General features: G+C 37.3%; 1 protein-coding gene and 1 long non-coding RNA gene across 2 annotated transcripts; both read right to left on the reverse strand.

Moving 5' to 3' along the window:
- Nucleotides 1–639: 639 nt before the first annotated feature.
- LOC127521889 (uncharacterized) lies at nucleotides 640–29,829 on the reverse strand. Its single transcript, XR_007932479.1, has 4 exons — nucleotides 29,449–29,829; nucleotides 23,992–24,958; nucleotides 12,249–12,545; nucleotides 640–1,386 (listed from the first exon to the last, which is right to left on the reverse strand). It is a non-coding gene; the product is annotated as an uncharacterized LOC127521889 (long non-coding RNA).
- A 4,920-nt stretch (nucleotides 29,830–34,749) lies between these two features.
- gfra2b (GDNF family receptor alpha 2b) lies at nucleotides 34,750–98,379 on the reverse strand. Its single transcript, XM_051910903.1, has 9 exons — nucleotides 97,395–98,379; nucleotides 94,889–95,203; nucleotides 77,793–77,870; nucleotides 61,829–62,213; nucleotides 50,918–51,027; nucleotides 49,410–49,550; nucleotides 49,000–49,187; nucleotides 43,106–43,156; nucleotides 34,750–36,174 (listed from the first exon to the last, which is right to left on the reverse strand). Exons 1-9 carry the CDS (start codon nucleotides 97,444–97,446, stop codon nucleotides 36,022–36,024), a joined length of 1,473 nt encoding a protein of 490 aa, XP_051766863.1. The 5' UTR covers nucleotides 97,447–98,379; the 3' UTR covers nucleotides 34,750–36,021.
- Nucleotides 98,380–144,179: the final 45,800 nt, after the last annotated feature.

Here is a 144,179-nt window from a genome sequence, read left to right on the forward strand (position 1 = left end):
ACAGTGCCCTGAAGTGGTGCACACAGGCGCCAGCTAAATCAGCTGACTGACGTTACTCATGAATTACGTCAGCCCCCACCGCTTTCACCCAGATCTTTTAGTAGGTCGGCTTGGTATGCCTGCAAAATCGACATAGTACGCAGGCATGTCGCCGCCTGACCTGCTGCAGCGTACGCTTTGCCCACCAATGCAGATGTTGCCCTTAATGGCTTGATGATGCAGCATCAGGGGAGAGATGGCTTGCGAACGTCTTTCTGAAATGTTGTTCACTCGTCATATTGATATATATGCTCGAACTGTGTAATTGGACAGACAAACAATACATAAGGCACACGGATAGTGCTTGCTGAAGGCACAGAAGCTAATTGTGTATGTTCTCAGGTAGGCTTTATAGTTTCCTGGTGAGCGACGTCACCCACTTATGACGTTCCGTCACATCATTGGACTGATTTCATACGTGCTTCATGACGCGATCACGCAGAGGCGTTCCCACAGCGTTTCGACGCAGCTCAAGTTCCCTATTCAGGGAGCTCAGGTATATGAGAAATGTGTGTATTTGATGTGCTTATTTATTTTCAGAATGATAATATGGAAAGTAAAGAACAATATATTGTGTATTTATTTGCTTTATTAGGAAAATACTATATATATATAATTTGACTGATTTGAATAATAATACAAGAACAATACAAACATTCATAAATATTCATTAAAAATCATAAAAATTATTCAAAATAATAATACAAATATTCATATAGGGTGAATTTGGGTTAATTGGGACACTTTTTGCTATTCAGATGACTGGGAAAAAAGAACACTGTCATATTCTGAACTAACAAACTGAGTATTTCTAAAGCTGGGTCAGGTTAGTGGCTTGTTAAAACCTGTCAGAAAAAGTGATTGTGAGTGCTGAACTTCAAAATGACCTTGACGTTGACTACACCACAGGAGAAAGCGGCTTCATGTTGCCCCTATGAAAATGAACAAAGAACTCCTATAGATTAAGCAACAGCATGACACGTTCACAGTATTTCAGTAGTATGGGCACATCATAGATTTAAAGATAGATGCAGTTTTCACTTTCAGTTGCATAGTTTTCTGTTAGCTGTTTCATCAGAGAAGAACACCATCTGCGAGCAAAAAAAAAAAAAAAAAAAAAAACCTTGGGAAATTACCACAGATTTAACTTAGGGATGAAAAAAAATCTTTTTGGAATGAGACAGACAACTATAACACTGAGTCCATCTGCAGCACTCCTGCTCCTGAGGTGTTACTCCCATGTGTTAGTGAACTGCTGCTCCTCAAGTGGCTCCGCTGGAGTGTTCTGGCCCCAATGACTCATGCCATCTGTTAGCAGCTCTTGTACATCACACTTCTGTGTTCTTTCTGATAAACACAAAGGTGAAGATTATAATTTTTTTAATATTTGTTTTGGTTTCCAGATGGTTTTAAATTTGATTTACTGTTAACAAAGCATTAAGTTTATTAACTCTAATTTTTATTTTGTTGGATTGGATTCAATTTAGTATGCTACCGATTACTTTCAGATTACTTTGTGCTCATTAAATACATTTGAGATGGACTTTTGAGAGGACACAATACATCTGAGAGTACAAAAATATTAAAGGCTTCAATCTTGTTAAACCTTGACTTTTGAAATAAATTAACACTTTATTTCAATATAGTCCACTTAAGACATTCTACTAACTATAAGTAACTTTGCAACTACATGTCACCTACCAGTCATTAGAGTATTAGTAGACTGTCTGCTTAATATCAGCTAATATGAACTTTATTTTGATGGTCCTCCAACAGACTTTCTACTGACTATAAGTAACTTTGCAAGTACTGTATGACTTTTGTTGAGCTTTAGAATTACTTTACGTAAAAACAATTACTTTACTTAAAAATTATTATCTTGAGATTTGATTATCTCACATTTACTTACAGAATTAATCAAGTCAATAAAACTAGACTTTATCTAACATAAAAGATTGTGTTTCCATAATATGTGTGTGTGTATTTATATATATATATATATATATATGTATGTATATGTGTGTCTGTGTTTATATACATTTTTACAGATATGTATAAATATATGTGTGTTTATACACAGACATACAGACACTACCGGTCAAAAATTTTTGAACAGTAAGATTTTTTAATGTTTTTAAAAGAAGTCTTCTGGTCACCAATGTTTAATTTATTTGATCCAAAATACAGCAAAAAACAGTAATATTGTGAAATATTTTTACAATTTAAAATAACTGTTTTCTATTTGAATATATTTTAAAATGCAATTTATTTCTGTGTTGGCAAAGCTGAATTTTCAGCATCATTACTCCAGTTTTCAGTGTCACATGATCTGATTTGCTATGCAAGAAACATTTATTATTATTATCAATGTTGAAAACCATTGTGTACATTTTTTTCCAGGATTATTTGATGAAAAGAAAGTTCAAAAGAACAGCATTTATCTGAAATAGAAAGCTTTTGTAACAATATTACTACCGTTCAAAAGTTTGGGGTCAGTTTTTTTTTTTTTTTTTTTTTTGGAAAGAAATTTAAAAAAAAATATATATATATATATATATATATATATATATATATATATATATATATATATATATATACAATGTTGATCTTTAATGTGGCTAAAGTATATTTTCTTTACAAAGTATTTTTAATGAGATGTGATTTGTCTCTTTATATTCTGTTGGCTTGATAACAACACAGACGATTGCACTGTGTAATTTAACCAAATGATGAAAGACAAATGGGCAAATGCTGCAGTACAAGCCCAAGTGGCCCTTTAAGTATCTGTGCTGGATATTAAACTACTGTAATATGCAAATCAAGCGAAGATTATTGGACCACAACTTTTATCTGGGATTTAATTCTTGCATAGAGTTTGTGTCTGTGAACAGTCAGTCTGTCAGGGCTCCGCCCTGGCAGCTTTGTCTGTTGTGTCTTTGTTCGAGATGCATCGGCGCTGCACAGACCGATCGGCATATGACATCAAAGTACCACGAGAGCGATTCAAAAGCATAAGGAGTCGTATGCTCTCCAAACGCTCTCGCGGTACTTTGATGTCATACACCGATCGAACAAGCCTAATGTTTCCGTGTTTGTTTTGTGCTTGAGCACATGGCTTTGTCTTTGTTTATGTTGGCCATCTGCTCCTCTTGTTTTGCCTCCTAGTTTCCCTTTACCACGCCCACTCTTTTAGTCCTTGTCTAGTACTTGTTTCACTAATTGAGTTCACCTGGTCCTCATTTGCTTTTCTCCCTTTATATTGTGCTTCCTTGCTTCATGTCTTTGCTGGATTGTTGTGTTTGTCATAGATCCATCTGACATATTGCTTAGTTATTTGGGTGTTATTATTTGAGTTTTTCTGTAGTTATTTGTATCCTTGCCATTCTTGCTTTGTTACTTTAGCTTTTTATTTGATTTGTTATTTAGCTTGTGTCTATACTTATTCTTACCTAGCCTTCTTTTGCTATAGTCTTGTTACTTCAGTTATTTATTTTAGCTTTTTTAGTCTTTCCCTTAGATTTATAGTTAAGTTTTTCAGTCACATAACTTTTGTGTTTACTCTGTTTTGTACTGATTTATTGTTTGAGTGATTTTGTTCGTGTCTTGTTTCTCCCCTGTTGTGTTGTGCGTTTATGTCTGTTCGGTTCCTGTCCTGCTCAGCCTGAGACTCCACTGACTGCTGGGGCTGCTCAATCCTGTGCCCAAGTCTCCTGTCTAGACCTCTGTGGGTCTGTTTTTGGACTGTTCAGTTTGTTGCACCATCACCATTCACCGCTTATCTCTGCCCTTGGGTCCTGTTTTTTCCAGTAAATCCTAACACAATCACTAATAATAATATATAAACCTCAATAGAAAGAGATTTATTTGAAGATTTAAGGCAGAAAGTTTTTGCCATGTCACAGCTCCAGTGATTTTACAGTGGTGTTTTGCTAATTCAGAGACCCCTGAAAAGAAACCACTGAGGTCCAAAATGGTAAAAAAGTGAGCTTGCTCCAAATATTTCAGTACTAAAGTATTAGTTCACTTTAAAATGAAAATTACTCCAAGCTTTACTCACCCTCAAGCCATCCTAGGTGTATATGACTTTCTTCTTTCAGATGAACACAATTGGAGAAATATTAATAAATATATTGACGCATCCGAGCTTTATAATGGCAGTGAGCGGGATCGAGTATGAGCTGAAGAAAGTGTCTCCATCCACATCCATCCATCATAAACATGGCTCCGGGAGGTTAATAAAGGCCTTCTGAAGCGAAGCTATGCGTTTGTACAAGTTATGAAGTAAAATATCTAGCTTCCGCCAGACTGCCTTCCATATTCAAGTTACGACGAAAGTGTAAAATGGCATCACGTCGGTTAAGTTTTTTTCCGTAAGTTCAATAGGGAAAGCGAAGGATGTAATGTAAGAGTTTTGAATTGTGAGAATTTTACACTTTCTTCGTAAGTAAAATACGGAAGGTGGTCTGGCGGAAGCTAGATATTTTACTTCATAACTTGTTAAATATGGATATTTGAAATGCAAGGGGGTTGAAATGCAGCTTCACATCATATGAAGAGCGCTAAAGTCAGAACGTTTGTCCTACTGAAGCTGTCTTGGTGATTCATGTTTTTTTTTTGTTTTTTTTTTTGACATTGCAATTACATATATATGTCTAGATGCTGTTCAAATATTAATACAATTTTATTTTTAAAACATATGTATACGCATTGGTCAGGTACATCTAAATACAGTGTTTCATGCCCTGTTTTTTGTTATTGTGAAACCGAAGGCTTCCTCAGGTTTTCTTGATTTTCTGATGTCTCATTCTGAAACAGTGAGCATGTTTACATATACATCAATACGCTGATAACTCACAAAAATCAGCTTATTGAAATAACCCATTGTCCCGGTTTACATGGAAACCAATTACCCGGTAATGCAAGTAAACCATGTTTATAAGACTTAATTAATAAATCAGGTTAATTATGTCCCATTAGTGACGTCAAAACATAATCCTTTGTGTATCTGACTTCTTGTATTCCATTTGTTATGTCAGTTGTGAAGCATTAAAAACCGAAGAGTGTTCCCACATGTCAGCGGGACTCATATATCATCCACTCATGCAGTTACAGATGCAGCATTTTGACTGTCCCACTTCTACTTCAACTGCATGAGATAAGAACACATTTTTATAATTTCTTGGGTCAAGAAAGAGTCAGAGTTTGAGGTCTATTTCCTCCTCCCTTACTGTGAAATGCTCGCTTAGTCTGGATGCACTTAAATCTACAGTAAGGACGCTTTCCTGTCACATATATGTGCACTTCAATAAGCTGACAGAAAGCAGGTTAATGTGTTTACATGCCGGGTGAAATTGGAGTAAGGGGCAGAAATCATCTCCAATTACAAATGTACAAACTTTTTTGTCTAAAGGAGATGTGCAGGCAGGCCCTAGGCATGGTGACAAGACACAGTGTCTCGCTCCCCTTCTCAGGGAACCAGGGTTACATTTGTAACCTGAGACATTCCATCTGGCAACACTGCATCTGGCTTGACGTAATGGGGAACCAATACCCACTATGCCATGCTGAGGGAATGCCCACCCTCAATTCTATAAGAAGGATACCAATACAAGAACAGTATAGAATATATACCAATAGATTCTTATCATTAACTTCAACCCACAGAAAACCGCCGGGGAGCTATACAGCTCTACCCTGGAGCAAATAGGGGAGAGCCCTCATGCCTGGCTTGTAAAAATGTTTTCCCAGGATCTAAAAGACTCTTAGTCAATTTTTGACAATTGAGGAGGGGAAAGTAAGCAGGGGACATTAATGTCCACCATATCTTAGTTCCCTTACCCTAAGAGGTACCTTACCTTACACGCGGCATAGCAAAAATAAGGGGCCTCCTTAATGATACCACTTCTCTAATAGGAAGCCTATCGTGCTTATACCAAAGAGCAGGAAAAACAGAAGCACCTAGCATTCTCTTTTTCCTGGGCTCTACATTCAGGGAGCAGCAAGGGAGCCTGTGCATAGTTCTCAACCCCAAATTTTGTTACGGGGGGCAGCTGAACTCCACTTAGCAAGAGCACTCTACTAAAAACTGTATTATTATCATTTTTTAAAACATTTAGTCTAAGGAGCATCTATTAAGGGGAGCGGTATCCCTACTTAAAAATCCAACTTTAGTCGGGGAGGGGGACTAGGCGAAAGGTTAACTGATGGACCTAACGCAGCTTTGTTTGCCTAGCATCAACACTTAAAGCCAGCCAAAAGGGGGAAATATGTCTCAGATAAGATAACAGATAACACTCCAGAATATCGGAGGAGAGCCAGCTCATACTCTGATTTTGAAAAGTTTGTATCCTACTGAAGGGGAGCAAAGCACACTTACGACCCAATATACAGTAGAGGGACATAATGAAACAGAGGGATACCTGCAAATTGCCTGACCTAATTTTCGATTACCCTGAGGGGAACTTCAGCAGCTTATTTCCAGGAGCCTAGATTATTTAAGGCTATAACCTCCAGAAATGCCACTTTTGTAAAAAGGGGGAGACCTGGATTGACACAGGATAGATTTTCTGAATACCACTGATTGTGCCCTCGCCTCTCTAAACTTCTCGGCCACTGTTTGGACATGCCGAAAAGTTCAGGGGGTGACATCTGGAGCATCAGGGAGAAAGATTTTCTCACCCTAATATCAGCCAGGTTCAACCACAGATGCCTCTCCGTAACCACCATTGCTGCCATTAAATGCCCAACAGCAGCAGATGTTTGTTTGGTAGCCCGGAGTGTGAGGTCTGTAGTGGGGCGCAACTCAGCGACTGCTTCAGGAGACAATGATCCAAGTCTCTTAGCAGGTCAGCCTGGTAGGCTTGCAACACAGCCCTTGTGTGCAAAGCATCACCAGTCTGGCCTGCTGCCCAAGCGTGATGTGGTCTGCAGCAGCTTAGATGGAAAGACTGGAGCCTTCAGAGAGGATGCCTCACCCTGTGAGAGATAGCTAGCAAACGTCTCTTCAACAGGGGACATCTCCACATATCCCCACTCACACAATCACTCCACATTTGCATAATTCGGATGTTGAAAGGGATACATGCAAGCTGAATAGGGTTGATTCAATGATTGCTCCACTTCTGTGTGGAGTTCCAGAAGAAACTGAAGGCTCATTGAGAAGGGACGGCTATGGCCTGACAGGAATTGCTCGTCTAGTCTGCCCTGAGCAACTTCCTGTTTCTTGCACCAAAACCAGATCTAATCTGGCTGTGGCACTGGCCATCACATCCAGAAGCTCCTCGTGTGAGGGGCTGGCAGGCTGAGAAGGCTCAATACACACACCAACCACATACACCTCTTCTTCTGCCAGCACAATGCCATCTGCCAGATGTGAAGACGCTAATGACAGCATGTCCTGATCCAATAGATTGCTCGAGCTGGTGATTGAGGAATGAGAAAGAGCTTTCTCAAATTGCTCCACCAGCTCGACCTGCGATATTCATGATTTCAGCCTCCACTGTGCTTCATCGACAGCCACGAGGTGCAGACACTTGTCCCTCATCTCTCAAAAAGAGGGCTAAGCACGAGCGAAGCTTTCTCATTGTGAATTTATCACATTGGGAACATTTAGTACCCTTGAGCGCTGAACGCGTATGCTCTTCCAAGCACAACACGCACAGATTATGTGTCCTCAGGTGTCAAAAACCTGTGACACGGAGGCACACACTTCCTGAAAGGCTTGCTTTCATCCATAGTAGTTTGTCATCACCAGGTGCTATGCAAACAAACGGCTCCTGAAGACAAAAAAGCTGATTACGTGAATTGCTGGTGCCTTTTATACTTACGGGTGCTCCGCTTATGACATCATGGACTGTCACCGGCCAATTAATTGCCGTGTTTGTCACGCATGCATCAGACTTCGGTCACGCTGATGGCATTCTCCCATAGTGTCAAGCCAGATGCAGTGTTGAAGTTCCACTTCAAAAGGGAACTAGCTGTGTCAATCGGTTTATGCTTAAGCCGTTTATGACCTTACTCCGATAAAGGTAAACTGGTTAATGCATTTACATGACCAAACACATTGTTGGCTTATTAAGCATAATCGGGTTAAGAACATGCATGTAAATGCTCTCAGTCACTTTTACATCAGTCCAGAGGTTTCCAGAGGTTTAGACCTGCTGGTAAAACAGATGTGCACTCTTAAATATAAAAGTTCTCAATGGCATTGATGGTCCCATGAAGAACATGATTTAACATTCATGGAACCTTTCCACTGCACAAAATGTTCTTTATAGTTTGAAAAAAAAAAAATGTTCTTTAGATTATTAATTTGTTCTTCGCAATAAATAAATAAATAAAAATGTTCACTGAAAGGTTCTTTGGGGGAAAAGGGTTCAAAATGGTTCTTCAATGGCATTATTGCGGAAACCCCAGAATGTCAAAAATGCTATAGAATGTTTCTGTATATTTGAATTTGTTTTCTATCAACTTTTGAGTGGTGTGTAGCTTTTGAGATAAAGATAATACCATATTCTTATTGGTGTTTGGATTGTATTCTTTTCTCAAGCATTATTTTGATGTACATACCAGAGGTATTTTCTCTAAGGAGGCAAGGAAAGCATTGTCTCCTCCAAAATTTCAGATGAGACAATAAATGGCAGTGCAAAAACAAATTGAATATGAAAAATGGTGGATGAGTTTTCAAACATTTTGATGCCAAGGACCCCCAAATACCAGGAGCCACTTGCAAGGCATTCCCTTCCTAAAATATAAAAGCAGATGTATTTTCAGACACATTTATATTGTGTGAGGAAAAAATAAGACAATGTTTTGCTAAAATAATTGATAGATTTAATTTGTCATTGTACTAAGTCCAAGATAAATTAACTGAAATATTAAAAATCTACTTTGTACTAAATTATCCCTTTTTTTCTACCCAAAATTAATTTATAGCATATGTCAATTAGAAATATTGTTCCAGAGCAGCTTTCGAACTTTATGTATATCTGGTTTGTATTTGTATTGTTAAAATAAATATTTTTACTATAAACATATTGTATGTTGCATGTTCAATTAATGCTAAAAAAGAACCTTTATTTTTAAGAGTGTTGAAGTTGGATGAAGGTAAACAAATGGGAACATGAATTCACAATGCACTTAAAAAACACAAAGCCAGAAAACTTACCCAACCATTTCAGAAGACCACCACACAGTATTGTTATATACACATTTGTTTTGTGCATAATGACAAATTTTCTTTAAAGGTTTCACTGTTTAGGTCAAAACTCTTCCCCTGCAGAAGCGGAAACAGTCTAGCTTTTCTATTGATCTCCCAAGTTAACAAATCTCATTATCTGTGAAAATGATCTCTGAGATACACAGAGGAGAAAAAAGCTGTTAGCCTTTCTTTCAACATAAGAGGGTTATTTCAAGTACTCTGTCTGGCTCTGATGAAAACCATTAGACACAGGCCTTGTTAAGAGAAGACATGGTGTTCTGATCATTTATAACATAACAGTATGTGGTCTGCACATATTTAACTAGATTGTCGAACAAGTGCACTGTGTCATTTTCTAATACAAAGATTAACAATTTAACTCATTTTTGGTTTTGGTGAACTCTTTTTCACTATATGGTAGTATATAGCAAAGGGTCTGATAACTCTTTTTTTTTACGTCTACATCTCACTCAGCCAAGCACGACCAACCATTTTATGTTTACTAAACCTGGCAAACAAACCTTAGCTTCTGCTATTATATTCATAAAAGTAATTTGGCAAATGAGCCATTTCTGATACCTTTTGAACTCTGCAAGTAAGAAATTGTGTGGTAATATTTCTGCAAAATGATACATTGCCTGCACAATTTGTGACACATTAGTTCAAGTAATGTATAAATTATATAATTACTATACTGAGTATGATTTCTTACTCAGTATTTTTGTCTTGTTGGCCAGTACAAATATCTAAACACTCTTAAATCAAGATACAAAAAATCAAAAACATAACAAACTAAATCTCCATCATAACTGAATATTAAACACCAGTCTTTATTTCAAAATGTTCAAGAATAATGTTGCTTCCACTCATTTTATGTATCTTGAACAAGCATATTTAATATTGTAACAGTTTAATGTTTTGGCCAATACATTAAGTCATATAATGGGAATAAGAATGTACTGCATAGTATAAATGATCCAAATGAGATCTTAATACAGGAGGAAATGGGCTTTGCGTGATATTTCCTTTTCCCAGTGTATTTCCCAAAGATTTGAGAATTTTCTGGTTCAATATGTGTTTGCTTTCACCAGAATCTAAAATACTTCTGTTTCAACTTCTGTTGATGACAACATGATCCCCCAAGTGACCTTTTCCATCCTATTTCTGGATCACTGTGTGAATGTAGCACATATACACAAACACAAAAGTTTGTGGAATATATTTTGGCCGTAATCGCAATTGATTCTTTTTGACCTATACGTGAATTGGGTGAACTCTTAAAATTCACTCCCCTAAAGTTGTTGGAAGCTTAAAAGAACAATTATATGGCTGATTTAATTTAATTAAACTCCAGCAAGGTTAAAAAGGGACAGCTTGAGCACTCACTCAAATAAATAAGTTCTAACGTAGCCATGCTAATTTAATCTAGGAAGGCAACAGCTCAATGGCACTACAAAAAACATTGTGTTGCTCTCCTCACTAGACAAGTTTTACCTATAATTGTGCTTTTTTAAGTTCTCCTTTCATCGTCCTCTCTGCCGGGCACCTCATCTCTTTTTATCACCCTCTCGGACGCCTCTCTGTTCCCACGTCTCGTCTCATCTCGGCTCCGGTCAGATGGGAGCAGCTGTCGGTGTCTAACTGGGTAACTCATTACCTGGCAGCTCTTATTGAGCCAGTGCAAAGCTGTGTCGGGATTTGTAAGACTGACTAAAGGTTATATCAGACTGTAACATGATAATTTGAGATGTACACAGTGTGTCAAACACATCAAGCCTAATTAATGTTGACAGCAAGGTCAAGTGCTCTCCTTCATTGACAACAACATGCTAAAGGATTCTTAATTGAGGAAGTGTCTGGAAAAGATAAGGATGATGGCTGTAGAGATGACCAATGTGATTCACACCTTAGTGGATTATAATAAACTAAAATTGAGTTATTTGCATGCTTTTTGTATTTCTGAGCACTGTACTGGCAAATAGTGGTTAAATATCTGAGCTGCAAAGCTATAGGTTGTAGGTTCAAACCTCATATGGGGTGATCCAGATGTTATCTTTGTGCAAAACATTTAATACCAGGTTGCTCTTGTAATAAGTGTACTGTAAGGTGCTTTGTAGTTCCTATTCCCAGCATGCACTGGGACATGAATAATTAATATGGTTTGACTGTTTGTTTTTACATTATTTTTTGTCTCCTTTATTTAAAACCTGTCTTTTTGTTGTTGTTGTTGTTTTTGTTTTTTTGTTTTTGTGATGTCAGGATGCATTTGTTTCTCTACTCAAAATCTTACCGTTGCCGTGTTATGTGTTTTTGTCTCATGAGTGCTCATGTAGCCTAATGAATATTCATGTGATTTTGTCAAACAAATAATTCGATTTCCAAAATATGGTCCTGCATGAAATGGAAAACAATCTGAAGTGCATAATATTGAGCAATGTAAATAACTCTTTTTTAAGTTTGATACTACTTAAATAAAATATATTGTATTATTGATTTTAAGCCATGGCAGTGTACCAACCCTAAACTTACCCTTACAATAAAGCAAATACAGTAATTAAATGACGCAATATTGATGTACGCGTGCCCAGTGGCCATAGCTGTAGCTAGCTCCACTAGTGGAGGTGACGTATTTCCTGTTCGAGAGTGGAGCTCCACTCGCCCCTTAAGTCTGGAGCCAGACCCTATTGAATATTTTTTTGTTTAGTATGTCAGACTGGCAGATGTGAAAGTCATCTTTGGCTTATACTGACACCTACTGGTGTGGATGCAGCATCCAGCACAAGTTTACAATTATCAATGCAATTAATATTTGCAGTCAGCCATGATATGATTTTATTAACAAAGTTTGGGAGGAGCATGTTCAAATGATCTATCCAATCTAAATGTCATCAGCAATTATCACGTCCATCCTATCAGCATGAGAGGCGGCCTAAATATATATATATATATATATATATATATATATATATATATATATATACACACATGCACACACACACAATCGACTCACCTATGTTCCTTGCCAGTTTTCAGCATCTGGCCCCACCCATTTGTTACAATGTCAACAACTGAACTCTTCCCATTCGATGACGATTCCCTTGTTGTCCAGGATTCTTCACTGCATCTCACTGATGCAAGGAGCACTCGCGCTCAACAGGACACTGAAACCGAGCCTCAAGCAACACCGTGTGGTCATCGGCCCAGCCACGCTGCTTCTCGTACCCCAAGATACCGAGGCTTGCCTTTGCCATCAAGACATCCAACATCATCTTCAGCATCCTCTTACACCTCCTACACCCCACAATCCCTGCAATAGAAAAATGGACAGTGTTGGGGTTAAAACAACTAATCAGTGCTGATGTTCATTTTGATGAACAAAGCAGAATTATACAATCTGTATGTTTCACTTCAGTCAGCATTCCCATCTCCAAAACCCACTCCACCTTCCAAAGCCGCTAACAAAGCAAGTAAGAACTGCAAGGCCCCAAACTCATGCTCTCAAAAATCAGCATCTCCCTCCCTTGCAAGACCGCGTCTTCGAGCACCAGGACGCAGTAGCAAGCTCTCTGCAAGTTTGGGCAGCACCCCAGATTCCGCTGCTGCCAGGCCTCACACTCCTCTTTGTTCCTCCGAGCTACATACCATAGCTTTCCCTAGCGCTGCGTCCCACGTCATAATACCAGCCTCCATCAACACGTCACCCATGAGTATGCCTCTGCCAGTGGTGCAGGCTCAGCCACAGCCTTTTCCTGTCACTTTCTTCAACCCTCTACCCTGTTCGTGGCCTGCAGCCCCACCATCAGACTCTAGAGCAAGGCTGCCTCCGCTAGCAGCGCAGGCCCAGATGCCCTATTTTCCTCCCCAGCCTCCCTCCCTCCCCCAGGCTCAAGTGCGAGGATGCCTCAGCCTCAGCCCCAGCCCCGGCCTTTCTTCCTCCTAACACTCTAGCCCAAGCTAGATTTCCTTTCACTCTGTTTTCCGCAACACCAGTGCCTATCCCACTGTCTATCCACTGTCTATCCCGTTGCCAGCAACATCAGAGCACAGATCCTCACATGTGCAGACATCGATTTATCTTCCCTACTATCATTACTTCCTCCTTCCATCTCAAATCGCCAAATCGACTGTGGTGATTTTGCAGTCACCCTTAAAAATCCAGCACACAGTCCATCCCACATTATTTCCTTTTCTGAATTGCTTTCAGCCATTACAGCTAAACCTTTGCACTGCACTTCCCCACAGGAGACGAGAACTAAACGATTATCTTGTGATAATTGTGGAGCTCACATTATCTTAAGGAGGAACTCACTTTTACATCTATCACAAGCTGTTCTCAGCAAAATGCACCTGTCCGCGAAGCCCAGTGGAATCGGTGCCCTTACTGGGGTGCTTTAGACATGCATTTAAACAACAGAGTGTTCCTGGGTTGCCGTAACATTTCCTGTGTAGTCTGTAGATGAGTTGCTCACTCCACCACAGCTTGTCCTATGATTAACCCGTCAATTCCCCCTTGCCCAGATTCATCACAGGTCAAGTCAACTAGTTCTGTCCCATCGGCCAGCAAACATCAACTTCGACTCCTCAGATTTGGATTTCAAAAGAAGAAATACTACTTTCTCGTCCAACAGTCAAGTCTGCAACAATTTTAACTTAGGGAGATGCACAAGGCAGAGTTGTCGTTGCATATTTGCATATTTGTAGCTTTTGTTGGTGAGACTCATGCCCGCACAATATGCCCTGTTAAAAGATCCTTAAATAAAGATTTAAAAAATTATTGTCGATCCTGTGAATATTTCTTGTTTGTGTACTGAATTGTCTCACCACCCTAACACTAACTTTACTGACTATTTACTGTCTGGTCTCGAGCATGGTTTCAAACCTGGCGTTGAAAGTCTCCCATCCCAAAGCATTATTTGTGACAATCTCCAGTCGCTTTCGCTGAGCCTGACACAGTCAACATTCTAATTAAAAAAGAAACTGATTCAGACTTCATGATCGGCCCTTTTAACATTCCCCCTTTCTAGTGTTCAGTCCCACTGGAGTGGCTATCAGAAAATTTTCAAGCAAAAACCGCTTAATAATTGATCTCTCAGCCCTGCACAACTCTTCATTTCCAAGCATAAACAGCCTCATCTCTCTCTAAGAATTTTCTCTTCATTACCACATCATTGACCAAGCTATAACCTTGATCAAAGACTTAGGTCGCCGCGCTTGGCTCGCCAAAGTCGACATCACTTATGCATTCAAAGTGATGCCCATCCACCCGGATTCATGGCATTTATTTGGCGTGCGCTGGCACAGAAAATTTTATTTTGCCGACCACCTAACTTTTGGCTGCAAAAGCAGCCCTAAGATTTTCGACATGCTATGAGAAGCTATTTGCTGGATTCTCTCTAATAACTATGCAAATCCTTATGTTATTCACCTTTTAGATGATTTCTTAATCATCTTGCCTCCCGACTCTATCCAAGCCACACATTTCTGACAGTCCAAAAGATTTTCGCTGAGCTTGGGATTCCAATCACCCAAGATAAAACCATGGGTCCAGCCACATCCATCGAATTTCTGGGCATAAACTTAGATACAGTTAATTTCCAGGCCTCACTACCTAAGGAAAAATTGACAGGATAATTCTGGTCGCATCCACCCTCCTAGACAATTCAAATTGTTCTAAACGCAAGCTGCTATCTTTGCTCGGCCACTTAAACTTTGCAATGCACATAATCCTGCAAGGCCGCCCTTTCATCTCACACCTCCTCTCCCTCGCATCTTCAATTCACACGCTAGAGGACCAAATCTCCTTAGCTTGTGCTGCAACAAGCTCAGTTTATGGATAACCTTCCTTAAACAATGGAACGGTCTGTCCTTTTTTCTTTTTCAGAATCCAATTTTTCCAACTTATTTTCGGTTCGCCCTCCTCAGAAATAGCCAATACACAGACATCTCTGCTCATCAAAGGCATCCAAAGAACTCAACCCACCCGCACAGATGCTAGACAACGCATAACTTTAGACATACTCATAAAATGTATGTATGTACAGTATTGTGCAAAAGTCTTAGGCCACCACCAGCTTTGTTGTTTTAGCAATGTTTTATCATCAGGGCTAGTCCTTTTGGATGAAACCACCTCTTACTTCTTAAAGCAAAGTAAGACAGATCAAACAAAAAAGGCCATTTCATGTACATTTTCAATCTCCCGTCACCAATTCAACTGTACCAATCCCTCTTAGCCTGCCTACATTTTATAAGCTCACAGGCTAAATTCCCGAAATTCTCTCTTTGCAGACGACTCCAATCGCCCCGTCACAAGTTTCTGGTTCCAAAAACACCTTAAATCCATTTTGCTCCAATCCGGCATCCCAGCAGATCACTTTTCCAGCCATTCATTTGGTATAGGTATAGCAACCACAGCTGCCCAAAAAGGCCTCTCCCAGCAGCAGATCCAAGCACTTGGCCACTGGTTGTCGGAGGCTTTCAAGTGTTACATTCGATCAAATTGCTTCCACATCAAAGAAGCGCAATGAACCCTCATCAGCTAAATTCTTTAGTGTCAACTTGTTCTCATACACCCAAACCTACAGGTTTACTGCATCCACCTCAATTTAACACCATCAATCCACTAAATAGTGGAAATATTTCCACGTTAACTGCCGCAGCATCATCCACCCACTCGCTCCCGCAGGAGCTAAATGTATTATTTCACTGCCGCAGCAGTGATACAACCTACAGCAGCTTAATTTATCCGCTCCCACAGAAGCTCCGTTTTCTCTGTCCAACATGCTTCACCACCACAGCAGTGTTACTCCCTCCAAAAGTTCAATTTTTCTGTACAAATTTCTTGAACTGCCGCAGCAGTTTTATCTCCTCCACTCCCGCAAAAGCTCCATTTCTCCACCCAACTTACATTCACTGCCGCAACAGTGTTATCTCTTCCGCTCCTGCAGGAGCTCAGTTCTCTGTCCAACTTGCCCTTTGAATAGTTGCAAAGCAAGTTGGAAAGCAAGTTTGGTTCCACTGTCATCAGCAATTATCACGTCCATCCTATCAGCATGAGAGGTGGCCTATACATACAGTCAACTTACCTACGTTCTTTGACAGTTTTCAGCATCCCTCCACTACCCTGATTCCTCACTCTTGGCTGTTTCCTACCACAGCCAGGAATATGGGGAGAGTACTCTGGGTTTGGGCCAAATACAGTGCCCGGAGCCCTCAGACAGCACGTCAGATACACATACCATTTACTCTATCTGACTTATTTGTAAGTGAATTGTGTAACGTGTAGTAGCTGTAACGTCAGTCCACTGAGGCAAGTTAAAGGTGAACCCAAATGCAGCTTTATTACCCAAACCGATTCGAAACAATGAAATCCAAATCGAACTTGAAACAAACATGACTTCAAACAGAAAATAACATGAACAAAACATGAACTTGACTTGGAACATAAACTCACCAAACAGCGGGTTACACGAACCAGTGGTGTAAAGTTTTCGAGTAAATGTAATTAGTTACTGTATTTAAGTATCTTTTTAGCTTATGTGTAGTTGTACTGAGTATCAAAGATAATAGCAACTTTTACTCTCTACTTGACTACATTTTTGAACAAGTAAATGTACTTTTTACTCCACTACATTTATGATGAGTAATGTAATTACACATTACATTTTGCATGGCATCTAACTTTTTCTGCAGCAGTTTGTTTCTGCTATAAAGAAGTGATATCGCCATCTAAGGGCATTGTACTATATCTTTGCATTTTACCCTTACTCACCCAAACTTGTCAGCAAGGCTACTTTACGTGAATGTGAGTGCATTAACAGGTAATTGCTGAATTGCAGGTGTTTGATTTAGGAGATGAGGTCATGACTGCAGCCAGTGATGAGGCCGAAACCAGCACATACAGGGCAAGTATTTTTGACTATTTAACTTTACTTAACATTATTTTATTTATCCGCTATATTGACAAGACATTTTTGAAGGATACTGCTTTACTTGTGGCCTTTTTGTGCACTTGAGCTTAACTGAGGGTGTACTCACACTAGGTGCTCTGAACCGTGCCCGAGCGCGTTTGACCCCCAAAGCCCGGTTCGTTTGAGTAGTGTGATCGCTCCGTACCATGCCCGGGCGTGGTTCGTTTAGCCGGCCCTGGCCCGCTTGGAAGAGGTGGGCCAGAGCACGGTTCAGTTGGGCTCGAGCGCGGTTCGCATGCAGTGTGAGCGCTAACCGTGTCTGAGCACGGAACAGCTACTACTTTTGTGCGCTACTGTCATCATTACGATGGCAAACATCTTTGATACTACACTTTTCAATTCATGTAATTAATTTGAGTGTATTTGGGTGCATAGTGGGTCTGGATCTCACCTTATTGATGAACAGGAATTGTAGTTTGTGAGTAAAGCTGCAAATTCTTCCATTAACATCAGCTGCCTAGGGCTGGCTCTAGGCATGGGCAGGGATGGGCTGAGCCCACCCAAACGTCTGCCTTGCCCACCCAATCAGAATTTAGGTACAGATAGCATTATTTTTTTATTTTTTTTATGATTTGTTCATTGATTAAGAACACTGAAGTGGGCTGTGAAGTTTGACGAAGGGCTGTAGAATACCCAACTAATAAAAAAATAACAAGAAAATTGCAGTAGGCTATTTTTCTTTTCTTAGCTGAAAGTATACGGCAAGGTGCGTTACACTCACGCGCTTCAGTGTGTGGCAGAAAAGCAGAGGCTGACAATCACTAGCCAAAACGGGCAGAAAAATATGCATGCTAAGGTGCGAATTACGGGGTGTTGTTGCCTTGTAAATTACTTGTAAATATTAACATATACATTTATATCTCTGATTGATTATATCTAAAGATTTATTTTTAATTAATTCAAGAACGTGCATTTATTGCATGGACGGAGCAAGAACATAATGTAGGTGTTTAAAATCCATATGCATTGTTCATTTGAAACCTTGCCCTCTTTTGCTTGCTGTAAATGCTGTTAAACTGAAAGTACGAGGCAAACTGTCTGCTTAAATAACAACACTGAAGAATTCATTGTTTATATTTCGAGTAGTCACACAGAACGCGTAGCGGTTAAAATCGCGAGACGCAGGTCAGTGCAGGCATAGAGACGCATTTTTTTTTTTTTTAGTTTTTAATTTAAACGCCGCGTTTTTAAAACACCGCGTCATGCCAAGACGGTGCAAAGGATGTGAGACGTGAGCGCAATGGTCAAAGTGGTAGAGCGTGTTTAAACAATGAAAAATAATAGAAAAGTAGCGCAATGGAATTGATAAAGTGAACGGCCCCATTCTGCGTAATTAAAGTTACGTTAATTACTAAAACAGTAGGCTTCCGTTGCATTTACTTTCTAAATTGTCACTGGACAGTAGAAAAGTGAAAATGGCAGCATTTTTTTGAAAGTGAAAATAAGATAAAAACTCCCAAATCTATTAGTCAGCATCTATCTTAGTGAAAGTGTATTTCTTCCTGTTTTCTTCCATACAAAAGTTGCATCGTATATGACGTAAGCGTGCTCTGGCCCTCGACATTAAGTGCAATGTGAGTGCGGGCCTGTGGAGGAGTGGGGACTATCGCGCTCGGGCTCGGTTCAAGGCAATGTGCCTATAGTGTGAGTAGGGGAGACCAGGGACAGTTGTAACAGGGGACGGTTGTAACACCTTGAATTCCTCCAATCAGAAACAACCTAGAGTGATGACACTCACTGTGCACATGCTCAGTTAGTTTCCCTCCATTTTTGCCATAAAGGGAGCCACATTTGAATCTTCCTGACGGAGTAATCTACAAAAGATTGTTTTTGAGGTAAAAAAATTACTTTTCTTTCTGATGTACTTTTTTGGATGCTGTTATAGGATCAAATGTCTATGAATTCAAACATGTATTATTAGAATCCCTGTTTTGTAAGCTAAAAATAGAAATGGCTAACAAGTGTCAAACTAGCAGTCAAGCTAGCTCACATGAGATGAAAACATGGTTGGTGATACTGGGACAGTTGTAACGCCCCGTTACAACTGTCCCAGTATCACCAACCAAGTTTCATTTATATTTTAAAAACTAATCAAGCTAAAAAAAAAAACTGCATAGTTTCTCTTTAATGTGCAAATTAAAAGTAAAATGTGCAATGTGCATTGCAAATTAAATGTAAAATGTCATCAAATCACATTTTAAGGTATTTATCTTTTTTTATGTAAAGATAGTCAGTGTGATAGACAGCATGCCAAATATCAGAAAGAGGAAGACAGACAGGGGCGTCCCATTTTCTGTGCTGGAAAGGGCTTCAGATGAAATCAGACAGGGAAAGTCAGTCAGGGGAGTGGCCAAATCATATGGCATTTGCCATGTGACTCTGCACCGAGTCATCCTCTTTTTTGTCATTCGTGTGAAAAAAGGTAATCATTACTTAAAAACATGAAATGAATAGTCACAATAACATGACTGATAAATAATATTTTCTATTTTGAGTATATGATTGATTCATTATGTATATTTTAGACATGTTACAACCGTCCCTGTCATGCGTTACAACCGTCCCTGTACACTGGGACGGTTGTAACAGTGGAGAGACTGTATTAAAATCAATTTTGCAACCTGTACATATTTCATAAAACCATTTAAATACATTGTTTCAGCAGTTGACAGATTGAAGTTTATAATATAACAAATTGGTTATTCCAGTAAAAATGGTTTTTGATGTATTGCTAAAAATTGCAAAAAGTGTTACAACTGTCCCTGGTCTCCCCTACACCCTGAGACTTGAGAGTTTGTAGATGTTTAAGGCTGTTGTGTCGACCTTGATTTATTGCAATATTGAGGTGTTTTGTATCTGTTAAGGGTTTGTATTATGTAAAATATTTAATATATGGAAAAAAAAGGCACTATACAATTTCTAGTGGATAGGATTTTGGCGTAAGTGACACATTCTCTTAGGCATACGGAGCTGTCTATGACGCATTTTCCACCCGTGCAGTGTCTCTGAGTGCAGGACAAAAGTTATTGACGAATAAGTTTATTTATTGACTTTATGTTTGTAGTACTGGATGTTTATAGTGCTGAGACTATCTGGCCATACCTCGTTTAACTTTGTTTATGATTCTGTATAATATATATTTGTTATACTTTAATGAGGACGCTAATGTACCTTAAGTTGTTTATATGCTCTTTTATATTCTGTTTACTTCTTTGTTTCTTATTCTGCTAATCGCACTTTAAGAGGGTTGTTTATATTGTTTAATTTAGAGTTTGCTGTTTTATACAACAGTATGTGGGCCATTCCACCGAATGGGTGACATTTGCTTGTTGAAACTCTTCAAAATTAAACGTTATTTTTTTTATATTTTTTCAACACTGAATCTAATACTACACATATTTAATTATTCAAAATGTGTATTGGTCAATCTAAGGTAACTTTATTATTTTTTTTACAAGGTTTCAAAGCAGAAGATGGATGCATGTTTTCTCAGTCCTGTTACCAAAACTCATGTGCCATTTAAAAAGCATGCTTAAATCATGTCAATTAATTCCTTTGTATTCACCTCAAGAAAGTATTTATATCAAAGAAATTAGAGTTATTTGTTCAAATAACTGATAATTGTGACAAAAAACAAACAAAACAAAACAAACAAAACACTTTATATTAAGGCAAGGTGTATTTTAATAAAAAACGCAAAACAATTTTTTTTCATTTAAAAGAAGACAGAAGTCTCAAGTCTCATTTTTTAATTTTTATTTAATGTATTTAACAATTGTATAAATAATGGGCCAAACAAAACTGATAAAAACAGTGGTTTAACTTTATTTTTTTAGAAAAATAAATAAATTTATTAACAGGAATGAACACTTTGTAACATGAATGAACACTGGGTAGCAGGACTGAGTGTCCATATGTGAGAAAGAGAGTGTGTACATGGCCGTGTGTGCATGTGTGTGAGTGAGATTTCTGTGTTGAAGGAATGTGCTGTGTGCTAGTAGTACATCACAGCGAAGGAGGTGGAAAGAGAAAGAAGGAGAGAGAGGAGAACAGAGAGAGTGAGAGAGAGGGAAGGAAAGACAAAAAGGGGGGAGAAGAAAGGGTTGCGGGTGTGTTTCACTCCTTCCCTTGCAGCATGCCATCGGTGGGTGTTTCTGGCAACTGCATAGTATACACTGTAAAAAAATATTCCGTAGTTTTTACAAAATAATTTTGGCAGCTGTGGTTGCCAGAATAATTTTGTAAAAAATACAGAAAAACTGTAAACACATTTACAGAACAAACTGTCAATTTTACAGTATAAAACTGTAATTTACAAACAAGAAAATTTGAATGTAAACAAGTAAATTCAACAATGCACACTACTACTAAAATCTGTTTTGTACCTTTAACATATACTGACAACCACCATAATAATGCAGGTGGTAAAAGAGAAAGCCACATGAAGAATCAGAGTTCATCACAAATAGCTTTTCCACGAGCTGAAGTATATACTAATATAAAGAGGGTGCAAAGAGTCATTCACGCAAACGCAAAACACCATCATGGTAACCCACAACACTTACATAATGCAATAAACATTCATTAAACAACAGAAGATGTAACATAAAACCCTAATGTACATAACTGATAACAAAAACTATTAAGAAACATGATTTTTTAAACAAAATACTTTCAAATGTGGAGTGTCACACAGGGAATTGTGGGAATATCAGTAAAATTTACAGCATTTTACGGTGAAAATTACATAAAATGTCTGGTAAGAGCTTTTACAGTTTTTCCCTGTATATAGTACTGAAACTTACTGTTAACCTATTTACAATTTTTTTCCGTAGCGTTTTTACAATATTTCACTGTTAAAATCACAATAATTTTTTACAGTGTAGGTTATCTCCATCTTCTACAAAAGATAAGTAGGACAAAGACAAAAAGATTAAGTCACTTCGTGGTGGACTGGCTCCCTGCAAGTATGGTATTCACATTGTAAAACTAATCCTAAAAATCTACAATTTAAGTCATTTCAACTGTAAAACATATGATACAGGTGAATAGTATTATATCAACTAATATACACATTATTAAATCAACAAAACAGAGGACTGTACTCTTTCCTGTTACTTTTACTCACTCTTGTTATTTTTCATGAGTAACCAACGTGATCTCATGAGAATACGTGCGTATTTTTACGTAGTGTGATTCTACCACACGTACATTTACTTACGTTTTCATACACACAAAAACGTACATTGACGTATTTAGAGGACTAAAACGTAAAAATACTTACGTATTAACAGCAATAAAAACATAAATCATGTAACGTAAAGTGTGAATGTATATGAATTCCCATGTATTAATGTTGTTTTAGTCGAATTTATTGAAAGCAGTTTACTCATCTACTTAATATGAAATAACATTTCTGTTCGTGACTTGTGCTGCTCGTTTCGGAGGATTATATGTTAAACAAGACTACAATTTAAAACCTTATGAATAAAATTTCTGTAATTGTTTAACCATTTTGTAATATTTAGTTTGTTTGCTATGCGACACAGAAGGCGTTTTCTCCTATGCAGCGACTGACAATACAACTATAAGATACACCAAAACACAACATAAATTCACAAATCACATACATTTTATTTGTTCGCTGTACTCCATATCTTTACAATCCATATGTTTGTAAAGAACAGATCCAAATTCAGCCCTTTATCCATCGATCTTCATCTTCATTCTCAGCAACAGCGACCATCACAGTCAAAGCTCGCGCTCGTTATGATTCAAATTTGAAAGTAGCGCCACCCTCGAGAAGCGTTACGACATGGTTTACGGCACTGATATCAAACGCTCATTGGTTCTCACCCTGCTTCGTCACAGATTGCGACATGCCGTGTTTCAGTGGATTGACATTTGAAATGAGTGTCGCGCCTTCACGGAGAGAAGCCGGATTCATCATATTTTCATGGATTAATAAATTAAATTCTGCTCTGTACCCTATAAAAAAGAGGACTGTGACTGGAACTCATCATCATTTGAACTACTTTTGGTACCACTTTTGACATTTTCGCAAAAAAATAAATTATTGTGATTACGCTTGTTTGTCTTATTCTTTTATTTATAACAGTAGGTAGTTTTAAGAAATGGTTATGGGTAGGTTTAGGGGTAGGTGTAGGATTAGTGGCTCAAAATATCGTTTTAATGTTATATTTTTACTGATTGTCATTTTCCTACACATTTCTGCCCATTATGTTTTATTCTTTTAACATTCTGTATAAAATGGGTAGGTTTAGGTTCGGGATGAGGTTTAGGGATCTTACATTTATCTACAAAACGATAAAATGGAAATTATACATGTATCTTTATGACATGATAAGATTCGTAAATATTTTACGTTTTTTTCGCTGTAAAAACGTAAGTATTTTTACGTTTTAGTGCCATAATTACGTCAATATTGTACGTTTTATCACCTTTCTAAACGTACAAAAATGTACGTTTTGTGTCTTTGAAAGTTACGTATTAATACCTACGTATTGACAATGAGACCAGGCTGGAGTAACAGGATTTAGTTTTTAAGCAAAAAATGATCAAATACATGACATATGGTCACATGGCGTACATGCTAATAGCATGAGGATACTAAGCTAATTCTAGTGACTTACCTAAAGTTAATATTTTTAAAATAAATAACATCTAAGAAATAATTTAGGTAACAGGACAGTACGTTGAGATTGACCTTCTCAGTCATAGTTACAATTTCATCAATTATGCATAAATTAAAATGAGAGGACTTACTTTTGGTCTTCTCATGGCCTGCATATTATCCAGATGCAACTTCCTGTTGAAAATGTGTCATGTGGCATGTTCCAAGTTTTTTAGAAGGGGCAGTGTGTGAGGGTAACAGGACTGAGTGAAAAACTGGGGACACGATTAAAATTTGTATTTTATATGATATATTATGGATTTCTCATGAAATTTCTTTTTGTTTAGCATAGATGGTATATGGAGTCACACAACAATACAAAAAAAAAAAAAAAAAAAAGATTTGTGAAAGATTTTAATGATTATATTTCATGATAAAGTTTAGGTTTAGGTAGCGGGGACATGTAACAAATGCTATTTTTTTGTGTTCTGAGTAGTTTTTAATAATGCTTTTAAATTATATATTTTAAATGTGCAGTTAGATTAATGTTCAGGACACTTTGCTTAATAATAAAATGTATTTTAGAGCTAATTTTCATGCATATTTATACATACAATGTCCTGGGGACATAAATGTCACCCATTCGTTGGAATGGCTCATGTAGATATTCATGTTTGATATTTAGTTATTTACTGCTGTTTATTTATTTATTGCAGAAACTACCTCCAATGCATAATCAGTATGTGTATATGGTGAAACCCTGCACACAAATAAAAGGTGGAAAAAATATGATGGCTCCTCCCTGATCAGAGTGCTGAAGTGGTTAAGACCATTAAAGAACTGGCATTTATTGGGGCAATCCCCAACAGGGAAACCAGAGGGAGGAGGAGCTCGGAGGAGACGAAGGGGTGGGGTGTCGAGGTGTAGCCAGAGACCCGGAAGTCCGTGGCGGAGGCAGTGCAATGACTGACTGAGGCTGAGCCGGAGGGACGAGGGAGCCAGAGGAGTCCTAGGGAGTAGTCGCTGCACTGCTGTTAAGTCCATGTTGTTGTTGTTGTTGTTGTTTTTTCTCATTTTGAGGATCTGTTCTTCTGTAACGTTGTGGCTCTAACTGTCACACTACAGAGAAGGGTATCAGAAAGACCGGTCTTTAATCACAGCACTCAGGAAATCAACAACCACACAAACTGAAACGAGAACCGATAAGGAACTAAACATAACAGGTGGTATAAATACAAAGCGGAATCAAACATACAAAATAGGTGTGCACATCCCAAACACCATAATTGGACTCAGATGCAGGACAACAAAATAACGATAATGAAAAAAAGAAGTGTGAAGTCCGCACACTGAAAAAAACTGCTCCAACAGATTTATTATTCAATGCAACGTTTCGACCAACAGGCCTTCATCAGGCACAATACCCATGTGAAATACAATCAACTCTTTATACAACAGGTGATCACCTTAATTAAACTGACTCAAGAAACAGGTGACAATTAAAATCATGTGACAAAAAAAAACAACAACAACAATATATATATATATATATATATATATATAAACCAGGCCTCCAAGTAATGGCCACTTTATGTTCACTGAGAAGCACACATTGAAGCCTGGTTAACTCCGTTTGTCAAGACTTCTTATGGCTGAGTATTATTTTGTCCCAGCATCAGTGTTGGCATGACAAAACCTTTTTTCTGTAGGATGAGCCAGGCCAAGAATGATCTTGTCCTTACGCGTACTTGGTAAATTATTCATCTCTGCTCAGCATCATTCACATTCATGGCTGCTGATTACTCTAAATGCTTTAGCCCTGGGGGCTGAACAGTCCCCTGACTGCTCACATTAATAAAAGCTAATTAATGGAAGGGTTAGGAGAGCAGTATGGGAGTAATGAATGATGGTTTAAGCTCTGATCAAATACTCGGCCATTAATTGGCTTTACAAAGTCATCCTCCATGATCACAGTATTTGCCATGTCATTGACTCTATACTGAACAAATTACAGACTAGAAGCATAATGAGAGAGAACAAAATGTATGTACTTTTCTTTTTTGTATGAGATTCAAAAATCGTTTTTAAAAATGCATATATGATAGTGATTCTCAGCTTATGGGTTGCAAACCAACAATGGTTACAAGTTTATTGTAGACAGCAGGTGGGGAAAAATGTGTGTGTGTATATATATATATATATATATATATATACACACACACACAGTTGCAATCAAAAGTAGTCAACTATTTTACATATGTTTATTAATACACATTTGAGTGATTCCAAAAATGTAAAGTTAATGAAAAATAAAAAGGAAACAAACTGGTTCTAAACATACGTGTACGAAATTATTCAATCCCCAAAAGTCGAATTTTGCATAGAATCTTTTATTCTTTATAACCTCCAATAAACGCTGCCTAAGCTTTGCAGCTTTGCCAAATGCCACTCTTGACAAGAAGAACATAAAAGGCTGATTTGAATGTGCTTAAATTCATTTGGATATACCTGTGGAGTTGTGGAAGACTGTTTTATGAAGGGATGTGACCAAACTGGAACTTTTTGGACCCATGGATCAGTGGTATGTCTGGTGCAAAAAAGGCTTATGAGCAGAAGAACACCATCTCCATGGTCAAACGTTGTTATGGGGTTTTTGCTGTTGCAGGAAGTAGAAATCTTGACTGTATGAAGGACAGCATGAATTCTTTGAAGTATCAAGCTATTTTGGCAAAGATGGTGATGGCTTCAGTGCAGAGACTGAAGCTTGATGATCAATGGACTTTCCTGCAGGACAGCCATCCCAAATATACATCCAAATCTACTTAAGCTTGGTTCAGGGATCAGTCGTAGAATGTTCTTGAGTGGCCTGTACAGTCTTTAGATTGAAATCTTATTGAAAATATTTGGTGGAATTTGTAGAAAGCAGTGGTAACATGGAAACCAAAGACTATCAGTGATCTGGAAGCTTTTTCAAGCAAGAAATGGGACAATATTGCAGTAGAGAGGTGACAGAATCTTCTAAGCACTTACAGGCAGCGTTTATTGGAGGTTATAAAGAATAAAAGATTCTGCACAAAATTTCTGTGTCCGTGTTTTTCTACACAAAATCTGGGTCCGAAATCGCATACTTTCTTGAGTAAGTACTTATTTTGAATAAGCACTTCCTTTGCAAGCACTAAAAAAGTATGTTCTATATACTGTAGTATGAGTGTGTGTAGTATGAATCATGTCCTGACGTTGGGTCAACATTTCTGTTCGAAAATATCCCTACCGCTAAACCCAACCCTACCCATAAGTTATCCCTAAAATCAGAGGGAAATGACCTAACCCTGGTTGTAAGCCTAAACTTGACATAAACTTGTCCATCAAATCTGATTGGTTAATTGGAATGTTGTTCCAGGATCAACAAAGATGTTTCAGGTTCTGCACAGTATGAATGTAATACTTATGTACTATATTCGCCATGTTGCCTTCATCATATGACCTACCAGCATAAGTTGCATCACTTCACTGCCATTCACAAATTCTCTCCTGTGGCCTCATGAGATAGACTTCAGCATCTCGCTGGAAGTAGTAGGTCATCTGGGTACTTTTTGCTTACTCTTTTATGAGTACTGGGAATTTGGATATACTTATTTGTCACATACTGTTTTTCACCTACTATATAGTAGGGGAGTATGCTATTTCAGACGCAGCCACCCTTATGGAAAGAAAATATATTTCCCTATATATGAATTATCAATATATTACATGATTTAACAGTATATTTGAAAATATACAGAAAAATATATTGCGTAAATATATTACAATATATTGAATAATACATAAGGAATTGCCACTTTTCATATATTGAAAAATATGTGATAATATATTTACTAATATATCATAATGTATGTAATTTTATATTCAGTAATATACTTCATAATATATAGATTTATATGTGATCAGATATGGTACTGCATGCATAATATATTGCAGATATATTTACTCATGCAGTATAAACACATATGGTACAATATATTATGTAACACATTTCTTATATTTTATAATAATTTACATTTTAAATGTTTCATATTTTCAAGTTAGTAAACAAAAGCACACCTGCATGCACTAAAGTTTCTACCAAAGAGACTATCACTGTGCTATAGCGTGCACAACCATTACTTTTTAAATAAAGTTATTATAGTCTTAGTGGTGTTCAGCCAATCATCAACCTAACCACAGACTCTACTCTTCAGCACAATGGTAACCCCAAAAACTCATACATACCAGAAAACCTTTTAAATTCCAAAATAATACAACTTTAAACACTAACAGATCTCGCCCTATATCAATATTGAGCAAAACACAGGAAATATCGCTTAATTTTTTACTTTATTTACTCTCCTTTAACAGTCAGAAGCAAAGCATGCTGGGAACTAGACGTCTGTTGTAACCACTGATTGTAACTCATTCCATAAATGTGTGTATATATGTGTGTACAATACATTCACATTTATATGGGAACATGTGTGCAATATATGTACACAATAAAGGATAAAACTTTATGAATGTAATGCTATTTTTGTCTTCATTTATAAATATTTTATATGTATCAATATATAGCCATACATGGTCAATGCATATATTGCAGTATATTGAAAAATATAAGCACTAGTTTTCCATATATGGAAATGTATTATGTAATATATCGTATTATATTTTGCAGTATATTCCCATATATTTTTGTTCCGTAAGGGCAAGCTGTGTACCAATTCTCCATGACTGCAAGTGGCAAGTCTCGCCCATAGGTTACATCCAGCTGCAGCTGAAGTCGAACACACCTGTTATCTCATAACTGGCTCCCCCACTGAAGTGTGAATCATTTTTGCTTATGTCTGATTTGAAATAATGAACGCTTGCGTACTGTATACTTTAGGTTTTTGAGGCTTGCATTATATTAGTCTATGCATTAATATATTTAATGGCCTATGTTTAAATTGGCATGCAGCTCATGCAGTCATGCTCATTACTACATTTCAGTGTTTTATTTTAAAAACATTGTTTGCTGTTTGCATGTTAAAAAATGTTGGTATTGTTTGGTTGCCACTTTTTCCCAAAATCTTAAGCAAATCTGCTGAGAATCACTATAATATAAGTTAACACAAAACGATTAATGAAAAAAAAAAAGAAAATTTAAAATAAGGTATGTGTCAGTTTGCTAATTAAAGCCTCAAAGAACTGTGAGATCACACACTTAATGGCAATTAAATGTTTCTACACATACTGTACACAGGCCTCTTACTTGTCTCATTTTCTCAACATCCATTTCGCACTAAAGAGCCTTATGACTCAGCATAACCTATTACACATTTTCAAAATGAGAAATCAAGTCTGCAACATCTAAATGGGTGTTTCAGTATAGCTTAAGTGTTTGTTATTCTCTTATTCACTATGACTTATATATAGTCTCTAACATATGATCTAAATGACCAATCAGAGCATAGCTGTTATACTGCTAATGCTTCATGTGGGTCAAGACACATATATCAAATTTTAGTCATTCTCAGTCTATGGGGAATTAGCTTTTTATCCTCTGGAATCTAGTGGATAAATCAAACCTCTCTTACCTCCAAGTCAGTCCTTTTGTAGTCTTTCAGTCGACACTTCTTCTTGCAAAGATTGCTGTGAAGCTGCCGTTTGCCGCTGCTCCAAGGTTGAGACCCTTTTTTCGTATAAAGATCTTTCTTGACATATCCACCTCTACTATAAAACGGTGTCGTGCCATGATGATAATTACTGCCGTCATCCCCCGAAGGCACCTTTGGTCGCCCAGTGCACTACTAGAAACAAGCTTTTACTGACCTGTCAGAGCAATGTGCATATCTCTGTCATGCAGACAGCATATCTCTATCATGGACTATTTTAAGGTTTTCCCACCCACCTGCACAGATAATGTTTGCTCTGGTGTTTGTGTATGTTGTCCTTCCCTGGGGATGGCAAACCTGTCAGTTGTTGATTTGATTTTCTGCATTTGCTGCTCTTTTGCTGTAGTTTTGCCTATTCTGGTCCACCCATTTCAGCCTGCTGGGGCGCAATATTTCTGTCAAAAGCCCATCTGCCCACTGAGCTGGGTAATTTCCAACCTATTGAGTTCTTCCTCAATGTCACCTTTTTGTATCAGCTTTATTAGCCGCATGCATGTTTCACGTCTCTATAATAGAGCACCTAATATAATATTGTTCAAGAATTCAGCACTCAGGGACTCCAATTTAAAAGTGACAGAAATGTTCACATAGTTATTTAAATGGGGTGCTTTCATTGAAATATGCCGCAATTTTGACCAAAAGCCAGAGTACAGTTCTGCCCCAGTGACTACCCAGCTAACAAAAATCTAAGAATACATTCTAATAACATTTTGCTAACATTCCCTTTAAATTATAAAACATTATTTTTGAATGTTCTCTGAAGGTTTAAAACATCCAGTTTTACAAACAAGGGAACATTCCATTTTATCTTTCTGCAGACATTACAGTAATGTTACTTTTGAATGGTCTCTGAACATTCTGAAACAAATATATTTTTTAAAAAGGTTACACAAACTAAAATGTTTCAGAAAAAAAAAAAAAAAAAAAAAACCTTTTCATGAATGATGTATAGGCTAGGTAATGTTTTTGTGCTAACATTTTGAGAACATTTTTAAAGACCAGATAACTCTGAACGAAAGTTGTATTAATGTTACTGAAAGAATATTTGCTCATAACATTAAGAGAAGCTTGCCAGAACATTAGCCAAAGTTCTGAGAATGTTTCCTGTCAGCGGGGTCATGAAATCTATGTGATTTCTCTATAATGGATCAACTAAAAACAGATTCCAAAAATGTAAGTTGTTTTGAAAATGATAACTTAATTTTCCCCAGAGCACCCTGTGTCAGTAGCCCCAAAATCTGGCAATAGTTGACACCATGTCTTGGCCTCAGTGTATATTCTCTAATCAGCCACTTTTGTCTGTCTGAACTCCCTCAGGTTTTCAAGATGGTGCTACTGCATAGATTAGACAATTACTATAATCCCTGTATTCTTGTTGCTAAGCAATATGAGGCAAACATGAGTTTTCCCTTACTACAGAGTGTAGCTGTGCTAAATTAACAATTTAGTATTTCTAAATAGATATCAGCATTTAAGTGAAAGTAACCTAAGCAAATGGATTTCATTCATTTTTTTAGAGATTTTTTAATTAGTAATATCAATAAGATACTTTTGCAAGAGTGTTGTATTGAATATCAGCAAATTGCAAGTGTGATATTGTTTTTATAGAACACTTCTATAATCTGATAAACTTCTTTGGGTTCCAGAAGTAAAAATCCCACTCATTTTTCTCTGTAAGGAAATAGATTTTTAATAATAATAATTAAAGACAGGCCTACAAGGTTGTTAAGCAATGGTATATGCTTTCGTTGAAGCTATCAGCCTGCATTATTTCAGCTTATTTTTTTAAATAACTGCATTTATTAGCAGATTGTGACAATCAGAGAATTGTGACAAGCAAACTGCGCCAAAAAATACTTTAGTGCTCACTCACTCCAATGAAGCACAGTCAGTTTCCCTATATGCTCTTAAACTACTTAAATATTTGTGTGTACATATATGTGTGTGTGTGTGTATTCTGCAGTGCATATTCTGTAATAAAAATATATACATAATCAACATGTTTTATATTTATCCATTGTTTTTATTTCGATTATGTCATTCGCAACACTTCGTGGGATTATAGTTCTTTCCCTCATTAAAGTCGTTAAGTACTCAGTCTTAAACCTTGGTCTTTTCGTGAGTAGATTGAGTAGATTCAGACAAAAACTGGACAATTGGTTGTAGAAAATATGCCAAAAAATCAGTCTTTGTATCTCCAGAGATGTAAGCACCATACGGACTAAAGAATTTGAAAATATTTTGAAGAATGTTGGTAACCAAACAATCTTGGTGACCATTGACTTGATGTATGGGGTAAAAAAAAAAAAAAAAAAAAAAACAGACATAATTTTCATTCAAATGACAGAATTTTCATTTTTAGGTGAACTTTAAGAGAGACTCAAGAGTCAACACTTAGAGTGAGCACTTAGGAACTTCATGCTGAGTTGACACATCTATAATTTACTCTGTCTCATTTTTTAATGTCAAGTGGACAATGTGGACTTTTATGTCTTTTCACAAAAGAGAAGTATTCAAACAGTTGAAGATATATGCTTCATCATTGTACAAGATTTGGTAGGTGTTGAGTACACTGACATACTAACTATTAATTTTAATTGTATATGCATTCTCAAAGAAGATTGTGTTACATTTCCAATGTGATTAGCTAGCTAGCTGGCTAAAAGTCATGGTTTATCCATACACATGAATGTACCATTCAAATGAGTACTTATAAATGCATATTAATAATATAAGATATTGCATTATTATCAGTGTTATTATTTGACAATTTTGCTATTATTTTACATAAACTCTTCTTTATTGTGCACTTTATTATGCAGTGCAATGCAAATCTCAGCAGATGTTAACCAGCAGGTATGATGAACTCCCAGAAAGCCGTAGGCAGTCCTTGTGGCTGAATAGAAACTAAATGGATAAGTGCACACATACCTGCATATGACTATGCTTATATCATTACAACCAATGGAAGGCAGATTTGCATAGGAAGTTGAGGAGAAGCATCATTAGGTTTCATTTTCCTTGAAAATAAATAGTTTTCATGGACTGTTAAAAATTAGTATTCAGCTAATTAGACAGCATGAACTGATCTAAGGAGTTAAATGGTTCATATTTAAATATTTATTCTGTGGATTACATACATTGGGGTTCAAAATTGTTGTGTTGATGTAATAATGAAGAGGGTCTTAAATGGAAAAAGACTGTATAGTCTTGCTGGCATAAGGATCTAGTTCTAATCTGCCCTTGTAGTTGAACAGCAGATGTGCGCCTATAGAACATATTAATTAGCTGTCATATTTTGAAAGAAATTAGTGAAGAGAGATAGACACATGATGCCTGGATGATGGGAGAAGTGGAGCAGATGGAGACGCTCTGATGAAGGACATCAAGATGGCAAACAGGCGGTTATGCAGTCTAGTGGTTAAAGTCTGGGCTGGTAACTTGAAATGTCAAAACTGTGCTCTTAAAAGACCCCCTTTTAACCCCAGAGTGACTATCTCAATAATAATTCAATGTCGTATTCTCAGTGAACACATGTTGTTCAATTGGACAGTGCAGTTGCAATGTGTTGGTCGAGCATTTGCAAGTATTTTTCTTGAAACTAAATGACAAATTAGTATGTTAAAATGCATTGAAAAATACCCCATGAAGCTCCAGCAGCAGATAAGCATCATACAATAATAAAAGCAGCTGAATTGCTACAGCTGGCAGGCACTTTGACAGCAAACATCTCGCAGTGACAACGCCCATGTGTTTGTGTGTTGATTCCATTCATAACTGCCAAGGATTATCATCAGACCTTGAGCTGATTTCTGGGGGGCAGTGGTGCTTTTACAGATGTTCACTATGTTTTTACAGAATGCCAGTCTTTTGGGGAAAAAATGCAGTTGATCAGAATACTTGTTTAAATGTTTAAAGCAATGTTTAGCCCATTCTATTTGTTGTTTCCACATGATAAAGGCTACATTTAAATTCAGTGTGAAATGCAACCCATTTTGCCTCATTAATATTATGTATTTTTAAGTAAAACTAGATGTTCGGGGGAAAAAAAAAACAAAAAGAAAAAGGCTGATAGGCTGGGACTTCATTTTGTCCATTGGAAATTGTTTGGATTGTGAAAAGTGGGCATTACATACCAGAATGGATCCAGACTGAATGCAAGTTTGCAGTTGGTTAAAATGATCTAATACAGCGCAACGGTTGGTTTTGGAAGCAAATATCCCAGTTATTTTTCCATAAGGGAATTGATTTTTGACAATAACTGTTAAAGGCAGACCTACTGTAAGCTACAAGGTTGTTAATCAATGATAAATGCTTTTGTTTAAGCCATCAGCCTGCATTATTATATAACTTATTTTTTAAATTCCTGGTGAAAATCTACATTAGCCATTCTGCCTCAAAATCTCCAGTCATAATACTTAATGGGATTTTAGTTCTTTCCCTTATTAAAGCCATCTTGTTCCTTCATCTTTTTGGACGCTTTTTGAACACTTTTTTTTTGTTTCAAATCAACGTTTGTTGTGATTCACCTCGTAGCTAGCTGGTTTGGTTCAAAGACCTTTTTAAACTTCCTATGGGAAAAATACTACCAGAATGAAAGCAGTTGAAAAAGTGGACAGCACTGTTGCACTCTATGATGATTTATTAAGAATGTTCAGGAGGAGCACATTCAGATTATCTTCCCAATCAGTGTGAGAGGAGTCTTATATATAGAGCTGACTTACCTCTGTTCCACAACAGTTTTTTCCAGCATCCCTCCAACACCCCAACTTTTCAATCTCAATTATTCCTATCCCAGCCAGGTGCTCTGGGTTCAGCTGAAATTCAAAGCACCAAATATGCATATTTTATAGAGTGAATTCAGGGTGATTGGGACACTTTTTGCCATTGAGATTACTTGGAAAAAGTGTCCCAATCAACCTGAATTCACCCTACTATATCTGAACATACTTAAGTGTGAACTCGTGACTCGTTTCAGACGAAGAGCAATTAGGTTTGTTTTCATTACATTTAATTAAGAAATTTAGAAAATTAAAGAAATTTAATGAAGGTTTGAAGAGTTTTTTTCTTATGAATAATGTTAAATGGGGTGAATTCTCATTTCATGTCGACTTTAAATATGTTATTTCAGGTTTCACAAAGCATTTCAAAACTTATTCCAAGATAATCACTCTGACCTACGTTAATTCTGCAGTAGATGCTGTTAAAGTCATGACTCTTCGAGACATTACTATATGTTTTTATTCAGATTTAAACAAATATTTCTGACACATTCTTGAGCATCTGTCTTGTCTCATTTTAAAGCATCACAAATGAACCAAGACATTTCTGAGTCATAGGAACTGCTATTTTTGAATGTCTGAAATCATCTCAGTTGGTCTTGGCGGCAAATCAGCAAGTGGTACGGTCTGAAACCATTACATAAGAGAGAGGAACAGAGCAAAGACAAAAAAGTAAGGCCACACGATAGATTGCACACTATAAAATACACCAACAATTGACCCTCTCCGCAAATGGATCTTTTGTTCTGCTCTCCTCGGAGCACTTTTCTTTGAGTATAATCCAAGTCTTTTGGCAAGAAAAAAATGATTACACATAATAACAGCCTAAGACGAACATCATTGGCACTGACGGCTCTCCATGGTGATACGTTTCACATGGCTCTCTGCATTTGTTCTAGTTCCCCGTGTCTCGGCTTTCCAGCACATGCTAAAGGTTCTTTAGAGATAAAACAGGAAAAAAGCTCAAGATTTTCTCAAAGAAACTCATATACTTACAAACATCATTATACACATTGTACACAGGGCAGTATGGTCCGAGTTTAGTACGTACCAAACATGTCACTGATGAATCCTTATAGTTCGCTGGAAACAAATTTGAGAAATTTAAAAGGGCACAAATTGAGATTTTATCCATTTTTTTTTTTTTTTTTCTTTGAACAAAAGAAACATTTACATGGAGTTATTGGTAATGATCAAGGCAGTGAGCACTATTGTACTGATGTGAGCAGGGGGATAGCAAAGAGTGTTGTTTTTATAATAGATACTCTATATCTCTAGGTAAATATACAGAGAGAGTTCATCAATGGGTCACATGATTGCCTGGCTGCATTTTACAGCATGTTCTCAATCAACTGTCCATCATAATATGAGAGAACATGGTTTGTTACTTTCCCCCTGGCATGAGAAGGCATTTATAGAAGTTCTCTGTGTTTGCTCTCAGCTTCTCAACATCCACATTTGCTTCAAAACCGCTGGTGGTTCCTCCTTTTCTCTTGGATGGGGAAGTGGTGTTTCAAGTCTTTTAAAAGCTCCTTTAAAGGATTTGTTGTTTTTTGTTTCGACTGTTTTTTTAAAGATGGCGTGTGATACACACATACACACACACTAAGAGAGAGAGAGAGAGAGAAAGATCAATGTCACTTGAGAGAAGTTCTTTGATTGAGGTCAGAAGAATCCATCAGATGCTTCCTGGTGTTGCAGAGTCAGGTTGTATTTACAGAACCTGATTGACCAGTGCAAAGGCCAGTGTCAGTGTGGCGGCAGAAACACTGATTGAAGTCACCGATGAATGTCTGGCTCTGTTGTTGTCAGCCTGGTGAGAGCCCACCGAGTCAATGGATCCCTCCATATTGGGGTTTAACACATTCTGCAGAAATATTACAAGCTTTTTTAATTATCTGCTTTGTTCGAGTATTCGGATTACGGGTCATTCCTGTTCCTTTTTGTACACAATCATTTTTAAACGTTACTATGTTTGTGCTGTAATTTAAGAGGTATTTCTATAAAAGCGTAGGAGACTTTCAGAAATATGCTCATGTAAAGCTCAGGTATTTAAACTTTATTAATTTTAACTTTAATATAAATGAATTCACATCCTGCTGCATGATGCCATTAAAGTTATGACTTATTTAGTTAAAGAGATATTACAAGACTAAGATGGAAAGTGATATTAAGGTCACTGACCACCTATGAAATAATTTAATAATAAATTGCCTCAAAATTTTAATGAAGAGAAAGAAAAAATGAAGAAATATGTGGAATATTTATTGAAAAAAAAATGTCCTGTTAAGGCCGGAACACACCAAGCCGACGCCGACGAACTAGTGGCGACGAAAGCAGACTGCAGGGTTGGCTCACGTCGGCAGCGCCTGTGTCCAAAGTTGCCCTGACACACCAAACACACCCCTGACACACACGCTCGACACCCGACGGCCAAGTAGCACGTCCGTTCTGCGCCTGCGCAAGATGAAATGCCTTTCCGTACCAGCAGGTGGCAGTAGCTGAACAGCCAATCAGAACGATCAGATGGCCCAACGGACCGACGAGCGCCGACGCCGATTCAACATTTCGAATCGGCCGGAAAAAAAACGACGAGGACCAACTTCAGCCGACGGTGCAGAACACACTGAGAAACGTCTCGGTTACGTATGTAACCCTCGTTCCCTGAAGGAGGGAACGGAGACGTACGTCAGTAGTGACCGATGAATTGGGATATCGCTAGAGAGCCCTATCAGCTTCGAGTGAACTACAACAGGCCAATGGAGTTGGCGTGCGATATTTGCATAATGCGCACCGCCCCCGCCAGGTGGTATAAATAGGGAGCAGATGCAATCGCACTCTGTTTTTCGCTGAGGAGACAATCTAGTCCGCACTACAGCGAGGGTACAGCAACTGTGGCGACGGGACGTACGTCTCCGTTCCCTCCTTCAGGGAACGAGGGTTACATACGTAACCGAGACGTTCCCTTTCAGTTGGTCACGTTCGACGTACGTCAGTAGTGACCGACGAATTGGGATCCCAAATAAAGCGCCACAGTATGAACCCCTTCCAGTGCCCAGCGCAAGCTCTAGCCACCCGGCACACCAGTGGACGGGGAAGGGGGCGAGCTTACGCCGAGAGAGTCTACTGCTGTTCCGACATACCCACTAAGTAAACTAGACTACACTGGGGAAGCGAACCCGTAGGGGACGCTGCGGAGACCACTACCCACCCGTAGGGGAGGAATTTACGTGGAGAGTACACATATGGACTGGCCGTGGGCAGTACGCATATGGAGTCCCTGGGATGGCTCCACCTGGTAGGGGGAGACTCATCTGACAGGTGACAGCAGAGCTGGCTCTGCTAGGGAAAGACACGGGCTCGGCGTAGGGAGTTGACCGTGGACAAATACACACATGGGACCGCTCACGTGGAGGGGTCATGACATGTGGAACCCAGCCAAACGTCAACGTCGGTGACGGAGGTTTGGCCTGGCATCAGACACTCCGCAATGTCCGAGCCGAAGGGGGAGGCGGAGGAACTCGACAGGGTTCGCCAAGCGGGGAACTCGACTGGAGTGAAAAGGATGCACGTATCCGGCCCAGGGGGCGGGAGTGGCATTGCAAGCCAACACTAGAACGGGCTCTTCGCGTCTACCGGCTGGTGGAAGCGAGTACACGGGAAGATACCGGTTCTACATGAAGGCTATAGAATCTAGCGAACGTGTTAGGTGTCGCCCAGCCCGCAGCTCTACAGATATCTGTCAGCGAGGCGCCGTGCGCCAGCGCCCAGGAAGAGGCCACTCCTCTGGTGGAGTGGGCTCTCAACCTGAGCGGGCAAGGCATGCCCTGGGACTCATACGCCAGGGCGATGGCGTCCACTATCCAGTGGGCCATCCTCTGCTTGGAGACAGCCTTTCCCTTCTGCTGGCCTCCGTAACAGACAAAGAGCTGATCTGAGGTCCTGAAGCTTCGCGTTCTGTCGAATTCCAGGCACGATTCGTCAACCGAAAATGCGTGCAGGTCCCCTACCCTCTTGAGCGAGGCCAATGCAACCAGGAGGACGGTCTTTAGGGACAGTACTTTTAACTCGACTGATTGCAAAGGCTCGAAGGGACGACCCCGGAGAGATGTAAGAACCAGGGTCAAATCCCAAGAGGGTACAGAGGGGGGCCGGGGAGGATTCAGTCTCCTCGCCCCCCTCAAGAACCTGACGATCAGATCGTGCTTCCCTAGCGATTTACCATCAACTGCATAGTGATGTGCGGCGATAGCGGCAACATACACCTTGAGGGTGGAGGGAGACAGCCTTCGCTCCAGGCCCTCTTGCAGAAAGGAAAGCAGGGTTCTGACCGAACATGATCGGGGGTCCTCTCGCTCTGGTTGAGAGGAACACCATTCGGCGAATAGGTTCCACTTCAGCGCATAGAGGTTCCTCGTAGAAGGAGCTCTAGCGGAAGTGATGGTGTCTGCGACCGCTTGCGGGAGATCACTCAGAACCTCCGCGTCCCGTCCAGGGACCACACATGGAGTTTCCACAGGTCGGGACGCGGGTGCCAGAGGGTGCCCCGTCTCTGAGTCAGGAGGTCCTTCCTCAGAGGAATGGGCCAGGGAGGTGCTGTCGCGAGGAGCGTGAGGTCCGAGAACCAGGTCCGAGTGGGCCAGTATGGAGCCACTAACAAGACCTGCTCCTCGTCCTCCCTGACTTTGCACAGGAGCTGTGCGAGAAGGCTCACTGGGGGAAACGCATATTTGCGTAGGCCCCGGGGCCAGCTGATTGCCAGGGCATCCGTGCCGAGCGTGCCGCCGGTCAGGGAATAGAACAACTGGCAGTGGGCAGTCTCCGGGGAGGCGAACAGATCTATCTGTGCCTCGCCGAAGCGCTGCCAGATCAGCTGGACCACCTGGGGATGGAGCCGCCATTCGCCCGGAAGCGGAGGCTGCCGTGAGAGCTCGTCAGCTGAACGGTTGAGCACGCCTGGGATGTGAATGGCACGAAGCGACCTCAGATGCTTCTGACTCCATAGCAAGAGATGGCGGGCGAGTTGCGACATACGGCGGGAGCGTAGACCACCCTGATAGTTGATGTACGCAACGGCCGCAGTGCTGTCCGAGCGGACCAGTACGTGCTTGTCTGTCAACAGCTTCTGGAAGCGGCCCAGTGCAAGACGTACTGCTAGCAACTCGAGGCAATTGATATGCCACTGCAGCTGGGGCCCCGTCCACAGACCCGAGGCTGCATGCCCGTTGTACGTGGCTCCCCACCCCGTGGAGGAGGCATCTGTATGGACCACAGCATGCCTGGACACTTGTTCGAGGGGAACTCCCGCCCGCAGGAACGAAGGGTCCGACCACTTGGTGAGGGTGCGACGGCAGTTCGGTGTCACAGGGACACGGAACGTACCGCGCTGCCACGCCCATCTCGGGAGCCAGCAGCGGAGCCAGTGTTGAAGCGGCCTCATATGAAGCAATCCGAGCGGCGTGACTGCGGCTGCGGATGCCATATGCCCCAGGAGCCTCTGAAAAAGTTTCAGTGGGGCCGCTGTCCTGCGCTTGAGCGTACTCAGGCAGGTCAACACTGACTGGACGCGCTCCTCGGTGAGGCGCGCAGTCCGGGCGACCGAATCCAGTTCCATACCGAGATAAGAGATCCTCTGCCCGGGGGAGAGTTTGCTCTTGTCCCAGTTGACCCGAAGACCCAACCGACTGAGGTGAGCTAACACCATGTCCCTGTGTTCGCACAACTGCTCCCGCGAACTGGCCAGGATGAGCCAGTCGTCGAGGTAGTTGAGGATGCGAACGCCCTGTTCCTTAAGCGGAACAATGGCCGCCTCCGCAACCTTCGTGAAGACGCGGGGCGACAGGGCCAGCCCGAAGGGTAGGACTTTGTACTGATATGCCCGACCCTCGAACGCAAACCGTAGGAAGGGTCTGTGACGAGGCAGAATCGAGACATGAAAGTACGTGTCCTTCAGGTCGATCGCTGCGAACCAATCCTGGGGACGGACGCATTCGAAAATGCGCTTCTGCGTAAGCATCTTGAACGGCAGCCTGTGAAGGGACCGGTTCAGGACACGCAGATCCAGGATTGGCCGTAGCCCACCGCCCTCCTTTGGTACAATGAAGTAGGGGCTGTAGAACCCTGACTTCATATCGGCTGGAGGGACCGGCTCGATTGCATCCTTCGCCAGGAGGACAGCAATCTCCGCCCGGAGAACAGGTGCATTGTCCAGGGACACTGGGGGGCGGCCTCGACCATCACACTGGGACCTGCTGGCGAAGTGAGAGTGGGCTGCGAGTGGCAAGGCGGAGCCTCGCGCGCTGACAGCCGCAGTCTCTTGTGACCTGGAGGATTGGGAAACTGCTCTTTTTGTGATGAAGTGGGTACCGCTGGACTCCGCAGAGCCAGCGGCGGGACAGACAATTTCACAAATTCCCCCCGGCCCTCCTCCGGGGGTGGGAGAGAGACGATGGAGTCCTCTCCCGAAGAGCAGGAACCTTCCCCTCCAGGTCGCCCGTCTCAGGGTCGCGTCTTCCTCGACCTCTTGCCACCTGGCTTGGCCTGAGTGGGCTGGGCGCCGCGTCCGCGACCGGCACCCTGCTGTTTGGCTGGTGTAGGCTGCTGCTTTGCCAACTTAGCAGGGGCGGAGGACGACGCAGGCGGGCGCCCTCGGCGACGAGCGGGCTGAGGCTGTGCTGCCGGCGGCGGGGTGGAGGCAGCAGCGGACCGCCGGGGCAGGACGTGTTTGATAGCCTCAGCCTGCTTCTGGGCGGCAGAGAACTGCTGGGCGAAGCCGAAAAGGCCGACCTGTGATATGGGGGAGTCCAGGAACCGATATTTGTTGGTATCCCTCATATCAGCAAGGGTCAGCCAGAGGTGGCGTTGCTGGACCACAAGCGTGGCCATCGCCTGACCAACAGAACGTGCCGTCACCTTAGTCGCCCGGAGGGCGAGGTCCATGGCGGCACGCAGCTCCCCAAGCAGCTGCTGGTCAAGACCTCCCTGGGGCATTTCCATCAACGCTTTTGCCTGATGAACTTGCAAAAGGGCCATGGCATGCAAGGCGGAGGCAGCCTGTCCGCAGGCTCTGTAAGCTTTCTCTGTCAAGCCTGACGAGAATTTACAGGCCCGGGATGGGAGACGCGGCTCACCGCGCCAGCCAGAGGCCGTTGGACACCGTTGCATCGCAACAGACCTCTCGACTGGGGGAATCCGCGTATATCCCCTAGCCTCCCCGCCATCCAGGTTGGTGAAGGCGGACGAGGGACCAGGTCTCGCACGAACGCTATAGGGCGTCCGCCAGGACCTGGTCACCTCATCATGCACCTCCGGGAAGAATGGCATCGGGGCGGGGCGCTGGGGACCAGCGCGGGCCACCCCGAGGTACCAATCATCGAGCCGAGAAGGTTCGGGACACGGTGGAGGGTTCCAGACGAGCCCGACCTTCTCGGCAGCCCGGGAAAGCATAGCCGTCAACTCAGGATCAGGCTCGGACAACGCTACGGTCCCGGAGGGAGGTAACGCAGCCGAGTCCTCATCTCCCGAGGACTCTTGCTCACCTTCCGATGCCGCGATCGACATGCAGTCATCCGCCGGTGCTCCGAAAGAAACGGCTGGTCGCTCCGTAGAGGGACCAGCACGCTCAGTCGGCAACACCACCGGTTGCAGTGAGGTAGAGGGGACAGGGGCCCGCGGAGCGGCGCTCGGCGGGGAAGCCCTGACCGTGATCCTCAGATCACCCTGCCTATACGCCGGCGCACCGTCACCCCGGCCGAAGCCAGAGAAAACGGCGGCACGGGGCATAGGAGAGGGGACCCCCGCTCCCTGAGAACCAAGGAACGAGAGTCTCGATCTCAACACTGCAATAGTCATGTTCCCACAGTGAGAACATGAACTATCCACAAAAGCTGCTTCAGCGTGCTGAACGCCCAGGCACGTGATGCAGCGATTGTGACCGTCAGCGGGGACCAATGAACGACCGCATCCAGTAACGCACAGACGAAATGACATCTTGAAAAAGACGCAGGGTTCGTCTGTGAAGCTCTTTCAGGAGGGGAAAATTCAGCTCTCTTGTGCTGAAGCACACAGGGAGTGTCACGATGTGTTCGGGTACACCACTCCCCGAACACAACGGAGGAACCGGCCCAAATCGCAACAGACACAATGCTGGGAATTGGAAATGTGTGCTGTAAAAACAGCAGTTGAGAGCTTTAAGCTCAGGCTCCCCGGGAAGCTCGCGACCTCGCTGAAGTGCCGTCACACCAACACAAGAAGAAGAAATTTTCCTTTCTTTTCTTAGCTTGAAGAATTCACTGAAGTCTGAAGCTGGAAACACACTAGATGGCTCCGAAGCGAAAGACAGAGTGCGATTGCATCTGCTCCCCTATTTATACCACCTGGCGGGGGTGGTGCGCATTATGCAAATATCGCACGCCAACTCCATTGGCCTGTTGTAGTTCACTCGAAGCTGATAGGGCTCTCTAGCGATATCCCAATTCGTCGGTCACTACTGACGTACGTCGAACGTGACCGACTGAAAGGGAAACTTAGTCGGCCGACGAACCAAAACTGCCTGACGGCCAACCGTTGGCTTGGTGTGTTCCGGCCTTTAGAAGTGCAGCCTCATGAGAAAAAAAGTAATAAAATTTTTGAAATTTACCCTTGGTCACTTAATTATGATTTTGTGATAAAAATAATATGATTTCAATCTTTTTTTTAAAAAAAAGTGCATATAATAATTTACCCAATATACATAGATATATATCAAGTTAGAGGGGACAAGACAGGAACAACAAAATTATGTTTGAAATGTTTCTTACCTCATCAGCACATTCAAAACTGTTAGAAGAAGAACATTTCTGCTCACTGTCCTGTGAAAATAGAAATAATATTCTTAGGATTGCATCCATAAATGAAATACTGCACTGGTTAATGTTGATTGTGTCTGGCTGCCCAACAACCATCATTCCATCATGAACCTACAATTACCCAAGACATACACTGAGCTGTAGTGGAACAGAATTGTGTAATTTTTTGGATGTTAAAATACTTCTATCCTAGCTTAATATGAAGAGTAAGTCATTTGTAGGTTGACTCCCCTGAAAAGTAAACACTGTGTCGAAGTGAAATCATAATGTTTGAGCATCTCAACAAGTCCAACACAACAACATCGTCTCAAGCAATAGCGTGATTTAAGGGTGGAACTATCTGTCTGGCTGACGAATGACAGATGGGGGTGCAGACATTACAAACTTAACCTTTAAATATTCAGAAATCAGTTGATTTTACTGAAGATGGAAATTATGTGGCCAGTCGTGTTAGAATGGTTCACTCTGTAAGTGTCACTTCTGTGTGAAATGTCACTTATATCAAGATGCTGTGAGCAGGTGGTATTTCACATGCCATGAAGCAGAATAAATGCATTGGATACTCTTAATAATTGAAATTTATGACATAGTCATGCACTTAATGTGCTCAAGAAGTTCTCAGCTAGTTATAGTTTGTTAACTACAAAACAATATCCCCTTTCACATATATAGTCTTTACTGGTAAATTACCAGTAAGAGATCATGTGTGAACAGGACCTTTTCAAAAATACAGGTAAATTGGTTCTAGCAATTTACCAGTAAGGGAAGTTGTAACATTACCAGTAAATTACCAGTAATGTGCTCTGTGTGAACGCAGTATGAAGTCAGAACGTGCTGACGTAAGAAGTGCTTTGGGCCAATCAAAGTGGCGATGAGGCGATTACTCTGCACTGTTTACAGTAGCTTTTTAATAGTTTTAAAATTTAAATATGCGCTAGATGATCATCTTTGTCTGTTGCGCCACGTCTCGCAGCTTTTTCAATGTGTTGTGCTCGAGAACCTGCATTCTTTTCCATTCATCAGTTTTGCGGCTCTGCAGTTGAATACTATTATGTGCATCTCGTGTTTTTAAGAGCTAAAACGCAGTCTGTTTGATCATCCATTATGCCTGTCACTCAGACATTAAAAAATTAAACAGATGCTGATGTGCGAAATGGTCTCTTACCGATAAAAAGCCAGAATGCCGTTTTTAAAGTTTAGAAGTGTTTTGGTTCAGGAAATGTGCTACCAGGTTGGTGTTTCCATTAAAACACAGTGGATCCAGTACTCAATCATTTAATTGTAAAGAGCAGCATGGGAATCAAGCCATATTTGTATGAGAGTCAGACATAGAGTTGTACTGTTTAATGTCAGGAACACACCAACTCTACAGAAATCTTTTAGTCTTTTAGGAGAGAAGGAAAAGGAAAGTCTGCTTCAGCTGCATGTTGCACACACCAACACACACCAAACAAAAGGCAGCTAATCAATCATTTGGTGCACCTGAGGAGACCTGGCTCCTCCCATGACTGGCTATGTCATGTGATCCCATGAGAATTCTCAACACTGTTGCTTGTGTGTACAGCATATTTGTGTTTTTACCGCTAGTCATTCTGGTATTTTTACGGTAATTTACCTGGATTGTTGTGTGAAAGGGACTAATCATAAATTTAACATCTCTTGTCTTTTTGAGAAAAATCAACAACGGCAGCCTCTTTGATGTAAAACCATAATTAAGAAGTTTTACAAAACAAAATCACAAAATGGTTTGCTTGATTGATTCTTTGAGTTGCTTTTCCCACAAGAAACAGTTTTTAGGGCTGCTTTATGAATCAGAAGGCAGTTCTGTAAAATGCAATAGAAAGAAAGAAAGAAAGAAAGAAAGAAAGCATAGAATCAATGAATAAAGATAAAACACTGGCTTCAGAGCATAACAAGCTGTTTGAAATGAAAGCAAACAAACAGAAACCCAAGAAGAACTTCATAGGCCTGGTGACATTAATAAGCAAGATTAATAACTGATCGTTTCAGTGCCCTATTTAACAGCACAGATAAATCCCAGACTACATAAAGAAATGGATTCATCTCAGAAAACATGAATTTCCACTTGTACCCATCGGTAAACATTCCTTGGCGAATTCACTAAACAGTTGCAGCCATTTTGCGCCGACAATATTTCATCGCAAAACTGGCATCATATTCACCAACCACCTGAAATCCAGTTTATCCATCCAGTTTAACCATCTATTTTTGTGTAGCAACAAAATGTCGTTAAACTCTGTGATGTCATGTGCTTTTGGTCTTGAGTATATCTCGTTCCCTAAGGAGGTTGGGTATTTTGTCATATTTCATAGAATCTCAAACAATTCCAGTAATCTGTCAACTAATTTATGTATCTGTTCGGATAGAAAACAGCTCTTTCATTTCAGCATCTGTACAATTTGATGACATTTCTTTGCACAAGATAATCAAGTTTTTCAAGTGCTTTTCTATAAACTGAAAATTGGTCCTGTTCATGCATGACCTCTAAAAACAAAATACAGTTAAATTAATGGAAATCCTGCATTTGTGAAGGCACCTATTGTCATTCTATTCAGCACAAATATTTATTCTTTCTATCCAACTATACCAATTTTTTTTTTTTTTTAAATAAAACGTTGCTAAGGGTGGAATAGCATTTGAACAGTGATTCGGACAGAACAAGTAAATCTGTTTTCTGCAAAAAGTGTTATGCCTTATAATATCCACCCTAAAATATCCAAATTTGACTCTTTTTTTAATCACAAACTAATATGATATGAGGTGAAACTCCAACCATTAAGGAAACGGACGTGTTTTCCCCTCGTTTTTATGAAAAGCTGGATTCATTTTTTTCAATGAGAGATAGAAATAATCACAGACTTGACATTCTTGAGTACAGCTGCATATTTCAACCCATTTCATACTCTCAATTTGTTCAACACATTCAACTTGTAAACGCACCAAGTAATCGAGCAGAGATGAGAAGCAATGTCAGATACCACTTTTCACAGATTGACTGTTTGCCTCCTACGACAATTGCCAGAGACATAAATTAAAATAGTTATTTCCCGCGTGACTATATGATATTTCTGTCTGTGGAGTTTTCATAATTTGTTTCAGCATGGATGAGAGAGTACAGTCATTTTCTTCAGTACCCAGGGGCTTATAACTGAATCCTCAGGACTTAGGACAGAACTGCAAGGCACGATATGATGAAAGTGGTCACACAAAGCCGTATCTCTATAATGCAGCCCCTTTCAAACTTGGATTAACTGACAAATTAGTGTTTATAATGACATCACTTATTTACATTGGATTACATAGCTTCTTGTGTGCAACCAAAATCATACTAACCAAATCATCCTTAAGATCAACAACCAACATATGCATCGACATAACATCTAGTTAACAACAGAGACTTTTACTAAGAGGAGAGAGAAGGGTTAAATGATATATGGACATGACATGGGCCAGATTCAAACCTTAATCTTACATCTGAGCGCCAAGGCTCAATATTTCATGAGCATGTGAATTAACCACTATGCCATGGCAGCTTTCTCCATGTTACAGACCTCGTTGTTGCGGACAGCCATGCTGCATGTCTGCTCTGAATGTCCCCTGCATGAGTTGACAAATGCCCTTAGTTTATGAATTATTCACCTACATATTGAATTATACAAAAGTATTTTACCTTCCACTAGACACTCTGCACTAGACCCCCCCCAAAAGGGGGATTCTGCTTCCCTCAGTTATTTTAATGATTGCAATAGTTAGTGTCCTCAAGGTTTGGCCTAGATTTAAGCAGGGCTTAATGGAATTTCTGTGTTTTGCTTTTGTACATGTACAAAGCAGTGATACAGGTTTTAGCACTAATCTTGACATTTAGAGCAATTTTGATGGCATGCACAGGAGGCATTTTTTTCTGCGTGGGCTAGCATAAATACAAGCACTACTACTGCCCATTACGCTGACTTGCATGATTTCTATGCTACTAGTAGTAGCGTTGCAGTACTCGAGACCGGTCTTGGTCTTGAGACTGGTCTTAAGACTGTTTTTTTGAAGGTCTTGGTCTTGTCTTGGTCTCAACCGCATTTGGTCTTGGTCTTGACTTGGTCTCAGACTAAAAGGACTCAGGATTTTATTTCAAGACCAGTCAAGACCACAACTGCGGGGATATCGCTAAATTGCCGTCGCATTGTCTGATTTCTTTGGTAACATCATTAATTTCATTGGATGTAGAACTTCCTGCCTCAAATGCAATCAGTAACTTATTTCTAATTTCATTTTTGTTATTGTTGTGCCAGGTCAGAAATCAACAAGGGATTGTGTCCAAAATGTCACCAAAATTAATACAAATGCCCACAAAAATCAAGATATGATTGCAAAAAAGTACTTATATAAGATCTTGATATATATAACATATGATTTAATTAAGCAATATCACAAGAAAGAGGGCTGTTTTCACAAATATGAGCACAACTGCAAACATGATACTGATTTTTTACAATTGTTCAATAAACAAAATTTTATTTTTAAAACAATAATTTCAATATTATTTATGAATTTGTAATTGTACCAATTCAGATGCAACTTCTGTTCCACCTCTGCAGTGTAAAGATGAATTTTGATTGGTAACAGCTCTATATAGTGTCTTATTATTCTAATTGTAATTATTGATTAAAATAAGACATTTCTCATGCAGTAAATGTGAATCTTTCAGATGAATTTGAGGAGTGCTAGTCTGGTCTTGGTCTTGACTCGGCCTCGACTTGCCTTGGTCTTGGTCTTGTCTTGGTCTCAACCCCCCAAAGTCTTGGTTCCGACACACACTGGTCTTGGTCTCGGGTTGGGTGTTCTTGACTACAACACTAGCTACTAGCACAAGACTGTGTGTTCACCAAAGTATTTTTCCTATGTATTGCTGTGTACTTGGTGTTTTTTTTCTGGTCACTGAGAGTTGAAAAAATTTTCATTACTGTCACTTTGTGACAGCCGTCCTATCACAGTGGAGGAGGGGCGGGACAAATACCACACCAACCAATTGTCACATCCTGCTTGTACAACAACAACATACACCAACAAGCATAACAGCACAACAAAATCAAACAAGGGCCAGAGCAAGTACTTTACATTGTGTCATCATTTTTAAATTCAGAAACAAACTATCTACAAAATCAGATACTAGTAACACTTATAATATAAGTGTATTCTGTATCATGGCAACCAAAGTTCCTAAACTGAAAAAAAGAAAAACAGCTGTGCCACTGAAGAGCTCTTAAGCACCCCCAGCTAGGCTTGTTCAGAAGAGCTGGCTAAAGGGTTGCCAGATCAGCGTAATAAAAACACCCATTGGCACCACAACTCAAAATATGCCACTGACATACCTAAAATACCTCTCACAAAAATATCTTCTGTCTCATCATCTAGCAGGGTTTTATCATTGGTAGAATCTAAATTTTTAAAATATTTCAATACAAGCATTTCAGTCAAATGTAATTTATGAAATATGTCATGAAAAAAATCAACTTGTGGCAACAGTTTAAACACTCCCTCTGTCTGTAATTGGCCAGACATTCAGATAGCCCTGCCCCAAACTCACACCATTGGTTGAGCTGTTGCTGTGCCAGGCTGGTCGGGATTCTCAAACAAACAAAACAATGTTTTGATAACAACTCAGCACAAGAGTGTTTACATTTTTGTAGTGAAATCAACCTACAAATAGCTTATAAAGTATTTTAGAATTAAAAAACTGCCCACTAACCTTTAAATTCCTTCATTTTTAGCCTTGGAATCACTGGGTAATAATTGAACACAATGTAATGGACAACAAAAATTTTCAGACCTACCTGAAGGTTAGCACACGTGGAGAAAACACATGCACTGTCTATTTGCTTGACATCATTTGAGTTGATGACATGTTTGGTGATGATAGCCGGTTGCAGATTGGTCCGTACTGATGGGACTGCCGAATGAGACTCTGTGATGGGAACTAGACCCGCATCCGTGCCATAACCAAATGCCTGGATAGCATTCCCTGCACATGAAACACACAAACATATGCAAATAAAGACATAAAAAAATAATGCTGAAACAGCCATGAAACTTTCATTTGGGAAAAAACACACCCTCTGCAAAAGAGATCACATGTCCGTTAAGACATAGCTTTTCTCATTAATGTGCCATTTAGGTTAAGCCTATAAGGATGGCTGTTCAGGGCGTGAGTCGTGAGGTTACTTGAGATTTCATCTCCACTCACTCAGGCAAGTGTTCTCTCTGAAGTCTCGGAGGAAGGTCTCACACTCAGCTTCGTGATTTCCACTGCCTCGACAGCCACACCATGGGGAAATGGTGATGTTGGTGTGGCTGGCATCCACATAGTTTGGAGTCACATCTGATCCTGTAAGGCCAAGGGTAGAGATTCTCATAAATATTCATGAAATGGGAACATGCTGGTTTATAGATCTCGCTATCTGGAGTATAATGTGTTGTTTGGCTCAGTATAATGGCCAGAGGTTGTTGGTCGGCTCTCTTCTAGAGATACATTTATTCATACCATGACCCTGAATTTTTAACCCACCAGGATTCATTCCAGATAAAAGGCTTAAAGGATGCAATTAAAAAATTCTCAGAAGGTTTGCAGGCCTAATTTACTCTCTAGAAGTAGTAATTATTTTAGATTATTTTTTGAAAATTGCCACACACACATACACAGGTTTGTTTTGCTACCAAAGTGAGGACATTCCATAGGCGTAATGGTTTTTATGCTGTACAAACTGTACATTCTATCCCCCTACACTACCCCTAAACCTGCCCATCACAGAAAACATTCTGCATTTTTAATAAAACTTTGTTTAGTATGTTTTTAAAGCTATTTTAAATATGAGGACTCATTAAATGTCCTCAAATTTCATGTTTACGTTGTAATACCATTGTAATACCCATGTTATTATACAAATTTGTGTCCTCATAAATCACAAACACACACACACACACACACACACACACACACACACACACACACACACACACACACACACACACACACAATGTGCCTTAGGACAAATCATTTTTGCATCCAAACAAATTTTATTGCATTTTGGTACAAATTCATATGTTACTTGGTAAAATGACAAGTACCAATACAATAGCCTATCCTTTGCACTTCTTTAAAAATATTTATAAATTAATTAATATTTTTGATAAACAAATATGGTTCTGTCCCTGTCAGGTCATAAATCGATGCCCAATTAATATATTAATATATTAAGCAAAACTGTTTAATGTTATAATTTTTCTACATTCACATTCACCATATTTGATGGTAATATAATATTTTTATTGTTCTTTTTAAAAATTAGTCAGAAATCATAAGATTAGCTGTAAAAAGTTAATATTTTCCAGATAATATTTTGCTTTTGTATAATGACCATAACATCTGTTGCTGTTGTTGTTGTTGTTTTTTTTTTATTTTAAATTTTAGATTGTTGCTTATATAAAATAAACAAATCTATAATATAAAGTTCATTTTATATTTTAGGAAAAGGGACCCCTTATGGGGGTCATTGGCTTCAAAAGCTTTAATACCCCTTGCTTTCATCTGTTCTCCTGTTCTTTATAATATTTCTTAAAAGTAAAATTCCTGATGCATCACTAATTAAAACAGCTAAGGAAGACAAAACACATGTTCCAAACACTCAGTCCATTAAAATGCAGTTCCAAATTCTTATTATTGCTTGGCAACATATTTTTTCCATAATCACTCACCAATGAGTCCAACGTAGGACACCAGACAACCGTGGTAGTTATCATTAGGACAGCTTGTTATTGAATGCGGTGTCGTCTGGCAATTCATGTGGAAGTCTGCCAGCCTGGATCTAGTCCAAAAACAAAACAAATTATAGAATTTAAGAGGCCTGAAACATTTTTAGCACATTTGACAGAATAGGATTTAGATGCACGCTTGAATAACCCTACTAGTCTATCTATATTTATAAAGCACAATTACGGTACATGACGCTGTAGAAAGCATGGATTATCATACACTCAAATAACCACGGTCTGTACTTTCTCTCTGTAAGGTGCTCCAAGAGTCAAACGGCTTTTGATCAAGCTATAAGGGAAGATTTGTTCTCACAGCTATTTATTGCCGCCGTTGCATCCGCTATCATCGGTGCTCTAATATCCAAGACAGAAACAATACGCAGCAGTGAATGTGCAATATGAGATGCATTCTGTCAGGCCTAACTAGTGTCTAGTGGGGTTCCAATTCAAGGCCATTTTCTGCTTGACTCCATGTGGTATTTCTCGAACTCAAGCAATCTGCCTCAAACAGCCTCTTCCTAGGGGGTTATGTGCATTCTGAAACAGATTGCTCCGAGCACTAGACCTGAGGTAGGCAGGGGGTCACATTAGTACTTATTCTTGAGTATGAACTCTCTCCCCTAGCACTTTGCACACACATAAACTCTGAATAAAAGCACGGCACAGCCTTCCCTCAAATAACGAGAGCGAGATGGAGATCTCAGGCTCGGTGCCCTCCTCCGAGACCCTGATTAATAGTGAATCATCCTTCATGGCAGTATGGACCCCTGACTCACCAACCCAGCTACGGTGTGAATATTAACCGAACCGTTCTTACTGTGGGGTCCATAGGTGTTGCCTGCAGGGTGTTTACCTCGCGGAACAAAGAATGGTATCTGCATCGTTCTCATGGGCACTGGCCGAAAAGGTCATCCTTTCTACTCTGCTTTATTGACATGGAAATGGATGTTCCTCTGATGATTTTTTGTGCTGTATTTTCACCCCGAGCTTTATCTCTAGATAACCACCGCCGTGACTCACACCAAAAAAGGGAAAAGCAGCTAGGTGTGTAAAATCAGCAATCAAGAAGCGGCGCATGCTGATGAGACTGCAATTCAAAGTGGACCGCTCTGAAAGGGCGAACTGAAGTGCTCCTGAATTACGGCAATAGCAGTTCAAAGATATTACTCAATTATTTAAATTCTCAACTACACATCATAGCTTTAATTTCCGGAGCTGAAGTATAAGACCTTGTTAACATAGTGCAACTAGCGGAGACTTCGGGGGGTTGTTACATGGGATCAGTTGTAACACTATCAGTTTAACCAATATGAAGTGAGATACACTATCATACACACATAATGACACACCAACACTGCACAAAATGGGACAATACACTACCAGTCAAAAGTTTTTGAACGGTAAAATTTTTTAATGTTTTTAAAAGAAGTCTCAAAAGAATAGAAAGTTCAAAAGAACAGCATTTATCTAAAATATAAAGCTTTTGCAACATTATAAATGTCTATTCTGTCACTTTTGATCAATTTAATGCATCCTTGCTGAATAAAAGTATTAATTTCTTTCATTTCTTTCAAAAAAAATAAAAATTCTTACTGACCCCAAACTTTTGAACGGTAGTGATAATGTTACAAAAGCTTTCTATTTCAGATAAATGCTGTTCTTTTGAACTTTCTATTCATCAAACAATCCTGAAAAAAAAAAATGTACACAACTGTTTTCAGCATTGATAATAATAATAAATGTTTCTTTAGCAGCAAATCAGCATATTAGAATGATTTCTGAAGGATCATGTGACCCTGAAGACTAGAGTAATGGTGCTGAAAATTCAGCTTTGCCAACACAGAAATAAATTGCATTTTAAAATATATTCAAATAGAAAAGAGTTATTTTAAACTGTAAAAATATTTCACAATATTACTGTTTTTGCTGTATTTTGGATCAAATAAATGAAGCCTTGGTGAGTAGAAGAGACTTCTTTTAAAAAATCTTACCGTTCAAAAACTTTTGACCGGTGATGTATATAAGCTTATATATATATAAATAATTTTAATTGCCACAATATTTTATATTACACAGTTTAGGCATGCCATACATTATACTGTTCAATATTTTGAGGATCAGTAAGATCTTACTACTTTTATCCATCAAGGACATGTTAAAAAGATCAAAAGTGACAGTAAAGATATTTACTTTTATTTGTATTTCAAATAAATGCATTTCTGTTGAACTTCCTATTTATCAAAGAATTCTGAAGAAATATAGTTAAGGACTTATGTTACTCCCCTTGTCTTCCCTCCAAGTTTTTTTGCCACAATCTTATTTTATTGCATTGCATTTTTGCATAAAACAGCATGATTTTAAAACTATCATTTTAAACTTAAAACTCATTTTAAGGCCACTGAAGAAAAGTTTCATGTGAATTCAGCATGTTACCTCACTTACTTCAAGTTCTATGCAGAGATCATGAATATTCTATCAGTCTACCATCATGATTCAACCCCTTGAACTTAGACGGTCATGTCCTGAAGCAGATATGTGAAGCTTGTAAACGTGACAGAAAATACACTTGAAAAAAGCGAATGTGCAGTTTTTACCTTAAGGAGCTCTTTATACTGCATCTGACCCTTAAATACTTTCAGTCCTGGAATCCAGTGTATTTACAAACATCTCCTTTAATGTGGCTGACACATGAAGTATATATTTTTGGTTGTGACAAAACATTTTAAGTCTTTTAACTTTTCCAAATTACCCACTTAACACGGGTTAAACTCACAACACTCTTTATGAACATCTTTTTTTTTTAAGGAAATGTGGGTCTATTATCATAGAAAATAACAAATAATGTCCAAAGCTGCAAAAATGGCAAAGCTGCATTGGGTCTGAGGAACATTTCTACAGATGAAAAAGGATTCATAATATGGTTGTATGATGAAGTTTGAGGGTTTTTTGTTTGTTTGTTTGTTTGTTTTTGAATGGCAAATCAGGAAAGATGAACACGGACTGCCCTGTTTTTCTATTAAACCAGGAACATAATAACGATGCTTGCCTAAATGAACAAATCCCTCAGTGGAGCTGATGATTTACATTGTTAATTACATTCTGGCTGGCTCAAGGAAGCAGAAGGGTGGGAGATGTGAAAATAAATGCCCCTGGTAACACTTTTGCAGGGCTGGAGTGTTAAACCTTCATCATCAGCATTAACGTTACCTTCTCCCCCCAGGAGACATCATGAGCCCGCTATGTCATTCAGGGACATATCTAAACGGATGTCACCCTGTCGTTGCCAAACATCCTGTGCAGAAATCATCCAATCATTCCGCAACTACAGTTAGTGAGAGCAGTGGTGACTTGTGAATGAATGAATCTCTTTTGAATTAATCTCTTGAATAATTAATTCAATAAAAAAAAATTTAACTGTCACTTGTCTCCAGTGTTGCCAATTTCGCTTTTTTTTTTTTTTTTTTGTGACGCTAAGTTGCTGCCGCAGGTTAATTTTTTTCCACGGGTTGATTTCCATCTCTGTACATACTATTTCAGCACTCCAACACCCCCAGGCATACAAATTCAGTAGAGAATTCGAGCGCCAGATGGAGAAAAACGCATTGGGCTATTTTTAGGTTACTTTTGATTGGTTATTGGGCTACTTTTGTTGTACAGACTTGGCAACCCTACTTGTCGCCACCTAGTTGCGTAACAATGCAATCGATAAAATCATTATTTGAAGTGCCAAATTACAACCCGAATTCCGGAAATGTTGGGACGTTTTTTTTTTACATTTTGAATAAAATGAAAACTAAAAGACTTTCAAATCACATGAGCCAATATTTTATTCACAGTAGAACATAGATAACATAACAAATATTTAAACTAAGAAATTTTACAATTTTATGCACAGAATGAGCTCATTTCAAATCTGATGCCTGCTACAGGTCTCAAAATAGTTGGGACATGTTTACCATGGTGTAGCATCTCCTCTTATTTTCAGAACAGCGGCAGCATGAACACAGATTTCAATGTTCTGGTATGATTTTGTCGAAGGTTTAAAAGACAGCCGAATCATTGTCATCTAGGAATAAGACAGTCTGGGTGTTTGAATCGAGATCGCAATCTTTTAATGATTAATCATGCATCTCTATTTTTCTCATTTTTCTTTTGGTGTCATATACTTGGTCCAGTTTGATCAGATTTTGCTAAATCTTACAGTAGTTATAGACACTTTATTCTCATGAAATGCCACTGATATAGTCTTATGCAGTGTTATAGAGTAACTAAATAAATGCAAAAACACTACTACCTTGCTTACGTTTTTTCAGTAGCCCTAAATGCGATCATTGCTTATTTAAAACAAATTATCCCTGCTAAATCCAGCTTAAACTGGCAGATATTATTTGGAACATGCTAGCTGGTATCTAGCTGGTCGTTAGCTGCTTGACCAGTGACCATGTTCCAAAACTAGCTTTAGCACCTTAAGCCCGGGACACACTAAGCTGACACCAGGCCAACGTTTTTTTTGAGGCCAATTCAGCATGTAGAATCAGCATCGGGCCGTCAGGCGAAAGAGAGAACTCTAATTGGCTGTTCAGTTTAGTGAACGAATCGAAGTGCGAGAATAATAGCAAAACAGTGAGCAAACAAGTCAAGGCGGTACAGACAGAAGGCTGTCCTAATTTTACATCATGTACCTGATGTTCCTGGGCTAATGTATAATATTAATATGACCTGAGTTGAATACAGGAAGTGATCAGCATGAATGATATTCAAAACGGTAAGCACACGCTGCTTTGTTTACAGTAGCCTGCAGTGCCGATGTTGTGCCGAATCTCGACCCCCTGCCAAATTATTACCCTCCTCATTGAAGTGGCTACCTGATTGCCTAATCTTAACCCCACCCCTAATCCTAACCCCTCCCCCACACCTACTCCTAACCTGCTAATACAAGGGGGGTAATAATCTGGCAGGGGGTCGAAATTCGGCACAACACTGGTCTTCCTTTCTGAATTACGAATATAGATGAAAATGTATATTAAAAAATAGACAGCGGTCTCCTTACATGCAGGCGCAGAACACGCGTGTGCTGGCTGACAGTTGGCTGTAGTTCTCTCTGTGTGTTCACGTCCAATTTTTTTGCCCCGATACAGGCGACACGAGGCGACAACACAGTCGGCTTTTATCAGTGCTACCTACCTACCCTTAAGCTGATATGACCACCTCATATCCATGTGTGTTGCTGGTCAAAGATTGTCTAGTTGGTCCAATTTGTCTGTTCAGACCAATGTAAATCCACTCTCTGACAGTAGGTGGCACTTTTAGAAAAGCAGAAATACACCAGTACACAAACGCTGCACAATTTTCCATTTCTAACCACTTTGTCACAAAGAAGAAAGTAAGTCAAACAATTTTACATCTTCCTCTGCTATTCACTGTCACTCAGCAAAATAGTCTGTTCATGAGCACCACCAAGTCGTGGTTTTATGTAACAGCAGTGGCTCTGGGCATGTGACCAAAACTGCAAATCTTATTGGTTTACCAGCTTCATTTGCAATGTAATGGAAAAAAGATAAGAGCGCCTCTCTAAAAAAATGTTGCATTCACAGCATGCAAATGTTCATATCGGTCTGCAAAGCACATTAGCAGCAGTTCATTCAAATTAAACTGTTTATCTCACCAAACATTCATGTTAATGTAATGTAAACAGGGATTTAGACCAGCCAGAAACCAGCTACTATCCAAAACACAGATATTATCTTAAAGATTGATTTTTCAAAACACATGACTGCAGCCCAGTCATTTCCTAATTGGAGTGTTTATCACTGATGATTTAGGAACAGATGGTTGGGGTGCTACTCCTCTTCATACTTTGGCCTCAGCCCAGCATGGATATCCACAAACAATAAACAGCACACATTCAGACAAGCAAAATATCAAGGCCAAATATTTCAGGCATGGAATTTTAAGGCTTGTCTCTTTCTTTTACACTTCATTTGGACATGGTTCTTCAGCTGTTAGGAGAGATCCTGTCAGTGAGTGCACTTCAACTTTAGCATGTCCTTTTTGACATTTTTATATCCATTAGGGTGCTTTCACACTAGCACTTTTGTTGCGCACCAGGGTTCAATTGACTTCAGAGTTTGGTTCGTTTGGATGACGTGAACACTGTTTTCCGAACTTGTGTGTGCACCCACGAACCGTACTCATGTCTGTATAAAAAGAGTGTGAAGTGAACTGCTGATTTGATGACACAAACGCACTATGATTCAGACAAATGTAAACACAATCCAGCGAGGGAGGGGGAGCAATCGAACTTGGGTTCAGACCAGGCTAACGAAATGTGAACACACCCTAAGTTTCTGAACACCTCCTTGTGATAATCCTGACTGCACTCTAATAATAATGCTGTGGGTCTATACATATTTTGTTGAGATTTTAGATATTAACTCTATATCAACAAAAATCTATGAATTACTGATGCTTTTTTTATCATAAAAAGTGTGACTTAATCGCTGATCAATGGTACACGTTCTTGCTGGGTTTACTTGGCAATAAAATGGGGGTTTTCGTTTTGGTGTTTAGGACTTCAGCTGTTAAGTAAAAGAGAAGCATTATGACTGGTATTTAAACTCTAAACTTTGTACCTACTTTTAATGTGATTTATTTCCTGCGAGTGCATGTGTGTGCATATTTTTATGCTTGTGTGGTTAAATTAGCATCTTCTAAGAAGTCCGGAGGTCCAGCGAGATTCAGAACCATGACCATGAAGTCTAAGCAACAAGACCATGAATCATTTACACAACTCCTGCAGGCACACTGAATCTAATATCCATGTCACCTGACTCAAATAAGAGTCTACGACAGGCTTTTTCAACATTTAAGCTCAAGCCAAAGCTTCATCTGTATGGTAGCTTATTCAAAATGCTTTTGGACACTGTCAGAAGCTCAGAATAATCTTATTTGTGTTCAGGTATAAGATGGAAAAGCTTCAAAGAAGTATTTGAAATGTATCAGAATGCACCATTAAACATTGAAATAAATATTACATTTATGTAAATACTGTTAATTTAGAATTTTCCACCAGCTTTTGCTAGATTACATAAATATTGCAAAATCAAATTTTGCTAGATATGTATTTTTCAAATTTTTCTTCTTCACATTTACTTGTGAACATTAGGATATTTATCCTTCTGAGACCCAGCAGAAATGATATATTAAAATTATATAAAGAGGACATCAAACAATGTCTTTCTTGTAAAAATCATATCCTGAATTGAAAATAAACTATATCTTGATAAGTAAGTAAATAAGTTGTTTAAATTAGGTATAGGACATTATGCAAACCCCAACATTTGGTATCTTTGAAAAGCCCAGCATGTCCTCTTTAAGATGTAAGATTACAAACTAAATGCCCTTTACAGAGGACAAAATGAATGGCAGGGTCTCGGGAAGTTATTCAAGTCAGGGATAACAATACATATGAGTGTGTCTGTTTACTGTATCTCTCAGCCTGGCCACTTCACTGAGTCAGTTCTGTTGTTGGATGTCCTCCAGTCTCCTGCTATGGGAAAGGCAAGGTGATTTCTGGAGGCTATAACAGATAGAAAGGGCAGCCAAAGTCCTCAGGTTGGCCTGGCGGGGGCCCTCACTTTTCTCTCAGTTCACACATCATACAGTGTTCGAGGACAAAGGGTCTGGAGTCCAGTGGCCATTCACGTAATAAGAGCAGGAGTTAAATTCAGGATGGTTAAAATGTAATGCTTGCACACATTTTCCTCATTCTGTTGTTTTCTTTTGGTTTGTTTATACATATATAAACAAAAGCCTGAAACATATATATATATATATATATATATATGTATGTATACAAAAGCCTGAAACAGACTACTTACATAAAATTCATGTTTTTATATATATATATATATATATGTCACAAATCAAGCCTCTGTGGCTCCCTCCGATCGCCGCCAGAGTGCACCTTTACCCGAGTACTGATCTCCCTCTTGGACTCCATTTCCCATCATCCCGTACCTGGTTCTGATTACACGTGCACCTGTAGTCAATCCCGTGGACTATTTAACCAGCACGCTCACATTCACTCTATGTGAAGTTTTGTTTTGCTGTGGCTAACAACAAGTGTTTGTTCCTGTTTACTATAGTCCCCATGTATGACCCTGGACTGTTACCCTGTTTTACGATACCTCGCTGCCTGCTTTGATTAGTGCTCTCTGTCTGCCTGGATTGTATTTATACTCATTGCTGCCTGCCCTGATCCACTGCCTGGTTTAAGATTACGCATCTGCTTTGCCCTGTTTGTACCTGATGCTGTTGATTGACCCTTGCCTGTTTGTTCTCCGAAATATCTGTTAATAAAGCTGCACATGGATCCCAACTCTGTTGACTCAGCATAACAATATGTTTAATTTTTTTTTTACAATATTGTTTAATAGGTAATGTATTCAATATCACTTTTCATCCTGTTAGTTTTTTGGAATATCCCTTTAAAAATCAAGTTTCCCAATGACATCATCACCCAGGAAGTGACATCATGTTTGTTGGGGAAACAGCAGTATAAACATTAATTCTGTGTTTTCCACCTCCTACTTGGATTTATTAAATATCCAGCTTGTAAAGTTGAGACAGATCAAACAACTCTGACTGCAGGTGCCATTTGATGTCATTTCCAAGATGGTAAAATTTTTTGGGTAAGTGGCACAAATATGTTATGCTTCACCTTTAAATTACAAGTACATTCATTTGTTTTAAAAGTTAGTCTGTCCAAAAAGTACTGCATAACAGGAAAAAAAAAAGTGTAAAGAAAAGAAATAAATACCATAATTTCTTTCACAACAGTGCTGTGGCATTTCATTTAATTCAATTAAATAGTGTTTGTGACCTTAACAACTTTTTAAGCATGATCAAGAAGCTGACTTCTAGAGTTGCTTTTTCTTTCAATGCCTTTCAAAGACAGGTTTGTGTTCAGGCAATCTCTTGTATTCCCAGGTGAGCGTTGATAAATGACACATGAACTGGAGGAAGGTAAGAGCAGGATCAAATGAGAAAGGTTCATTTGACACACAGCCAATCGATTTTCTCGTAGTTCACCATACTAGGTTAATTAACACTCGCCACTCAATAAAACACCTATTCTAAATGTTACTAATAGACCACAAGTGCTCACTGGTTGTGTGATCGATCAATGATTTTTGTTCTTCTGACGTTAAGACATTAAGTGATAAGGCAGGGTCAAGACATTGCATGCTTGGATACACTGTATACTGATCAAACCTTATAGTCAATGCAGTGCTGCTACTGGCTGTCCATCAGCATGAGTGTTTGGGTCAATAATATGCTTCTAATAGGTTGTGTGTCCTTGGCTATATAGATTACATATCAGTTACATCTGTAGTGAATTGCTTTTTGACCACCTACTGATTCAATCTCTAAAATGTTTTTGAGCATATGGATCTCCTGCTGATCCAATGCTTGTAATGTGTGTTGAGTATATGGATCACCTACTGATCCAGCCTCTTTTCTGTTTCTGCTGTCCATCCAACAACTACTCAATAATAGTCAATAATAAAAATAAATGACAATGAATTTTATTATTCATTATTCAGGTCTTTTCACTGTTCACAAAAGACCTCAGGGTTTCTGCATTTTGTGTGCAACAGGAATTATTCCCTATCACTTACTGTATATAGTGCATTATGTGACATTCACCATATAGAAAATAGTCATTGTGTGAACAAGTGACCAATGTCAGCCACAGCTTCAGCATCTATTTATAGTGTAGGGTGCAGGGCGCTTCAGATTCTAGAGAGCATTTGAGAAGCACATGAGAAGCTGAAGTGCAGAGTGATGTCATCAAAAACGAACCATATTGGCGGAAGCGAAAGACTGTAAGTTTTGAACACTTATTTCTTCTAAATGTGAATTTTGTCATTGTTTTGGAGCACACTAGCTTATAGATAACTTTAAGGCTAACATATTCATACTAAAAGCCAAAAAACTTAAATTTAGATTTTTATGGGGACTTTAAGTAAGCAATAAGGTACAAGAGGCTGTGCTGTATCGTAAATAAGTCACGGCTGAAGGGCGTTGTTAGACACGACGCAAAGCGAAGTAAACCGATAAAGCCACTAGCAAATATTAAAGTATGTAACAATGCAACTGTCATGAAGTAAACTCTTACTAAAAGCCTTCCTTCCGCCAGAAAAAAAATAGTCCCTGACCGTGAACAGCAACAGAAGTTACATTATTACGTCATTAGATGGCGGCAAAGACTGTCTATATGAGTGTGTCAGTCAGTAGCGAAGACTTTTACATTGAAAAGCCTGAATTGTTGTGAACACGGAACAAGACGCAACTGACAAATGCTTTGACTAGCGCTGTCAGTCATGGTAAAACCCTTTAACTGTTAAAAGGACAAGATAATACATTGGACATTTAAACAGATTTTTTATGATGAACATAGGACTGACCTGAAGGAAAATGCTAAATGTGAATGCTGGTAATAAACTCGCTCACTCGATCTTTTTCTCACAACACTCTTCTACATAATACAGTAAGCTTCAATGAACAATATCAATTGAGAACATACAGTTTATGTTGCTAAGAGTGTTGTCTAGTGATACACAGAACCGTTGGGTGAAGCGGTCATAGCCCATTTTTTTATCATAGCCCATAGCGGCCGTTTTTTTTGGGGGGTTTTTTTATCGTGCTATTGATCAGAATCAAGGACAGGAACTAACACTTGTTAAAACACGTTCACTCAAATATCAAAATAGTTTGGATGCAGCCCTGATGAAACAGTACCCTATTTGTTGTGTTTCTGGTGCCGTGACCCAGACGGGATAACCTTACCTGCAGAGCGGATCTGAGCGACAGGTCCTCCTTAGCTCAAGGCAATTGGGTTTTGTCTTCTCTTCATATGAACAAGCAGGCATGATGGTTTGCCGGCGACGTTCGGCACACGCTTTATCCCGACAGGAGCAGAAGAGTAGTGGGTAGCTGAATTCCGTTTGTACGCGGTCGAAGAACTGCCGCAGACCTCTGTGGCAGCGTTTTCGGTTGCAGGGTTCGTGAGCTTGCTGAATGGGAGTTGCTGGGTTGCAGGTTGCCATGAGGGCAGTGCGCTGTTTCTTGCAGGTGTCATTGAGGTTGCAGGCCTTCGTGGCATCCAGACATGGGTTGCAGGGCTTGCCCGTGTCAGAACACAGATTCCCTTTTGCAGAAGCGGAGTCCATGGCTGTCGGCACAGATAGAGGGGAACAGTGAGGGACAGCATGCTTGGTTAAACAGAGACAAACCATATTCAAGTGAAAATACATATTTAGATGTGTCTACTCAGGCAACACACTGTCAGGTTGCTTCAGCTTTTGGACCTGCAAATGTCAGTGCACATGTATTCTTCTAATAAAGGTATTTTGCAAGACACATATATGAAAATAATCAAGACAAGCGCATTTATCAAATATGACCCTGCAGCTGTGCATGTGTCCTCCAAATTAGCCTCTTTTCACATCTCTGCTTGAAAACCATGACATATTATGACCTTTTCTGACTTTTTGATAAGAGCTAACGTGCTCTAATAGCGTTTTTCATTTCAACGTGCACAGGCGGCTTCATGGTAGTCAGGCTTTTGTCCTTTGAAGCATGTTTAATTAGATTTTACCCAATGAGAACTGCTGGATAAGCGATTGTTAGAAGACTTGGGTGGTTCAGTGTGAAATAGCTCTTGCTTGTCATTTAGAAGATAGTCTTTTCTGAGTTTAAAATCTTGATGGCTTTGTCATTGTCATGCTCCAGGCTGAGAATCATGCCACACTGGCATGATTTTGTGAATCATATTTAATTATCTACATTTTAAGGAAATAATTTCCCAGGATTATTTAACTTTTTATGTTAGTACTTTTGTCTCAGGTTCAGATTTTTTAAAGCTGATGTGAATGCTCTTTTACATTCAAGTCTGTCTGTAAGTTTTAATTCAGAACGAGTTGCATCTTTAAAAAATACCAAAAATGTTTTTTTTTTTTGTTTTTTTTGACCTTTTAATGTTTAATCAAAATGTCATAACTGGACCATAACTGTTATAACTGCATTGTTCTGTTTATGCGGTGTACAGCATGATACATGCAGTGAACCCCAATTACTGTTTTTTTTTTTTTTTTTGTGAATCAGTAAAATACAGTGTGACCAGTGTAGTCTGATTCCTGAATGAATGAATATTTGAACCTGTTTCTTTTGGTAATTCAAAAACATGCTGCACAACTACTGCTGTCTGATTCCCAAACGAATGATCCATATGATCCATATGATTCATTTTAGTGAATAAGTAATTATACGGCATGACAGTGTAGTCCGATTTCCAAACAAATTACTCTTTTCAGTCGATTCGTTTTAGTAAATCATTAACATACACTGTGACTATTCTTTTTGGTGATTCAAAACATGCTGCACAACCATGTATGTTCTTATAAGGTCTTCATGTCATTTGGAGCGACCACACATCATGTGGTGCGACCAATAATAGCAATAACTGTATTAAATTAAAAATAAAATATCTAATTTCTGTGGCTGAAATATGAATCATTGATACAGCATGCTTAAATGAATGGTATTTTTTAAAATATTTGTATCTGTTTTATGCGACTTACAGGAAAAATAAGTGTTAAACTACATTTAAGAAAGCAACTGAAGTTATAGAGCAAAAATATAAGGTCATTCTTCACAGAATCTCAAACGAACTGCAAATCCTTTGTTTCTAAACACTTTAATTACTGAGAACTTGTACAAAAATGTTAAGCATGTTAAGGAAATTAATTAATTTTAAGATAAATCACGGTTGCACCATATGACATTTTTTTTTTTTTTTAAGGCTAAGACCAATTCATCTAGATAAAAAAACAACAACAACAACAACAACAAAAAAAACACTAAAACACTTAATTTAAAATTTTAATATGAATTTTTGTGTACACAACATTCTTAATGTTTGAACAATTGCAATAGATATTATTTTTTGTATTTTAAAATGGGCTTGTCGAAAATCCTTATACGTCACTGACCCACCAATAAAATGGCAGGGATTGAGAACAAAATACTATGCTGTAACAAAATTGCATATTGTTGCTGCTAAACGGAGCAAAGCACATGAGAAAAATTTCATAGCTTGGTCAAATACAACATTTTGGCCCCTGGAGGCCCCCTTTATCTGTAATGGGTGTGTGTGTCATTGGTCTGATTTAGTGTAACTAGTGTGTGTATGTTAAGCAGTCTTAACATCCTACCCCAAAGGAACACTAGCCAACATTTCCTCATGTTTCCAAAACTCATTATCTCATTGTGCATCTTCAAATACGCTGATAAAACTCACAGTTTGCAAAGGGCAAAACTGTTCAAGTGAGAAAAAAAGAGAAATGCTCTCAAGCCCTGTCAGAAGTGATAAATATTCTTTGCATATAGGAACGCAATGGCCAATTAGCACTATGCCAGAGCTACCTTGTTATCTCTCTGACAGACACGGTTTTTACAGTATCCCTGACTCAAAGCGCTTCCTTGCTGCGCGCTCGCACATGTTTTATTAAAGCTGAGGGAATCAGGCAGGGGCTTCAAAACAGATCTCACTGAGGCCTCGCTTCTCACAAGGTCATGTAAGTGGAAAGTGTACCTGTCCGCTGATTGCCTCACTGGCAAAAACATCCTTGCTCTCTTGCCAGACAACTGCTTCCCACCCGGTTTCACAATGACTGAGGATGAAAACCACAAACTCACTTCAGCTTCAGAAACCCCTACAGGTCCTTAGATGATGATTGTGTTCATTAAAAAGTCTGTTTTTACAGACATTACTAAAAATGATCAAGTGGTTCTAATTAAACTTGAAATGTTATGTTTTGATATCATGACTCAAATATTTATTCCTTAAACTTTTTTTGGCTTCAGAATATATAGACTACTTGCACAACTGAGAATGTATTAAAATAACGAATCATTCTCTGGGTTAACATGAGTTATATTGAGCCTGCTGAAATGTTCCTATAAATATATGAACACTCATGCATGCAGTGTTAATTCGTTTTGTAATTTACAGCTGAGGCAATAACACAAAGTAAAGCATTATAAATATAGGCTATATTATCATTATTATTTTTAAATAAAATATAAAAAATGTCACTAGATTTGCACTGTTGATAACTGTGGAAGCACATCATCACAATCTGTGAAAAGGGTCCATTCCAGTCTTTTATAGTTTGAATGAATGTGGTACCAGCCTTAAAGGGTCAGTTCACCCCAAAATGAAAATTATGTCATTAATTACTCACCCTTGTGTTGTTCTAAACTCATGGTGCGTTCACACCAGACGCGAATGAAACGTGACACCGTGTCCTAACCAGACGCGATACAATAAGATTCCAGCGACGAGCAATTTGACTGTCCACACTAGACGCGACGTGACGAGAAGCGATAAAATCAATCAAAAACCACAGCCAATCAGAAGAGAGTGTGGGCGGGCTTTCACGGCAAGAGCACATTAGACAAAATGAAATGGGCAAGTACATAGTAAAATTCATTAATATTACACCATTTAAACATTATTTAAAGTACATACGGAGTGACTGAAACAATCTTTGTCATAGAATACACTTGATTGTTCGCACTGAGTTGACAGTTTGAACGTTCTTGTGCCCATTTATTTATTTTCAAGATTTGAGGTGAATTAGCCAGTGTTGTTTTCATTACAGCTAAAAAGCTGGGAACACAGAACGATATTCAAACTCACATCAGACGCTTTTAACATTAAATAAAGCTCATAAACAGTACCTGATATTATCATTGCCATACTTTGTGTTGCTGTTCCAGCCGCGACGTCGTGGAGAAATAGAAACCGTTTCTAAAATTGAATATTCACGTGTCGCAGTCGCGGCTGGTTAGGATAAAAACTGTGATTAACATGGAAAAGATACCTTTTATCGCGTGTCACTGTGTCGCGTCGCGTCTGGTTAGGACTTGGTGTTAAGCGCGATTGATTTACATGTTAAGTCAATGCAAAGACACGATAGACATCCTGCGGCGTGATTCGTGCAAATGACGCAGCGTGAATTGAGTGTTTCAGGCGAGTTGAAAAAAATTAACTTTGGCGAATATTCGCGCCGCATTAACAAATCATGAGCTTGCTCTAGTAGTGACATGATTACAATGTAGCGAGCGGAGGCAGAAATATGAAACAACAATGGAGGACAAAATCATTGTCGCTGTATGTGGACACCCGGAGCTGTACAATACATCTTCGTACTTTTATTGAAACAGGAATAAAAAGGATCTTGCTTGGAAGAAAGTGAGTGAGTATGTGTGTAAGCGCTCTGTGAAGAACGACATTGATGACTATTTACAACGTTTTTGAAGCATTGATCAATGAAGCCAATCACAGACATATCCGATGAGCGTGTCAACACAATGGCCAATCAGAGGTGTTTACAAATTTGCGTCTCAAAGCATCACATTTTTAAAATTTCAGTACCAACGTGGTACCAAAGTCAGTACTTTTGACAACTCTAGTATAGACTACCGTTCAAAACTTTTGGATCGGCAAGTATCTCATGCACACTGTTATATTGTGAAATATTTTTACTATTTAAAATAACTGTTCTATTTTAATTTATTTTAAAATACAAATTAAATGTATTCCTGTGAAGGCAAAGCTGAATTTTCAGCATCATTACTTCAGTCTCCAGTGTCACATGATCCTTCAGAAATCATTCTGATAAGCTGATTTGATGCTCAAGAAACATTTCTGATTATTATCAATGTTGAAAACAGTTTTGATGCTTAATATTTTTGTGAAAACCATGACACAATTTTTTCAAGATTCTTTGAAGAATGTATTATTATTATCAGTGTTGAAAACACTGAAATATAAAACTTTTGCAACAATATAAATGACTTTACTGTCTCGTTTGATTAATTTAATGTGTTCTTACTGAGGCAAAGTATTAGTTTCTGTAATAAATAAATAAATAAATAAATAAATAAAAAGCACCCGCTCCAGATAATTACTGAGCAATGGCATTAGGATAAACGGGAACATTTATGGATAGCTTCCTCCAGCTATTATAGACTTCCTTAAATCTCCTATCATGTTGACTTTGAATTTTTCAAAGGACTAAATTTGAGATTCTTTTTCTTTCTATCTATATCTATATCCCTACTATCATACACCTGAAACTGTCTTTTCTATTATTCATCATCCTCACCAAAAAACAGTTCAGTAAAATCTGATTATCATGCATCCAGCACCTGGCTAAAATAAAAATTAATCCATGCTCCTCACAACCTTTTCTTGCTTTCAAATCCGCTGGCAATTGCAGAGCATAAACGCTCTTTCAACATCACTCCCATCTTAGCTGGCTGTTCCACAGTAATCAATTGGAAACACTCATCGAAAACATCCTTTAATGTTGCACTGCTCTCTCTAGTGTGGCTATTTTTTTTTTTTTTTTTTTCAAAAAGGTCCCTTTCTATTATCCTCTTATCTCCCCTTCCTGTCTTGAGAATCTATAATACCCGGGTTCAATGGAAATTCTTCGGTTTAAAGAACCAAGCAGATGTGAGCGGTCATCTGTTCACTGACAAATGAACAAGAGAGCCATGTAACAAGATGTCTGATTATTTTTATGTTATGAGTGCTTTTCCAGTTCTGCTTTTGTAGCAAAACGTGTGCTTGGAGGTGTGTTGTTTTGGTCCTGATATTCATCTTATCTCATGTCAGAGGGAAAGGGGTCTCTAACAAATCTTCAAGGAGAGCGAGCTTATGGGGGCTTCGCCAGAGAGGGAAGGGAATTATAGAAGAAAAATGTTTGATTTTGTTTTGGCTTCAGCTCTGAGTGAAGAAAATCTGCTGATTTTAGACTGCATCTTGCAAATCTGCATTTGACTCGCCTTTAAAACTGTAAATTGAAACAACTAGTCATATTTAGGGGAGTGTATAATGTAAAATTTTGTTAATTAGTCAATTTTGGGATCATAATTCTAGTATCATCTGAATCAGCAGGTTCTTTTGTGTATTTTGATATATAACATCTGCACAGGCTTTTTAACTACGTTAAAAACAAATAAAAATCATGTCAGCGCAGACAGGGAGGGTTGTAATACAATTTTCCGAAGTACTATTTGCAATCTGATGTTGTTGGTGATGCTTTCTTTAAGGGGTCCCTTTTTACAAGATGTAATATAATTCTCAGGTGTCCCCAGAATGTGTCTGTGAAGTTTCAGCTTAAAATACCCCACAAATCAGTTATTATAGCATGCCCTAATTGCCCCTTTTTGGGTAGAAGCAAAAACACACTGTTTTCATGTGTATCTTTAAATGCAAATTAGCTGCTGCTCCCCACCCCCTTTCCAGAAGAGTGCCTTTACGGCTCGTGCTTTGGATGCTCCGGTGTTGTTGAATTCTGACCTCCACCAGATTATTAGGTTCAGGATTAGGTGGGGCTGGGGTTAGGATTAGGCAACCAGGTAGCGGCCTTAACGAGGTGGGGTAATAATTTGGCAGGAAGTTAAAATTCGGCACAACACCTGGAGTTTATGGAGACTATTATATTCATTATTACAGCCAACAACAGAACAGTTATAATGAGTATTGTAGCTGCAACATTGTATCACTAGCTGCTCTAGCCAGGATATAAATATGGCGGACTGTGTGCGGCTCACTCAGAACAGGATCTATGCTACTAGGGCAGAGATCACCATCAGTTGTGGGAGGGGCTTGCCTTAATGTGATGTCACATTAGGCAGAAAACTGGGACAGCTCATATTGAGACAATATTTCTGATTTATGGAGATTATGAAAAATGGAGTGGGTGGATTGTTACCATTATGGGGTGGTTGTTTACACACACTGTGGACAGACATTTATGTTCAGACACCATGAAAAGTAAATTTTGCATAATGGGTCCCCTTTAATGTCAAATTGCTCAAATAGCATAAATGTGTGAATTTTTTCACTTGAAGATGAGAAGTACACAAGCAAATCAATGCAATAAATATGAGAATTTGTTCAATATTTCTGTATAGACTTGCCTTAAGGCAGTTTTTGAAGTGTATAGTAATAATTTGAGCATTTATTCACGTGTTACATGCGCTTTTTATTGCTGCAAAAGAAGCTTAATAAGTAAGGACCAATCTATGTGCATTATGCAAATATTCAAGGATCAGTGCTGCCCTGTGCATTCAGGTCACTTAGTAGATTATTAATACAAACATCATCTTGACTGTGCTTGTTGGTCCATGTATTTAGTCTTTTATTCTTGGAGAAAAGCTATTTAGAGGGTTCAGATTTGATTTCACAATCCTGTAAATGAGTGTTTCTTCAATTACAAGCACATTTATGTCCCAGGGGTTGACTTTTATAAAAACAAACACATTTTTTTCTTTTTGTTAAATGAAAGTCACATTGTATTTCACCAGGATTTTCTTCCATATTTTTGCTACTCCTAAGCCTCCTAGACCCAGACTTTCGATCTTAAAATATGAAAATACATCACAAAATTTTAATTAGTAATAATATTTAAAATTATGATCATCTAAACAAAGAGAAACAAACCAACCCTTTTCATATCACATTATTTTAGTATTATTTATATACTACTATAGTATTTGAATTAGCTTTTATTTTTATATTTTCAGTTTTTGTTTTAATTTTAGTTTAAGTGTCAGTAATTTTGTCACATGCTTTTGTCATTTATATTAGTTTTGTTTCATATTATCTGGAAATTATTTATATAATTTATATAACAATTTAAAACTCACCTTTGGCTATGGCATAATTTCTATCAAGACAACAATTTTGCCGTTTTTTTTTTTTTTTTTTTTTTTTTTGAGAAGTTAGCACACTTATTTTACTAATTGTGTGCCAAAGCAATAAATGACAATCAATAGCTAAGTGAAAAAATAAATTAAAGCACAATGAGAAACAGGACACAAAATGCCAACAAAAACATACAAAAAACAAAATAGATGTAGGAAATAACTTACAACTGATAACATTCAGAGAACAGATGGGTTTAGAGTAATGATTTAAATTCAGAGATATTATTGACACAGTGGAGTGATTGGGGGAGAGAATTCAATAAGTTTGGTTGCAGCAACGCTGAATGATCTACCCCCATTGAAATGCAGTGATACTGAGGGATACTGAGAAGGGCAGAATTGGAAGAGCAAGTTGGAGTGTAAGGGAGGAGCAGTTCACAAAGATACTGGGGAGCGAGGTTGTGCAAAGATGAGTAGGAGAATTTTGTATTTAATACGATATACAACTAGAAGCCAATGGAGTTTGAACAAAATTGGGGTGATGTGGGCAGAACGCTTAGTGTGAGTAAGTATTCTGGCAGCAGAGTTTTGAATATACTGTAGCAGATGGAGCTGGCTGGTAAACCAATGAAAAGAGCATTTCATAAATCAAAGCGGGATGAGACAAAAGCGTGGATTATGGTTTCGGCATCTTTGATACTAATGAAACGACAGAGCTGGACAATGCTACGTAATTGAAAGAATGCTGATTTGGTGACAGAATTGATATGGGGCTGAAAGGAAAAAGATGAATCAAAAATTTCACCTGTGTTTTTTACAGTATTGGATGATTTAATGAGAGTACCAGCTATCTCACAGGAAAAGTCATTAGGAATGCTGCTAGTGAGTGACAGGGTTCCAACAATAATGATCTCAGTTTTGTCCATGTTTAATTTAAAAACATTAGAGGTTAGCCATTCTTTTATTTCATGTACACAAGCAGAGATTTTGGTGATTTGAGGGGATATAGCTGGTCTACATATATATTTGAATGTTCATCAGCATATAAATGGTAATTAAAGCCATGTCGGTACAAGATTTGATGCAGTGGTAGTAAGTAAATAATGAATAGTAGTGGGCCGAGAACAGATCCCTGGGGTACACCTTGCTTCAAATGGGCAGTAGGGGATCGAAAGTCCTGCACTGAAATATAGAACAGTCTAAAATAAAAGGTACAGTTGGGGTCCATTTGTCAACACTTAGGGTACAAATGCTGTGGTTGTACCTTCGCTGGGTCATATTTACACCTTAAGGAACTAATATGTGCCATTTTGGGGTAAATAAGGTACAAACACTGTCAGAAAAAAAGGTACGGTGCTTGTCACTGGGGCAGTACCCTAAGGTACAAACGTGAAAAGGTACTAATATGCACTTATAAAGTACTATTATGTACCATTTAAGGGTAAGTAAGGTACAAAGATTAAGGTACCTTTACACTTTTGTACATTAGGGTACTGACCCAGTGACAGCGCCATACCTTTTTTTCTGAGAGTAAATTTGTTTCCAAATGTCAAAAGGTCCAAGTTTGTACCATTTTATCTAAAGGTACAATCACGTGTGTGACTGAAAAGGTTTACAGAGGGTGGGTGACGTGGGGTTGGAGCTGAACTCGACAGGACAGTGGCACTCCAGGAGCAGTATTAGACACCCCTGCTATAAAGAGTTACAGTTAATGTGTATACTGTTTTTGGAAATGTGAAATTGCTCAATATATGTGATGTGATCTGCGAAAACCCATGACATGGTGAAATTTTACCTATCACAGGTTTCAATGCCATATGAAAGCTGGATTCGAGCCCTTTCAAAATCTATCAGTTTTTACTTCTTTCATAGCTTGTCTGTAACAAAAGTTATCTGAAGTCGGCTGATCGCTTTGATTTTCAGGAACGGGATTTTGAGAAAAACAGGTTTAAATAACTGTCACCCCCTTTTTTCGCATAGACATGAAAATGCACTATCCAAACATAAATGGTTGTAATTCAAGAATGCTTTGGAATATAGACCTAAGGTTGGTCTTGTTTTAAAGAAGACACTTGTCAGATTATTGTAAAAGTGAAATAAATTATGAAAGTGAAATAAAAAAAGTTATAGAAGTTTAAGTTTATGAAAATATATATTTTATAAAAATATATTACAAAGCATGTTTTACTCTTAAACTGCAAGAAAATAAAAGCCAAAAATGTCAACATTCCAAATTTTAGGTTGAAATATTTCAAAAATGAGCTTTCAGTAAGATTTTGTTTGGACACAGTACCAAACTTTTTCACTAGATGACACCCAAGCTCCATATCTCACCATTTAAGGGCGCCTCCATTTATTTGAGTAATCTGAACCATATGTTTCCATATTTTCATACATTTTATGAAGTAGACATCCTATTCAGAAGTGTTCAGTATGGGCAGTTTGGCAGTATTTGTTGTTTTGTTTTGTGCTCAGCCTTCTCATGATAACATTGTATTAGAAAAAAAAAACTTAACACTGCATTCAACAGGCAAATTTTGCCAAGATATTTTCAGAGATGATAGACAAGATGTTATAGAATGATAATTTAATGAAAACCCAATTTTGACAAAAAAATTACATTCAACCTATTTTTTTTTTTTTTTTACTTCACTGAAAACGTTCCATTGTGACATCTGACGGGTTTTCCCAGATCACATCACATATGTATATGCATCCTGCAATATTGATGGCATTGTGATACAGTGTTAAAATGTTTATCCTGTGAAATCTATGCACAAAAATGTGAGATTTTAATATTTTAATGTTATTTAATAAATGTGGTGAAACGGCATTATGGACTTTTAAAATATGTTGTATTGGGTACAAACTTGCCATCATGAGGAACAAAGGGCATGTCACTGGGGCAGTACCCTTGAAATGACAAATTTGTACCATTTTTAGAGGTACATTATGGCGCCATAGCACTACAAGGCACAATTTAGTCACCAAAGGTACAAATGTCAAATGCCTTTGAAAGGTACAAACTGTAAGGGTATCAATATGTGCCCATTATAAAGGGTACAAAAGGTGTACCCTTGAGGGTACTGCCCCAGTGACAAGCCACTGTAACCCTAAAGGTATAAATTTTGCACTATTTTTTTCTGACAGTGTAGATACCGGATTATGCCATTTTGTTCCAAAAATGTTTAAAGTGCCCCATTCTACTTTTTTAAAGGTTCCTAATTTTGTTTTGGATGTCCTACAATAAGTTTACATGCAGGTCAAAAAACACTTTAATTTTCATAAAATATATACATTGCACATCACCTCATTTCTCAAAGGGTCTGAAAATGGTTCGTTTGTAGATAGATAGATAGATAGATAGATAGATAGATATAGCACTTCATTGTCAGATGAGTCTGAAATTTTTCTTGCATAACAGTATCTATGTTTACAACAATCAACTCTTATACATCAACATCACTTAATCCACACAAAAGCAAAAGCAAAAACAATTGACAAAAAAAAACAAAAAAAAACACATTACACTCCCTTAAACATTACAATACACCTTACCCTTACTACATCCTATACTACACTTATACAACTACAACACATTCACAATACTCTTGGTTTTCGATTAAGTGTATTATTCAACTCAAGGATCACCTGATGCACAAACGAGTGTTTCAGCCTAACTTTGTTGAATGTTGGAACTCTGTACCTCCGATTTGATGGTAATAATTCAAACGCATTATGCAGGACATGATTAGGATCAGAAACTATATTATTAGCCAGTCTTAACAAATTATTATAATAAGCTGAATCATATAGCTTCTCTAGAGGCTGACCTACAATCCTTGAGCAAATTTTTAATTGATTAAACAACTTTGTTTTTAGCATAACAGACAAACTCTTATACCAAATGGAGTTGCAATATTGCAGTACACTCATTATCACAGACATACAGAACAACAGAAGAATCTGTTTTCTTACTCCAAAAGACCTAAGACAATGAAGAAAATAGATTCTCTGCTTTGGTCTTTTACTGAGAGCATCAATATGATCTTTCCATCATAACATATCACTCCTAAATACTTGTATGTTTTAACTTGTCTGATTTTTTTTTTTATTATGAATAAAAACAGGCATTGTATGAGTATCAGATGTAGACCCAAATATAATCTCTTCTGTTTTACTTGTATCAATGACAAGATCATTGTTCTCACACCACTCAACCAATTTAGTCACACCCTGTTGATGAAACCCAGGACTGTCCAAATCATTCAACACATATATTAAAGCGGTGTCATCAGAATACTTTAAAATGTGCTGATTTAACTTGTCAGTTCGACAGTCATCTGTATACAAGGTGAAAAGTATGGCAGAACTGACGCAACCTTGGGGTACTCCGACATTTGTTATGATAGCAGATGACAGCGTTTTATTCACTTTAACTCTCTGAACTCTACACCCAAATGTACACGTTTTAACACTAATATCTTAACCTTTATGGTATTGAACGCAGAAGATAAATCTAAAAACAAAGTTCTTATAGTTGTATTGGATTTATCTAAATGTTTAGAGACGATATGCACCAGAGCAGCAACTTCAGTACTACAACCTTTCTTATAGGCAAACTGCCAAGTTTAATCTCATATGTACTACATTATGGTCAGAGTTTAGAATTGGTGGCATACTCTTTGACACATAAGCGTCCTTGACATTCACATAGACTGAGGATTCAGTCTCTCTAAACCCCTCCTTTCCGCGAGCCTATTCTGCTCTGATTGGTCAGATCGCCCAGTCTGTTGTGATTGGTCTACAGCTTACAGCGCATGTCGGAAACGAAACAACTTTTACCATATCTAAATTTCAGCTCCAGAGACTTCCTCAGATAGACTTCCATCTGATACACACAAAGAGGAACAATGCCGTCTGTTTTTCCATATCAATTCAAGGCCTAGTCCTCATCCATCTGAAGTACAGAAATGGATTTAAAGCGTTAAAAATATTGTCTTCTCAACATGTCAACAACACAAACTAAAGTCTTCCAAGCCTCAGCTACAACTACAGTGTTTGAGGGTATAGACGTTGTTCGCCATCAGCCAATGAAGACCATAGGCAGGCATTATGCACATTTGTTTCATTGTTAAGTATGTAAAAGTAAGTGAGACTGGTATTGTTGACGACACCGTTTGGCAGTTCAGAATTGATTCTTTCTTTTAGGGGACAAAAAATGAATTAATTATTTTCTTTTAGGGTCATGTACTTTGATCTTTAAAACTTTGCAGACCTTTTACATTCACAAACAGCTATAGTACACTCTGCATGAAAGGTAGTATTCAAAAAAAGCATAATAGGGGCCATTTAAAATGTAATTTCCATCACAGAATATTTATCAAACAAATGTTAACTGTCGAAGAAGCACCCAAAGTAGTATAGGTATTCAAAGAATTGACTCTGAAACTCTGAAACAAGGTTTTAGATTTACATTTTGTTTATTTTCAAGATTTACATTTGGTCCTGTGTATTTATTGTGTGGAAATATAAAATGGCAGCACAGCAAAACAGGTGTTAGACAAATACTGCAGAAATAATTGAAACTGCCATGTTTCTCACAAAATATGTCCTTGCCTAGAACATATGAAAATATAACATTTCCTCCTAGTGCATTTACACCTTAAATGACCCTGACATGCCAAATAATTCTCGATATGATTGCATATGTTGCCATCATGTGCCTAGATGTGGTTCTAAAGCACCTGCAGCCCGCAGAGATGGTTTTTCAGATGGCATCCTGGTCGCTCTTATATAAGGCTACAGATTACCTCTGCTGTGATTGAAAATATGAGAAACGTGAACAGTCACATAAGGAATTGGAAACAAAAATAGTTCTTTTTTTTTGTAGCTGTGGGGATAGCTTTTGTTAAAAGCCATCATCGAGACCGCAGTGTGTGTTTTATTTTCTATATGTATTCTGTTTACCTTTTTCACCTAAAGCCCTGCAAACTGGTTGCTGCCTCCCAACAAACCATATCCCTACAGCCCCAGCATGTCATCGTGTAGCTGGTTTGTGAGAAAATGTAATACATTTGGATGTGACAATGAAAAAGAAAGAAAAACTTGTTTGAGGTAAAACGTATGAATCATAGCTGCTATTCAGTGCCATTCTCAAAGCTGCAATTATGATTAATACAGAGTAATTTCATTCTCCTTGGTGGTCTTCTTGAATGGCCATCATGACTAATACACATAGTCCCATTTGCATTGTTTAAAATGAATTGATGTTGTGCTTCATTGAATGGATGGTGACCGCTGCGTAATTACTGTATAGCACATCATTTTACTTGCTAAGAATACATCTGTTTGTTGGAATGCGTTTGATTAATACTTTTGTGGGGTTTTTGTAATTACTTGGAAATGTGTTTATATAAAGATTGTTATTGTTAAAGAAAAGTGATCACTTTAATCGAAAGCATGTTAAAAAGGTTAGCTCTTTTTTAATATGAAGTAAAAAACATGTTTATGAAGAAATTATGAATCTATTTGAAGTGTTTCATATTGAGACGTTCATATTGAGTCATTTACTGTATAAAGTTCTTCTGGCTGGAGTTTGCTTTGATAAACCTACAAAACAGAAAATATTACTATAAAGAGAAATATTATGGCTGTCAAAAATTAAATAATTAAAAAGAATAATTGGTAACATTTTACAATAAGGTTCATTAGTTAAACATTAGTTAATGGATTAACTAACATGAACTAACCATGAACAATACATTTGTTACTGTATTTACTAATCTTCGTTATCATTAGTTAATGGGAATACAGTTGTTCATTGTTTGTTCATGTTAGTTCACAGTGCATTAACTAATGTTAATAATATTTTAATAATGTATTAGTAAATGTTGAAATGAACATTAACAAAGATTAATAAATGCTGTATAAGTACAGTTCATTATTAGTTCATGTTAACTAATGTTAACTAATGAACCTTATTGTAAAGTGTTAACCAATAATTCTTTCTATTTATTTATTTTTTCATTATAATTAATGGCTTAACACATTTAGGTACTTGTTATTTTATTTTTATTTATTTATTTTTTATTATAGCTAATTCATTCTCTTATTTAATTCATTTAATTTGTTCCATTGGGAAAAAACAATGGCCATGAATTAAAAATTGTTTCCATTTTGTTAATTTATTCCCTGTTTTTTGTAACAAATTAGTAAAATGTGTTGACTCATTAGTAAGTCATGGGAATGAATTCTTAATTCGTGACCATGAGATATATATATATATATATAATTTATTTATTTATTTATTTATTTGTTTTATTCCTAATTCTTACTATTAACTAACTATTAACTATGACTTGTGCCTCAATAAACTCCTAATTACTTCTTATTAATATTCAGTAAGGCATTTGTCAAGTTTGGCTTTGGGTAGGATTAAGGAATGTAGAATATGGTCATGCAGAATAAGGCATTAATATATGCTTTATAAGCACTAATAAACAGCCAATATCCTAGTAATATGCATGCTAATAAGCAACTAGTTAATAGTGAGAATTGGACCCTAAACTAAAGTGTTACCAAAGATTTAAATGTAATTTTATTTACAGTAATATGAGTTAGGAACACATTTCAATATGAGCTAGGAACATAAATCAAACTTTTGCTAAATAGCTATCCTTGATCCTTGCTATGCTGAGTGTCACAGTCCCTTTCAACCTTTTCAAATTCACAATTTTGATTCAGAAATGACTTTAGATGTGTGGACACTGATGCGCTGATATGTAAGCTATAGTTCTTTTCGCTAATGATTGGATAAAACTGGACATTTATATCATGTTGGTCGTGCTAATATAACATCACACTGCAAACTGAATGTCTATAGAAATCTATTAATCACACTTAAACTGTCTGAGAAAGAGTCTGAGAATGTATATGAATATGAAGGACAGTGCTATCCTTGAACAGAGAAACTGGGCTTTCTGTAACCACTGAACAACACTGAGAAGATATCATAACTTACCAGAAATAATGGAGGCAAGTCGAAACTCATCAGAAAGATGCATTGGTTCATATGGGGAGGTCTCATAGAGTTCTTCTCCTTGAAAATAATAATAAAAAAAGCATAGAAATATTAGGGTTTTACAAGAATATAATATCCTGGTAGGACATGGCGTACAGGTTAATTAATTGGTTTTTAGTAATACATCTACATCTATCAAAAGTTAAATGGATAGATACAAATTCTTAATTCTTTAAAATGATATTTTCAAATGGCCTGACTCGTATAAACTCTAACAAGTACACACTCTCTCAAGAATTACAGCTCAGCAGTCTTTTGTCCAGATTTGCACTGGCCAACAATCACAAATTAGCTCCCTGGTGTTGCATCCCATCAGCTGTGTCCAGAAAATCTGCTGTTTTCTAATCCAGGGCCTTGAGCTGTAGCCCACAAAGAAGTGCAACAAATCTGCTAACAGGTCCCAGTAGAGGTGCCAATATAACAATGAAGCTATGACACTAGACCTTCAACAGATTGATGGGAAACTCTCAAATGAAGACTTCCAGCTGTCCCGCTCCTTAATATTTTCCTTTGAGATCCATTGAGATACAGGGGCCGGATTCACAAAATTTTTTTAAAGAAAGAAGTTAAGAAGATAAATACCAAGAAGTGCAATTCTTGAAGATTTCTTAGGAAAATATTTGAGAACTTCTTAAGAAAATCTTTTTCTTTTTTCTTAAGAAAATGAAAGGCGGGTATACATTGCTGAAGACTCGCCGAATGAAAAACACCTCAAAACTCGTCTTTTTGAACTGTCTGCAGATTACCGTAAATATCATAATAAGCATGCAGACTATTTTTGTCGCGACTGTCTTCACAGAGTTAATCACTCAGAGTTGTTTTTTTAATGTGCTGTGTCAAGATAAAATAGTTATTTTAAAAGAGCCTGTCTCAAGATGCAGCGGTCTTTCTTTCCCATTCATTTGGGCTCCGTCTTTCTTGCTCTTTCTCTAAAGTGAATGCGTCTTGTATCTGTGTGTGTTACATTGCTAGTTCTAGCTATAGTGAATGCTTCATGTATATACGCACAAATGATCCACTGGTGTCACTTCAATGTACTCATCCATATTCATGGTACTAGTAATATGCATTATATGTAGCTAGTATTATGTTGTAATGCTTAATATTTGAAACAAACCAATAATTTCATTAAACATCTTACTTTTGGGGATCTCAGACAGCTTGGAGGTTATCCTAACTTTAAGAAGTTATTTACAATGATTTTTAAGAACATTCTTGAATATGATATGATTATGATATAACAGGAATATGAATACTTTTAAATTATGTCTTAAGAACAATATTAAGAAAAAAAAGATAAGAACATTCTTGGGAAAAGTTTTTGGGAATACAAAATATTATTTTTTCTTAAGTTAAAAAATAAGAATAAATTAGCAGTTAAGAAGAATTTTATTCTTAAAAATGTTTTGTGAACCCGGCCTCAGTTTCTGTTGCGGTTAGCACAAATTCTCCAGACACATTACTCCAGTGTTTCTCAAACTTTTTCTGCCATTCCCTACTTTGGGTTCCGAGCCCCACCTGTCCCCAATTGCCCCAACAAAATGGTAATAAACTAGGCTTTTAGTTTAACTGTTAAAATTTATTAAAATATATTTTAAAAAAAATAACTTCATATATCAGCATTAAAAACTTTCAAATAGAGAAAATAAAAGTGCAATTATATTATCACTTTGTATGAAAAGATTTTGTTCAAAAGTAAATAAAAATAATTAGGAATTAACCCTTTCATGCGTGAGTTTAAATTAAAATATTCTAGCTGAGTTTTTTTGTTTCCCCTTATTGTTTCCATGACGACGCTTCATGCATGTCACGTCACACACCGCAGCTACAATAACACAGTATGACAGATGTATCGCTTTTATTTAGTTTCTCCTTTTTTAAAATATTCACAAACTTGCTTACCATGTCATCAACTATCTGATATTCCGATTCTCAAATATGTGTAAGTGAGTGTCTTTTGTCGTTCAAAAGCCTATTTAAATTATCTTGATGTATAACGCGAAATGGGCGTCGTCATGTTTGTTGGCGCAGCTGCTCGGAGAATCCTGTCAGTCAGATTTACAGCACGTGAATTCATCAGTTTCTCCCGAAATACATGTAAGTAAGTGGCCGGTGATCTGGGAGAAAAATAGAGTAAACTTTATAGTTACTTACACTATGTGTATCTGATATGAATAAAACAAGTCGGCAAATTATATTTGAATTGATTGTTATTGCTGCTTCCATAGACATCAGTGTGTATTTTACAAGCTCTAAATGTATTGTTTTACTAGTACTTATAGATTTTTAAATGTCTGAAACCTAAAATAAACATTATGTTGTTGAAAACACTGCATAGTTGTGATAAATGACAAGCACTGCTGAGTGCGTTCGTCTCTGGCTCTGCGCCAGCCAAAGCGCGAAAGCACAGTTTGAATCTGGCAGTTAAGTGACGTCTCTGAACGTTCTAAATCCCATATGTGGGACAGTACTCTCAGGGGCACAGAAATAAAAATCCCATATGTGGGACCGTACCGCTCAAAAGGTTAATAGAGATGGGCACAAAAAAAAGATGGGCACAAAAATGACCAAAAATTTCCTCCCGTTTGTCGCGCCCCACTTGTCATGTCTCTATTCCCCACACACTTTGAGAAACGCTGCATTAATCCATTGTGCTCATATGGGAAAAACAGGTTTGAATCTTTCCTGAGTCACGTCCCAATCCTAGAGGTCTGCTTCTAATCTGGTAGGATGTATGTATCCTCATGTCATTCCAAACTTGTATGACTTTTTTTTTCTGCTGTGGAATGTAAAAGAAGCTATTATGAAAAATGTTTCAAACAGTTTCAGTTCCCACTGACTTCCATTATAGGACAAAAAGTCAAGGGGAACCAAAACATTTCACTATCTCTTTAAGAGAAATCAATGGGAGAACTAGTAATGCTCAATGTGGTGGCAGTAGGAAAGAAAGAAAGTCCTGCCTTTCAAAAGAGCCTTTGTTTTTCTTTTCATTTAGATTGTTTTTGTTTTGTTTTTTTTCTTAGCTTCATTTGAGAGAAAATGCTACCATTGTTATAAGATTTAATTGCTTTGACTTGTGTTATTGAAACATAACCTTAAAAATCATCTTTTGACATTTTAGTCTTTCCCATTTCGAGAAAAGTTACCATGATGCCCACCAAATAGACTTATTTGTCTTAAAGTGATAGTTCACCCATAAATGAAAATTTGTTATTCACTTCACCCTCATGTCATTCCAAACTTGTATGGCATTCTTTTTCGGAGCAGAATTGGAAATATTTCGATTTTTTTTTTTTTTTTTTTTTTTTTTGCACCCCACCAACTCATTTATGGACATTTAACACAATGTGAATCAAATATGAAAAATGAATATATTTTAAATGTATTTCAGTCTGAAATATTTTTTGTGTTCCACAGAAGAAAGTTCATCATACTGGTTTGGACTGACATGAGGGTGCATAAAAGTAACAGAATACTAATTTTTTTTAACTTTTAAAAGGACTTAATAGGTTTGGGTCAGTTTTACAGTAAAACTGGGTTTAATTTTTATTTTTTCAAAGACAAATGAAGATGATGGTCACAGTCACAGATCCACTTAGTTCAGATGTAAATAATGACTCAGTGGTATGCACTGGGTAGGTTTAGGTGCCATATGCCAGTCTTTTAGGGGCTAATGCCAATAAAGAACCTTTAAAAATAAAGGTTCTTTATTGGCATTAGCCCCTTTCACTCAGCAATCCCGGTAAATTACCAGAACGACTTTACTGGTAAATCCACAAATATGCTGTTCACACAAGCAATGCCGTTCTGGCTTTTTACTGGTAAGAGTCCATTCACACATCAGCATCAAAATACTGGTAAATTATGTGATGTCAGTCATCGGAAGTGATCTTTAAACGCCGTGCCGTTGTCTTCATCCGCCTGTATGAGGAGAAGCACTTTAGTTTCACTATGTGTTCAGTTTGACAGCATGTTTTCTAAACGTCTGAGTGACAGGCATAAGGGATGATCAAACAGAACGTGCTTTTGATCTTAAAAACACGAGACGTGCATAATAGTATCCAACTGCAGAGCCGCAGCGCTGAAGAATTGAACAAAAATGCTGATTCTTGAGCGCGTTACGTTGAAAAAGCTGCAAGACATGGTGCAGCGGTCAAAGATGATCATCTACCTCAAATTTAAATAGATAAACTATTAAAAAGCTTACTTTAAACAGCGTGGAGTAATCACGTCATCTCCATAAGAACTTTATGATTGGCCCAGAGCAGTTGAAAATGGATGCTCATGCTCATACCGGTAATCTTCATTCCACGTTCACACAGAGCACATTACCGGTAATTTACTGGTATTTTTTAAACGATCCTGTTCACACATGATCTGTTACCAGTAATTTACTGGTAATTTACCAGTAAAGACTGTATGTGTGAAAGGGGCTATTGATAGTTCCATGAAGAACCTTTAACATCCATGGAAACTCTTCCATTGCACAAAAAAAAGGTTCTTTTATCGTAGAAAAATGGATAACACTTTAGTATAGGGAACACATATAAACTATTAACTATGACTTTTCCCTCAATAAACTCCTATTTTCCTGTTTATTAATAGTTAGTAAGGTAGTTGTTAAGTTTAGGTATTTGTAGGATTAAGAATGTAAAATAAGGTCATGCAGAATAAGGCATTAATATATGCTTAATAAGTACTCATAAACAAACAATATTCCATCAAAATGCATGCATATAAACAACTAGTTAAAAGACCCTAAAATAAAGTGTTACCAAAAAATGTTCTTTAGATTATTAAAACATCATTCACATTAAGAAAAAGTGGTGCTTTTAAGAACTGATCACTGAAAGGTTATTTGGGGAACCAAAAATGGTTCTTCTATGACAATGTTGCAAAAACACTCTTTTGGAGCCTTTATTTTTAAAAGTGCAGTGATGCCAGGTGCGCTTCTGACACCCTATGATGGTTCTCAACATCATCAGCCCAGTCTGAGCTTTCCTATTCCCAGCCCAATGAGCTCAGAGAGCCTTTTGGTCTTGGCAGTGTCTTTGTGTGCACCCCAAATGTACCTCTGGCTGGAAATTCTTTTATGGGATCATCCTGGATCAAGAATTTATCTGCTGTGTCACTGTAGCACTCTGCTATCCGCCTCCCAGCTCTTCTGCTGTGTGGCCACCTTTATGTTCTGTTCCTCAATGAGTTAATCCTGCACACACAGCCTTAATCTCTGCCATACCAGCCTTGCAGTGCCTGCTTGGGGAAAATATTGCAAAGTTCCAGAAGGGAACCACTAGTGGCATAAAATAAGTGGACACATAAATCTTGGGATAGAGGCATTTGTCCCCCGTCAAATTTGTAGCCATGTATTTAGCATAAATTAGGTGAGCGTAATCTTCAAAAGAAAAAAAAAAAAAAGAAAAAAAAAAAAGATCCTTTGAGAGTTTTCAGCAGGGCATTAGAGAGCACAGATGCTGACATGATAAATGCAAAAGAGCAGTTATTGGCCAGGAATTACTCAAGTAAGCAGATTTAACAATGCAGAGAGAGTACAGAGATTTAACACAAACATACACTGACATCGTCCTTGCCGCTGACTTTGTCCATTGCACTGTTAAAAATGCTGTGACTTGAAGTGTTGGAGACAGATGGAGAGTGTTCCCAAGATACCAAAATTTAGGCTTTTGGATGCTGGAAAGATTTCAAATGTGCAAACTGCCATATATTAGAGTCGTACAAATGACTGTTGTGTTCATGTGTGAATTGTATTGTGATTACTATTTTGAAAAGGAGGCCTGAACTGTTGTGTAATGACATAATGTGTGTGAGAATAGAAGTGAAGAGTAAACGAGATGGATGAAGTTCGTTACTCCTGTCTCATGTGCTTTATTGTTTATTAACTCCTGACAGACACCTCAAAGGCCTTTTAGTTTTAATGGCACTAATATTATCAATTGTCATTAAAACGGACTGAATAAAGAGATAAAACGGCCTTCATTCATCAAAACTTTGCAGCCGCAGGAAAATTATGTCATGATTGACTGACGGCAAAACCCAAGTTCTTATGATCCCAAACCCTTTGCTAGTTACTATGCTAAGCTATGATGTCAAAGGCATCAGACCTAAAAATATAACTTTTTATTATAACATAATATAATATAATATAATATAATTGTCATAAGGCTGTGTACTGTACTGAATGACGAATTCAGATCTGTAACATGACAAAATGGTGAGAAATAGTGACAAAATATAATATGTTGCTTGGAAAAAAAAAAAATGTAGTCACAATACATTTCTGTTTTTAATAGAAGTAAACTGAGAAAGATAGGCTAACCAACTATCTAATGTGCCAAACGTTGACCCCTTAGAAAAACAATCTGATTTACCCTTCTGTGTTCTGCAGTCATTTCTATAGTTCTATTATATGCATTGCAAAAAAAAAAAAAAAGAAAAAAAAAAGAAAAAAGGATTTAACAAGGGCCGTGGGTTTTCATAGTAACTGAGCTGAATATTAAGTTGGCTTGGATGGATACAAGTCACCAGACATGAGTCAAAAAAGCTACCAAGCCAACTTGATTAAAACTTGAACTGTCTTTGTGTCACCAATTTTAATTACCTCAGACAATAAAGTTGGCATAATTTCTAATTAACCTCTCCATCGTAAAAATGCACTCGGTGCTTTCTTCTTGTAAGCCAGTGCCTTTGTTGGAGAAACATCTTCAATGGCATATTTCAGACTCGCTCGGGAAGCACGACTTTCAGATAAAGACTGTCCCCATCTCTGGATTTTAACAGCCTATGTCTTCTCCTCATAGAGGCAGAGATGTAACAGCATTGAAAAATCCTCTCATCAGCTGTATTTATCCTCCACTCACATTAAACTTTAACTATGAAGATGTGTAGAACTGTGTTTTCCAACCACAGCCTGATCCGTAAGGCTCAAAAAACCCTTCATCAACACCAGACTAAAAATGGGGTCCTTTTTACCTCATATAATACTTGATATAAGTTAGTGTTACCATTGATATTATTAAAATGGACATTATTATCATGGAAACGATTTGTTTACTTCTAAATCTTTTATAATAAAATTGTAATATATTTTGTTTATTTGGTTTAATTGATTTGATTAAATTGATTACATGTGATTCATTCAAATGAAATATTCTATTTAAATGTATGAATTTTTAAAATTTATTTCAAATGAATTCATGAGAGAAAAGGAAAAATAATTAGATAAATTTCCCTCAAAAGTGTTCAGATGGAATAAATCTCACAAATAGTGATGTATAGATGAAAAGTCAAAATTAATAGGAGCATAAACATTCGATACATGTGTTGAGATTTAGTGACATTTATGGTCAAGTGGTGCCATATTTTTATTCTGGAACATTTAGTGCGTCAGTTCTTACACCAACTCATCTGTCTAATAAGAGCTCTGGTCTTGAGTAAACTGCAGTTCGTGATGTACTTAATTTCAAAATATACATTTGTGATGCTGTAACTTATTATAAGCAACACAATTCCATTATACTCCCTTGTGGCATTTAAAAAAAAAAATAAAAAATTGTAACTGTCGTTATGAAAATGTTTCCCTGCTATGATTTTTTGAAAAAGAATCCATTAGTCAGATCCATTATTGAGAAGCACCAGGACCTGATTGAATAAAACATTTTGAGCTTTCAAAACCTTGCAATGAATAATTACTGCTCACTGCGATTAGATTTTATGCAAAAAAGACAAAGTTACATTTAGGATGACTTGTACTTAAAGACTGAAACAAGCTAACCAGCTTGTTACATTCTCAGGTGGGTGTATTCAGTGAGAGGAGGGTGTCTGTCACAAACAGAAAGAGGGGTCTCTATGGTGTTGAGTGTAAGTGTTTGTGCTTATATGAGCCTGATCTATTATTATCACTATCGGAACTGGTTCAGTCTAGCTGAGCATGGCTCTGTCACTGCATTTCTTTTCTCTTGCCACCCCCAGATATGAACCAAACCAGTCAGCAGTAATCAGAACAACAACAATGCTGTACAAAACGGGGGCTTTAGGGGATGCTTTGGAAATTGCTTTCTTCTTTTAAAATCAATTATACCACACAAATTCCCTGTTTGAACAAATAAAGGACAACTTGCAATGCTGAAGTGAACTCATTTGTATTCATGCGTAAAGTGTACACATACATTTTAGTATGTTCAGATAACCGAAACATACAATATCAACATTTTGACCGCATCTACAGTATACTTGCAATTTTAGAGATGCACAACTCTTTACTAGACGTCTGAAGGCTGATTGGGACTGAAGAACTTTTGTGAGTTTAATACTCAGACACAATCTCATAGCAAGACTCTCATTTATCAGCGAATGAGGAGAAACTTTATCCAAGGAGGACCATTTTAATGACAATTTTATTTAAAAATGAAATCATAAAAGATGTCACCCTTTTTATGGCTGAATTTAATTAGGTCTAGATGTATGATTTTTGCTTTAGGGTGCGAGAGGTCCCAGGTTCAAATCCCGGACGAGTCCCCTAATTTAATACGTTCCTGTCATTTGGTCAACAATGTCTCATTATTATTCTTTCTACTATGTCTTATGGTTTTTATAAAGTATTGAGGGTCACAACAATTGACCTAAATGCTATCTAAATTTACTTAATTTTGCACATTTAATTTTGCATGGGGGTGAGTAATTGAATATTCAAGGCAAAATAAGATGCTCAAGGTTGGCTCGATGAGAAATGGTTTGTTATGGTAAGATTTATTATGAAAATATCTCCAAAGAGTCTGGAGACAGTTATTATCTTATTTTCATGAGGAGGTAGGGCTTATGTTTCCCCCATGTTGTGCCTGAAGGGAATCAAAGGATGCAATTAGCAAACAAAGAACAATTGCCTGATACATTGCCTCTATGGAACAAAGTAAATCTGTTGTGGAGTCTAAGCAGATTCATTAATCCACAAATACCAAATGACTTGGCAACAGAGGGCCCCGTTTTGCCTCACAATTTGTCAGGTGCACAATAGCTAATGAATTCTGCCCTTTTCCCATCCTCATATCAACATGCTTGTTTAATTAAAGCTTTGAGAGAGGGTGGACTACACTGATATTTGATTAAGCATGCTGTTTAAAACCTGCACCTCCATTGCAATGAAATCCTGGACTATCTGGCATACTTTGCTAATTATCTTCAATCAATTTAGCTCCTAAAACGTCGCTTGGTTAATACTAATCTTCTGATAAGCTGAAGGAATGTAATTAGTACAGAATCAGCATAAGTAAAGCTGGAAAATTCATAATGATGGTCTATTTTTTTATATAAATATTTATTTGTTGACTCATTGACTGCTGAGACGGGGTGGCTCATGTATCATTATCATTCACAGTGAATGTTGCTAAAATTAGTGCTTTACTGGGACATTATGACAAAATGTCAATATTTTGATTACCAATGTAATTATGAGCTGAAGTACTTATGAATGCAGACACTCTAATGAAACGCATGTGGAACTGCAAATTTAGTTAACAGGAACCCATTTACTTAAGTAATCTGACACAGGATTTTTAATGAGGAAAAAATGTAGGATGGGACTTGATTATATCAATCGGCATTTCATTGGATTATGAATGCTGGGTGTTACATACTGTAGGATGGAACAGTATTATTTTTCTCTGTCAGTGCAGTGATAACAGGTAATGTTGTAGCACATTTACTGCTGTATTTCTGAGTTGAAAAGGTGATAACAGTGTAAAACGTGTCATTGCACCACATTCAGTGGCACAAATGTAAAAAGAACAGCTGTTCACTTCGTCACTATTCTGAAAATAGATAAATAACTATAAAATATATGAATTAAATAGTAGTAATTCTTTCAAACCTCTTCCATAATAATCTATTTATACAATAAAAAAATGTTATTTGATTGAGTATTTGGTAAGACTTTACAGTAAGGTCTCATTTGTTAACATTAGTTAATGTATTAACCCCCAATGAACTAACAATGAACAATACATTTGTTACATTAAACTTTGTAATAAAAGTTAATAAATACAGTCATTCATTGTTTGTTCATGTTAGTTCACAGTGAATGAACTAATGTTAACAAATACAACATTTGATTTTAATGATGTATTAGTAAATGTTGAAATTAACATTAACTATGATTAATAAATGCTGTAGAAGTATTGTTCATTGTTAGTTCATAGTTAACTAATAAAACCTTATTGTAAATTGTTAGGAAGTTTTCTTCCTAAATATTTCTAAATACTTCCTTTAATAGAATTTATACATTGTAACCACAACAGTCTGCTAATGTGCTTGTACTGGCTTGTATTAAGTATAATTTCAAGTCTTGATTTACAGACGTACTTAGAGGCTTATATATGCCAGGGGATGTTCTGAGTTGTTTTATTTAAAGTCTAGTCTCCTTATTTAAACTCTATCTCCTAATTAACATGGACAGCTATAATAAAAATTTGCATAAGCTCAGGCTGAGGTCATAGGCCACAGATTTGTCTGTAATTATATAATTGCCCCCCAGTGTTCAATGACAGAGATACAGGCAAACTACACGCAAGCAAAACTTTGCTTTTAAAATTGTCAAAAAAGCAAGCAAGATGGAGGAAATCATTACGTTTGGAGTAGATTACATTCTGTATTACACATTGTTCTTATGAAACCTAATTTTTTTTTTTTTTTTTTTTACGTCAAACTACGATGTTCCATTAGTGCAATTAATGTTTGTTAGGTGCAGATCTGTAAGAAGTTGCGTATCCTCACCAATGCTACATTTATTTGATCAGAAATAAGTGACAGTAATAGCCTATTTTGAAATAGTAATATTTTAAAATACTATTACAATTTAAAATAAGTTTTCTATATTTTAATATGCAGTTTATTCCTGTAATTTTAGTCCTTGCATATTGAATTTACTCCAGTCTTCAGTGTCACATGATTCTTCAGAAATCATTGGTGATTTGATGTTAAAGAAACATTCCTTATTAATATCAATGTTGAAAATAGTTGTGTTGCTTAATATTTCTGTGGACATTTTTTAAGGATTCTTTGATAAAAAGAAAGTTCAAAAGAACAGATTTTATATATATATATATATATATATATATATATACATACATATATACATACAATGGAAAAGTCTTTACTGTTACTGACTTTACTGAATAAAAATGGCTTTTTTTTAATCTCACTAACCCCAAATGCATATACAGATATGTATATTTACTGTTCTAACTGTTATTATTATTATTGTTATTATCTAACTTATTGTTATTATTATTATTATTATTATTGTTATTTAAAAAGTAATGTTTTTATATCAAACAGAAACAACTGCACATTGTATGTTCTTTTTTCAAGCTTATATTAAAAAAGTTAAGTACCGAAAATGCAGTGTTTTCCCATAAAAAAAGAACAAATATGCTTAATTATCAAATAATTTAGAATAATTATAACAGCCATTATCTTTCCATTAGCACAAAGCATTCATTACCCTTTGAAATAATCACCTAAATGTTTCTTATTAATCTATTCATTAGTGTTCCTCCAGCTAAAATGTACTTCAACAAATACCAAATATTTAGTTTGTTATCTGCAATAACAAATAAAAAAGTATTGTTTTATGTTCACCCTGACACCATAGCTTAGAAATACAATGTTTTCAGCTACACTAGTATCCATGCTTAAGGGCTCTGCTCTTTCCACCTGATGTTCGGCCTCACAAATCCTGTAGGTTTCCTAAATCCCGGTCAACATGAGATTTTAGTGCAGACAGAGAGCTTCATGTGAATTGCAAAGCACCAGGACGTGTTTCTAAATCTGGAGCAGACGTCCCAGGCATCCTAGTTGGCAGTGTCTGTTGGTGATTTTCTGAATGCCACAACATGCCTGTCTGTGTTATGGATCAGACTGAATATTGCCCACGCTGTGAGGGCTTTGACTCGGCAAGAGGGAGCGATAGAGGCGAAGGGGTTATGCTCCAACAGAGCGTTGAGTCGTTTTAGAACTGCGATGAGGGAGAACGCCGGCTTCCTGCTTGCTTTGGCAAACCCTCAAACCTCTCGTGGTCTCTGGGCTTACCGTGACTTCAGCTCCTGCATCTCTCCTACGCTCTTGAAAGGTTCTTTATTGGCATCTATGGTTCCATAAAGAACATTTAACATCCATGGAACCTTTCCATTGCATAAAAGGTTCTTTTAGTGAAAAAAGGTTCTTCGGATTATTAAAATGATTTTTTTAAGATATGCTCACTGAAAGGTTCTTTGGGGAACCAAAAGTGGTTCTTCTATGGCATCACTGCGAAAACCCACTTTTGGAAGCTTTATTTTTTAGAGTGAACACTACTGGGCAAAATTTTCAAATAATTAAGATTTTTAAATGGTTTTAAAAGTCTGTTATGCTCACCAAGGCTGCATTTAGAACAGTAATTTTTAGATTACTATTTTAAAATGTAATTTATTCCTGATTTTCAGCACCCATCATTACTCCAGTCTTCAGTCACATGAAGTGTGTCTTTAGCATCAAGATTTCTGAAGGATCATGTGACACTGAAGACTGGAGTAATGGGTGCTGAATATTCAGCTCTGCTATCACAGAAATAAATTACATTTCATAATATGTTAAAATACAGTTATTATTTTAATAATAAATTATAATTTTAATAATATTTCACAATACTTATAATATTTTACTTTATTTTTGATCAAATAAATGCAACCTTGGTGAACATAAGAGACATAAGAGATTTTCCTTCAAAAAAAAAAAAAAAAAATATATATATATATATATATATATATATATATGTGTGTATATATATAAAAAAAAAAAAATATATATATATATATATATATATAAACTTTATTAAATTAAAAATTCTTTAAATATTTCTAAAAATATTATAAAATATAATAGTTCTTAAATATCCTAAAATTATTCCAAACTTTTGACCAGTAGCGTATGTTGTTCCCATGCTTTCTGTTTCTCTTTTCTACACTTTCTTTCTACACCCTAACACAGTGATTTGACCTAGATTTGACCTGTTTTGTTTTGTTTTATGTTCTTTAGAAACAGAAAATCCATTCCATTCAAATAGAATGGCAGAAAGATGAACCTTTGATGGGGCCACTCTTAGTTTGGGTGATTATTGAGTGTGCTCGTTGGGCCAATTGTGTGGCGTCGGTGGATTTGATAGAGTTCTGTCAAGGTGCAATCATTGCCACATAGTCTCTCAGGGTTCAGATTCAGAGCAACCTGTATTTTTCTAAAGCTCAATGAAATGGCTGTAGTGGATTGAAGAGCAAAGTCACAAGAAAAAAAAAAAAAAAAAAACATCATAATGAGGACTGGTGCTGTCCAAAGTAGGACACAAAACTGGGTCCAACCATTTTCAAGTGCTGGTGCGACATCAATAGAGAAATGCACAAAGTACAAATTGTTTGTTTGGGAACTGAGGACAATGAATTTATATAAGTATGAGTTGCGTATAAACTTCTGAAACATCCAAAGAAGGTTTTGCTAATTGTTAACTGAACACTTTTATCTATGCTAACATGTCTGTTGCATCACTTATTATTCTCCGTTTGCTCTAATGTGATGGTTGGAATGTGCCACATTTGCATGGCATTAACTTTCTGCAGTACCTAATCTGTTTGTACACAGCTTCTGATGAAAGGAAGCTGTGTGATTTTTATTTTTTCCCCTTACCTCAGCAGGCAGTAAGCAGGCCCAGCAGTCCACAATGCCTCATTGAAATGCCAGACTTGAGAGGGGCAGTTGCTTTAAAAGGCTCTCTGATTACTCGCATCAATAGGACCCTATTTGTTGTGGCTCCCGCAGCAACTGCCAAAGCAGATGGGTTATAATTCAGGCCGATTTGCACTGCTTAAATCCTATAATGATTCCCCAACACTCCCAAAGGCAAATGCTAACTGCCATCTCAGAAGTCTGAACGCTTCCGTGATGGACTGACTGTGAAGAGAGCAGGTACGCGTTGACTTTCTGTGCAATCTGGCTAATTGTCAGATCCGCACATCGACGCCGCCCTATATCTATGCTACAGTTCTCCCTTGCGCCAAATAAAAAACACATCACCTATAATGCAGCACTTGGAGGAGCAGCTCACAGTCATTTTTTTACATGGTTCTACCATGACCAGTTTGATGCACAATATTTCAGACATCAAATGGCACTTGAAGGTACAGTTCACCCAAAAAGAAAAATCTGGTCATTATTTATTCACTCTCACGCCGTTCCAAACCTTTATGATTTTCTTTCTTCTGCTGAACACAAAAGAAGATGTTTTGAAAAGTGTCCATACTGTGAAGTCAATGAGATTCAACTTTTCTTCTGGACCCCATTAACTTTCATTGTATGGACAAAAATATTCTTCAAAATACCATCATTTGAATTTCACAGCAATGTTATATTAGTATTGTTTATATATTGTTATAGATTTTATTCATATTTTAAATTAGTGTTTTTTTTTTTTTGTTTTTTGTTTTTTAATTTTAGTTTAATTTTTTTGTATTTTTGTTGTGTTTTGACATTTTTTTTATTGTTCTTTGTTCATTTTTAAAATATCACTATTTATTTTGTTGTATTTTATTTCAGGTTTTTTTTTTTTTTTTTTTTTTTTAGTTGAGTTTTAGTTTTTATTTCCAGTTAGTAACTTTAGTGCTTGAACTTAAACTTCATGTCATATGTGCTCTGTATCTGTCCTTGGACTTTTAAGTTGAAGTGTTTCCTGTGCTTTATTTGTAGTCACTTTGTAGTCTTTCTGGTTGATTAGTTCTCCCCAGGAGTTTCCTATTAGCCACTCCCCCTTATTATCTTGTTTAGCTTGTTTCCCTGCATTGTTCGATGTAATGTTCCTAGTGCTCTCTGTGTTTTTGTTTGCTGTTTGCTTTATTTATTAAACTATTCTGCACCCAGGTGCACATCTTTGTCTGCTTTCACTGCCTGCTCATTACAGAATGACTGACCATTAACAATGGATCTAGCAGGAATGAATTGGGACCCCTGTTCCATCTTTCAAGACGGCCAGCCCATAGAAGAATATGTGGGGGAGTTTTTGGCTTTCAACCATTGTGCTCCTTTAGATGACACCACATTGATGGACTGTTATTTTGGAGCAGGCTGGATAACAACAATGGCCAACTGATACCAGGGGGAGATACCAGCTGGACCTTGGCACAGTATATAGACCTTGCCCTGCGGATGTATGGATCTCCCTTCACTTTTTATTGAGGGGTGAGGGTACTCAATCCAGGCTCAGACGGCCGTGGAGCTTGGCCCACCGCAGATCTCACCATTAACTAGTGCCATCCCGGCCACTGGACCCATCTCATGGCGGAGAGGACTGGCGTCTAGTGTGGTGGATCCGCCACGAGCAGCTGGCATCCCTGGGCCTTTGCCAGCCGCTACTCACTCAAGCTCGCCGGCCTCTGCGCAGTCAAACTGGCTGGCTGCAGTGCCACCATTCTTGAAGGCAGATCTTTTGTCTATAATTCTCCCTGTAATGGCTACCGCCATTTTGTGTGTTTGGGCTGCACACACCTGTTTCTCCCGAGGCGGCGGCAGCATTCACTTCTGAACTCTTTGTGTCCTCAGATGTCTCTGTTACGTCCGCGGGTGCCATTTTTGAACTCTCTGTGTCCCCTGAAGCCCCTGTTATGACTGTGGGTGCCATCCCTGAACTTTCTGTGTCCACTGTTGCGGCCACGGAGGCTGTTTCTGAACCCTCTTTGTTCCTTGACGGTGCCGTTACGGCCCTAGAGGCCAACTTTGAGTTCCCTGTGCTCACTGCCAGCTCTGTTACAGCCACAGAGACTGATTTTGAACTTCCTGTCCCATCACGGAGGTCATCCCTGAGCTTCCTGTCTGCCTGGACATGACCACGGATGTCACGCTTGAAATTCCTGCCAGCCCTGTTATGGCCTCAAGGGCCATCATTAACCTGTCTATGCTCTCTGTTGTAGTTAAAGTGATAGTTCACCCAAAAATGAAAATTCTATCATCATTTACTCACCCTCAAGTTGTTCCAAATATGTATAAATTTCTTTTTTCTGTTGAACACAAAGGAAGATATTTTGAAGAAAGTTTGTAACAAGGCCACTTTGGGACACCATTGACTTCCATAGTAGGAAAAAAAAAACTACTATGGAAGTCAATGGTGCCCCAAAACTGTTCAGTTTAACACATTCTTCAAAATATCTTCCTTTGTGTTCAACAAAACAAAGAAAATTATACAGATTTTGAACAACTTGATGGTGAGTAAATGGTGATAGAATTTTCATTTTTGGGTGAGCTATCCCTTTAAGCATGCTCTGTGTCTGTCCTTGGGCATTTTTTGTTGAAGTGTTTCCTGTGCTTTATTTGTAGTCAGTTTGTAGTCTTTCTTGTTGATTAGCTCTCCGTAGGTGTTTCCTATTTACCACTCCCCCTTGTTATCTTGTTTAGCTTTTTTTTTCCCCCTGCTAACCCTATTGTTTTCCTTGTTACTTTTTAAGTTATTTTATGTAATGTTCCTGTTATTAGTGCTCTCTGTGTTTTTGTTGCTGTTTGCTTTATTTATTAAACTATCCCATACCTAGATCCACATCTCTGCCTGCTTTCACTGCCTGCTCATTACACTTTACCTTTTTTTACAACTTAAATATTTATATATTTTATTTCAACTTTGTTTCAATCAATAAAAATGTTTTGAATAGTTGCAGTTTTAGTTACAGATAATAACCCTGTTTGGAACAACATAAGGGTGAGTAAATGATGACCAAATGTTCATTTTTGGGTGAGCTGTCCTTTTAAAGGTGAAGTGTGTCACCAAACGGAAATGTCCCATCCCAAACTCACCCCATTGGTTGAGCCATTGTTTGGGGCTGATGCTTAAACAAACAGCGCCACAGTTTTTACAATTTTCACAGAAATCAACCTATGAAAATGGCTTTCATAATGTCAATGCATCTCTATATAGGATGGAATAGAAAAGTACTTTAGGACCAAAAACTCAGCCTTACCTTCATTGAGACCCATATGAATACTCCAGTAGCTCTGCAGACATTGTAGCTCCCTCTTCATGCCCCTCTTGCAGCGGCAGTCATACAGGGGGCTGTCCTGCAGCACCTCAAGGGCAGCCTGACACTCCCTGTTGGCCAGCATGGTAGTCCTGTCACGACCTACCAGGCACTGGCGCATGATGCGAAAGCGTGAGCTGCACTGTGAGTTTTGGTTGCACACCTCACTGGCCCTCAGGCAGTCCATGGGGGCTCTCCAGCCATGAGTTCCCAGCCCTGACAAGGCAGAATGGCTGGCCATGGAAAGTGCCACCTCATCTGTGGGAAGGGCATTGGGCGTTATTAGATTGGGTAAGATTAGATTGGTGTGAAAGAAGTTTTTTTATTTATTTGTTTGTTTTTTAATATGACTTCATTTGAAAAAGAACAAAACCAGTAATATTTATTTAGTTGTTGTATTTATTCAGTCCCAATAGAGTCCCAAGCCTCCATTCACCATTTTTCCCCACAGTGACTTTGTCCCTGCTAGTGGAAAGCATTAAACCAAAGCAACTCCTGTCTGTGAGCTAAGGAACTGCTCCAGTTGGCACTAAATTGAATTGCTCGACATTATATGACAGCTTTAAGTTACACTGAAGGCATGTCAAACACAATTCATCTTACTTTAAAATAAAAAAAAAAAATAAAAAAACATGACTCTATCGCTCTTTCGCCATGTGCTGTTGTGAAGTCATGTGATGTGGGTGTGTCTGTTGAAGAAAATCAGTTTGATGGGTCCTATAGACCTTATGTAGCCCCGCCCCTTTTCAGGGCTGCTGTTCCTGTTTGTAGTTCCACAGCATGAAGGTTAGATCTTACGGAGTTATTAATAAAATGCTTATTTTAAAATATTCCCGGTCTACTGTCATTTGTTATGACATCCGCTTCAAACATTAAAATGCTCATGATAACTTTTGTTAACTCTACAATAATTAAATCCACTTCACCAGCTAATTACTCTTCGACAGCAATGCCATAGAAACAGAACTACCGCAAAAACGGAAGTTCGAACACAAAGCTTTTTTATGGTACATAAGGTCTATAGGCTATAAGAAGAAAACATTAAAACATTTAAAATGTGACTATATACAATATATGACAATGCAACCTGAAAATGTTGATGTTAAAAAAAAAATAAAAAAAATAAAAAAAAAATCATAGGTGTTTTTAAAAAAATGATTGTATTAAGTAGTTTTCTCCGTGCCTCCCCCTCCCGTGTTTTCAGCACCATGGACAGTTCCTCTTTAGCATGCACGTAGTACTCTACAACTGCTAGGCCTAAATTTAGCTATATGACAGACAACAAGGCATGATTTCATGTAGACTTACTTTAAGCATAAGTAACTAATTACAACTAATGATAATAAATGGGGCACAATCAGCTGAGGTTCGCCTTGCGCAAGTGTCTTTGTGGTCCTATCTTCAACGCGACTTTTTTAATTGCTTTTGGTTTTGGTTATAGATAGCTGAGATGAATGTTAGACTATTTCGACAGTGCACCGTTTGATAGAACACCAAAATGAAAGTGCTGGAACAGCGTACTGTTGCTATGGTTACCTCAAGCGAACGCGATTTATGTCTTTCAAATATTTATTTGGCAGGTGTAATTTTTTTTTTTCTTCTTTCTTTCTTTCTTCTTCCCCCCCAAAGTATTTAAGCTATGTACTTTTTATTTAGGCTATGTATCCCGACCCCACTCCCCGATCCACACATGAACCCTGGACCAAACATATATTTTTTAAAATGATTTAATGAATAAACGCACAAATAAATGAATAAATAAACAAGCAAGTATTTATTTTGCACAGCTTTTGATAATATCTATAAAGTTCACAGGAATATATTCGAAACACGTATTACTGAAGCAACAATCGTATATTTAATTAAATTCAGAACTGTTTATGTTTCAGTATCTCGAGGAAAAAAATAAATGATATATATATATATATATAATATATATATATATATATATATATGTTTGGCAGCATTTCCACGCTATTTTCGTGATGAGGAGACTAAGTTTTGACATTCGTCTTAGTTCAGCACCTTTGGACCTGACAGCTCACCTAACAATGCCCGAAAGTTCTAATATAACGAGCAATCTACTGCTAGTTGGCAAACACGTTTCTGCATGGTAAAATAACAGGCACATTGCACATTATCGGGAACGGAAACCCAGCCTCTCTAATATTACTGTTCGTTTAATCTTGATCTTTCCTCTGACTGAGTTATGTTGTAGCCTATATGAGACTATCAACGTATAGAAGACTGCCCGCATGAAAGAAGAGTGAGTTCTGTAAACTGTCTCTTTGACCGTCAAATGCCTATTTTACTCAGGCAGTTAAACCATATTACACTTTCTCAATATGATAAATGATTGTCTGCGTGGGTTTTCATTATTCGTTCATTCTCTCGGGTTATTACTTTTTGTCTATTGTGTCATTTATGAAAGATAAGATGTATTACTTACCCAATAGAAACAGGACGCTCAGAATATTCAGTAAAATCATGATAGATCCCATTCGAACTACCAGTGAGGTATTACGATCCCAGATTCCGTTAATGTTCGCTGACAAATCCAACGGTTATTTAACGGACGTCTTTTCAAACCTCAGGTTCATTTCCAACAGTCAGTCGCTGGTTAAAATAGCGTCAGAATTAGTTTAAACCTTACAATTCCAGTACTTGGATATTTCCTTTTGGGACTTTTGAGAAGTGAGTAAAAAAAAATACTAATTGACGTTTATTTGATGAAACTGTCAAACATATCCTTTCCACAAGAGCGTCGAAGCATTCCTCTAATTTGGGACGAAAAGGTAGCACGAGCCAGTGTTTTAGTCCGCGTTTCCAAATGTGAATGACACTTGAATATACGAACGTTAGATAATCTTTAAAAACTTTTATTTCGGAGATGTTATGTTACAAACGGCAAAACTTCGAACGCCAAATAAGTCGATTTTGTCTTTCATATCAGCGGTTATTCCTGTATCGTACAGACGCATATTTTAAGCTCGTTCAAACTGAAGTTGGCTGTTAGCGTGAACAAAAAATCTCTCCGGACTCCTGTGAGGAGCAATAAATCTTCCTCGCTGGATAACCTCGACTAAGCTGGACAACCTTGACTTTCATCAGAAAATCCTTATGTGTCCAACAGCGTGCCTGTGGCTTCAGAACTGTCTTAGTTTTTCCGAGTCGCTGATAGTGAAGAAAACAAACAGGAAAGGGGCACTTCCAGTTCCACTTATCGTCTGTTTTCTGTGGCGCATGGAAACGCTTTCTCCCACGGAACTGAAGTTACATGTCCGACCCTCGGGGCTCTGTCGCTCTTCACGTCAGAGCGGACGCAATGAAAACATATCACCGCATGAATCTGACCGCTGCGCACTGGCTGAGTGCACAAGGGCATCGACGTACCATAGCACAGTCATGTCTGAGACGACCTTGTACTATACAAATATGACTTGTTGGCACTCTTTTTGGGATTTTTTCTCTCCTCCTCCAGCATTAGAGCAGCTTACTTCCCTCATATTTATAACTGTCTTTTAATATAAGTATGTATGTATATATACTGTAGTGGAGACAGGGGCTAGTTGTCACATAGGCAGATTATCGAACAACGTGTTTACTCCAGCAGTGGTTTTATGATGGGTTTATAAAATAAAATAACAATATCACCATATTTAATTATGAAACTGTAATTATAAAATATTTGTTCACCAAAACCATTATATATACACAATCGTTTTATATATAGGCATATTTATATATTATATAAATACATTATACACTAATTAATGGCAGGTCTCTTATGCTCACCAAGGATGAATTTATTTAATCAAAAATACAGTAAAAACAGTAATATTGTGAAATATTATTACAAATTAAAATAACTGTTTTCTATTTGAATATATTTTAAAATGTATTTTATTCCTGTGATTGTAAAGCTGAATTTTCAGAATTATTACTCCAGTCTTCAGTGTCACATGCCTTCAGAAATCAATATGCTGATTTCATGGTCAGGTAACATTTCTTATCATTATTATCAATGTTGAAAACAGTTGTGCTGCTATAGTCAGCATGGTTGCAAACAAGATGAGGAGACAATCTATTCACAGCAGCTAGATTTTATTAACAATGACTAAAACAAAAACACATGGTTCCCGATAATGTAGCAACCATGAGAGCAACCATGTTCACCTGATGAGAACAGACAATCAACTGAAAGAAACACTGAGCTTAAAAAGCTAATAATAAAAGCTAATAAACAACAGGTGTGCATGAAATGAACGAGAAACCACAGAAACAATATATATATATATGTTTGTTTTTATTTTGAGTCACTGTTAAGAAAATCTAGCTGCTGCGGATAGATCCTGCTCATCTCCTCATCTTGTTTGCAACCATGCTGACTATATATATATATATATATATATCAGGCATAACATTATGACCACTGACAGGTGAAGTGAATAACACTGATTATCTCTCAAGTGAACATTTCTCAAAGTTGACATGTTAGAAGCTGGAAAAATGGGCAAACGTAAGAATTTGAGTGAGTGTGACAAGGGCCAAATTGTGATGGCTAGATGACTGGGTCAGAGCATCTCCAAAACTGCAGCTCTTGTGGGGTGTTCCCAGTCTGTAGTGGTCAGTATCTATCAAAAGTGGTCCAAGGAAGGAACAGTGGTGAGCCAGCGGCAGGGTCATGGGCGCCTAAGGCTCATTGATGCATGTGAGGAGCAAAGATCCAACAGATGAGCTACTGTAGCTCAAATTGCTGAAGATGTTAATGCTGGTTATGATAGAAAGGTGTCGCATAACACAGTGCATCTCAGTTTGTTGTGTATGGGGCTGCATAGCTGCAGACCAGTCAGGGTGCCCATGCTGACCTCTGTCCACTGCCGAAAGCGGCAACAGTGGGCACGTAAGCATCATAACTGGACCAAGGACCGGTGGAAGAAGGTGGCCTGGTCTGATGAATCACGTTTTATTTTACATCATGTGGATGGTTGGATACATCGTTTACCTGGGGAACACATGGCATCAGGATGCACTATGGGAAGACAGAGTGATGCGTTGGGCAATGTTCTGCTGGGAAACCTTGGGTCCTGATATCTATGTGGATGTTACTTTGACACGTACCACCTACCTACTGTAAGTGTTGTTGCAGACTATGTACACCCTTTCATAGAAACGGTATTCCCTGGTGGCTGTGGCCTCTTTCAGCAGGATAATGCACCCTGCCACAAAGTAAAAATGGTTCAGGAATGGTTTGAGGAGCACAATAATGAGTTTGAGGTGTTGACTTGGACTCCAAATTCCCCAGATCTCAATCCAGTTGAGCATCTGTGGGATTTGCTAAACAAACAAGTCCGATCCATGGAGACCCCACCTCGCAACTTACAGGACTTAAAGGATCTGCTGCTAACATCTTGGTGCCAGATACCACAGCACACCTTCAGGGGTCTAGTGGAGTCCATGCCTCGACGGGTAAGGGCTGTTGTGGCAGCAAAAGGGGGACCAAAACAATATTAGGAAGGTGGTCATAATGTTATGCCTTATCTGTGTGTCTGTGTGTGTGTGTGTATATATATATATATATATATATATCCCTAATATATCCAACTAGTCCCTAACAAAGCAGTCAGGAGTTAGAAGATTAACCTCGGTGGACTTGAACTTGAAAAATGGTGCGTACTGACATCTTTCTGCGTTTGAAACATCATTCCTTCTCATGTTCATTCATGTTTATTTGATGCTATAAATTAACTAGAAGGAAGAGATGATCGGTTCATGAGCCACTTGAGCTGAGGCACTACAGCAATCTGTCACGACACATTAAAGAGCCACAAAACGTTTTTTATTGTTCAAATTTCTTAAAAAATTACACAATTTGAAAGCTTTAATATCATAAGTAACCTACTCTTGTCTTGTCTGTCGTCGTGTTGTCAGTGTCCTCTTTGCTCCGCGATGTATTTTGCACTCTGTGTGGCGTGACAGCGCCATGGCTTGTCAGACAAAGCAACAGTAACTAAGGGGGGCGGGTCTTTGCGAAGGGTCAATTATGTATGCAAAACATTTGAAATAATAAATAAATTCTTCAGAAATGTCATTCAAGTAGACAAGCTTTAGTGTGACACTTTCAATTTATTTATTCATGATAGATTTATTTTTTTTTTTTTTTTTTTTTGCTCATTGACCTAAAAAAAACTCTACAGATTTGTTTGAACAAATCTATATGTATGTCTAAACGAAAACATGTGGAAAATGTCATTTATATAATGGTGTGTCTAAATGAGTTGAGCTAATTAACCATATAAACAGAGATAAATTTGTAATCTGTAAATGCACATTGCCTGTCATAAACAAACTGTTTAGGATGAAGCATAGAGGCATTACATTCAAAAGCTTAATGAAATATAATCACTCCAAGCAAGTACATGCTAATTCTTCTCCAATTTCCTCTGGAGAAAATGCTTTTTGCATTTATAGTCTCTATTACATAAATGATTTGAAAATCTAGTTTGTAACTTGTACTGATATTAAATTCCATTACATCATCAAATATAGCTCTGAGTAATATAAATAATAAAAATAAGTACTAACATGTGCACATGGCCTGTTTCAGAAGAGAAAATGGGTTTAACAGCAGAGTTATTTTTCTGTCTGGTAATAGCATATTCATGCACTTCAAGTAGTTTGATATTTGCACCGTCATCGGTTGCATGGCTCTGCAATTCGGAATGATATAGTTAGCTTTTTGAAATCGACAGTCAGGGAAGAGAAACATGGCTACTTTGTCAACGTGTCATCGTGCAGATTCTCCCCCCTAAGCCTTTTTAAAGTAGAGAGAGGAAACAGGCAGCAGACATAAAAGACGACATCTTGGGCCTCTCTTAGTGAGCAGAAAGCAGCCTTTGACAAGCCCATTATGAAAAAGAAAATAATTGTCTCGCTTTTCATTGTGCAGAACCCTTCAAGGTCCTTCAGAATCTTGCACAAAGCTGAGACGTTTTGATGTAGTTATCTAATGCAGTCATCAGTAATGTACATTTCATCTTGTCTGCTCTGTTTGCTCCAGCAGTGCTTAACAGGGCCGCTGCATACCGATGTATTCCTTTCACCTGGGTGCAACCGTCTGTGAAACACTTCGAATGATTTTACTCTAATGGGAAATGACTGTTTTGTGCTATAAGCGATAGTGTAGGATTTCCTGCTTTCTAACGGCTAAATGCTGATTGCAGATTTGTTGTCTCACACACTAGATGTTTCCAGTCCTATCAATATTTATTATATACAGTAGCTCAATGTTCTATGTAAAACTGATGGAGGTATTCAAATAAGCCTGAACAGAGCAGGCTTTTACTGCAGAGGAGGATAGAATATCATTATCTCGGCAGGCTGTTGTGCTGTTGTCGTTTATGTGCATGTGATATTTTTTGGCTTGTCTCTCAATCTCCCCATCAGCATTCACTATACAGGATCAAACTGGCACGCACAGTGGTCTCATCATTCCGCTATCCTGAAAAAGAGTGACTGGCTGTGTTTTGGTCACTATTATCTGATGCAATAATCATGTCCTGTTTTCATATTTCACACACAATGGCATGAGCCACCATCTTCGCTATCATACATTTTGAGTACTGAGTCAGTCTATGACTCAGCATAGACTCTCAGTGAGTTGTGTCATTTGAATCCATGTAGTGTATTTTAACGATGTCTTCACAGTGTTTTGCTAAAACCTTATCTGAGTTCTGGCTGAAATGGAGAGCGTCATTAAATCTACACGCTGTAGGCGACTTGCTTTTGTTGGTGTGTACGTCATAGAATACATAAATACAGAAGCCGCATTAGCAGCTCTTCCTAATTACCACACATCTGTGCGTCGGCCATATTGGAAAGGTCAAGTGCCGCCTGTGAACACATGAAAGTGAATTGACAGATGCCATCTGCAAAAGGAAGTTGTTCTGCATATGCGAGGGTCAATGACAAATGATTAACAACAAAGATGATAAAGAAAAAAAATGTTTAAAACACAAGCCAGGTTCATAGGTTCAATTTCTTTTTGTGTTTATGTTTGTTTCCTTTGTTTCTGAAAAACTTTTAAACCATTTTTACAAATGTTTAAATAAGTAATTCGAAAAAGGTCATGTAGTGCAACCATCAATAAAAACTATTAATAAATTTTCCTTACACTTTTTACATTTAAAAAATTAAATATACTTTTCAATTGATTTTTTAATAATAAATGATTAATTCAACATTTCATATAATTCCTAAATTTTCAGTTTTAGGGAGTTAGCCTACATGACAATTTATAACTGAATTAAACCTTGACCAGGGCTGCGCTCCAGTTCGTTTTTTTATGCCCTTCCCTCGCTAACTTCCCTCAGTCTCGTTGACTCAGATGTACGTCATTGCTTACGTTGCATGAGTGCCCACTACCTGCGGAACCCTTGCAATGGACTGAACTGGAACGTCCTAAGCCCTTGATCACTTGGAATTTGCTATGGAGTTGATTTATTATTTAATTTTTTTTTCTCCTTACGAAACTGTTTAATGCAGCATTCTATATGTATATAGGTGTGTTTGGGTTGTTGGGTTGACCGAGGGAGCGAGTCTACTCCATATGTACACTTCATATGTCTGTCAATATAAACTTCCCTCGTCCACTTCACGAAGTGGAATGCACTTCAAAATGGCAGCAGGGATTCCCCCGAGGGGAAGTGCTTAGGGAAGTTTGCGAGTGCGTGTCTAAAAGTGGAGTGGAACGCAGCCCAAGGGTCTCTATGATATAATTTCCTGTTTTATTTTTTTCTGCATATTTGTGTGTGTGTGAGTGTGTGTGTGTTGATTTGGATAAAAACTCTTTATTTTTTATAATATGACGACATTTTTATTGAATTTTTAGTGAATATTGCCCAAATTAAATAACATAAAATGTAACACAAATCACCTTTTACTGCTAACAAAAATAAAAATAATCAAAACTATTGAAATAAAACATAATGATCAATCAGGGACTTTTGGGAATGTCCATTTACTGTTTTCACTGTAAATTTTATGGTAGTTTATTCATTTTTACTTGCAAAAAAAAAACATACATTTGACAGTATTTTACGTTAAAACACCATTTACAGTTATGGTAAGATAATTTTCTGTCAACCAATAAACATGTTTTTACTATAGTACTTTTACAATTTTTTTTTTCTGTAATAAATTAAAAAAAATTTTTACAGTGTACATAATTTTTTATTATTATTATTTATTTTACTTTTTTTACTAGTAGGTCCAGGACACTATAGTTCATTTATGTAAGTGAGGATAGCAAAATAAAGTAAACTGTGACATATTATACCCAAAAATTACACAAACAGTGGACTACCAGTAAAACTGATAAAAATTTGGAACCAAAAATTATTCAGACACTTTGACCTGACCATGTTTTGCTTAAGTGTTATCTGACGTAATTAAGATTAATTTTTTCTGACACAGTTTAACTCTGAGATCTTGTCATATTTTGTTACAATGTTTTTAAACTATAGTGAATACACTGTAATAGTGAATGAAAGGTGTCTGAATAAATTTTGGTTTGACTGTATATCATAAACACAACTCTTACCCAGCACTCTCTGCTCTTCGACCTGCAGGCTCCCAAGAATCTGCGTGGGCTTGTTCGCTCAAACCACATGCCCATAGACTGTATGACAAGGTTATTCTCTGAGACATACAATAGCAGCAAAAGCAATGGCATATTTAAACAACACACATCACCCTGCGGTCACATAGCAACAGTCCTTGCCTAAGCTTCAAATCTGAAAGCACTGACCTTGTCATCAGCAGAGACAAAGGTGACTTTAAAGTGAAACGAAAAAGCACACTCCACCTCCTAATCTGTCATCAGTGATGCAGTGATGTTTGTGATGATGGGAAAGGAAACGATGTGACAGACTTTCCTAGTGGAAAACTCTCTGTCCACAGAGACTGTCCACATTGTTCACATGTCAGTGGGCGGCACAGGCTGTTTGTACGCTAATGAAACAACTCTCTCTTTTTTTTTACCTCAATTTGACAGCATTATGAATACTATGTAATTTCACGGTATATTTTCTACATTTCAAGATTAAGTCAAACGTCTGTAGGCTCTGTCCCAAACGCAGCTGAGACAAGCCTTTAGACAAAATCTTACTATATTTTTCAAAAAAAAAAAAAAAAATGTTTGCATATGTGTTTTTTGAACATCATATTTGATGCATCAGGTTTTTATCGCACATACAGTATAAGAATATGGATAATATGGTTTTATGAAATTCTGAGATGAAATTCTGGTGGCTTGTATATAGAGCTGTGACTCTATCACTCCCAATCAGTGTTGTATAAGCTACTCTAAAAAAGTAACCAGTTACTACATTTTCAACAGATTAATTAGATTATGGTACTAATTACTCTCTCTAAAATGTATTGCATTACTTATTAAATCCCATATCAAATTCAAAGCTGAACAATACAAGGATAGAAATGAAATTGCTCTTCTAATTCTTTCAAATAAATCATATAAAATTGCATAAATTATTCTTGAACTGACCAAAAAATTTAAAGGGAGAAGGTTACATTAAAAACATACATTTTAACATTAGATGTTAAATGCACTATTGTTTTTTGTTTTGTTTTGTTTTTTTTTTATAAAATTGTTCTATAGTCTATACAGTATTTAATGCAAGTAGAAGTAGACAGAAGTAACTAATTAAATTACAGAAAAATTAAGATTAATCCCTTAATTTACTTTTTCAAGGGAAAAGTAATTAAATTACAGTAATTGATTACTTAGTAATGCTTTACACCTGTCATGTTATGTTCAGTTAAGTTTTGTTCATGGACATTTAGTTTGTAATTCTTCAGTTCCTGTGTTCCTTTGTTTGATTTTCCCGCCACTGATCTGTTACCATGGACACAAACTATCTTCACAGCTGTTTGTCATTTAGCTCATCACCACTGTGTATTTAAGTTCCTGCTGTTCACTTAGTCTCTGTCTGGTCACGTTTGTGTTATGGTGTGTTTCTCTGCCTTTGTTGGATTACTTTGCCTGTTTGGATTAAACTCCGTATTAGATATTTATCCGACTCTTCATCTACACAAACCTAAGCACACACCTAAAAGTGTGACAACACCCAACCATGCTTCTAATAATATATCTTAGTAAGATGATATTTAAATGCCTAATTTTAATGATCAAAGTGCTGCAGTTTTTATTGTGAGAGGCATAACATATAATGCAATGCAATGATGATTGAGAGACGAACAAATAAACGTTCCTCAAAATCCTGATGTATTATATTTGATAAACACATTTCAATATGATTTTTCTAAAATGATGTACAGATAATCAAGTAAAGTCACTTAAGTCCAGTAGTGTTCATCTTGAAATGTTACTAACAATATAAAAGATTTTATAGCGCAAAAAGACAACCTGTATACATTTTTAGAATTATACTAAAGGCCTTTTATTAGCTGAACAAGATTAAACTATCAATCAGATGGCAGAAGGCTTGTAGAAGATTGTGTACAACAGGTTTTTCAGCAAAATTTTGATCATGTCAAAAATTTAGAGGCCTTAAGGCCTGTTGACACCAAAAACGATAACCATAAACATATCTGTAACAATAACTATATTAGCGTCCACTTCAACGCATGCAACGGTCTGTTTATTATTAGGGCACGCTGCAGTTTCGTTGTCTGCCACTTTAATTCCCAAGCTCTTTAAAAGCAGGATTGATGTCAATGTTTTTTTTGTTCATCAGCTGAAAAAAAAAAAAAAAAAAAAATCATTCTGAAAGTCATTCTAACTTTGTGGAATTCCCTATTCTAATTAGAATGACTGTTAAAAATTTATCATTATAGTTATTATCCTTGGTGTGAACAGACCTTTAGTCTGTCACTTGCATATCAAATAGGGTCCTTGCAGTTCTTCTCTCACACTTTGTTGACACAAGTAGTGTGTAATTACTTTTGTGGTCTTCTTTTCCACTTTTAATTGTAGGAAGTAAAAAAAAAAAAAATGAGGTAGAAAGGGTGAGATTGTTATCAGGACATATTGCAAATCAGATTTGAACCCGCAACTCCCGTCTGAGCACCACAGCTTAGTGGTTAGCTTATGCTCTAACTACTAGGCCAAGCCAGGTGCTACATCTAAATTTGCATTAATTTAGTGTTAAGTTCCATCAGTGCACGTAGGTTGTTTTTAAGTCTGAAGTCACATTTGGTTATCCTACAAGGGCCACAATTATTTCCACTTTTTACTTCTATAGGTTGTCATTGTTGTTTTGTGATTGCTGTAAATGGGAAAACACAATCTTACCTGTCAAAAATGTCAGAAAAACAGGCATCCTCATTTGTGCACTGCAATGAAGGGCATGCCATGCAGAGAGGAACTCCTTAAGTAATTTTCAGCGGTACTGTGCTTCAGGTAAATTGATTGCTGAACAACTGCTGTTTATGTGTGTATGTGAGTGTGTGTGTGTGTGTGTGCGAGAGAGATAGAGAGAGGTCTCTGCGGCTCCGTGGGGAGTTTTGCACTGTAGTGGCTGAGGTTTATAGGTCAAAGATGATTAAAGTTCGGGATGCCCCATACCGTTCTGCAAGTAAGTTCTGATGAAAGATCAGAGCAGCGAGATTGTAAGGAAAAGCATGCCTGGGATTGCAGGGCTGCATTAGTGAAAAAGCCAGAGCAATTTACCTGTGCTAACACTCTGAAAGAGTCCTGTGGAAATGAACCATTCAGTAACAATTCAGTGTTAGCAATATTAAACTGTATTATATTTATACATCCTCAGATATGTCTTTTCAGATTATTCTTGCCTTATTAATACATTAACTGTAGTCAGTTATAGGAATTATTAAACAATTATTAAACATATTTGAAGGTGCTGCCGTTTTGAGTGTTTCCGCATGACGTTGCAGCAGTCAGGTGTTACACGTCAGAGCTCTCAGAAAATTTAGAGTTTGCAAGTTGTAATTACAAGTTCTACAAAGACGTGAATGTGTTTTACAAGTCGGAATCTCGTAATTTCGACATGCCGTGAACGCACCTTTAAACCGCTCATCTGGGTAAAACCGGCACCACTCGCTCTCTCTTGTTTTGCTTGATAGATTGTTTTGTAAATTGCTAATGGACTATTTTACAACATTTTACAACATGATTTATCTTATGGACATTTTTTCTCATAATTGTGAGTTTTTAACTCAAAATGCTGGGAAAAAAGTCAGAATTGCAAGTTATGAACTCAGAATTGTGAGAAATAAAGTCAGAATTGCGAGATATAAATCACAATTGTGATTAAAAAGTCTGAATTCTGAGTTTATATCTTGCAATACTGACTTTTTTCCAGAATTGTGAGATATACTCGAAATTGCAAGGGAAAAGGTCAGAATTGTGAGATAAAAACATACAACACCTTTTTTAATTGCGAGTTTATATCTCACAATTCTGACTTTTTGTTCTCGCAGTTCTAAGCTTATATCAATTTTGAGTAAAAACATGCTTCAATAGGTAATACATGGAAGATTATATAAAAACTCAAATCAGTAGTTAATGTTCATGTATTTATTTATTTACTTAATGGCACTGAACTACACTGTTTAAAGTGCTATCCAGCAATTGTTACATTTAAGAGCTATTGATTTAACCTTTAAAAATTTGTTTTGATGGTGTATTTAGGTTGATTCAGCAATATTAAATAGCATAACCAGTTAATTTAGATGCAACCATTTTTGTGTGTATGTAATACATAAAATAAATTAATGGGAATGCTGATTTGAGTTATTTTAAATAATTATTATTAATATTATGTGAAGAGAAAGATAGTGATACTAGAAACAAGCAAAAACTACAACAGCTATGTAGGAAATTGGTTACTGGAAAAACAATCAGTTAGCTTTTTATAAAAAATATTTGTCTTCGGAATGTCATTACTAACCAATCAGAATCAAGTATTCCAGTGAGCCGTGTAATAAGTGTTTTGAGCCAGCTTCACATACTCGAATCAATAACATAAAAGACAATTACCATGCAAATAGCAAAAGGCCTTTGAACTTGATACGTTACTTAATTAGAAATGGCCAACGATAGCACTGTTACATGTTTCGCCAAGCATGCCAAGAACTCAAACTCACTGTCTGTGCCGTTTAATTAACGTTAAGCCAATTTAAATAGCCTTTCCCAAAGGAAGACTCCTCCTGCTGAAGATTCAGCAGTTAGCACTCATCCTCTACTCCAATATGTCTCTTGTCATAATGACCTTGATTGAAACAAAAATTATCATGATATTGTTGATAATACCAGTGATTTCTGGGCAGCATATGGTGGGATATCCGCACCTAATGCACAGCTAGAAAACTTTAACAAAGACTTGAGAGACACTTTGCTGTCTCATTAGCAGCAATCTCAGAGTCTATATTTTGTGTGTGATGCCGTGAGGGACTTTGCACTGAGACTCCATCACATAATGTGTCAATTAATATCCTAAAGGAACAATTCTGGCAGATGTGCTAATTACTCTATACGTACAGGCTTTATTTAGGTAAACTGTATCAAATCTACACATGGTTCTTTGGTACAAAAAGTACCAGAATGAAACCATTTTTAATTGGTTTTAATACAGTTCACCAAAAATCAACAAGTTTACAATTGTGTACAAAGCAATCCTGCACATTGTTCAGGTCCTGTTATTACATACAATAGTATTACTTTAATTTAACATGAATAGTTAGCATTAGATTACCTTGAACACAATAACGGTGGCTTTTTTGAAAAAAACTCTTTTGAAAAACTATTTTCTGGGTTAAGTTCTTCATGTAATCAGAGTAGTTGCAGCCCCCCTTTTGGTTGTGCTTATTTGCATGCTGTAAAATGGGAACATTTCTGGGGACAGCTCTAGTTGGGGACAAGACACCAAAAACTAGAACTGTCTCCGGAAAACAGGGACGTCTGGTCACTGTACTTCATTGACACAAAGACTGTTCCTGTTGTAATTTTTTATGCTTAGTGTGTAGCTAATTAGCTTAGCATCAAGCTAAAAACAAACTTTGTTGAAGTTATTTTTGAGACAAGTGTGTCTGTGAATCCATTTTTATTAAGATGCTGACTTAAAAGTCCATGTAGGTAGTATATAGCAAGGCAGCTCTTTAGGAGAAAAGTGCAATAGTGAAGTCACATCTCTGTTTTTAATTTAATGCCTAGGTTTTCAACCCTGCTCCTGTAGGGACCCACTGTCCTGCAGAGTTTAGGGTCTAGAACCCTAATCAAACACACCTGAACCAGCTAATCAAGCTCTACATGAGTGCGTGGGGAAAAAATCACAAGCAGGCCAGCTGAAGCAGGTTGGAAATAAACTTTGCAGGAGAGTGGGCCTTCAGGAGCAGGGTTGAAGAACCTAGGATCTAATGAACATTACTTCTTCTCAAAAACTCTTTAGTTCATCCCCTCCGCAAGCTTTATCAGAGCAGCGAAAATAACACTTATGTCTAGAGTTGCAGATGCTTCCATTTCCCAAACCTAGATATTTCAGGAGGGGATGTATTTTTATACCTGACCTTGTCGCCTCAACACTGCTAAAACTGGGTCTCTTCACCCAAACACTCACTCAAAACAAAAAGTCTTGTTCTCCCAGTCAGGAAAGATTCAAGTACAATCTCTTCTCTCAAAGGCCGCATTCACACTGCAGGTCTTGATGCCCAATTCCGATTTGTTGACTACTTTTTGACAACCAGCTTACATCTTCATATCAGATATCTGCATTTACTCTATGCGCTTGGCGAAACAATCCTAGGTAGATGTACTGACCCTAGAAACCTTTAGGTTGAAATGGAAGTAAAAATTGCACGATTTGCAGTGGATGCAGACAAAATGATAATACAAGCTTTTGCTTTCCACGCCATCTTTAAAGGTCAGCAAAACATTTAGTTGAGCCTTCGTCCTCCATTGCGGCATTGAAAAGAGTCATGTGATCGTGGTTGGTGTCCACCTGAGTTGACGTCATTCGCCACTGTCGCTTTTTCAATAACGTACGACTCGCATTGACAGGAATATCCAATCTGCATTAGCAGAAGCAAATGCACATATCCGATTCATATCAGAATTATTTCCACATATGAATGAGGCCTGAAACTGAATATCGGAATCCATGTGCTTTTTTCCTGCTTACGTGTTCATGTGTCATATCTGATCTGTGCCACAAGGGAGAAAAAAATCAGATTTGGGTCACTTGAACTGTAATGTAAATACAACCTAAGCCTCCAGTCCCAACCTATTCATAAAAGTCTCCCCTAAAAGCTCGTTCATTTCCCCCAGAGTCACAGAGTTCTCCATCTACACTCTGCTCTTCACTGCCAGTGTGCCGCGTCTTTAAGTTAGGTACAAGCATTACGTGGACCATAATAACTGCAATTTCCCTTGCACAAAATGTTCTTTTCACGACTGCTGCAAGCACTATTTCACTGTCAGCCAGTCTGATATCTTCCAGCAATTCTTTCCGAATCCTGTTGCCAAAGCTTTTTTAGCCATCAATATAATTAGACAGCGCAAGAGCAAAAAAAGGAGCTGAGGGACTGTGGGAAATATGAGCTGGGTACAATGATGGGGTTGGTCCGTGGCTGAGAAGATATAGAACTTGATAGAAAAGTTCTAATTAAAATGCATTTCAGCACATTTGCCTTAGCGACTAAGCTTTAATTTAATTTAACTCATTCCCCAGTGAGAAAGTGAGATAAAATTAATTAGTTTTTTTTTCTTTCTTCCTTTTTTATATGTAACATATATAAATCTATATTCATTACTTTGTTCTTACTATGCAGAATCTTCTGCACCTGAATATTATACTTATTAGTTGCTCATTTTAGGCCTATCACCACAAGTCAATGACACAGCAATGGAAATGGATTACAATTAAAAAAAAAAAAAAAATCTGTTATAATATTCACACACAAAAATACCATTTATGTATGTGTGTGTGTGTGTGTGTGTGTGTGTGTGTGTGTGAGAGAGAGAGAGAGAGAGAGAGAGAGAGAGAGAGAGAGTTAGTTAGATACCAAGGTGACAAAAGTGTCAGAAAAGTAATGATGATACCATGTAGCAAAACAAATTTCAAGATAAATTAGCTTGTGGTTATAGGCATAAAAATGAGCAACTAATAAATACATTATAAAATTAAAAATTAAGTTCTCAAAAGAACATCGATAGCATGGGGGAAAACTGCCATGTAGATATTTTTAATATTATCTCATAATTTGGCAGCAGGTATATTAGGCTGCTGTCACTTTAAGACCTGACACACAGATCCATTATACTGTTACGCGTGTGTTTTCTTTCTCAACTGTCTTTCTTCACTTAAAAGACTACAATTGAAAAATGTATATATTATATACTGTATAAAATTCAACCCACCAAAGTGGCTAGTAGGGGTGAATACACCCGTATTTGGTTGGTTGGTGGGCGTTAATGTCAAGCCCTGTATATATACTTCAATTCGCTTACTAGGACTAGGTATTACAATCCCTAACTATTCAGCACAGTACTTGCCTTGAACAATTCAGCACCACCACAGTCCACATTGAAGAAGTCTTCTTTGGTGGATCTTCACACCAATGCGACACATCGTCAGTTGTGTACCACGGCCCCATTGGATGTTTCGGTCTTTTATGGCAAGATTTAAACCAAAATTAAAGCTAATTTAGTTTTAAATGCAAATTGTTTATTTGTTTATTTATTTGTGCACTTGAAAACTTGAGAATTGAAAACTTAATATTATATTTGCTTTTAATTTAAGTTTTTAAGCTATATTGATCTCATAATTAGAATGTTTTTAATGAGTGAAGTCTACAAAACGTCAATGTGACAAACTCTGTCCTCAAGTCTTCTGTCCTTACGTAGGACCTAGGACATTTTTTTTCTTTGAGAAAAATGAATTCAAACTTGCCTCGGCAGTATAGAATGGCCCTGAGGGTTTGTTTGTCCTCTGCTGTCTGCGAGACTGTCCTTTGCTCACCCTTATGCTTTGAACAAACATTGTATTTTATTGAGCTGAAGTATAAAAGTTTCTGTAAAATGATCAACATGAACAACCACTAATCAATTGCAACAAGATTATGCCAAGGTTGGAATTTGGAATTTCTCTCTCTCTCTCTCTCTCTCTCTCTCTCTCTCTCTCTCTCTCTCTTTCTCTCGCTGTCTCTCACTCACTTTCCTTTCAAAGAATCAGGACAAAATTGGTTAAAGGCACAATGCAGGGTAGATTAAAACCTGCATCTCCTGCATGAGACCCATCTCTCAACAAGGTCTTTATTTGAGGCCTATTTCACAGATGGACAGTAAGGAGTTCATGTTCCAAGGACTATTCATATATTTTTCCTTAGACACAGCTGGATCATCTGACAGTATTGGGAATAAGCGCAAACATAAGAGCTTTATTATGATCAAGAAGTAGACCTGTATGAGCATGAGCCATAGCAAAGACACTCTCCAAGTCAGAAGCATACAAAGAAAGGCTTTGGAAGGACTTGTCATTGTGGCAGAGTTACAGTGTTCATAAGGTACCATGAAATGGCTTTCTTTACTGTGTTGATGTATTTCCTGTTGAAAAAAAAAAATCAGGCTTCTGGAGATTCTGGAGATAATTTCATTGGACAAAAATTTGGATACATTTTTAAATGCAGGATGAGAAATTTATTCTGTTAAACAGAAACACATTTTAAAGATGTGCAAAATATTAAACTAGTCAAAAAAATATATATTTAAAAGTATTTAAACTTAGTCTATTAAATTCACACATTTATTGTTTTCTACTACCCTATATTACTTTTAGGTATATAAACCTGAAGAAAATATATGGCTAAAATAATAAGATTAATCATGATTTCCCACGAGCATTATTAATGTTAAAATTAAACAGTTATAATTTTAACTTCTTTTTAATACCAATAATAAATTATTTTTTTTAACACTATTTTCCCCCAGACCCCAGTTTGAAAACCTGTGCACTGCAGTGATAATAATATTAATAGATGTACTGTATATAGATGACCTCAGAACTAACATGCATAGACTAAAACTCCTATTTTGATTTCATGGGGTCTTTGAATAGATGTTTTGGATAAAGCTTTCATTTTCATGTTTATTTTGTCTCCATCAGTCACACGCATGCATAGTCTGCAATTAATTACAGCATTTAGGAGAAAATACAGACAGAGTGCAAACATTATTAAAGGTTTGGGTCACCCTGGTTCTTTTATCCCCTTACCTGGAGTAGCCTGACCTGCTATATTCAGTCAAACCACGAGACGTGAATCTTTGGTTGGGTACTTCGGGCACATTTTCATCATTACAGTCTATTAGTCTGAGCAGAGTAGACTCTCCACAAGAGCTTAAAAAATGCTAGCTGTGAGATGTGTTCATTTCTCTAGTCAGTCCAAACCATGCCAAGAGTCATTACACTCATTTATTCAATATCCTCTCCTGCACATAATGAACTCTTTGCACTGGACCTTGGTAAAGATGCTACAAGAAGATGAACTTTCAAACTAAATTTGCTACATCGTGATTTCACGGAAAAATCATGGCTGCAGAGTGAAACTGCCCTCAGAAATTCATAGTAAAGCCTTTGAAGATGGGACCAGCATTAAAGTCATGGCTCTTATTCATAGGCATATTCCTATATTGCTATGATCATTTCTTAGTAATGGAAGGGAGACAGGGAGAAGCTAAGGGCAGTCCGGTCAAAATCAATGTGCCAGACACCGTACAGTAACTGTCCATTGTCCAGTTTATGCTTAATTGCTGAAACCCTCAGGACTCAAATCACAGCTTAATACAGTTCAGATGGCTCATAAATGTCCATCGGTAATGAAATAAGATTCATTTCTTTCATTAGCTTAGCTCTATTCTAATATAGTCTAGCACTCTTCAGTATGCAATAAGACTAAAATGATCCCTATAAGAGCCACTATTCCAGTTTGATCTGACATCCTAGGAGTGATTTTGTTTTCCTTAAAATACCCATTCAATAAAAATGAGAGCTTTGTGGCTTCTAGTCCATGTCTGTTTGTTAGCATACTCCTAAAAGTTAGCAAAATCCACTTTTAGAAAATAGACACATTTACAATATTTCTCTTGGAGCAAAAATATTGATGACTAGTGCACTACACAGATTTTTGTCCAATCAAATGCTCTCAAGATTGTGAATGAGTTCCTGCAATTGTAGCAAGTAGCAAAACAAAGGATTTAGCTTGTTAGCATATCGACATTAGCCCTTGCTGTAACTTCATCATCTAGTTCTAAAAAAGCATTGTTATGCATACATGGCTTTCTCCGGGTATATTGTAGACATCATTAGTAGCAAATTACGGTTTATAGCTGTGACTTTGATATTCCCCACGTAGACTTCCTGTTTTAACAGGAAGTATGTTGATACAGGACAGAAAACTATGGTTGTCAAGCCATTTCATGATATTTTAACATTATGGAGCTTGTGGGAACTTATACCTTGTGATAAGGTATATTGGTGTGCAAAACACAAATATTTCGACAAGTAAAGGTGCATGGCCACATTAGCGAAATGTCATAGGCAAAAAAAGATCCATTGTCTATTGTCAATAGTGTAGTGATGTATGAATCACAGCTCACACAGGAGTCATTTTCAAACCACGTAGTTTTCTTTTGGTCAACATGGTGAATCCACCTGACTAACTTGAATCCGTTGCAAAATCTGCTTTAGGGAAATATTTCACCCTCACACGAAATTCCTGAACATGTAGATTCCTATTGAAATGATTGGATTTTGCCCACGAAAATTCAGCAAACAATGTGAAATGAGACTGCTGGTAATTTCCAAATAATAACTGCTTTGTCACGGGTCATGCTCCTTTTGCATTTTATGGATTCAACCTTGTCTCCTGGTGTGATTGTGCCCGTTTCCCATTTTAGGAGGCCCGAAATGGCTGAAAAATGTACACTCATTTAAAGAACAGCAGGGCGCTCGTATTTCTGTGGACTAAGTGTTGGATGTAAAGCACAATTAGCGTAGCCATATGTAAACACAATGCTTGTCTTAGCTGCTGTGAGCCAATCATTGAGTGTCATGTAGTGCGCAGGAAATAATTGGGTCTCGGTTGAGCTGTTTTGCATGTTTCGGCCTACATAATGATACACATCTACCATTACAACACAGACAAAATTGAAAGTTAGTAGGGCAGTTATTTAACAACTTTTTCGGATGTTAAATTTGCACTTTTTGGGAATATCAGTATTAGGGTCACCACATGAAAGCAATTTCTTCAGGGCACTGGTTCAGCTACGGAATAAATTTGTCACATTGTGTATAATGAGTATCCTTACCCGACACATAATGTAGGACACTCAGGCACAGTGAGACTGTAAGATGATTTACAAGCCCACTTAGCAACTCTGGTCCTCTGTAAAGTGGACACACATGCTGTACATTTTTATTAAATCATGGCCGATTCGCAATTCTTTTTATTAAGCTGCACTTTTGCAGCTTTCAAACAAACACTTGTTTCGTTCTTCACCTCAAACTGGAGCGGGTTAAAAGGCTATTCAGACATTCGCTTGTATAAGATAGCATCACAATTTTCTTGAGTGCTTAGGTATTTGCTAGTTTTGTGCAAACATGAGAAGTGATGAAAGCTGTTAATTACTGTGATGGGCTTAATGGGACTGAAACTCCTCACAAATGATGGCAATGCCTCACTATGGGGAACCTTGGGAGCATTGTTGCATCTGAGAGCCCTTTTTCAATGCACAATTGAGCCCTTCATTCTTTCTTTTTAGAGATATATAGTAATTATATTGAATAGGCTGATGGATGTTTTTGCGTTGTATTTGTTCAGAATGAATCTGTGTATGAGGCGTGTGCCAGTCTACTTACTGAGATGTCGAATTGGTGGGGAAATATCACCCCGCATAATCATTCATGTGTGAAATTACTAATTATCTTTTGTAATTACAGAACTCTTACTTCATACTCAAAGTCGGCTAGGTTTATAATGTGATTGTGTGTCAAAAGTGTTAGTGTCATCACCCCAAAAAATTTAGGGGCGTGTTTACTAAACTATTGCGGCACTTTTGCATTTTATTTCAGCACAAAAATCTGCGTCTTATTCACTAACCATACGCAATCCTGTTTAACTTGATGGTATCTGTGCTGATGCAGTATATGCCTTCCTTTTAATTAAATTAGGATAAATTTTTTGATTTTCACAAAACTCTGTGAAAGCGCAGTTTAACATTAAGCTACTAAAGCTGGCACAGTTCATTCTTAGTTAATTCACCCCTACAGGGATATTCTAGGTTCTTTTCCAGTTAAACTTAATAAGCATAATTTACTGTATGGCATAGCATTGATTACCACAAAAATGTATCCACTCAGGTCTCTCATTTTCTTTAAAAAAAAAAAAAAAAAAGTTACAGTGAGGAATTTGCAATGGAAGTGTTAGGACCAATATATATTACATTACTTATAGGCCCGGTTTCACAGACAGGGCTTAGCCTAAGCCAGGATTAGGCCTTAGTTCAATTAGGTTTTATAAATGTTCACTGTGCATCTTGAGACAAAACAATGGCACTGACATATTTTAAGATGTGTCAGTACAAGTTGTTTTTAGTTAAAACAGTTCAAACATCCATTTTAGTCTGGGACTAGCTTAAGTCTTGTCTGTGAAACCAGGGGATAATGTTATTTATTTATTTATTTATTTATTTTAATTTTGGTTTAGTTTAAGTATTACTGTTTAGCTTAAATTTATTTTTAGGTTTAATAATGTTATATTCAACTTAAACATACTTTCAGTTCACATTTTTTTTAAGTTCAAGTTTTTATCTAATATTTTTATCTTTTATTTCAGCTTTATTTCAATTAACAAAAATTATTTTCAATTGTTTTAGTTGACAATAACAGCACTGATTAGCCACAAGACAAACAATATGACTGTCAACATGATTTTAGAGTGAAAACAAAAATCGCCTACTAACCTTTTCTGTGTGTACTTGTGAAGTTTTAACACGAGTTAATATGTGACCTTTTAAAATTATAAGTGTCATATTTCTGCATATTTATTTTTTTTTAAATGCCAATTGAAATTTATTTTAAGTGTGTCACTGTAATTTAATTGCTTTTCCCTTGAAAAAGTAAAGTAAGGAATTACTCAATAGTGGATTTACCATCAAAATTTAAGGTCTGATGTTAAAATTTATGATTTTAATGTAACCTGTAACCTTTTTAATTTAACCTTTAATGTAACTCCCTTTAAATACTTTAGTCAATTTAAGAATAATTTATGCAATTTTGTATTATTTATTTGAGTGAATTAAAAGAGCAGTTTCATGTATATCCTTGTATTGTTCAACTTGTTACGATTGATTTGGGTTTTAGAAAGTAATTAATAAGTAATGTAATCCTTTTTAAAGAGAATAATTAGTACAGTAATCTTACTCAATTGAAGATGTAATTTGTAGCTAGTAATTATTTTTTTAGAGTACCTTACCCAACACCTGTCACTGTAACCTTGATTTTTGCTTCTTTTTCAAATAAACGTGAGACTAAAATAGGCTAAAAATTATTTTTTGATAATCAACAACATTATGCTAAACTTAACTTGTATTAAACTCTGTATATTCCTTTATTATTTACAACTAAATATGCTCATACCTTAGTAGCACTGTTTGAACACATATGGATTTACAATTAGTAAGAGCTATCACATTTTTGTCATTATCGATCTTAAGACTTGATCTTTCCGCAGCTTATAGCCAGTCCAGTGTGCTGGTTTCATTTTGGTATCTTAATAGATTGTTGCCTTAGGCGAGTTTCTCTTGATTCAGACTCCAGCTCACTCTGGCTCTTAGCTACGTATTGACCGTTTATGTCAAAATGACTTTGTATACTGACCTGACCTAGACAGATAATCTTAATAGTTTTTTACTGTATAGCTGTGCGCTGCTTTTCCTGCCAGTGTGACAGACTAGTATTTCATTTGAAAAGGTATCAATATAAGCTGAACAGAATGAGATATGCCAAGAAAATTAACATGGAAGAAGGACATATGAATATAGGGTAGTCATTATAGAGATAGACATTAAGGCATTGAAAAGATTACATTTAAATGTATGTTCTCACCGAGAAGTGCACACATTGTGGAAGCAATTACCAGAACAGGTAGTTTGAAAAGATGTGAAAGATTACCATTAAATTCTTGCATTATTTGACGTTTACTGTCACTTACTGTAAGATTCTGCTGACAACCTGCAGGTTTGTTGAAATCACAGATTTGCATAGAGCAAATTCTCTTTCACATGACTTGTGTCAGGGCTTCAACGCACCTCTCAATACAAACGCCATGCCTGCTTCGACCTCCACATGAAAAGAGGTGCAGATAGTAAAGAAAAGCCTCATTTAAATGATGAAATTCTTGAAAAGAAAACCCTACTGAGTAGTTTGGCATAATTTTTTATTAAAATTCTTAGAAAAGTTTTTAATGCAATTCTAATGTGGTGTATCATGATGTCATGTGGTGCAGCCAACATGCAGAAAAAATATTAAACAGGAAATTATGTCACAGTAAGTCAATAAGATTCTTAAAATATTAGATAATATGACCTTTTTATTTCAAGGCAAAGTTAGTTTGGGTTTTTAAAATGTCTTGTGGTGCAACTCCCTAAAAACATTTGGAATTTATGAATTATTCAATTATTCATTCAGTTGAATAATTCATGATATTTGTAAGAATGAATGAATGAATGATGTACATTAAAAATTGTCAGTCAACTTTTCTTGAAAATGGTGCAATGTTTTTTTTTTTGGGTTTTTTTTTTCAAAACCATATGAACTCAACATTTATACTAAAAATACATTTGTAGTAAAAGAACTTGGCATATGTGGGTTTTTTTGTTTGTTTGTTTGTTTGTTTGTTTTTGTTTTTGTTTTTTTACCATGGTCACTTTTATCACAAACTTTGCAATCTGAATCAAAGATTTCAATATAAACAATTTCATGTCAGTTACTTCTGCAAAATTAAATAATCTGAGCTATGCCATCCACAATAATATCATACCTCTAGAGCCCTACTGTATGACAATGGTTTTCTCTTTGGTCCCTATTTTTATTACTCCTGGGGGAAAGGAAGAAAGAAAAACCTTTGAGCAATAAAATTTCCCCTCAAGGATGGCATAATTTGGCAGCACAGACCAGATATTAATACAGTTATGTAATAATGTGTTTTGAACTGTATGAGAGATCGCTTCATGCAACTTTTTAATATCACTGGATAAGGAGTTGCTAATAGAACATTTAGCTGGAGAATGAACTAGTTAAATCTGGGCAACCATCTGTAAAAATATAGCATTATAGAAATACTGTCCTTTCATACATGTAGTGTCCACATGTATTCTGTTCACAGAAACATATATAGGATGTCTATATTTGTTTAGGTTATTGCAGATTAAATATTTAATCACTCATTTCATGAGCTAATGACATGAATTGTGCATGTACATGTGAACGACTCTTGAGATTTTTGTAAATGTCAATTACTGAAGTACCTAAACCAGAAAATATAGGGTTTTCTTCTTCAAATGATAAGAAAAATTGCAAAGCAAATCTCTGTCTATGGATGGTACGGTATATGCAATAAAGATTTTAAAGATTTTTTTCTTCCACAGAGAGTGGCAGTCAAATTTCAGCCTGTAGTTTATCGGTGAGTCTATCTCTGTGTTTGGAATGGAATGCAAATATTCATTCATCAGTTTCAGTGGAAACGCTCGGTAAGGTATATACTTGCTTTTTCCTCTCAGAAATGAAGGCCTCTAAAGAATTTAGAATTTCACACATAAAAGAGTCTGACAGGAACAAACTATTGTGAACATCTGCAGTATTATTTAGACTTTACTCTGTAACTGTGCTGGTGTGACATAACTTGACTTTGAAGAATATTGTATTTATTAAGTGATCAGTTTGATCTATTTGCTGATTGGTGGGATTAAGAATTAGTTTAGCTGTTAAGTGTCTATTGCAGATATTTATTAATGCATTCAATGGGATAACTCAATGGGATAATAGGATAACTCTTTCAGCTCTTCCCCCCTGATATCTTCACAAATGAGCATTTTTACCATTTTAACAGATCGCAATTTTGAGTCAGACATGACTGCAGTTCAGTGAACAAGTGTATAATACAAATTAAAGATGTTGTCTGATGATTCAGTCCATGACACAGACTGATGACTCTGTGTTCAATTCAGACTGATTGTCTAATTGTTCCAATTTATTATTATTATATAAATGTATATGCATGTATTTCAGGAAATGCTGGTCTTCTCAACCATTGCAGTTGTAGACACGTAATCTGTCTCCTTGTACTCAAGCTTATGGACATTGGACATGGCAAACTGGTGTGAAAAAATTTTAATCAGTGTCCTTTGATATAGACACATTTGACAGTTCTACAATGCCCTATGAGGAGAAAGTCAAAAATGAAGTTGAACTTAGCATTGTGTTTTGATGTGAAAGAGTTTTGACAAGCTTTCTTTCAGGTGAAAGATGGAATACAAATTCTTCCTCTGCCCTGCATTTGCTTTTCCTTTCTTTCTAACACTCACAGTAGAGTCATTTTTACTCTCTTTGGTGTCAAAGTGGTGTTATCATTGGGACACTGTAGGTCTAGTATTTCACATTTGTCTTTGTTGTATTAAACACGGTATCTAAGCGCTAATTTAATAATGACAGATTTCATGTATACTGTATCATTTTATACATTATACTGTTCAAAATTTGGTGTCAGTAAGATTTTTGAAAGAAGTCGCTTCTACTAACCAAGGCTGCATTTACAATATTTTTGGTCAAGTAAAAGCAATAATATTGTGAATGTTTGAATAGTAGTTTACAATATTTGTACTGTTTACCTTGATGCCAAAAAAAGCCATATTAAATTTTGAGTAACCCAACACTTTCAGTAATATCATATACATAACTATATGATCACTAGTTCATTTTATGGGCTTTCTGCATTTATATACTGTACAGTATGCAGGAAGGTCTTTAATATATTCATTATTTTACATATTATGCAAAACTGTGTAGTCGACCTGCAGGTATGACAGCAGCTACAACACGTTAGTCACATCTGCTTTCATTTAAATAGCGTGAGTACTGCTATGTGTTGCTTAAAAATCAACAACAGAGTAAACGCATTTGCATTTTAATGAGGAAAAGCCGAAACGTTTGTTATGTTTGTTCGGTGGCAGGCCAGAAGAATTGACAAGCTTCTAAAAACGTTGAGTTCATGGTGAATAGCGCATTAATCATTGTGACTGGGCTTCCATTACAGCGAGTGGTCTGGAAGTAGCGTTCCACTTCATTATCCGTGTGGCACAATGCGCTGTCATAATAGGCCGAAGAGAAGCGTGAAGACTTCAGATAGAGGAAGCAAAACAACTGCCTCATCTCATTCCCAAGAATCCGCGTGGGGGCTCAGTGATAGTCCTGCACGCAACATAACTAGTATATCAACTTCATGGGTGGTCGAGAAGTTTTTATATGAAGACTGGCATCATTAATGGTCTGCCAGTTTATTTATGTGATTTACTTGATTTGTGTGTGTGTGTGTTGGGGGTCATGACTTTATAAAATTACTTTGAAACAATTTTAATATAAATGGCTATTATGGTTATCTTCGACTGAGTTTGATGAACAAAGAAATAAAAAATTCATAAAGGCAATAAAAAATTATAGGATGGTGGTTTTCAGTGCTGATGTCATAATATCTTAAAGACTCGGGATGTTCATGCTTCTTAAAAAGCTTAACTGTCAAAATATATATGGCTCAGTGGGTAGCACTGTCATCTCACAGCAAGAAGGTCCCCAGTTCGAGACCCGGCTGAGCCAGGAGTCCTTTCACAGTCCAAAGACATGCAGGTTAGGTGGATTAGATATGCCAAATATATATCCATCCATCCATATATTTTTAAGTTAAAATGAAAGCAAAATTTAATTTCTTAATGCACATTCCTGGACTTATTATGTTTGTCTTTGTGATATTTAATCAAAATAGTGCCTAATAACATGCTGTTCCCTTTCAGTCAGTCATGTTCGACGTTACGTCAGAACTGAACTGACGAATTGGGATCTCGCCTGAGAGTGTAAACAAAACAAGCCAATTGGCGTGCGAGATTTGCATTGCGCACCCTGCCCCGTGAAGCGGGTATATAAGGAAGAGCATGTGCATTTGCACATTCAAACTTTTGCTTCAAAGCCAAGCATTTGTTGTGCTCTACAATCAACTTTGTCGGAGAAAGCTCTTCAGAGAAGTGTTGGTGTGATGGCATGTTGCTCCCCTGAGCTAGTTCCTCCACCCCGGGGGAGGTCTACTTCGGTGAATGGCCAGGGTGACCTGAGGATCACAGTGGGCGCTTTCCCACCGAATACATCTCCGTGGGCCCCTCACTCCTCTAGCTGTTTAGCTTCCGGGTGAGGCTGCTGGTCCTTCTCATGGGGGACCTAGCGTTTCACTAGCGCTCCGGTGGAGGATCAGATGTTGATCGCTGCATCAGAGGGTGGGCTGGAGTCCTCCGGGAGATTGAGCGTTGATTGAGTCTGACCCAGAGCTGACAGCCATGCTTTCCTGGGCTGCTGAGAGTGTGGGGCTCAAGTGGAGACTTCCACCTTGTCTTAAATGCTCGAGGCTGGATGATTGGTATCTCGGGCGGTGCACATTGATCAACAGCATCCCGCCCCAGTGCCTGTCTTTCCAGAAGTGCATAAAGAGGTTGCCAGATCGTGGAAGGCACCTTTTTCTGCCCGAAACTGAGCTGGTGACTCCTCCACCCTCACTACCCTCTATGGTGGGGTGGCCAAGGGGTATGTGGAGATCCCCCTGGTGGAGCGTGCAGTCGCGATGCAATTGTGTCCACAAAGCACTGCCGCCTGGTGGGGTAATCCACGCCTCCCATCCAAGGCCTGTAAGTTCTTGTCCATGCTTATGGACAAGGCTTAAGGAGCCTCTGGACAGGCCGCCTCCACCCTGCACGTCATGGCCCTCCTGTAAGTGTACCAGGCCAAGGCAATTAAAGAGCCGCACTAGGGTAGTTCTGACCCAGGTTTGATGCAGGAATTGCGCACAGCGACGGACCTCGCCCTATATGCAAAAAAAAAAGTTACTTCATGGTCCGTGGGTCAGGTGATGTCCACATTTATGGTTCAGGAACTCATGCACCCCCTGCCCAAACGTGGAGCCAGGGGGAGTGTTGCATCGCACACTCAGACCCCACTCCAGGACTCTGTGCCTTCCGGGTCGGGCCCCTGTGCTCCACCTTGCTGCCCCACTGCGGGTACATCTGTGGTCCCTCTACGGGGGGACCACGCTCGTACGGTCTCTAGAAGCCTGGCTAGCGCTTCCCAGGCCGTCTGGCTCATTCAGACCATCAGACTCAGCTATGCAATTCAGTTCGCCCAGCGCCTATGGGCAGAAATCGCCATCCTACTGGCAAAGGACACAATAGAGCTGAGATGAGGTCAGTGTTTTACAGCCTTTACTTCATTGTACCCAAGAAATTCGGTGGACCTGTGTGTTTTGAATCTGGCCCTTCACAGGCTCCTGTTCAAAATGTTGACACGGAGATGCATTTTCGAATGCATTCAACCCCAAGATTGGTTTGCAGTGATCGACCTGAAGAAAGCGTACTTTCATGTCTCGATTGTCCCTTGACACAGACGTTCCTGTGTGTTACATTCGAGGGCCGAGCATATCAGTACAAAGTCCTCCCCTTCGGACTGTAATGGAGTTGTAACATTCCAGAAGTAAAGTAGCTTGCAATTGGCTATTCACGTTAAAAAAAAGAAAGAAAAAAAAGTCACTTAAATGTGGAGTTAGCGTGCAAAAAAAGTCTAGAAAAAGTCATTGTCATTGCATATTTTGACATATAAATGTTTTTGAGATCAGTTTTGGCCATTGATTCATATCAAAGTTATCTTTTGTAGAAATGCCATTATATTTAAATTTTAGATACATTAATTGTTTTGTATATTATTTGTCATATATTTTGGAACCTAATTTTGCTTGCACATATTTGCTTGCATCACCATGTTTTTTGGACATGTACCAATGTAGTATTATGCTTAGAAATACGATGGAGTTTTTTGTACTGTAAATGTCAGGCCCGTATCAAAGTTTTTTGTAAGGGAATTTTTGCAGGAGAATTGTATGTGACATTATCTAGATGGGAACACTGTGTTTTTGAACACCATTTCAAGCATTTACTCAACTCATTAACCAGGGACCAAGATCCACCCACCAAAAATCAGGCAACATTGGTTTGAAACAGAGCATATTGTGGAGTAATCCCTCATCTTGGGTTCATTGGCAACTTTTCATTCACTTCAGCTGTATTTGAAGTGAGTTTCAGCTAAAGTTTAATTTTTAATCTAGTCAAGATTATGTTAAAATCATACAAAGAATTAAAAATATTGCCGGCTTGCCAAGTTGCAAATTTGCTATGTTGGTTAATGAATGCAAGGATAATTGTTAGTGCCATTTTGAAGTTATTTTCTGGGCTGGCATGAACATTTTTAGTTGAAATTATTTATTATGACTCCAAAATGCATCAGAAGTTTTGAACGATAATTAAAGTGATAATTTCAACACAGCAGTGGGGAAGCGCAGTTGTGTGGCTTGAACAAAAGTTAATTGAGCAATCAATGTGTTTTTAATGAGTGACTGTCTCCAGAATATTTATATCATAATTTCTCTCTCGATGCGCCAAGGTGACTTGCTCAGTGTCCTTGTGGCGAACATAGACAACCGGACTGTCGTTTTCAGCCGTCGTCGACACAGTCTAATGCTAATCTGATTGAGGACCAGGACTTTGACCACAGGCCATTTCTGTACTACTGGAGAGACCCGTTTACTGATCTAGACAGCGTCTAATGGGTTGCTTTAAATAGACGGTGTCCTAAAACTGGTCCTGGGCAGCCCCTACGGGTCCCTGTACCGATATCCTGACTATAATAGATGACAGCTGTAGTGTAACAGCAATTAAAGTGGTGCATTTGTGGGCAGAGTGGATTTTCTACTTCCTGTGTCACATTCGTTTTCTGCAAGAGTCTAATTTTCCCGGTATTTCTAGCATTGCTTTATGTTACATTTGCCTTCTATTTGGAAAACAAATCACTTTCAGAATATGTTGTCATGGTAACAGGAATGGTTGGCAGGGTCATCACTCCAAGGGCATGGTGTTATGAGAGAAAAAAATAATGACACAGTAGATGATCCTTAATGGCCTTGACTATTAAGTCAAATCACTCCAATAATAGGCAGGTAAGTGCAATGCAATTTTGCTCTGTTGGTGGCCTCACTCTTCGCTTTCACATTTTCATTAATATTTGCATTATTTTTCCCCAATCGCTTATTTTTCTTCTTATGTAAGGCTGAAAGGGAGGGAAAAAATGCCTGCACCTCAAAGAAAATCCAGTATTACTCAGCTGTCGTCATTATTGTCGATGTTGATATTTTTCAGTGTGGAAGCAGCGTGAGTGATCCGAACCCATAGATTCTGAAATCTGTCAGAAACATGTTGTTTTTTTTAGCAGTAAGTTACACCTACATAGTTGTAAATTAGCCTCCAAGGTACTGGATCCATGGCAATTTATTTGTATAAAGCTGTGAACCTACAGTATTAGTGCAAGAGGTGGACTGAAATAAGGAGGAAGAGTTTTCTCTTTGATTTTTTTTTTTAATCCAATTCATGTTATTTGATCAAAACTACAGTAAATACAGTAATATTGTGAAATATTATTACAATTCTTAAAAATCAGCAGCCATTACTCCAGTCTTCGGTGTCACATGTTCCTTCAGAAATCATTTTAATATGCTGATTTGCTGCTCAAGAAACATTTATTATTATTATCAATGTTGAAAACAGTTGTGTGGCTTCATATTTTTGTGGAAATAGTGACACAATTTTGTCACTATTGGACAGTGTTCCTTTGGAAATGTGAATTAGATCAAAGACTATATTTCTTAAAGGTTTAGTTCACCAAAAAATGAAAATTCTGTCATTAATTACTCACTCTCATATCATTCCAAACCTGTAAAACTTTTGTTCATCTTCGGAAAACAAATGAAGATATTTTTAATGAAATCTAGTTCACGCATATGAATTGAGTTGTTCAGTCCAATTTTTCTCAAGAGACTCGATTGCTTTATACGATGAACAGATTTAATTTTAGGCTTTTATTCACATATAAACATTCATCAACTCACACATCAGTTGTGTAAACGGAAGCTCAAGCATGCTTGCTTGACGTGCGAGAACCAATGAGATTCATTCTTGTGTTACGCAGCACGTTTGAGCTTCTGCAAGAACCAATGAGCTTTGTTCCGTTTGAACTTCTGTTCATGTTCGCTGATCAATGTTTATATGTGAATAAAAGACTAAATTCAATCTTTTCATCATATAAAGCGATCGAGTCTCTTCAAAAAATTTGAACTAAACCGCTCAATTCATATGGATTAGTTTTATGATCTCTTTATGAACTTTTTAAAGCGTCAAAATGGTAGTTGCGTAGCTGTCAACAGAGGGACAGAAAGCGCTCAGATTTTATTTACAATATCTTCATTTGTGTTCCGAAGCTGAACAAAAGTCTTACAGGTTTGGAATGACATGAGGGTGAGTAGGAATGACAAGGCCCTTTGTCCCTTGAATTCTCTGTGAAAATGCCACTGATAGATGTATTTTGGCAGGTTATTTAGATGATCAGGTGATGTACATAAAAGAAGTGAACACTTGCTGAAAGACTTCCAGCTCTTTAGACTGCCATCTAGGTTATTCAGATTCCAGAATCTAATATAGAGTCTGTATGACTCCTTAGTGCTTTTACCCCCAACAATGTGGAATGATTGCTGTGGAAAATTGCAGCAAAAATATCAGTCGCATTCCAGCAGCAGGCTGAGATTATGTCTGCGTACATGTGCCAATATGAATTTCTGTAGACATGAAGAATGACTTTTAGTATCAACACACGGTAAATCTGTGTTCATTTCCCTTAGAGTGTGGAGGCAGAGAATGGATATCATGGAAACCATGATCCTAAGGTGTGTCCCAATTCGCGTGACAAAATAACAAAATAATAAAAAAAAAAAAAAAAAAAGACAAAATATACTTATAAAATGTATACATTACACTGTTGAGAACATAGTGTATAAGTACATAGTGTATGAGTACATAGTGTATAGTGTCTCATTTGGGACACAACTCTAGAGTAAACATGGGGTTTTTCTTTAAATCACAAAAACTATATAAAAATATTTCTTGCATTTCTGCCTGAGGGAAGTTTTTCTCTTTTATTCTGTCACTGACAGCAAATCTGTTTTAATATTCAATCAAGAACACCTTTTAGTCATTTTTTTAAGGTAAGCAAATTGTTTTTTTGTTGTTGTTGTTGTTGTTTGCTTTTTATTTTCATCTGTACCATCGTACCATTTGAATCTCACCAAGAACTAATGAAACATGTTGTTTCAAACCCATATTATTTTTTTCTTCAGTAGAACACAAAAGGAGATATTTGTGAGTACTTTTCCATACAATTATGATAAATGGTGCACTGTATTCCAATGTCTTATAGTCATAGTTATACACTGAAAATATACGTTAAATATATATATATATATATATATATATATATATATATATTAATCCTCTCCACTGTAGTCCTCAAGTCTCATTTGTGTACGAAAATGCATATTTGGTGTCACAGTGGCTTTAGAAGAGTTGAAATATAGTGAACAATTCATATGGAAGTTGTAGACTTTGGGCACCATTCACTTTCATTAAATGAAAGAGCAGCATCAACATTTTGCTAAATTTATCCTTTTGTGTTCCACAGAAACGAGAAAATCATGTAGAAATGACAACATTTGCTGTTGTTCTGTTTAACTGTTCTGTTGCAGCATTAATACAAAGTTCTGTCATGAAACTCTAGATGCACAGGCTAATAGGTCCTTAACTCAACCTGCTCGTAATCACATCATCTATAGGACACAGATGATTGGTTCCTGCTGTATTAGTATCCAATGAGCTTGTGTGCTCAATCTTCAAATACATGAGTAGCATTTGCCTTAGCAGTGCAGCGCGCTTTCAGAAACCCTCTACCTTCTCCAGCTCCACCTGTATAGATCTGCTACGGGTAATTCATATACGCTATATTGTACAGCAGCAGCATGTCTTACTTGCTCACAGAAGCGTGTCGTGTATGTATTGGCAGTAGCAAGTCCCGTACTTGCTCTGTAGCAGCAGCAGCAATAAAAGCAGCAGCAGCGTAGCAGATTTATTCCACCAAGACAAAACATATCAACATTGTCATACCCATTACCATGCCAAACACTCAGAGATCTGACATGATAGGAATGTGATTCTTCAACTTCAGCCACTTTCCCAGGGAATTTTATTATATTATTTGATTTATTTATTTATTGTAATATTAAGATCACATTACATTTTTAAAGATTTTAACCATAGAAATTTAATAGACATTTAATTATATTATAATATTACATTAACTGAATACATTTTTTTCAATATGGCATAATTTCCACAATGTTCAACAACTAATCAAGATAGTGTAGTATAGTTACAAAGGAGAAACAAGTGCAAAAGTGTCAGAAAAGAGCATGATGTGTTAGGAAAAAATATGAAGTATCATTCATTCATTCATCTAATTTTAGTCTATTAGTCTACACTGTTCTTTTAAAGAATCTTCACTTAAAGCTAATACCGCACTAGGACCTGGGATCCATTGCAGCTGTTTCTGATCTGGAGGCTCGCTGTCCTCTATCCATCACAGTTTTCATTCTCAGATAAGGTATAACCACAAAAGAAGTGCTTTTGTCTCACTCTCTCGATACCTTCCTGTCTGTCTCATCACCGTCTCGAAGCTTGTATGGCCATGGGAAGTACAGAGATTTACACATTACAGTAATATTCCGCCTGATTATCATTTATAACTGGTGAAAAATCCTGCTGTTTGCTCCTCCACTGTGCCATGAGAATTAGTATTGGCCTCATTTTGATAAGCAGAGCCTATCAAACAACAGATGCATTGTTTGTTAAACACAGCTGCACCTACAGTGGAGAAGACTACACATTATTCAAAGACATCTGTCTGTCTGTTAGTTCAGTGGAAAATCACATTAGAAGTAAAGGCTCATTCTCTAAAATGGTTCACTGTTGCAAGCACACAACGTGTTTTACGATTCACCTTTTATGTAAAGATTAGCTTCTGAGTGGCATTATAATCTGCAGACTTGTTTATCAGTGGTACTTTACAAGAAAAGGATAAGCAGCTAGTATGTTTAATCACAATTCAGATTAAAACGAGGTTTTTAATTATTTTTAAGGTCATTTGGCCCTTATCTCTGCACTGATTGGTATGTCTGCTGCCTTCTTTTTTTTTTCTTAGAGGAAATCAGTGAGTCTTTAGCATAGCAAGACTTGTTTTCGGTCAAGCGTATTTTCTCTTAAAGAGCAATTCTTTTGCTTTGTCTTCCTCCTTTTGACTTCTGTGAATGTCACTTGCTTTTTATAAGCGAATATGGGCAGGGAACGATAAAGACCTTGCATCAAATGGACTTTTCAAACATGTTTATAAAAGCTTTTTGATGACAGGTAAATAGCTGTAAATTGCATTTTGAGCGATTGTTTGTCTTTGTTTTGAGTTCTGGCTGAATGTGCCTCTATGAATGGCAAGAAAATTACTTTAAAATATGCTTGTGGGGATATTGTATGTTTTTCAAGATACCCGGTCAATATTTATCATCATTACTTTTGCTGCCAAATGTCATTTGACAAAATAAGAACCAGTTAAAACTCATTTTCCCCAAACTTTGGCATGTGTGACTTCATGTCTAAAAGGAATAAATAAACATTGTTGACTTTTTCAGCCATATTTATTAGCTGTAATTTTTTGGCATTGATTTCCACAGGACATTTTTATGTAAAGGTAGCAAGGGCATATAAATGGAACCTTGTTTCCTCCACAGAATAAAAAAATTTATATCTCACAATTCTGAGAAAAATCTGAGCTTTTTTTCCTGAGAATTGTGTTATAAAGTCTGAATTGCAAGATTTAAACACATAGTTGCTAAATAAAAAATTAAAAAATCAGAATTGTGCAATAAAAAATGCGAGTTATAAAGTCCAATTTGCAAGATATAATATAAGCTCACAATTGTGAGAAAGAAAAAAAAGTCAGAATTGTGAGACAAAAGTCGCAATTACCTTTTTTTTTTTTTTTTTTTGTTATTCCAAGGTGGGCTTCCATACAAATGAGTTCCACAACCCAGCTCTATTATTTTCAAACTGTGTTAAAACCTGCTTTGTATGAATAGATTAAAAATGCTGACGTACCGGTGGGAAAATCACAATATCAGCCCACATCTTAAACATACCCCATCCTTATGACTTCAGCTCACAAACACACTCCAGTTATTTGATGCCAGCTTTTAACATTTTATTCCCATCAGCATTATTTAGTGCTTACTTAAGAGAATTTTAAGATGCAGAATGCAGAATTTTCAAATGCATCCCTGTTTAAATATCCATATTAAACCAGCCTGTTTTGCTGGAACCAGCTTAGGTTGGTTTAAGCTGTTGGTTTCTCATGGAGTTTAGATTTCTACTTATTGCTTTTGTTTATAGTAGGCCTGTATCATGATTTGGAATCCATGATCCACAGAAATATCTGTGGAGTTCTAGCTTTAGAAAGGCATAACGTCAGCAGGGTTGAACTGGCTGTACTTTCCTCTTACAAATTTTAAATATCTGTAATGGACTGGGCTTCCATCAAGATCCAAAAACCCACAATATGGGGGCTGAACAGTGCATTGCTGTTGACTTCAATCGATCACAAATTTATCACAGATAACATTTGTAAGCCTTTTTTTTTTTTTTTTTTTTTTTTTTTATCTCATACCTATTACACCTACAGCTTGGCTTTCAAACTGACAATCACATTGATCCACAGTACTGATATACCATTCACATATGAACACAATTTTACCCTATAAATTCTAATGAATATAAAAGCAATTTCTGTGAATCATTGTTGAAATAGGCTCATTTTCCAACTCCCCTAGAGTTAAACAGTTGAGTTTTACCTTTTTTGAATCCATTCAACCGATCTCCGGGTCTGGCGGTACCACTTATCGCTGCAGCTTAGCATAGTTCATTGAATCTGATTAGACCGTTAGCATCTCGTACAAAAATGACCAAAAAGTTTCAATATTTTTCCTATTTAAAACTTGACTCTTCTGTAGTTACATCGTGTACTAAGACCGACAAAAAATGAAAAGTTGCGATTTTCTAGGCCGATTTTTTAGATTTTCTAGATATGGCTAGGAACTATACTCTCGTTCCGGCGTAATAATCAAGGAACTCAGATTCAATGAACTATGCTAAGCTATGCTAAAAGTGGTACCGCCAGGCCTGGAGATCGGCTGAATGGATTCAAAAAAGTTAAAACTCAACTGTTTAACTCTAGGGGAGTTGGAAAATGAGCCTATTTTCAAAAAATAAGATGAAAAATAAGAGTGTCCATATTAAATAAAAGGAAAAATCTTGATAGTTAAAAAAAACAATACAGTTTAGAAAATAGTTTAAAACATGCTAAATTCTTGAAAAAGCACTCTTTTAAATTATGTTGGTTTTATATGATTCTGAAAAACTTTTATACAATTTTCAACCAAAAGTTTAAATTTATTTACTCTAAGATTGCTGTGTGGTTTAACCAATTTTCCTTACGCCTACATGTGAGTGTACACATCTCAATCATTATTTTTCAACCTAAAAAGTTCCTTTTACAAATATCATGGATTCATAAAAAAAGTTTTTTTTCACCACATGACATTTAACTAACCTTGCCTTGTAAAAGCTCAAATTACGTAAATATGTACGAATATTATTGATATTGACATACAGTCATGAGGGTCTGCAGGGGTTCTCTTTATGACATAATTTCCTGTTTTTTGTTGGTTGCATCACATGACTTTGATATGGCGGACGTTATTTTAAGCAATGAGAAGTTTTTAATATAATTAAAGAGATTTTTTTTTCCTTCATTAAGATATCAGAAGAGTTGTATCACATTGACATTTTTTTACTTTTTGCCCCATAATAAAAATAATTTAAATAATTAATAATAATGAAAGACAATAATGCTAGGCTTTTTCCCCTCATCCATCAGTAAGATTAAAGTAGTTCTTAAAAGTGACATCAGTTAACTGACAGGTAATGGACACGCTTTGATAAGCTTTGATAAACGCATTTTTCGTTTGAGCCACCGACGCTGAGATGCATGTGTATGCTAACGTATAGCTCTCTCCAGGTATTATAGACCTCCTTGACATTGATATCACCACACCAGGTTATTCTCTCCCTTCTTTTCACAACTCAGTGGTGGCAGCAATGAGATCATTCCCAGCAGTGTTGAAGAAGTGCGAGGTGGAAGCATTTCATTCCCAGAGTCCTGAAGCATCACGCTCTAGCACAATATGGCTTCATCTTTTCTTATGAGGTTCTGGCCTCTATTAGCCAGCTGCCTTCTCTGCCATCAGGTGCTATGTGGTTTTCTGTGGAACTTTAACCAACTTTAGTTTGTTTCTGGAACAAATTACCATGCATCTTTTTCAGAGGGTTTGGTGAAAGCATGCAGTACTATACAAATGGGCCGCATCCACAATAATTGCCCTTGAACGCTTGATGAGTCTGTCCACAGGCTGTGGATGTTCATTTCTTTCAAACGGAGCATAAAGAAACACATTAAACTAGCCTCCAAAAGCAGTGTTGAAAGGAACAGTCCACACAAAAAGTCTATTAATTCTTAACCCTCATGTTGTTCCAAGCCTATATGGCTTTATTTCTTCTGTAGAACACAAAAAGTAGAATTTTTGAAGAATATCCTGGCTTTACATTTCCATATCATGAAAGTGAATGGGGACTGGGGCTATCAAGCTTCAAAAGTAGGATTTACAGGAAAAGTCTAGGAGAATACAAAAAGGAGAATATTTTAAGAATATATTGGCTGCTCTTCTCCGAATGGGGACTGGGGTGTAATTTACAGGTAGGACAGGTGGGACAGGTGGGACATGTCCCCACCACTTTTTGAAACATCTCTCAGCACGGATGTATCTCATACAAAAGAAACATCTCTGATTGATTAGCAATTCATTCGTTTGTGTTAAATAAGAGGTGATCTGGCGCTGGGATACGTTGTTTTTGAAATCAGGCTGAGTGCTTGTTGCCGCTGTTATCAGTGGCGCAACAGTGTTCTCTTGGTTCTCTTGCACACTGTGCAGTCTTCACACAGATGAGAGCTTCAATCTATCTCTTAACGCTGTTGCGGATACTCTATTCATTCTGATGAAATCACAAAACAAAATGCACACAAACGTGTCCCTGCTGTTGATATACAATCACTCATGAACATCTTTGGTTTTAATGAGATTAGGACAAATTTTTAATGCGGATCTACATATTTATTCACTAATGTAAATACTGTTGAGTCTAACAGTAGTCTATATTGTTTTAGATGTAAGGATGAAAGTATCACATTAAACATGAGTTCTATGTCAATAAATTTTGTGAATTTTTCAATTCATATTTTCTGATATGCAACTCTCTCTCCATTGCAATATCATCAACATACAACGAATTACAAAAAAAAAAAAAAAAAAAAAAACAGAAAAACAAATATATACAGACCTTATGTTTTTCAGGGGGTGCTTAATAAACTGGAAAACTTTAAATCTGCAAAATAACTCAGAAGAACTGTGTGCTCTCCCTTTCATTACCCATATAGCTCCATAGACTAGAAGACCCGTCAAAGTAAGAGTCCCGCCTTAGTAAAGGAGGTAGTGCTGATCTTATACGTATGTAAACTTACAAAAAATATTAAAATGTATACAAAAACAAATCAGAAGATTAATCACAATGAAGTCTGTTACAATAAGAAATGAATTAATATGTATTTAATTTATACATTGAAGAATATGCAGAGTTATTTTACATTTGTTTACTTTATTTCTGTACCTAAAAATTGTTGAACCAACCTAAAAAAGCACTGTTTATTCCATATGTATCTGTTCTGTGAACATGTATATGTTCTGTTGTATTTATGTATTTATGTTGGCCTGCTAAATGTTAAATGGATCCAATCCATGTATATTAGAAATTATTTGATGATGCAGCAATAAACCTGCTAGTATAACTTAATGTTATAAAATGTTTTTGTACTTTCCTGTTTTAAAACATGATCAAAATACTATCTATTTTAATGCTAAAATTTCAAATAACAGAGCAATTGACGAATATCGGTATCGGTATCAGTATCGCATTCGGCCAATAATTGTTTGTTATAATCGGTATTGGTATCAGCCCCAAAAAATTATATCCTAAAAATATTTAGGATATTTTTTATATCCTAAAAAAATATATTTTTAGGAATATATTACATTATATTCCTAAAAATAACCATTCAAAGTTTGGGGCCAGTCATTTTTTTTTTTTTTTTAAACAGCACTGAATTGAGCAAAAGTGACAATAAAAACATTTATAATGGTACAACTGATTTTTAAATAAATGCTGTTCATCAAAGAACTCAAAAAAAAAAAAAAAGAAAAAAAAAGTGTATCATATGAGTCACATCAATCAGTTTTATGATGCTTTTTGACATTTTGGAGATTGACAGCCCCATTCATTTTCATTATATAGAAGTAGTCAGGATATTGTTCAAAAATGTACCTTTTATGTTCCACAGAAGAAAGAAAATCATTTAGGTTTGGAATGACACAATGGTGAGATATAACAGAATTTTCATGTTTAGTTGAACTATCCCTTTAAACTCCCCCCAAGAATGTCTCGTTCCTGCTTAGATGTGGCCGTAATTAGAAGTCAGATCTATAGGAGCTCCTTCACCCCTGTCATCCGACAGCTTCGAAGGGATCTCACTGATAAAACCAGCTGGAAGTTTAATGAGCCTTTTCTCTTGCTTTCCCTGGATGTGAATGTCGCACTGAGACTCCACAGGGCTTTCACAGCACTTGCTAAAAGCATGTATAACCCCCTTCCCTCGCTCAAATTTTCAGTGGGAAAGTGCTAAGGCGTCCGGGTAGCGTTCTCACACTGCTGTAGTCTGTGGGTGGCTGATAATCTGATTAGCCTATGTGTTCACCCTCGTCCTACTCCTTTACACCAGGGGGAGAGGAGATGATGGATGTTTTTTATCGCTTTGGTTGGAAACATACCAGAGGACAGTCAAGTACATAAACGTGCACACACACAATCTATTTACTTGGCAAGAGTGGATCGTAGTGGGACTACTCAAATGGATTTGCAAATGAACTACAAGTTGAATAAATTACTTAATCTTAGATTTACATTATGTACATAAAGTCAAAATCACTTTGTTAATCAGTAATCCAGAAATCCACAATCACGCCCACCCACAGAAGGGTTCATTTACGAAGTAGTAGGCTATTTCCACTTTTGTGTGTCATTTTAGCACAAGTCGTATTTACTAACCACTCTACATTTGACAGTGGGTCTCAATGTAAACATCACAGAAATCCTGTAGTCTATACTAGTGTTGTCACAGTACCAAAATTGCAGTAGTCGGTACCAATACCATAAAAATTTTACGGTTCTCTGGACCAAACAAATGTGTTAAATGCAAGCAAAAAGGTTTCTGTCCTACAGTGTTTTTTCTACTTTACCACGGTAAAGAATGCGAATATTACAGGCCTAAAAGCAAACGAAAGGAAGAAACGTTTATGATCCCCTGCGTGAGGGAAGATTTGGGAAAAGAAACAGAGATTCCATGTTCAGTGGAATAACTAATGGAATATTGTTAAATTTTCTGTTAATCGGGTGACCAGATCGCATTTCACAAAACAGAATACAAAGCCAACAAGGCTTAAATTTATGGACTCACATACCTCTCTCATTCGGCATGAACCAAAACGTTTCCATGGCTGTGATGTCACATTTAATTGCTAAACTATTCTATCTCTTTGTAAACAAAGTTTTATGCTTCAATCATGTCATATTCACATAAATACTGGCACAGCCCTATCAGTGGGTACCGAATATACCCGGATACTCAGGTGCTAAAAGAACTGCTCCTGGTACTAAAGAAATGCTGGTATCATCACATTTTCAAAATTTCAGTATCGACTTGGTACCGAAGTACCGGTACTTTTGACAACACTAGTCTATACTATTGCCAAACTGAAAGATGACTTGGATTAAACTTGTAATTTATTTAGTCGCAATGAAATGGAAGTAGCGACAGATCTTTTCTTCCATATATTGACGTACATGCATTCATGACCTCAAGACTAGATTACTGAAATGCTTTACTGGGTGGTTGCCCTGCACGCCTAATAAACAAACTCCAGCTGGTCCAAAATGCAGCAGCTAGAGTTCTTACTAGAACCAGGAAGTATGACCTTATTAGCCTGGTTCTGTCAACACTGCATTGGCTCCCTATTAAACATCATTTAATTTTAAAATCTTGCTAATTACTTACAAAGCACTAAATGGTTTAGCTCCCCAGTACTTGAGCGAGCTCTTAACACATTATAGTCCTTCACGTCTATTGCGATCTCAAAATTCTGGCCAGTTGATGAATACCTAGAATATCAAAACCAACCACAACCACAGGCGGTAGATCCTTTTCCTTTTTAGCACCTAAACTTTGGAGTAGTCTTCCTTGCATTGTTCGGGAAGCAGACACACTCTGTCAGTTTACGTCTAGACTAAAAACACATACACATAACTAGGGTGACCAGACGTCCCGTTTTTCCCGGGACAGTCCCGTATTTCAGGTCTATTTTTAGTGTCCTGACTTATTAAGAAAAAATCATGTTTTGTCCCGCATTTTAATCTTTCCTAAAATTTCATTATGACTGATGGAACGAGTAGTAGTAGTGTTCTGTCAAGCGAGAACAGCCCAATCAAATTTGTCATAGAACAAAATTACCATCCAATCACAATACGTTATCGATTAACTTACTGTTAGAGAAGGCAGGATAGGCGGAATCATGCTGAATGACACACACCAGAAGTGTTCTCTCGCGCAAGTTCTCATTGTGCCTGAATGGTCAAATGTACACATACTTGCCAAAAAATCCATCGTATGGAGTATCTCATGTAAATGCAGTCGGTTATGGCTTAAGTGGACGTAAACAGGTGGGTGAAAACCGGATATGTGTCAGTTTATTACATCCATGAATTCGGTCTTAAAGGGACAGTAGCCTAATTAAATATTTGTTTGTTATTAATGTTAATCAAACAACAAAATATGTTAAATAAATGTATACATGGTAAATAAACCTACTGTATCTGAAAAACAATTGTATTTAATTTGTATCTCTATTGTATTTGTCGTATTGTTTGTAAATTTCTTTTTTTATAACAATAATTATCGTGAAATAAAATTTCTCATATTACAAATAAAATGGTCATATTGCTCACCCGTCCCGTATTCCACCGTGAGAAATATGGTCACCCTACACATAACACATTATCTACTTCTATAATTCAAATTATGTAAATTGCTATGCTGCATAAATTAGGTCACCCGGAACCGGGAACACTTCCCATAACACCAGATGTACTCGCTACATCATAAGAAGAATGGCTTCTACGCTAATATTAAAAAAAGCGCTATATAAGTGAATATGACTTGACTTGACATCCAAGTGAAACAGATTATCGAAGAAGAAAAAAATGAGTAGAATGGGGACTTGTATTCTATGTATCTGAGTTAGTTGATAATTGTAAGAAAAGGAAGTCTGTCGTTCATCAGCAGACTGAGGACCATGACATTTTGATTAAAAATTATGAGGTCAAAACATTAAAAAAATAATTTTCATTTAATGCCGACTTTAAAGTTCTTGAAATTACAAATTTTGCTTTCAAAACTTTTGTTTCTTTTCAAAACCAGCTGTCCATTGTAATAGACATTTAAATGAATTTAAAATAATGTTCTGATTTTTTTTTTTTTTTTTTTTTTTTTTTTGCTTTATTATCATTTGCAGCTGATTGAGAGAGGAATTAATTAGGAACTTTTTTGTTTTCGCAGTGGGATTATTTGATAAACATATATATTTTCAGTACAAACATGACTTCTTTCTGTGCAAATTTGGGTTATTTACAGAGCCCTGCACATGACATGCAGGGAAAAAAATAAAATAAAATAAGGGAAACAAATTTACGGGGGATGAATTAAATGGAACGAATTAGTAAATCGTGCACACAATTTTCTTTTTTTTTTCTTTTTTTTTTTTCCCTGCATATTATGTGCAGGGCTCCGTAATTATTGAATGCACATTATTTAAAAAAATAAAAATCAGCACTATTTGCCTGCTGCTACTAAAAGGATAGTTCAGAAATGCTTTTTAACTCTACTTGATTCTACTAACTATAAGTAACTTTGCAACTACAACTCATCAACTACAACTTGTCAACTACAAGTCATTAGAGTATTAGTAGACATTTTTCTGACTATAAGTAACTTTGAAAAGTACACTTATTCTTCTAACCCTAACCCATTCTAACAGTTTAATAATACTCTAATGAGAGTTATTTGATATGTAGTTGCAATTTAATTGACATATATTTGCAAAAGTTACTTATAGTTAGTAGAATGTCATTCGCTCTGTTAGCTGCGCAAATCATTGTGAGTTGTATTACAAACAACAAACTGGATCTAGGCTTTGCTTGACATACACATACTTAACTTCCTCCTCTGTACTGCTCAGATGTAGTCTGACTTCAATTTCCTGAGATCTAGTTTACAAATGAAGGTGTGAAATGTATTTAGAGGTGTGAAAATCGAAGATAAACCAAACAGCATTCTCTTCTGACACACATTGATTTTCACTGCAAGATAAACATAAGATACTGTTGATTGTGTTGAATCAACACCTGGAATTCAAAATAAATGATACTGTCTGGTGAATGTTTTCATGTTTTATGCATCTCAAAGATATGCCTAGGTTGTTTAATTTGCTTTCTTTTCAATGCGCCTATATATTCACAAATTATAATGATCGTTTCAGAAGTATTGTGTACATACGACGGCAACCACAAGGGTTTATCTAAGAGTTGTGTTAAATGAATCTAATGGTGTGAAATCTGTCGGTTAGAGCTCCATAAAATCTGTAGTTTGAACTTGATGTTTCTGGTCTTCCACCCTCTGTCTGAAATAACTCTCCTAACTTTACACCTCCAGAGGAATGCTGCCAGTTTAACCTTCAGTAAGTGAGGGAGGACACAAAACTACAGCCATGTGATTTAAAGAGAGGTCATAAGGGACAATGGATGCTGAGTTTAGCAGGTGGCCCGTGAAAAAGAAAAGACCCTTTGCCCGCACTTGCTGCTCTGTAGCATATGTTGGCATAATATGTTATAGTCGGTGATGGTACAGTGAAATTCCAGCAAAATAAAATAAAATATGTAAAGTATCCTTTGATATATGCAGAATGCATAGAATTTGTTGATTTATGTTCAATTTAAAGAAAGAATTCTATAGGATGTATGTTTTGGAAAAAGCAAATACATAAGATGATATATGTGCAATTTAGAGAGAATTATTTAGGATCTTTTGATGTACAATTCCGCGGGACCCTTTGATGTATTTAGAATTTAGAAAGAATTCGGTGATCCTTTGATGTATGCACAATTTATAGGCGATATATGTGGGATCCTTTGATGTATGTTTAATTTAACATAAATTGTATAGGATACTTTGATATATTTTTATGTATTTATCATTTAAAAGCTACTGGATTCTTTGATATATGTACAATTTATAGGATCATTTGATATATGTACGAAATAGTTCTATAGAATTAGTTGATATATGTATCATACAATAGGATCCTTCCCTGACAGCAACATAGTGTCGGCCCAGATCCGGCCCACATCTGGTCCGCGTGTAATCCACATGTACCAGATGTGGGCCAGATCTGGGCCACACCATATTGCTGTCTGGGTTTGATATATATATGAAATAGTTCTATAGGATTAGTTGATGTATGTACAATTTAAAAGCAATTATATATGATTTTTTGATGTATGTACAATTTAGAAATTATCTGATCCTTTGATGTATACACAACTTAAAAGCAGTTATAGGATCTTTTGATATGTAGAATTGATAATAAATTATATAGGATCCTTTGATGTATGCACAATTTAAAATCAATTACAATTTAAAAGCAATTATATGTATCCTTTGATGTATTTTCAATTTAAAAGCTATTTGATTCTTTGATGTGTGTACAATTTAGAAACAATTGCATATGATCCTTTGATGTATAGACAATTTAAAAGCAGTTATATTGAATCTTTTGATATATGAAGAATTGAGAATGAAATTCTATAGGATCCTTTGATGTAGGCCAATGTGCAATTTAAAACTATTGTATTCTTTGATGTACAATATAGAAACAATATGCACAGTTTTCTATAGGGACATCTGATGCACATTTGCATCAGAATTCCAAAGGATACTTTGATGTATACAGAATTAGCATTTCATTCCCCTGCAAATATTATGTTAATATTTAACTTTGCATGTGAAGGCAGGAAGTTAAGGCTTTGATTGGTCATGATCTGACCTGCACATCTAGAGGATGTGTGGTGAGGAGTGTGAATTGTTTAATGTGCTTTGCAGAGATGCCACTGAACGGCATGTCAACTCTGCTCTGTGTCAACTTGTGAGGACCAGGATCCGTTGAGACTTTATCACATGTGGCCAGGCCAGGGGAGAGCTGACAGTGAACCGAACTGACGACTTCATCGAGGGCCACATGACAGTGGCAGGCCCGTAACTGATGAGCCGTTGAATCGTTCCTGACAGCGACTTGTGGAGTGGGGCGCAGGGGCTAACAGGAGCGCTTTAATAGAATTCTGTCCCTCTTTAAAACAAGACATCTTAGAACACATCTAAACCTCAAAACAAATGACCGAAAAACAAATAAAAGGTTTCTGAGGTTAACAAAAGGATAATTCACAACTACCAACCAAACAACATTTCCACCGGCTGATTAGCAAAACAAAGACAAAATGGTTAAACACAGAGCTGTCACTACAAAGTTTGTTTTAACACTGACCTATGGCGATTTATCACGTTGTGAACCCTTAGATTTGTACAAAACTGTTTTTAGTTTAGCAATATTTTTGGAATAGATGCTGTGAATCGCCCTCTTGAGGTCTTGCCAAAGCATCTCAATCGGATTGAGGTCAAGACTCTGACAGGGCCACTCCAGAAAGCAGATTTTCTTCTGCTGAAGCCATTTTGTTGTTCATTTAATTCAGTGCTTTGGGTTGTTATCTGGTTGCATCATCAAAACTTCTGCTGAACTTCAGTTGGTGGGCAAATGGCCTGAAAAATGTGTACAGTGTGTTCAATTATGACTTGAAAATGCTTCATTGTTTGTGTTATTTGTTTAAACAGAATGTTTTTGTCTATTATTGTAAGTTTTATGATAAATACACACAGAAATCACATAATTTTTCCTGCAGCTGTATATCAGCCAAAAGAAAGCCACAATGTGGGGCAACATCAAAGATGTTAGTTCTAGTTTTTATTTCTATGGTAACAGGGCTTGATGCTGTATTCTTATGTGTGTTTTAATGAGCATATTTTTAAACATAAGTCATGCATGTCGGCCCTGAATGAGCACCACAGTGATAATCAGATTAAGAGATAGTGCAGTGAATCTGTAAACCAGAATTATCCTAATCCATTTTGCAATCTGCCTGTAACCCTGAATCAGGACAGCAAAGATGTATCCATCCTTGGAATCACATCTCTCTGCCTGCATACTAGATATGTTATTAAAATCAAGGTTCAAGCACAAGTTTGGCAGCAATTTTTATGCTTGATAATTGAATTATACCATACCTCACTGGTGTTTCAGAAAAGAGTCAATATTTGAATTTCTAAAGAGCCAGAATGCAGAAATATATTCATGACTTTATCTCGGTTTATGTTATTAAAAAATAAAAAAAAAAGTGAAAAGACCCAAATTTTAAATTGTGATCCTCACTATAGGGATGGGTTGGGTGAATCGATCTTGAAATATCATTACTTCTGATATGGTGTTTGTCTCGTGAGGATTGATGTTCACATAAAATATAGCATTTTAAATAACAAACAAATATATTTTTCCATTCAGCCTGTAATTTAATGCATTTCAAAGGCTACAAAGTGAACAAAAAAATAACAATTTAAACATTTCATCTTAACACCTCTGAAATGCACAAGCAATCATTACAGCCAAGCTAAATGTGACATTTAGGCTCTGTGTCATTTTGACACATAACCAGCTGTTCTGGAGTAGTAAACTTGCTCAGTCTCTCACTTGGCACAGCATTGCACTTGTCCCTTGAAGCACGAGTCATGATAAAAGAGCTAAAAAGACCTGCAAAAGCAAGCTAAAATGGCGTTGTTACTTCAGCAAATGCATTTTTTTTTAATCTCACATTTGTTTTATTTCACATTTGTTTTATCGCACAATGAGTGTGCTTTTAGCACGACTCACTAGACACTCTAAAAATGTCACGAAATGCCACAGGCACGTTTTTCCCCAATAAACCTGGGTTGGATATAAGTGGGACTCTCTAATTAGCTAAAAATAAGACAATATTTGTTTAAAATATATATATATTTTTTAAATAAATGATCTTGGATTTATTTTTCAATGAGATCATTCACAGCAAAGCATTCTGGGTTGTCTATCTTAAGTTTCCTTCCTTATTGGAATATACAATTCCACTTAAAGCTGCAGTCCGTAAGTTTTGCCTCTTTGTCGCCATCTCTGTTTGAAACCTGCAATTGGACAGTGGAAACCCACCAGTACCGATTTTATTCTAAAACATTTTTACAAGCTTACCTTTGTGAATCGGGCTAAGGTAAGGAGATAGTTTTGAACACTAGCTGGTTATGTACTTGCTCAAAAATTGATTTTGGATCATTTTTAACCAAAAAAAGTTACGGAGCGCAGCTTTAAATAACAACCAAGCTAAACATGACACTTCAGCACTCGACCTAACACTCCACACAGACGTTCCGCACCTTTCACATTCCAGTAGAGCTTGATGTTAGTGGTTAGTGCTAATGGTTTAATTACTCCAAGCCAT

This window comes from Ctenopharyngodon idella, chromosome 10 (genome assembly GCF_019924925.1).
Source record: "Ctenopharyngodon idella isolate HZGC_01 chromosome 10, HZGC01, whole genome shotgun sequence".
NCBI classification, from domain to species: Eukaryota; Metazoa; Chordata; class Actinopteri; order Cypriniformes; family Xenocyprididae; genus Ctenopharyngodon; species Ctenopharyngodon idella.

Bases quoted from the DNA above. Each gene is read 5' to 3' on its own strand.
- gfra2b (XM_051910903.1), bottom strand. From the start codon at position 97,446: ATGGGATCTATCATGATTTTACTGAATATTCTGAGCGTCCTGTTTCTA. The intron at 77,871-94,888 runs GTAAGGCTGAGT...ATTATTTTCAAG, and splicing joins TCATATGGGTCTCAATGAAG to GAGAAGAACTCTATGAGACC. The intron at 62,214-77,792 runs GTAAGTTATGAT...CTGTGCCGACAG, and splicing joins ACTTGCCTCCATTATTTCTG to CCATGGACTCCGCTTCTGCA.